The sequence below is a fragment of the Ananas comosus genome, linkage group 1 (genome assembly GCF_001540865.1).
Source record: "Ananas comosus cultivar F153 linkage group 1, ASM154086v1, whole genome shotgun sequence".
Taxonomy (NCBI): domain Eukaryota; kingdom Viridiplantae; phylum Streptophyta; class Magnoliopsida; order Poales; family Bromeliaceae; genus Ananas; species Ananas comosus.
The window spans coordinates 1521384-1658005 of NC_033621.1; the positions used below are offsets into that span (position 1 = coordinate 1521384).

A 136622-nucleotide genomic window follows, 5' to 3' on the forward strand; every position below is an offset into this window, starting at 1 on the left:
GGAAGCTCTATCATCGAAAACAAATCGGTAGTAAACCGAGTCGTTTACTACCGATAGTATTCTAACAAAACTCTCTCTCTCTCTCTCTCTCTCTCTCTCTCTCTCTCTCTCTATATATATATATATATATATATATATATATATATAGAGTCCGACTACTATACTATTGATAGTACCAAGCCCTTGATACTATTGAGTTTTCTACCGTTAGATCTATCCTTTGATCATTTCCACCCGTTAGATTATACAATTAAACCAACCACCCACTTAACCCTAGAGGACCACTATCATCCTAACCGCACATCCTTTCATCCAACGGCCAAAAACTCAATAGTACCAAAGGCTTGGTACTATTGATAGTATAGTAGCACTATTCTATATATATATATATATATATAGAAATAAGATTTTGAACTTAGTGACACAAGTTTCAGTTTTTCATAACACTCCTCAAATAATAATATATCATTAAATAGCACTATACTATACAGCAACAGAAAAAAAAAAAGAAGACATTAATTAAAAAAATCCGGCTACTATACTTTTACGAGTACGATCGCTTTCATACTCATAATTCGTTTTCGATAATATAACTTTCAAATCGACGATCCATACCGTTAAAATTATCTAGAGCATTTAAAATTTCTAGAAATTATATGTTATGATTTTTCGACATTATTTACCTTACGATCAAAAGATTACTAAATTGACAATTTTTTACTGTCCGTATAGAATACTTACTAGTTTAACGGTGTAAAAGAATTGGAATAGATTAAATTTTTGATAAAAAATTCTATTCACTACCTAGATAAAGATCAATAACTCTGATCTTAAATTGAAGAATCCGATTTTTAGGATCTTATTCAATTTTGACCGTTCATTTTATGCCCACTTGATAGACTTTATTATGATTTCAAAAAATATGAAATTTATTTTGTAGAAGTTTCAAATACTTTAGATCATATTTAACGAAGTGGATCATCGATTCGAAAGCTCCATTATCGAAAATAACTTATGAGTACGAATGACTCAAATCAATTTACCTTAAATCTTTAAATTTGGATGTAAAATACTTTGGGGTACACTTTGCGGTAACATAGGAGCAGGAGGTGGGCCCGGGCCATCATAAGCCCAACAAATCCATTAGGACTCGGGGATCAGGATCAATGAGGACCATACACGTGGTGGGGCCATAAACATTGCTAAATCGCTGTAAGATTCGAGCTGGTGCACTTTGTCATCAAGCAACCGAATTATAGCTAGTGTTTGCTTAAACATCGCAATTTCAAGTTAATGTTTATGGATAAAGCGACAAAAACAGGTGGGAGATGGTTTAAGAAACATTATTATAAGAATGGAATTTGTATTAAGAATCCAACGAATTTGCTTCTTGTAGTACAGGTCATTCTCATTCGATCTTTCCTCTTTCCATATAGCTGTTAAATTAGGGGGTTTTTTTGTTCTTTAGGAAAAATGCAGAGCCAATGAGTGAAGCACTGCACTAGGGTTTGTTAGCATAATTAAAGGACTCAGGTCCACGGACCCAGTACGATCACACAAAGCCCGAGTACTAATCCGCACTAGAACAAAGACATAACTCAATCCACATACTAGGCACTACTAATATGCGACATAAACAACTTTACGTACTAAATTTGGTAAAGTAATGTGTAGATCCACTAGGTATAAACAAAAAAATAAGAGTAATACTTCTATATTTTTTTTTTTCATTACCGTTCAATCACTCCCACTCAACGGTACAGATTTAATTTTCTTAAAATTGTGACCTGGAATAGCAGGTCATTTTAGGAGTGGTAACGACCACCAGGTATCTCAAAAAAAGATATTTTTGTCTTTTATACATAAGCAATTTAGCCATTTTATCTCTATTATATTATTAAAATTTTATTCTCTCTTTATTTCTTTTTTCTCTCTCTATCTTTCCTCTCATATTTGGTATTTCATATAAAAAAATTTTCAAATTATTTGACAACAAGAACATGAGATTATTTTGTGAACCAACTATGAATTTTTTTCTATATCCATCTTGAATCCAACCTGAATCATATATAAAGTTTAATATTATATTCGAATTTATATTTTAAAAATTTAAATTTAATATAAAAAATTTTAAAATATGGTAAAAAGAAATAATTGTTTCGGGTTCCAATCTTCCTGTTTGGATTTGGTTTTGGATTTCAAAAAATTGGTTAGTTTCGGGTTTAGATATAGATTTTTGAAATCCATCGAGTTTAGAAATAGATTTTGTGATTGTTAATCAGATTCGAATTCAAATTTCTAACCTTTTTTTTTCTGAATAGTAATCCTAATCTTTTTAATTTTTATGTTTAAACTAAATTCGTAAATTTCTAAACTAAATTTGTAAATTAATGCCTAATTAATGCCTAAATTAGGGTAATCAATCAATTTCCTAAATTAGTGCAAATTAATGTATAAATTTAGGATATCAATTAAAAGTTTCTTTAAATGATGTATAGTTTAATTACCGAAATAACCTCGAATGGTGTAACCCATTTACCTGCTAAATATTAAAATTACACTTTTACCCTCTATTAATTAACGGTTAAGTTTTATTTTATTTTTTTAATAATAAAGTACCGAATCATTTCTCAAAAAATAAAAAATTAAAGCCATAAAATAAATCCAATCAAACAAGTCAAAAAGTTAGTGAAATTAAAATTTTTAACAATTAGGCAGTTACTTCAAATCGCCCAAAAGTTCATTTTAGTTTCGCACATTTTTACCTATCATTATTTTTATTTTGTTTTATGCATATGAATATAAGATATGAGTGCTCACCACCTAATATTATTAATCCTTTTGCTTAATTCAACTGTTTCCTCTTTAATATCTGCGAAAAAAAAAAGAAGCCAAAATACATTGATGTCCTGAGAGAATCACATCACCAACTCCATTCACATTCAACAACTGAGACACCTACCTACAAATTAGGATTAATCCAATTTCCAAACTTAGTTGACCCATCATCTAATCTCTCAACAATAGCTTTAATTTCCAATTGCTTTCACTCTCTAAGTAAAGCGAAAAATTGATGGTTGGATATTTCCTCCCCATCAAACAGCATAACAAATTATATACCTCAGTCAAAAGTACACAGAAGCAAAATTAAAATCCGAGAAATTTCTAAACATTGCAAACTTTCTTTCAAAATAGGTACCTGAACTTAGCTTGAATATCCCACACATATTTAATCGAAATTGATGTATTCTGGCTGAATTTGACAACTTTTCGAGAAATTTTTGTATCTCAAGTTCTCAGAATACAAAATCAGGATGTGACATTAAATTACAGGGAAATTATACAGGATGCAATCAGTGGAAGAACTTTAAATTAACTAATAAAGGGTCATAACAAAATTAAACTATAACACAACTATGGTGTCAAAGAGATACATATGAACTTTTTTTCGCATGATTTTCTCACTAGCCTGATAGAAGACCAATGAGATTCTCCCACAGCTCGAAGTAGATTATATCTGCAAGAGGGTTGCAAGATTTTCCTATAAGATGATCAAACGAATAAGCCGTCCAGAATATCGGAATGATTTCGCCGCTTCTCTCAGGCACCTGTTCTTTTCTTCTCGAGACCAGTGCTGAATAGATAAATTTGCACCAAAATGAAAAGGATATTAGCTATTTCACAAACTAAATTTAAAATCACCCCATTCAAGTGAAAGCGTAAAATAGTATGTGCTATTTCTACCTCTCCAAGCTTGTTCAGCTTCTCCCTAACATCTTTCAGTAGCAATTGTACATCACTATCCCATTTGTAGAACTCGAGCTCCCTCCCTTCGAATAGTTTCTCACAGACCTAACAACCAGGTAGAGCAGAATTCCTGTCAAGAATATCTAGACAGGTAGCAAAAACATCCGACAAAAAATTATCTTTTCCAATTTTGTCTTTTGGGGATTGTGTGGAGATAGTGAAGATAGAAACAGAAGAAGGACATGTAGTTAGAAACAGAAGAAGGGACCAGCTGGTATTTTTGTTTAGCACTCCACATTTTGTTTTCTAATATAGTTACACATATAATCAGATATATATATATATATATATATATATATATATATTGTTAAAGAGTTACCTTCCTACCAATCGGGATGCCACCATTTATATGTGCAAAATAAATATTGTAGAAGTGGCAGAGGAAAGATGGGGCACTGCTCTCAGCTAGTTCATTAAGATAATCGGCATATGTGATTCCAGGGGAACTTGGTTCAGGAATCGCAATGTTTTGCTCTTTGAACCACTCCAAATCTTTTGAAATGCTAGCAGCCCGCTCCAACCCACTTTTTCTGAAGTAAACATCTGAAAGGAAAAAAAGAAATTACAGGAAATTAAGGTTTAAGTCCTTCACGATTGCAAGTTCGATTGCTTAAGGACACCACATCTTCAAATTTGGATTACAATTGTTATCCTTTTCTAACAGTCCCTTTGTCCTTACCAGTTAAACCCTAAACCCTAAAAACATATCATTCATACATGCAAGCCAGAGTAACTGGAGGTTGGAACATATATGTATTCCTGTGATTACATTATCTCTTCATCGAAACCAATCCGACCATCCGTAGATTTCTAAAGCTCATAGATTCTGAGACTTCAAAGTACTGGGCAATCTAGTCACAGTCGACTCAAATGCTTATCAAGATATACAAGGCATTATAGGGCTCATAGTAACTTATTACATTCCACCAATAATCACTAAAAAAGCTCAGTTTAAAGACTTGAAAAATGAATTTTGATGATATATACTTAAATCTCATTAATAAATCAGTAGGAGAAACCCCCTAAAATCCCTACCATCAGTACCGGCACGCCTTTGAAAGAAAATAATGCAGCATAAAATTTGCCGCATGACAGAATCAGTAGTAGCCCTAAATCCTAAACCGATTTTGTGACAGCATTTTTAGAAATGGTTGCTTTCTAATCATGCAAATAGCATTATTTAGCATGTTTTCTCCTCGATCAAAAATTGTCAATAAAATATGAAATCATTCACTACTATTTTGAGTTTCTAATGCTTGTTCTATTCAATCGAAATATTTAATTTAAACCCAAATTTTTTAAAAAAAAAAAAGACAAAAATCATGAGAAGGAAATCTCACAGGCGACATCACTCGACTCATCGACGATGCGCTCGACGGTGTCGAACACGAGCTTGCTATCGACCAAATACTTCACGAACCCTTCCACGCTCGGACGCCACGACTCCTCGCCGGAGTCGACCTCCCCCTTCTCCTCCTCCTCCTCCTCGCCGCTCGGGGCGGGGGTGCGGAGCCTCATGGCGACGAAGCGCATCTCTTCGACGATGCCCTCGCTCTCGCCCGGGTAGGGTTTGCGGTACCTCTTCCGCTTCCTCACCACTGGACCAGTGGGCGTAGTAGTAGTAGTAGTAGTGGGTGTAAGAGGAGGGGGGGAGGAGGAGGAGGAGGAAGAGGTGGAGACGACGAAGTGGTGAGCAATGGGAGAGAGATAGGGTTGGGGAAAGAGATGGAGTTTCGAGGGGAATGAGAGAGATTGCAACGGTCGCAGAGGAGCCGACGCTACTACACAAGTGAGCATTTTTTTTTCTTTTTCTGGGTTTTTTTTCTCTTTTTTTTTTCCTGAGTAGCCGTTGCTTTTATCGGGAGATATTTGGCGCTCCGGAGCACTCACTAGGACAGGAACGGTGGTTTGTTAGTGGTTTATTTTAATTTTAATTATCACAATTACTCTTTACACCTTTATATTATATTAATTCAAACAAAAATTACCTTGCTTACCATCGTGTTTAAGGAAATTATTAAGCCGAATCACGTAAACATGTGTATAAATATACAAAGATTTCATGCGAGGCTTCCATTGAAAAGAAGAAAAACTAACAGAGAAATTAAAGATGCATCCATTGATTGATTCTCTCTTATTAGCGGAGGCGAAGCGTAGAACAGATTAAACATCAAATGTTATGTACAGACGCCTAATTAATTCTTTTTTTTTCTTTTCTTTTCTTTCAGTATACAACTTGACCACATCTGTGACCAAAGGTATAATAGTATCACAAGAACTCGAACTCAAACTCAAGCTCCAGCAGTTAAGAATCTCAGGGAACTTCATTTTCGATGATGTATTATTCCCGCAAGGACGAAAAATTTGAGAAACTACGAGTGCTCACTGATACGAGCTTTTAGTTTCTTCAAGAAATCCAGGGTCTCCGCGTATGATGGATCGGTTCGGCTAACTGGTTTGCAGGAGTTGACATGATCTGTAGCATTCAATACCTGTGAAAGCAGAGCATATTGTCCTAGATGAATGATATTGGAACCTATTTTTAGATAAAAAAACAACAAAACTGTGCACCTGTGACATCATCTGTAGCATTACTTACAACAAGTTCACCGTAACCAGGGTATGCAGACTCAATTGGTACGATCTCCAAGCGAAATGCCCAGCCACCATAGCCTTCGACAATCGGTGTCACCTGGGTCTATTAGAAAACTCTATTAATGTGAATTCAAATAAAACATGTTAGAGAAATACCACGAGATGCTTCTCTACCTCACTGAAACTGAGAACATCTAGGAGTCCTTTGTTATGGAGATGGCGAATAAAGTCGTTCAGTTCAACCAGTCTCGGCGACCCGCTTCGTAACTCCCCGATCTACAAGAAAATGTAAATTGAACAGCTCATGAGATCTATAAAAAAAAGGAACAAGAGTAAATTAGGCCGTATTAACTTGTCGTTTGACAAAGTTTAGTTTGAAAATACTTACTGAAGGGGCGGGACGAAAAACGAGGCCCATATGCCATGGCATATCTGCGAGTTTGCTGCCGAAATGTGGACAACTATAGAATACCTGTATTATCAAATGCAAGGTTAGTATTAAGTACGCAGAACGTGACTGTCAATTTGATGAGAAAGAAGCATACAATTCCGACTGTATTCTGATAAAACTTGTCGAAATTGTTCAGCTTTGCTTGATACAACATTTGCTTGACCACTAGACCGCCCATGCTGCAAAAAGGAACAACTAAATAGTCAGTGTGCGTGAATGATAGATAACAAAAGTTTGTAAACAACTGGTTTATAGAAAACCAACTTTACTTGCGAGTGACTTCAGAAATCTGCAGAAAAATTTATATAAACATATTTTCTTCATTCTCTTCGGTTTTTGGATTTCTTTGTTAGAAACTTTATTTTTTAAAATTTCCACTACTAATATATGTAATTCCAGAAATTTCCAGTAACAAATATATGTAAATTCCAGAATGATAAATTAGACATCCAGCAATAAGGAAACTTGATAAGAAATGAATATAAGACTACAAAACAGAAATTATGGTAGACATTAAAATAATGAGAAATCAACAAGCACCTGTGTGTAACAAATACAACAGGTCGGCTTCCAACACCAGCTGCAACTAACTTCCTCAGCAACATTGAGCTAACCTCCTAAGCAAACCAGAAAAGGATTCACAGTTCGATACCAATCAAACAAGACAATTAATAAATATTTGCTCTATTGGTCTAAAAGTGGGAACACCTATGTACTGGGAAAGCACCAACCTGAAGAGGCAAACTAGCTCCAGTCCACTGGGTCAGATTTGTCTGCAGGAATCATTCAATTAGATAATAGATGCTCACAAAAGAGTCCAACCTAGAGAGGACCTTGGAAAATCAAAAATGCTAAGGATACAAGAAGGTACTCCAACTCTGTTTTGCAATGATATAATTTATAAAGACCAGGACATGCAATCTAGACAACAGATTAATACTTGGGGAATATATTTAGTACAAACCTTGTATTTAACAGTAAACAGGCGAGCACAAGGAAAATCAGAAGAAAGCCACTCCCTTGGCCAGCATGTGCCCTGTAACCCGGCTTCCTGGTCTATGTTTTCCACGAAACCAGCTTTACTGGTTGTTGAAGACTTATTATCTGCTATTCGCCATGAATTAAAAGGGCCACCGCGTAGGCCATGGACAAAAACAACATCAAATAATGGAGCTGCAGGTTCATGGACTACTGTATCGTGTGAAGAACTGGAGGTATCACTAGTGTCGATTTCAATACTTTTAGCACCACTAGAAGATGAGGAAACATCCAAATCATTTTTGTCAAAACAAGCCCAATGTGGTGATTGCGGATTAAGCAAGAATAACCTATCCTCATATTGAGGAATCCTTTTACCATTCTCAGTAGCCATATTAAAACATGTATGATTTACTCCATTTTCTGAGCAGCGCACATTTAGCAAAGTTGACCTGCAGTAGCTCTGAATTTTTAGGTCATTGCAGCAAGGGAGCCGTCCACTAGTACAATCCTCAAGCCATTTACACCACTTTTCATCAGCTATAATAGCTTTCTTAACATTAGGTAAAAGAGAGAGAATGTTCAGCAGTCGAGCAGCATGTCTCCGAATATGTGATGTTGGAGGAACTCGAACACTAGAAGGGTCATTAGGGTCTAGTGAAGATGCGTCATACGTTTCATTTGCAGCAAGCTTTTCGTAGTCATCACACAAGAGGAATCGTCTAAGCAAGCAAAGCACTCCAAAATCAACAATCTTGTTTTGGCACATAGACTCTTCAGAACAAAGCTCGGACAGTGCTTTTATGCCTTTAAGTGTCGATATTGCTGAATCAGCTGCATCAAACTTAGGAGAGTTGTTTTTGTTAAGGTTCTTTAATGGTGCAACAAATGGGTTAAAAGCGAGAAAATCAGCAAGTGGATGTTTATCGACAGAATCAGATTCAGCTTCTAACTTAGGCATTGCTAGCCTGACGACAGCAGTAGCTAACTGATTGGCCACCTGGGTCGCCGAGTAAGCATTTGATTTATCAATTTCACTCTGCAGAGAAGAGTGTAACTTACTATTAAACCAGTAATAAAAAACCTAATAAGACCCTATATAGGATCCGTTATAGAAAGAAAAAGCACAAAATATGCAAAGTCTGCACATACTAATGATGCATGCATGTGTTATTATATGAATGTAAACTCTTTACTTCCAAAGTATTTATGTACTGCATCAACATAAAGGATTGATTCTCTTTGCTTCAAAGATACGGGAATAACCTAATGCAATTCCATAAAATGTTCATCACAATCCTACCTAGAGTAAAATATTACCCCTACTTCCTAGCCAAAAACATAAGAACTTTTCTGTTCTTTTCTTTCTTTTGTGACTCTTTATCAATAAATATGTATGGTGAATCACATTAATCTCGGTCTACCATAAGGCAAGGTAGTAGGTGTAAATTCAGAGAAATTAGAATGAAGTCCTGCACTCATACCAACTATTATGGTATATAAACTGTCAATGTAAACTTATAATATACGAGGAGGTGAAACTGAACCTTCACACTGTCAGTCTTTGGTGGAGCACCCCCTTTCAAATTTGACGCCTTGTTAGATCCAAGAATTTCACTCAACATAACAGTCAACCATCCTTGAGAAATTGGTATAGAAGCTGGGCCATGGTCATCAAGTATGCAAGAAAGGATTTCTACAGCCGTAGGTCGAATAGTATCTGCGGAAGATTGACCAAAAACCCAACGAAGAAGAATACCGGACCACTTTTGACTTTCCTCAAGAGATAAATGAAAACCCCCTGTATACAGCAGACTCAAGACCCTAGCTACTATTTCTTGCACATAATTATGCTTTTCTGCCTGTTTAGCTATTTCTCGCATGAAATGGAGGCCATTCTCCATAACCACCATCTTTGAATCCTTACATCTTTCAACAGAGACGAGAAAAGCTGACAATGCCACCCGAGCCAATGCAAAGTCGTCATTTTTACTAGCCTGGAAGGCTGTAGAAAGGAGACACGATGTCCATTTAGGAACAGAATCTATCAATGGCAAATTCTGGTCATCTAAGAGAGATCGAGCAACCAGACTTCCATGCCACTTAACAGTTCTTTCTGGTGCTGCTAATGCAGTCATGACAGCATTCCCATCGCTATCAAGCTCTTGAATATGAGAACGATTAGTATCTGATGCCAAAGCCCAGTTTGCTAGAGCCCATGCAGCAAAAGGTACAGCAACATATTCCCTCTGTAAATCATCCCAGAGGCCTGGCACAGTCGCAGAATTTAATTTCTCAACTTTCGCGGGGCTCGTAGCTTTTTCTTCGAATGTCAGAGGTGTGGTGATTGATGTATGTACTTCTAAGTCGTCCTTTGGTTGTGAAAATCCCAAAACAGTAGTGCCTCCAAGTATTTTTATCCCAATTCCCTTCACACCTCTGTCGCCATTCTCACCGTCATCGCTTCCATTGTGGTCGTCAAAGTGCATTCCGCCTTGCTCAACAACTTCAATAGCTGTCGCAATGTCTCTCATGTCCGCATTACCAGGTAACAGAGGACGAAAGGATGAGTAGTCTACATTATCGCAATTTGAAGTGACTATGTCCATAAGGGCAGCAACAAGCATGCTCCTTCCTTTAGAATGATCTGAACCATCCAATGAAGAGAGTTTAAAGTGCTGCTCTGACAACAAGAAAAGTAAGACATCTGAAAACATCTGAAAGATACTCAACAGAAAGAATAAATAAGTAGTCCAATTCTTGTAAATTCTCTTCATAAAATTTGTTTAAAATACAAAACACACAAGAATGTAACATAAGCAGCCTACGAAACCGCATTTCTATGGAAATCATCAACACAAATAACCATCAATGCTTACTCAAGTCCTAATGCCTTTTATGATGCGACGAATATCCGTATTTTTTGATGAATTAACACTTGACGACAATGACAGAGTAAAGCAACATAAACAAATAAATCAGAAGTAAAAAGATGAAATAAAACTTGTTTCTTCAATGATTCCTAAAAGAGGAGTCGTTACCTTCTTCGGCTTCTTAGGCTGGAAGGAGAAGATGAACCTAAGGAGGTTCGGGACCGCATGGGGCCGCCCCAACACCGCGGGGCACACCTCCGGATCGGCGATAAGGTGCGCGAGCGCCCTCGCCGCCTCCGCCTGCGTCCCGCGCAGCTCTGCTCCATTCCCCCGCGCCGCCGCCACGCTGTCCAGCAACCAATCCACCACGGCCCCGCCCCCGGCGCCGACGATCGCCGCTCGGCGCGCCGAGTTCGCCGCCGCGATGTCGGCGAGGAGCGCCGCCACGCGGAGCTCGAACCCCGACCTCACCTCCTGGTTCGCCGACGACATCACGGAGGCGAGCGACTTCCACAGCACGGCGGCCGCCGCCCCCGTCTGCCGCATCTGGTCCACGACCCTCCGCACCGAGCCCTTGGAAGCCTCCAGGGTTTTCTCGAGGTCAGCGTAGATTTGGTCGGAACTAGGGATCCGATGGTCGGCGGCGGAGGAGGAGGAGGACAGGTAAGCGGCCGCAGCGACGGAGGAGGCTAGGGTTCCGGCGAGGGCGTAGAAGGCGAATGAACGGTCGGAGTGGGATGCGGGGGAAGGAGAGGCAATAGGGGTTCGGAGGAGAGGAGGGGGAGCGGGGGGAGAGGGCAAGTGCTCTTTGAGGGGGTCGTAGGAGGGATCTTGGGGCGCTTGCGAGGAGAAGCGCCGCCGCAAGGGGCGGCGCCGCCGCAGGAGGAGGCGGAGCATCGCCGGAGCCTTCGTTTTCCCGTTTACACTTATTAACGTTCGTTGGCTCTTTATATTGGCTTTGGTTTGCGGAAGACGAGGAAGGAGGAGAGGAAGAAGAAGAAGCGCGGTAATGTTACTCGCGAGTAGGATTTAAGTAGAGTGACGTGGCATGGAACGGATATATGTGGCCAATAGAGTAGTGCCACGTAGACGGTGAAGTATTTACTTAGCTTGTTCTTGAGAGTGTGATGGTTTGGGGAGTTTGGTGGTGGGAGAGATAATGGCGGCAGACGTGGCCTATTAACGTGGGTCGTATTGCGCCGGCACGATCCACATTTATTTGGGCCGAAATAGGTCCGAGGCCGGTTTGATGTGATCCTGTACCAAATTTGGACCATTTGAGTCATGTCGAATCGAACTTTTTTGGATATATCGTCCTAACTCCTAAGTCCTAACCTGCGCATACATAATTTCTCTCTCATTCACTATGAAATTATTGAATCGTCACAAATTATTCGCATGCGACAAAATGCATCCAAAGTTAATTTGATATTTCGTACAGTACAGTTGGATATGTGAAAGTTGGGGTAGAAGCATGAATTTGTATTCTTCTTTGTTCTTTTGCAAAATTTCTTAAAATTTTCTTATGTTGTGCGAAAACAATTGAGTTCATATTTTGTTTCACTGTTCTCACACTTCAAATACAATTTTGACAAGGCCCAAACCAAAACAAATTTTGTGTCGAATGCACGTGAGGTTGAACAAATGTGCGCATGCCTAATAGACTTAGATGTGCGAGCAGGGCGAGAACAAGATGATAGTTTTACGCGATCGATGCACACATGAGTGGCGTATAGTCATCGTGCTAGCGTGCCAAACCTGAGTTTGTTCGGTTAGTTTTTTGCCGAGTTTGAGCTTGGCCTTTGGAAGCTTGACCGGACTTGAGTGAAGTCTAAACCGGTTCTTTGACTATTCTGAGTTGAAAAGTGATGACCTTCGCATGTACATATCTCTATTTGCAAGTTTTATAGTTGTTACTAAATTTGTACTCACATCCTTCCCTTGTGATTTGAAGAAGTTAAAATTATGTCCTGAGTTGAATAGCATGCGCTAACAAATTAAAACTAATCAATTTTGATCGCCACTTTGACCACCGTATCTATGGTTCATACAATTTGGAGGCTAATACAGTTTGAATGTGCTTTGTGCAGCTAAAAAGCAAAAATTAAATTCTTCGCCTATCTAGCCCGAGCCCAAGAGATCCAATTAGATATCACATGACAAGAAAATATAAGAAAATACAGAAATAACATAGACATTTCAGTTCCTTGGAAAAAAATTTTCTTTTAAGAACACCTTTTAATTTGTTCCTACAACTTATGATATTTTTTTTATGTACATTTTAATATGAAAAAAGAATCCCCATAAAAAAGAAACAGTGGTTGCTATGCATTCTCTCACCAAAATCCCTTGCAAAATTAAGTACAAATAAAGTCCATAAAACCAATAAATGAGTGAACTAACATCTGGTCTTCGAATCAACAAGCATAAGACGGAATTATTCTACCTTGGTGCCGACCTAACCAAGCGGGACAGACTAGCTAACATCTTAGGTTGCCAAGTAGGCAATCTGCCCTTCCGTTACCTGGGGCTGCCTCTCCACAATAAGCCCCTCCGCAAGGACGATTGGACTGTTATCATCAATCGCATAGGCTCGCGAATCGACGGTTGGAAATCCAAATTGCTATCGCAAGGGGGTAGACTTATTCTTATCAACTCGGTATTATCGAACTTACCGCTCTTCTATCTGTCAATCTTCAAGGCGCCTCATTGGGTGTTATCCAGAATCGAAGCCCTACGTAGAGCCTTCTTCTGGAAAGGATGCTCCAAAATCTCTGGCGGAGCATGCCTTGTTAACTGGAAAGCGATTTGTAAAAGCAAGCACGAAGGTGGGCTGGGGGTTAAAGATATGGAAGCAATGAACATCGCTCTCTTAACCAAATGGTGGTGGCGTTTCTTCACTGAGCCACACTTGCCCTGGTGTAATCTACTTAGATTCCTGTATTACAAGAGGCGGAGACCACTGCACGAAGGCACTGCATTCGCTCCATACTCGCAGTGGTGGAAAGGTGTGGTTCGGTGTCGCGAAGTGTTTAAATGCGGCATTTCCTATGACATTGGTAATGGTAGCAACGTCAGTCTCTGGACGGACATCTGGGTGGAGGAAACTCCGCTGAGCACAGTGTTTCCAGGAATTTTTGCTTCGATCAGGAACAAGGGGGCGCGCATTTCCCAATGCTGGAACTCACATGGATGGAGATGGCGCTTCATCTGTAGAGGTTACGTGGCTTCCGCCTCGTCCGAAAATAGAAGACAAATGGGGCTGCTGAAGGACCTACTACTCCACCACATCCCAAGAAGTGGACTTGACTCGCTTAAATAGAGATGGACCTCACATCAAAAGTTCACTGTTAACTCCCTATATAAATTCATCACTTATGCAGGCCAATCGGACCCAATCAATCAGCAGCTATGGAAACTAAAAATCCCCGTCAAAATCAAAATATTCGTCTGGTTGCTACTTCGCAAGAGGTTGCTCACGGCTGATAGACTCATCAATCGTGGGATTCAAGCTGAACCCTATTGCGTCTTCTGTGCTTTTTCCCACGAGTGTTGCGATCACCTTTTTAGCGATTGCGTCTTCGCACGCTTTCTCCTACTCCGTCTGACTGGGATATCCAGCGGTGTCCCGACTGTGGACGTTCGAGATCGCTGGAACTCTCTATCTCTTACCCCGGATGCCATCGCAAGAGCTAAAGGATTAACCAAGCTAGCGGCCACCTGGTGGGTTATCTGGACCGAGCGAAACAGCTTTGTCTTCTCTTCGACACTTCCGAACGTTGTTAGAGCTTTAGATAGAGGCTCATCCCTGTCCAACTCCTGGATCTCGCTTCTGTAATCGCGCAACGTCGCCTTTTACTGTATTCCCCCTCTCTCCCCCTGCTCCTCTTCTCGCCCTGTTTTGTCTCTTTTTTTCCTTTAATGTACCTCCCCTATGTTCTTTCTAAAGGAAGCCTAAGCTGCTTCCACCTTGTACGCTTAGTTCATTGCTCTTAGTGAATGAAGCAGGTAGCGTGCTACCTTTCTCTCAAAAAAAAAGTTTTATCAAATAAGGTAGTTTGTTTATTGTCATATTCTCTCTCTCTCTCTCTCTCTCTCTCTCTCTCTCTCTCTCTCTCTCTCTCTCTCTCTCTCTCTCTCTCTCCCCAACTTTTTTTTTTTCCCACCCGGGGTGGCCTCGTTCCTCACCAGCCGGCATGGGAAAACCCGGGTGGGAAAACCCTAGGGTAGAAAGAATATGAATTGACCGGGCAAAAGAATTTGCAAAGAATTGAGCCATTCAAGTAAGTTGGGACAGTGCTGAGTGCTAATCTAGACACAAATGTTATCCGATATATAACCTGTGACATACCACATAATGCTAATGATGCTCACATGACTCGACAAAAGTACACGTTGATGTTTTTTTCACCCTTAAACTCTGTGCACCACGCCGGCTTGTTGCGAATGAGTTTAATTTTAATAAATATAAAAATAATTTAAAATGGGAATTAAAAATACTCTAAAATGATTAATGAATACATATTAATCAATCATCCTAACTTTTCTCTAGTTATTCGTATTTATAATGTTTATATACGTATATACGTACATCTTATTTCTTCTAATCATTATTGTTCTTCCACTCTGCCTCTTTTACTTTACCAAAAAACTGCATGTGATTTAGATACTGATAAATCACCTTTTAAATTTTTTTAGGGGAACAATAAATCGTATATATATTAAAAGATAGAATAATATTAAGTTTAATTCACATTATAAAACAAAAAGACTTTTCAGATGTAATCAAAAGATATTTATTAATCCTGGACAATAGATTTTTTCGTCGTTTTAAGAATGTGAATTAGTGCTTAATTAATTAAGAATAAGAATATCTTTTGATTAATTTGGTTGTTTGGTACGTACGTAGGTTCTCGTTTCATGCACTATTTTTTTTTTACGTGCATCGATCGATCCGTACGTCCACGCACGCATGCATGGAACAGCCGCAAGGTTAGCCTCTTCTAGGAGGCCCGGTAGGGGGCGTGGAGGAGCCACGCCTTGCGCCGCGTGCGGCACTCCGCCACGCAGCTCTCGTGGAGCCGACCGCTTGCGGTCGCATCACATCAGCACCCACTCCATGAAGTAGCTGCCCTCGTCACCGGCCAAGCGCTTCCGGTGCAGCCAGCGGCGCGACTTCGTGACGAGGCGGAGCGGCGCGACAGTGCCCAGATTACTGAAAAACAGCTTTTCGGGCGCGCCGCGAGCAGACAGTGGACGTGTCTTGCTCGGTCGGTTCGGTTTGGCAGGGCTCCGTGTTGAAGCGTTTAACCGTTGCTGGCTCTTTATTCTCTTTCGTGCATTTCCCTAGGACGTTTAACCATGTTTGTTGCTCATAAAATAACTATTGCTTTTCAACCTGATGTTCGCTTTCCGTGTTCTGAGCTGAACCAGCCCGTACCGGCCACTCCCGTTTTACTAGTGGTTCTGTGATGCGAAAATCGCTTCGCCCGAGTGAATTATGCAGAGTGGGTTGGAAGGGCATGATGGGATATAATCGTAGGTGGGTAAACCGTGGGGCCCCATGTTTCCACGAGTGGCTCCCCATGCAAAAGGGTGAGGCGTGTAGGTACCTTTTTATCCGGCGGCTGGGTACAGGCTGTGCGCAGGCCGAGTTAGGCAGCGTATTCGCCGGTAGCAATCGCTTTGGATATAGGGGAACCTACACATCGTGTTCACTTGGGCGCCCATCGGTTGGCCTACGGTTAAATGTACATTACGGGTAGGTTTTATTCTTTTTAGGATACAGCTTCAGAACGGGCTGTGTTGTAAATGTCTGAGTAATGTTTGAGTTACAATAACTGTTCCAGTCCTGGCAACTGTTGATTTTTCCCGGGACTGTCGCGCTGCGCTGGTGCTCGTGGCCCGCCCTCGGCTCCGCCTCCTCCTCCTGGTCGCACCACATATGGTTTACTACGCCGAAAGTTTAGTTGCTAGCCGAGGCAATCTGTACTAGATGTGATAATTTTAATAAACTTTTGATTTAAAATATTAAAAAGTTGTAGTAAACCGATCATTAGTTTTTAAAGTTTTAACTGTTAATTATCTACACTATGCAAACATTTAAATTGCTGCATTTTGTTAGGTTTAGACTATTTTAAAAATATCTTATAACAAAAGTGATAAATCTCATTCTAGTCATGGAGACTAGAATTTAAGTTCATAAAATAGTAGTAAAAGTATTCTAAAAATAAAAGTTGTCAAATAAAAATTTGATGAACAAACTAACCATTTATTACGGCTTTTTAATATTTTAAATCAAAAGTTTATGAAAATTATCACATCTAGTTCAGATTGTCTCGGCTAGCGGTTAAACCTTTGGTGTTATAACTTTTGTTGAATTTTTTGTTGAATCATCATACCTCTGGAGGCACGATGGCTATCATATGGTCGGATCGATATATATATATATATATATATATATATATATATATATATTTATATATGATTGAGTTGATGATATATATGTGGTCCACGTCTGTTGGGATAAGACTCTGCCGAAACGCGGCCAGCATGCTCAGGAGAAGCTAAGAAAAAAATATAAAATAAAATTAAAGTTCTCAGTTATGCTGTTCTTTGTTTGCTGGAATACACTGATTTTGATAGNTTCTTTTAAGAACACCTTTTAATTTGTTCCTACAACTTATGATATTTTTTTTATGTACATTTTAATATTAAAAAAGAATCCCCATAAAAAAGAAACAGTGGTTGCTATGCATTCTCTCACCAAAATCCCTTGCAAAATTAAGTACAAATAAAGTCCATAAAACCAATAAATGAGTGAACAAAAAAAAATAGGAGGTGAGGAAAAGGAGCTACGTACGTACCACCAGATGTACGTGTGGTGAGAAACCACATCAAAATAAACATTTTGTTGGTGTTTGTAGATACCAATTGGCTGAACCAAGTCCACTGTGTTGATCTGTGGACCATTCAACTATTCGCTCTTTGTGAAAAAATTTCACCCCATTATATATGCCATGTACCATATTTGACCAGTTCTATTAAATCATGCGAAATAATAAAAATTTAATAATAAATAATGTTGATTAATCTCATGTGTTCAGTAGTTTTATTCTCATTCGACCCAAATAAAAATATTATGCTACTATATTGTCCATGAGTATTATTTTATTATCCTCTTTTTGTTATTTTTTTTACTATTCTTTAAAAACATTAATACTTACTATAAAAATAAAAAAAAATTTAGAGATCCGAGTTATGTTGGTTGGGCTAAAGATCCTGTGACATTTAGAAAGAGATATGAAAATAATTCGTTGCTGTGATTAATATATTAGCAAGTTTTAATGCTAAGTGATATATATTTATTAGGAAATGTTAAAACCATATTTGAATATCTTATAATTTTATTGTGAAACAATTGTATTTTATAGTATATTTTCAGTAAATTTCAATATTATAATAATAGCAAACAAATTTAAAAATTCAGATATTTGAGCTTTTTTTTTTTTTGCCTATTTTTGTTGTTTTTGGATACTCCAAAACAGCATCCAAATTGTACATATAATATAAATACTATTTTCCATAAAACAACAAAATACAATAAAATACTACGATTTTAGTAATTGCATCCAAACAGATCCTAGACGCAGAGTGGTCCACGGCTGATGCTGTGAACCGAGCACACGCAAAATTTAGTTAAGAGGGTACGGTATAGCCTATAGGACTATAATACAGTTTTAATACTTTTGATCTCCACCGTCCATCAGAGGATCGCACGATTACCTAACCATTAATTGGATAACTAACACCGTCCATCAGAGAACGGCACGATTAACTAACCATTAATTGAATAACTTATCGTGTAATATTGCTTAAGAACCTTTCAATTATGAGCTATCTATTTAACATTTCGAAACTTTTATTTTTAAATTTAAATAATATTAATTAATATAGTGTATAATTTATGAGTGATTAGATGTTAATTGTTTTATTTTTACATATTGTAAAGTTATTAAAACCATTGGAATTTATAAAATTACCTAAAAGATTAATGAAATTTCTAAATTATTGATAATTTAAAAGCAAATATAACTTTGGGAACCAATTTCAAAATATCTTATAGTTGAGGGGTCTCCGTACATTTCGACCCACGTGCGTGAACTCCACGTTCCCTCGGCTAAGGCTCCGTTTGGTTTGGAAATTAGTAGTAACTAGTTATACCGGGGATAGATATAAGTATAAATTTTTATAAGAATAAGAGTATTTTTTTGTTTGGATGAAAATGTGAGTATAACTATAAGCTGAAACTAAAAAAATTATGTTTGGATGGTTATTAGGAATAAGAGGAATAGTTGTTAGTTATAAATAAAAAATAATGATATTATCTCTATAATTAAATTTAAAATTTTAAAATTTAAACTTATAATTAAAAATTAAAAATTAAAAATTTTAACTTTTAAATTTTAAAATTTAAAATTAAAATTTAAAATTAAAATTTTAAATAACAAATTTTAAATTTAAGACCAAATTTAAATTTCAAAAATATAAAATAGCAAATTTAAAATTTAAAAACTAAAAATATTAAATTTAAAATTTAAATTTTAAAAATATCAAATTTAAAATTTATAATTTATAATTTATAATTTTAAATTTTAAATTTAAATTTTAAAATTATAAATTTTAAAAATTTAAATTTAAATTTAAANAAAGATATGAAAATAATTCGTTGCTATGATTAATATATTAGCAAGTTTTAATGCTAAGTGATATATATTTATTAGGAAATGTTAAAACCATATTTGAATATTTTATAATTTTATTTTGAAACAATTGTATTTTATGGTATATTTTCAGTAAATTTCAATATTATAATAGCAAACAAATTTAAAAATTCAGATATTTGAGCTTTTTTTTTTTTTTTTTTGCCTATTTTTGTTGTTTTTGGATACTCCAAAACAGCATCCAAACATTTCTTTGTACATATAATATAAATACTATTTTCCATAAAACAACAAAATACAACAAAATACTACGATTTTATTAATTGCATCCAAACAGATCCTAGACGCAGAGTGGTCCACAGCTGATGCTGTGAACCGAGCACACGCAAAATTTAGTTAAGAGGGTACGGTATAGCCTATAGGACTATAATACAGTTTTAATACTTTTGATCTCCACCGTCCATCAGAGGATCGCACGATTACCTAACCATTAATTGGATAACTAACACCGTCCATCAGAGAACGGCACGATTAACTAACCATTAATTGAATAACTTATCATGTAATATTGCTTAAGACCCTTTCAATTATGAGCTATCTATTTAACATTTCGAAACTTTTATTTTTAAATTTAAATAATATTAATTAATATAGTGTATAATTTATGAGTGATTAGATGTTAATTGTTTTATTTTTACATATTGTAAAGTTATTAAAACCATTGGAATTTATAAAATTACCTAAAAGATTAATGAAATTTCTAAATTATTGATAATTTAAAAGCAAATATAACTTTGGGAACCAATTTCAAAATATCTTATAGTTGAGAGGTCTCCGTACATTTTGACCCACGTGCGTGAACTCCACGTTTCCTCGGCTAAGGCTTCGTTCGGTTCAGAAATGAGTAGTAACTAATTATACCGGCGATAAATACAAGTATGAATTTTTGTAAGAATAAAAATATTTTTTTGTTTGGATGAAAATGTGAGTATAACTATAAGCTGGAACTAGAAAAATTGCGTTTGGATGGTTATTAGAAATAAGAGAAATAGTTGTTAGTTATAAATAGAAAATAATGATATTATCTCTATAATTGATTTTAGATTTTTAAATTTTAAATTTATAATTTAAAATTAAAAAATTAAAAATTTTAAATTTTAAATTTTAAAATTTAAAATTAAAATTTAAAATTATAATTTTAAATATTAAATTTTAAATTTAAGACCAAATTTAAATTTTAAAAATATAAAATAACAAATTTAGAATTTAAAGACTAAAAATATTAAATTTAAAATTTAAAAATATCAAATTTAAAATTTAAATTTTAAAACACTCTTATCGGGTTATACCCTGCATAACCCGGTAAAAGTGGGAACAATAGTTCCCACCATACTCTTTTTTTTGTTTGGATATAACGGGGATATCGTCCTTATCCCCCCTTTAATACTTGAGCCAAACCGGGTGTCCGCGTATGGTAGCATATTTCCTTATACCCAGTTATTAGTAAGAAAATATATAAATAAATAAATAAAGGGTTACTTGCACCGTTAGTCCCCAAACTTTTTTTTTAATTCGATAGGTTTGAATTAATTGCATCATTAGTCTCTAAACTTTATAGATTTTTTCACTGGTCCCTCGTTGTTTCGCGTCCTTTGATCTCACACACTGCGCTTACTGTCTCTTCTAAAATATATGATCTTTAGTTTCGAATCAGAGTTACCATTTAATTTTTTTGAATTTTTTTTAAAAAAAGATCAAAATTGATCTAGAGATAATCGATCATGAAATCTACAATATTCCATTAGAGTTGATGTGGTCTATTTCCACAAAATTTATGAAAATTTGTTATTATTGAAATCCAAATAAAGCTAAATAGGTAAAAACGTACCATACTTATCTTTCAAAATTTTTATTTTACTATTTAACCTTCAATTTATTTAATTTAAATTAGGCAACAGTATTTTAGACTTTAAAATTTAAATTAATTATTTATTTTAATAAATTTATTATTGCGAGAATTGTATTAAATATAATAACTAAATAAATATGTAAAGAAAAATGAGTAATTCAAATTTAAAGTTAAAATATTATTAATTGATTAAAATTAAATAAATTAAAAAATTGGATAGTAAATTAAAATTTTAAAAAATTAGGTATAAAGTAATTTATATTTTAGATAGGAACCAAAGTCAAAAATGGAAAAAGGGTAGGGACCAATGGTGCAATTAACCCATCGATAAATTCAGAGAGAGAACGACCAATGGCGCTATGCTCCTTCTTCTTCACAATCTGATTCTAGAGAGAGAGAGAGAGAGAGAGAGAGGGGGGGAGAGGGAGAGGGAGAGGGAGAGGGAGAGAGTGAGAGAGAGAGAAAGAGAGAGAGGGGAGCGCTCAAGCTGNAGAGGGAGAATTAGGGTTTCGGGGATCGATGTGAGGAGAGGATGTGGGGGCGATTCTACTGGGGAACGAAGGGGGGAGAGGTGGGGATCGTCGTGGTGTTCGCATGGCTATCGAGCGAGGAGAGGCACCTCAAACCCTACCTCGATCTCTACTACTCCCTCGGGTGGAGCTCTCTCGTTTGCCACGCTGACTTTCTTACCCTGTAAGTGCTAGATCCTGATCATTTCATTGTTTTAGTGAGTAAATTGGTAATGGACTCAGCTTGTGATCGATAAAATGGGGGAGGTAGGAGATTTTGTGATTTTTTGTGGTTAAAACAATCTCTTAAGCATGAATTTGTACTGTTGTTAATGAAATTGTGAGGATAAGACAATGAATTTGTTACCTATTTGAGTTACTGCAGATTTTTTGGAGTTTGGTGTTAAAGGAGTAGCAATTAGACCTACAAATGGACAAAAAATTGTATAGGATTGATCTGTGAATGTGTTAGATCTTTTTGTATTTGTGCTAGGACATGAGACATGAATTGTGTTGTAGAATGGGTCTCGAAGTGATTTAGCTCCAGGTGATTTGTTCTGAGAACATTTAAGCAGGTACAATTTGTACTCTCTGCGAGTAAGTGTGGGGACTTCTGATAATAAATCCAACTATCATCCATTGCCGCACCAATTCCGGACTATTTTGTTTCAATTTCTTACTATTTCTCTTTTACTACATGGTGGCAGCTGCATAGCAACAGAAGAATGGAATTATCGTCATTTTTTTTCATAATTTTACAATTGATCACTCTGCAGTTTGACCTGATATATGATTCCGGACGAGATTTTTTACAATTTCAAAAGATACCTTTGTCTGCTATTTCTGCTTCATAGATGCCCTTTCATCATGTCTTCATTCTTTTAATTTACTAGCTTGTTCTTTAATCTTTTCCCAACATTCATTATCATGTAAACCGCTTTTCAGCGAATAAGCAGAAAAATTTAATGCAGATTTTTCCCGGAGAAGGCGACATCACTAGCTGATAGCATTCTTAAAGAGCTTGTCAAGGTCAGCTTATACTTAAACAGCTATTACAATGGTGATTTTTCTTAAACTTTATTATGGTACTAGTGCCTATAGAATTGAGCCACATAACCAGTGCAATTGATGTTGTTACTACTATATCCACCTTTTGCTGCTTTTACTTCTTATAACGCCCTTTTAGAGGAAGATTTATTCATTATTTCTCCAAAGATTGGTTCATTAATGTCAAATAGCTACCTCTTGAGTCCAAGGATTGTTTGGTCTTGTTTCTAAATGTTTGCATCTTTTGTATTCTAAATGATAAATTGCAATCATCACAATTTGGTTTTCTTTTTGGAATAGCAGGAAATAAAAACTAGGACATTACCCATTGTATTTGCGGCTTTTTCTGGGGGACCAAAAGGTTGCATGTACAAGGTTATTCAGGTATATTTTTTTCGTTCAGTTATTAGTAAATATGCTGTATACAACTTTACATTTCCTTTTCTGGCTTAACAAATTTCGGATTCATAATTGACATAAATATGCCTATTTCTTCTTGGCAGTTGATTGAAGGAAAATGTGCAGGACAGTTAAGTAAGGTGTGCTCATGTTCCTGTACATTTAGTTCCATGTCATCTTCCTTTCACTTTTTATCCAGCTATTTTGTCCGATAGACCTAGCTTATCTTTCTAGCCAATTCTAATTGTTATTTGAGGAATAGTTGACACTTACAATCTATGTTTAACTTAATTTGAAGTCATTAACATGAATAAATGAGCCCTGATTTCTTTTTTTCCCCTTTTCTATCCCTTGAAGGATGAATACCGATCAGTAGGAGACTGCCTATGTGGACAAATATACGACTCTACTCCAGTGGATTTCACAAGTGATTTGGGCACTCGATTTGTTCTTCATCCATCTGTCCTGAAAATGTCGAGCCCTCCTAGAGTTGTATCCTGGATGGCCAAAGCCTTTGCTTCTGGCCTCGATGCACTCTTCATAAATAGATTCGAAGCGCAGCGGGCCGATTATTGGCAGACTCTGTATTCTTCAGCTGTAAGGCTCTCAATTGGTTAAAGTGATTCTTTTAATCTTGCTTTCTTTTTATACATCCCATTTATTTGCATGGCCAATATGCAGAATTTTGGGCCAATAACAATATTTTGCTCAGAAGATGACAAACTTGCCCCATATTCGGTGGTTTCTAATTTTGCTCAGCGCCTGCAAGAGCAGGGAGCAGATGTTAACCTAGTGAAATGGAATAGCTCCCCTCATGTAGGTGAGTTTTGAGAACCCAACTATAAATAGGTTTAGTTATGTATCGACAATGAAGCTAATGATATGAAAGTTTTAGTTATGTACCCTGAAAATTTGAAAGTTGGTCTTGTTTAACATTGTTGCAAGGACCAACATAGGATAGCGGACAATTTCAATCTTTTAGATCCGCATGGTCAATTTAGATTATCTTTTAGATGTTAAGTTCTCCTCCCAAAGTTCATCTATTACTGAACAAGTATTTTATGTGCCCTTTTATGCTACTCAGGCCATTATAAGTATCATCCAGATGAATATGAGGCTGCTGTAACCCAGCTTCTTCGAAAGGCTGCTGTGGTTTTTGCCAACAGAAGACAACACAATGGCGTTTCGGACATGAACAATACATCCAATCCAACACCTGAATCAGTGTACGATCATCACAGGACTGCCGAGAGTTCAAATGCGAGCTTAAGAAGACTTGCTATTGATTCAACACCAACTACCGATCCGGGCAATAATTACTCCCTACCAAGCTCAATGGAGTACCACGAAAACCAAGTAATCGAGAAGGCCGAGTTATTCCACACAAACAATGTACCAAGTATCGGCGCCCGCGGGGTGCTGGGCCAAATCCTTTATGATGTGTGTGTTGCTGAAAATATAGAGGGATGGGATTTAAACCCTGTCGCACCCTTCAACGGACAGCATGTTCTTCGCAATAAGCACGGCGCTTTTAATCCAGTGAAATGCATACTGCGATCGCGATTGTAGTATCTGTTTTGTCCCTCAGGCTCAAATAAATGGTGAAGAGAGAACCACGCGAGGTATGTAGATTAATTGGATGGGTTCCCATGATATCTACCTATCGTGGGAACAACCATTTATATTTTACAATAAAAAATGAATAATAGAAAAATATATGTTGCATAACAACCAGATGCTCTCGCTTTGTTGCATTTTTCATGAGGAAATGAATACTAAGTTTGCATAAATCGTGGATTCTTCCCCTACTTCTGAACCTTCTATTAAGATAAAAACCGTTACATAATTGTGACCTATATATATATATATGTATAAAAAGATGCACGCTAGCCCATTTGGTTGTTGATTAAACCAACTTCTAAATAATTTCCATAAAATAAATACTTTTTTGGACCAAAAAGTATATTATTGATATAGGGTATGGATTGAAAGTAAGCATCAATGAGTAAACAGATAAAAGGGATAGACTTGTCTGAACAAAGGAAATTTCAATAATAAAATTAACAACAACAGCGCAGCTGGGATTTGATTAAATTCCGAAATATCACATCTGCAATATCATAGACCTCCACTAGCTTAATGTCATGCAACTCCATAACCATAAGACATTGTTATGTAACTTAAAACCATGAAATGCAATTTACATGGTGCGTAAGTAAAGTCTGACTGCGGCAAAGCTTAACCAGTTTGAATATGATACAAGTTTCTCCCTGGGCTTCTCCCTCGGTGAATGGCTAATAGTGCGTGCTCTTTGGAGCTAGCCAAAAAGTAACTAGAATAAGCCAGTTTTAGTATGTTATCAGTCCTGAGCTTTTAAGCCATGAGAGAATCTCCACTAGCCCTTCATTCAAGCCTCTAGGGCTATAACCCAACTCTTCTTTTGCTTTCGCGCAGGAATAAGCCCATTGATGTCCCAAAACCCTAACTGTCTGTGCTCAGCAAAATGCAGAGATCAAACTATGTCCTTAATTGCACATAAAGATATAAAAGAATTAGTAAAGGAAAGATGAATACATACTGGATAGCTAATCAGAGGAAGCTTTCCGGTGATTCGAGAGAAGAATACTGATATCCACCCGTAGATATTTATCAACGACAAAGGAATGTGGAAGAGTGGTCTATTTGTCTTAGTAATGGTAGCGGCCATGTCGAAAACTTGAATAAAAGATGCATTTTCTCCGGTTAGAAGGTATCTCTCGCCGACTCTTCCCTTGTGCAAAGCCGCAATATGTCCATTAACCACATCGTCCACATGACAAAAGGACATGTTGTTCCCATCGCCTACGTAACCAGGTAACCGCCAATTAAAGCGTTCGATTATCTACAACAGAAAAAGCAAGATAAGGGATGATTATAACATCGCTGCAAGAGAATGACACATTAACATAATCTATTGTAACATCATGAAATAATTAATCCTCAAAGCAATCTGCAAAGTAATGAAATAAAAAATTATACAGAGGGAAAGAGAGAGAAAGAATCAACCTGAAGCACCGAATTGAAACTTGATAGGAGGTTGTAAAGCAACACCAAAACAGAAGTCCAAATTAGACCCCCAAGATACAGGAGAAAGAAAAGCTATTTCTTTTGACCAAATAATCGTTATATATCAATATGAGAAACCTAATAATAACGAAGCAAATGAATGCTATACGGGGATGCAGAAAGGCAAGCTAGTAATAATCTGGCACATGTAATTTATCAGCAAAAAAGTATTCGAATTGCAAGAAATTAATTACTCAAAATAACAGATTTGAAACTTTAAGAGGTGTTTACCATTTCCTAGTTCTTCTTAAAGAAACAAACACTTACAATGTGTGCAACAATATTGCCGGTTGTGAGTTTCCCTGGGCCATAAATGACTCCTGGATACACAAGAACAATCGGTACTCCATCTGCTGCAGCCTGTAGAGCAATCCTATCTGCAAGGACCTTGGACTTCTCATATTCTGTGCAGAATACCTTTCCTTGATGCATCTGTAGTTGAGTTCAAATAACATTATTCAAATTTGAATTGCACAAACACTCAAATATTAGCGAAAGCTTTAATGATGGTGTGCTGTAGTTGGAGGCATCGTCGTCACCGCTCAAAGTAATGCAACAAATACGTGATCACTATCTATTAATAAAAACAAAATATCGCCAAATTATGACTGTGAAGTAGTTAAATCAAATGTATTGGAAGGTTAGGCGGTGAAATCAAAATTTTGCAGGTTCAGGTGCCCAGTGATAAACCGGAATTACCCGGTGATAACTTGATTCACCGAATGCAGAATTTGCGAACCAGGCGGAATTCAGGCCACTAGAAATAACAAAGTATCGATTCAGAATCTCAATTTACCTGTTTCTCATCAGCAACAGATCCATCTGTAGGGCCGAGAGCAAAGAATGATGAAGTGTATATTAGCTTCTGTATAGTCTTTGTTTCTTTGACAGCTCGCAGCACATTTTCTAGTCCTCCTACATTAACCTATTGCAATAAAACAGCAAGCAAACTCTTCACTCTGTTTAAGAAGAATGAACCAACATTTTGACGTTAATACAACGATTACAAAATCACACAGATTAGAGCAACAACAAAGGGTGAAAATGTACAGGAACCCCTCAACTGGAGGCCTATTGAATGAAATAAACCTCTCAACTAATATTCTGTTAATTCGGGACCCTCTCAACTATAGATCTTTTGATTTACGTTATTTTACATTGATCAGAGATTCAAATTGTGGGGTTTGTCAAATTTAATAGCGATTCTGTTAACTTCAAATGTTTTGAACACATCTTCAGCTGATGGATCTGCTAAGCAGCACGAAACAATTCAAGAAATTATTCTCCGAAACGTAACAGAAACATCAAACATATAACTCCAGGAAACTAAATTCAACTCAAGGAACCGGAGTTGAATCGGGGGCCTTGTTCGATCTCACGGAATTAGGTCTCGACATCAAAATTCGACTAAAAGTGCACATGAGAACACAATGCAGGTCGAGAAATCATAATTCGAACTGCGTCGAAATTATTAGATGCCGCTCCAAATAAAGCAACATCTGGATTCAAAAGTAGCTCCAATTAGAGAGAGAGAGAGAGAGAGAGAGAGAGAGAGAGAGATCACGGGAGCTCCAAAAGCTACTCGAACAGGCAACATCCGGATTGAAAAGGAGCTACAATTAGAGATCAAGAGAGAGAGGGGGAGGGGGGAAGAGGAGAGCTCACGGAGAAGAAGCGGGAGGGGTCGGGGAGCCATGGCTCGACGAGGGCGGCGGCGTGGAAGAGGGCGTCGCAGCCGTCGCAGGCGCGGAGGAGGGAGGGGAGGTCGGTGACGTCGCCATAGGCGAGCTCGAGCGACGACGACGACGACGACGACGACGTAGCAGTAGCAGTAGAAGAAGAAGAAGAGATAGGGAGGGCGCCGAGGTCGCTGGTGCGGCGCACGAAGGCGCGGACGCAGTGGCCGTCGCGGAGGAGCGCGGCGCAGAGTCGCCCCCCCAAATATCCCGACGCCCCCGTCACCAACACCTTCATTACTCCTCTCTCTCTCTCTCTCTCTCTCTCTCTCTCTGCGAGCTCCGTTCACTCCTTTCTTCTTATGCTTTCTCTCTCTTCTTAGGCTTAGGTTTTTATCGCCAAAAAATTACTTTACGTGGGATGATTGTGAGACGATGAAAAAGTACGATAAAAGAAATATCTTTTTCTTTTTTCTTTTTTTAACGTTATGCATATCGCGCATTTTCCCTGAGTTGATTACGTATATTTTTTATGATTCTATAAAAAAAATATATATATATAAAATTATATTTTTATATATTTTAATTTTAATTTTTTTATTTAATAGTGTTAGAGAAGTCTTAAAAAAAAAAATTTTCCCTGAAGGATTTTTTAATTTATCTTCGTTCCCTTTTTTTTAGTATAGTATTAGCAAAAATGACATGGTCGGTGGCTTCCGCAATAGTTCCTTTCAAGTCAACCATCTTGATGGTAGAGTAATCAATAACTAACCACTATAATGCTTTTTAAAAATACTAATTATTTGGTATTTCTAAATTTTTAGCTGTCAGATTTTTTTTAACCGATTCCATCCTTTAAATTATGCTATCCCACCACCTCTTAGAATTGATTTTGTATGCTTTAAAAGCACAAGTTATTGATGTTTATAAATTTTCAATTTTTGAAAAAATATTTGTCTGGTTTGGATAATAATAGTTTTCTAGAATTAAGTGAATAGTTGGTGGGATAGCATAATCTAAAAGGTCGAGCTGCTTAAAAAAATAAATTTAACAGTAAAAGAACTTACAAGGACTAAATATATACTTGATGCTTTTAAAAATGCTAGTGAACTTATCCGCACGTTGCGGCGGACTAATACTATAAAAGACAGAAGATTGATAAAGTAAAAATTTTAAAATTTTTTGACTTGCCATAAAACATCAATAAAATATAAATAATATGAAAAAAGAGTATGAAGAGATATTATTTTACTTTTTTTTGTGAAAATAATTTTTTAGATGACAATAGACCATATGAATACATTAATTAGAAAGTGAGCGGGTGAGAAGACGAAACATCGGACGGAGATGGGGAGTGGGAAGGCGAAGCATCAGGAAATGAGAAAGAGAGAGAAGGTAAGAGTAAAGAAAAAACTGCCATGTGGCAAATTTTATAGAAAATAATATATAGGTATAGAGGTATAGATAGATAAGTATAGATCATAGCCGGACTCTCTCTCTCTCTCTATATGTATATATATATAGAGTTGGGCTAGAATACTACCGATAGCAAACGTGCTCCATTGTCATCCATTTGTTTTCAATGATAGAGCTTCCAAATCGACGATCGGCACCGTTGAACATGATCTATACCACTTGAAGTGTTTAGAAATCAAATTTAAAATATTTTCGACATCATTTGCTTAATGATCAAAGGGTTTCAAAATTTGTAATCTTAATGGTCGATAGAAGGCGTTTTCTCGTTTAGCGGCTAAAGATATTCAAATCAATTGAATTTTTGTTAGAAAATTCTTTAAACTATTTAAAATAAGATGTATACTTTTGATCTTAATTACAAAACTCTTTATCATCATTTTTTAAAGAATATTCATTTTAAGCCGTTCATTTTTTTGTCCACTCGATGGATAAGAGAACAATATCGAAAATATATGAAATTTGATTTCTAAACTCAAGTGGTATAGATCATGTTCAACGGTGCCGATTGTCGATTTGGAGGCTCTATCATCGAAAACAAATAGGTGACAACGGAGCCCGTTTGCTGTCGATAGTATTCTAACTCAACTCTATATATATATTGACTTTCTTTATGATGGTTAGATTCATATGAAGATCATAATCATCTCCTTTTCCTCCTCACCCTTGTTATCTGGAGCTCCAATATTGAATTTCGTCAAAATTAACAAAATTTTGGTCTGGTTAAAATCTAATTAAAATAAGTTATAAAGCTTGAAGAGTCAGAAAAAAATTTGCAAACGAATGGTGCAATTAACCTGAATATAATCAACCTGAAATAAAAAGTTACTTTCTTTACTTATTGTTTTTTTTTGTTTTTTTGAGAGATAGGTAGTACGTTATCCGCTTCGTTTATTTCATTTAGAAATAAACTTAGCTAGAAATGTGAATCAACTAGGATTCGAACTTGGGTCTCGGATACCAACTATCAAACCCTTTGTCACTTGCTCTAGAAACGGTCGGTTTTTTTTACTTATTGTTGTCCTTGACTATTACTGATATATTGATACTTATGATATAAAATTTTTTTATTGACTTGTACACATACTTCAAATCTTTATAATTTTACCGAGACATCAATAATATATAACGATAATTGAATAAATACTCTTGACAAATATCGGAGTGAACAATTTTTTTATATTGTTAAGCATAAAATTATAGTAGTGCTTTAAATTAGTTTCATGTGATAGGAATATGTTGAATATAAATGTTAAAAACATCACTCTCTAACGACGTAAGTTTCTGAAGAACAATAATTATTTCATATTATTTAATATAATATTAGAATGAAAAATTTTGAGGTCAAGTTAAGTTATAGTAGGCCCTGACATAATTGATTTCTTTCATTATTTAAGTTTATATTTTTGGTCTATCAAAATGTCTAGAATCCGAACATAAAAAAAAGTATTGAATATAAAGAGTTGAGTTTCTTTGCTTTTAAAAATACAATAGTATTTGTGCTCGTGATTTTTTAATCATCAAATCTTTTTAATCTATGCAGCACTATTAAAGATATGTCCCCTTAAGTTAAATCTATTTTATTGAGACTGTACGGATCTTGAGAATCCAATGGTTCAAAAATTACAACCACATTCAACTCTGAATATGAATATATCAAAATATCTGGAGCCCATAGTAATAAAACGTTCTACGAGGAAGATAAAATTTTTGTTTATGATGGTAACAATAATAAACAAAAAGGGCACAACTTTCAAATTTGAACATTTGAATCCCCTGCCTTTTGAGCTTCCGCAGCTAACGGTCACCAAAAGCCCCTTCCTCTCTCCCTCTTCCCCACTCCTCCTCTCCCCCTTCCCTGTTCACTGTTGAACAATGTCCCCCTCTCTATCCTACGAAGATCTCCGCAACAAGAAGCTCCAGGAGAACAAGAGGAAGCTCGAGGAGCTCAAACTGAGCCACCTCTCCGTCGCCCTCCGCGACGCCTCCTCCCCCAAACCCTCCCCGGTTCCGACCCATCTCCTCTTTTCCCCCACATTTTCGACTGTTCATTCTCTGCTTCATTATATATCTCTCATACTCTTATTACTATTTGTTTGGTGCGTTTATGATGGCGCAGTCGAAGTCGGTGAAGCGGAAGGCCCTGCAGGAGCAGCGGTTGGTCGCGGTGAGGCGGTCGGTGCGCGTCGCCAACTTGCCGGAGCCGCCAACGTATCGGGAGGTACGCCGATTGCTAGTTACTTTCTATTCAAGTCAATTGTTTTTTGGTTGGATGTATGTTTAAGTGATAGATTAAGAACTCAAAAATTGATCCTTTGTTTTCGCCTTGGTTTGCAAATTTTATCGTGTTTGCGAAAAAGGGAAAACCTTTATGGTGAATCCCTTCAAATTTGAGTTATTTGAGCTTTGTATTCTATCTCAAAACACCATTTTTGCTTTTTTAGGGGGGGGTGTTCCTTCTTAACTAGGAAAAAAAAAGAGCATTTTTGCATTTTTGTGCATGTTTTTGTTCTCACAAATATATCTTAATCTTAGGCAACACATGAATTACTTGTTCTTGTACCTAGATTTTTATTACCCTTTCTATAGAAGTTTACATATATAGGATTTATTTTGTGTTAATATGTAGAATTATGCATGCAAACATACGAGTATTTGATTGTGTTTGTAGCTGTTTATTTAGACCAGCAGTTGCAGTTGCATTTGCATTTGATTTCGGTTCCTGAGATAGCTATCATTTGGTTAATTGGCTCTTCATGTTAGCATTGACCCTCGACATTCTTTTGAAACTTTATGTGCTTATATAGCTTGGATGGGACGCAGCGGAAAGGTCTAGAAGGAGGTGTGCCACTTTTTATAAACTGTAATTTACTTCGTTAAACGGCATCATAACATCAGGATGTAAAACTTTATCTTGTGACATTATTCAGTTATAGGCCTTGTAAGAGGAGAGATTTGTCGAATCGGGTGTATGCTTCGGATGAAGAAAGGATGTATGCTGAAACAAGAGCCGAAGAAGTTGAAGCAGAACTTGGTTCTGAGTTTCCTACTTTTGTTAAGCCCATGCTGCAATCCCATGTCACCGGAGGATTTTGGCTGGTAATTTCAATTATAATAAGATGGTTTTTTGTTGATCTAGTGTTCTATTTTTAGTTAGATGTATGAACTATTAATCATTAAGGCTATTTGTGAGTACACTATTTATTATGATTTTGCAACTTTTGGCCCGAAGTTGTAGAAATGAACACAAGAATCCAATATTGCAAGATTATAAAGTGGATTTTTGGTGTAAAATAGCATGTATCGAACTCTTGAAGGCTTTTTCAACAGGGCCTTTCCAAACAATTTTGCAACAAATACCTACCAAAGCGAGATTCCACCATCACTTTAGTTGATGAAGAGGACGAGGAATTCGACACTGTGTACCTTGCCAATAAGAGAGGCTTGAGTGGTGGATGGAGAGGCTTCTCTCTACATCATGAGTTGGTCGATGGAGATGCTTTGGTTTTCCAGTTGATTGAACCCGCAAGGTTTAAGGTAATGGTTCAATCATAAGAGAAAAAATGATCGATTGTGTTATACGTTGCGTTTGGTCCATTCTGGTGCTGCTACTCATCTACCTTTTATACACTCACTCAACAATTTGACATTAATGTATTAAGATTGTGGCGTATTGTACAGTATCCTGCAGTTTCCCAACCTAAGCTACACATGTTGCTTGTATTTTTTATTTTTATTTTTTAAATCTGATTCTTCTTTTGTATATTACTCTCAGGTACATATAATTAGAGCGAGTGGTTATCATGATCAGTAATGCTGCTGTAGCCATACAATTACTAATGCAGCAGGTAAATTATGCTACTATTTGTAATTTTGAATTTTCTTATTATTCGATACTTTGGAGAAACATTGCCAAAGTCTTAAGCTTACTCGGAAGTTAATGTTTCCTTTGTTTGAAAAGAAAAACAGTGCTCTATCTTGTTCTTAGTATGCATTCCTTCTCTGTTGGACTCTCTCCATGACAAATATTGTTTTTCATTCGACATTTTCTGCATTTGTTAGTGTATATTCGGCATGTCATAAGCAGTTAGAATAGAGCTTCAATTGCAGATCTGAAACAAGCATCTGACTTAACTTATTCTAATCACAGCGGAGAAGTTATTATTTTGGATATGACACTCTGAATAGATTCTTTCAGGCTTTCACTGTCAAAATTAGGAGGTGTTTTGCTCAAGTTTAGTTACCCTTTTGTGCGAGCCGAAAAGGTGCAGAAAGTGTAGCAGTGTTTCACTATAATGTTTGCTGAAATTGTCTCCTTTTGGTCCATCTTTTGTTGTCTATCTTTCATGTAACACTACAATGTCTCGAAGTTCAAGAGTTGAAAATATCAGGTTGAAGTACAGTTTTATTTTGGTGCTACAAATGCGAGTTAGTGCACAGTTAGTAATATGTTATTTTGTATGTACTATAAACCTCATGTACTGATTAGCATAATTTGATTTTGCAGGTAATCTAACTTTTGATTAACTTCATGGACCGTATTCTGAAGTCTGAAGTCGATTAGTTCCATTTTCTGTAAATAGAGTGAGAAAAGCGATTTACAGAACTGTTCGAGTTTAAATGTTCTATTCTATTTATCTGGTTTTTGGTTGAAACAAATTCAATTAGTCGCGTCCTATGAACAGCAGTTAAAATATACTTGAAGATGACAGTTTGAATGACTAAATTTCTCTGTTAATCAGTCAATTTAAACTTCTTCTCCCTTCATCACAATAATACAGCAGCAAAAAATTAAAACTTCTATTTGGAGTTTGTCCTTCTGATTCAATGAGAAAAAGGACATCACGGATATGCGTCGAATTTTCCTTGTTAGCAGTATCTTATGCAGATGAAAAAGTTATATGAATCGTGAAAAAAGTCTAATCAATTATTCATCACATGCAATGTATAAATTTTAAAACAATGATGATGGTTAATCGAGTAAACCAGTTAACCTTTCGAGTTTATAACTTTGATTTCAACATAAAAACATTTTTTTTTTCGAATATTCATGAGATCGGATCAGATCATGTTATCCTTTGCGTGCTAAACACCAAATTGTTTCGATACGTGAGAGGAAGTAAAGAAAGATCTTTATTGGGTGCAAACCTAATTAAAAAATCACATAGCTGTAAAAAAAAATCATAGCATTTATTTTAAAAAATCCGTTTGATTAATTTATAATTTATAATTCCAGAGTCTTCTATTTAAACTAATATTTTAAATTTATTTGCGATTAATTGGACAGCTCAAGCTTTTGTTTCTGCCGCGCACGTTCAAAGCTCCCTCCTTTTTCTCCAGTCACTATAAACGTTAAAAAACGAAAAAAGCCCAATTCGCCGAAGCTCTCTCTCTCTCTCTCTCCGCCCTTTTCCGCAAACCCTAAATCCATTTAAAAGTGGTTGTTGTCGATCTGATTCGCCCAAACTGGTGTGCTCGGAGGTAGAGTATGCGCGATTGCGGAGGAGATTTTGCGAATTCTCGCACAGTTTTGAGGCTTTGGAGAAGTGTTTAGGGTTAGGGTTTCGATGGGGGAGGGGATGATCCCGTTGGCGGTGCTGCTGAAGCGGGAGCTCTCGAACGAGCGGGTGGAGAAGCCGGATTTGCTGTACGGACAAGCGAACCAGAGCAAGAAGGGAGAGGATTTCACCTTCTTGAAGGCCGAGTGCCAGCGTGTAGCTGGGAACAGCTCCACCACCTTCTCCGTGTTTGTGGTAAGAGTGCTTTGTTCGTTGTTGTTGTTGTTGTTGTTGTTGTGATTTGGCTCTCTAGGTTTTGGGGTAGTTTGGTTTCTAGGGTTTTGAGTTGTTTGAGGATGGTAAGGATTAGGGTATGTTGACTTGAGTGTTGCGATGAGTGCGAATTGTTTGCTGGAAACTCCTAGGAGTGGTGGTGTCGGAGAAAATATGAGGTTTATGCTTGTGTGTTGTGATATGTGCGGAGTTTAGGAGCTATTGCTGTGATTGTTTGTAGATAATTAGAGAAAATTTGAAAGTGGTCGATGTTTTGAATATTAGTACAAGGGTCAAAAGAAAGATTCTGTCTTTTGGATGTTATTGTGACTAGGAAAGAAGCGATGATTGATTCAATTTTTGCCCTTAATAACCTTTCAAACTTGTACTACATGCTGCATTTTAATTCAATGGTTTTAACCCAGATAAGTAACCCCCTTTTCTGATTATTTTGTGAATAAATCGTCGCATATACTGTGCAGCTCTTTGATGGACATAATGGCTCTGCAGCTGCAATATACTCCAAGGAGAATCTCTTAAGCAATGTTTTGTGTGCTATTCCTCCAAATCTCAGCAGGGAGGAATGGATAGCAGCATTGCCAAGAGCGCTAGTAGCAGGCTTTGTCAAAACGGATAAAGATTTTCAGGAGAAAGGTGCGAGCCAGTTAGAATTCTTTTGGTTATTGAACTTTGAAGACTGATTTGTTGTGCAAGATGCTTGTTCTAGTTTCTCAGATTCCAAGTAGTTTACTTTTCCTATTATATCTATTAACAAAATTGGCCATTAGTTATCCCTCAGAATACATTTGACTACTTTGGCATCTTTCTAGCTAATACATGTGGTGGGTTGTTCAATGCAAATATGGTTGGTAACTTGCAATTTTAGAAGCAAGCATCCAGCCATGTAAAGATGAACTTCCTGCAAAGACAGGAATACAGATATTGCTGTATTTTCTCCTTTCATATTTGAATGACATAAAAGATACTAATTAAATTGCAATATCGGGATAGTACAAGGTCTATCCGTACATTTCACAAAGAAAAGACAAATTAAATCCTTTAAGAATGCTAATATCGTTGTTTCATTGTTTTGCTGCAACCTAACTTGGTTACACCGATGCCTTTTCAGCATGTAAATCAGGAACAACTGCGACGATTGTCATTATTGATGGATGGGTTGTTACTGTAGCATCTGTTGGTGATTCACGCTGTATACTTGAATCTGCAGAAGGTTCAGTTTATTTTTTGTCGACAGATCACCGGTTGGAAGTTAATGAGGAGGAGTACGTATTGGTTTCTTGATTTGAGCCTGGTGCTATAGACCTTTTTGATTCAAACATTTAGGGTCTAAATTTATTATTTGGATCTATGATCAATTTTGCCGCAGGGTAGAACGTATAACAGCCAGTGGCGGAGAAGTTGGGAGGATAAATATTGCTGGTGGTGCTGAGGTACTTGCTTGCTTATCCTTCTTAGATATTTCGTGATATCTCCTTTTGGAACTTTTACTTGTGTGCAAGTTACTTTTCACACTACGATGTTTACTCTTGCTTTAGAAGCATGCACCATTCTATCACAAAGTTTCTTCTCTTATATGTTGTTCTAGAACTGCTGGTTTTGCTAATATTGTTCTATAATTCACTTTTATTCAGTAAAATTATTAGGCCAATGAACAATACTATCTCTGGCACGTGAACTTGTCACTAGAATCACTACATCAACTAAATGAAAGCTCTTCCTCCTGATGCTAATGATTCAGTTCCTAGGATGGTTTTATATATATTACTTGCCAAATGATTGTTGATGTGGTTGATTTATCATCCTCGGATTAATTTTTTGTTAGTATACGCTGGTTCTGTTCAAAACACGTAAATCATAAGCTAGCATGCTGCTGCTCTACCTTTTCCATCGTATGTTCTATGTACTTATCACGATGAAAGTGGCAAAGTGCTAGGTGCCGACTGTGTATCCGAGCAATACTAGAATTGGTTCCGTATGCTAGAAGAAAAGTGAAGCTTTTGATTTTTTTGTAACATTTTTATTTCGCTAAATGACCATTTGCCTTTCAGGTTGGTCCTCTTAGGTGCTGGCCAGGTGGCCTGTGTCTATCAAGATCAATTGGAGATGTGGATGTTGGGGAATTTATTGTTCCAATTCCTCACGTGAAACAAGTCAAGGTTTGTGAGATGTTTATTATTACAAGAAAAAAATTCGATTTTTATTTTTTTTAAACTGTCGTAGATGGATTCGCAGTAATAAAGAAGTTCGGGGACTAAATCGTTCAAGTAAAAAGTGGAAGGACCAAACAGTACAAAGAGTAGAGGGATTTTCCTACATATGTATATATGGCTAATAGAGTATTGTTTACCTAGTGCCTAATATTATTAGATGCTATAACTATGCTGTTGCATGTCATACAACTCAATAGATTTGCCATTCCTAGAATTTACAATCTATACTCTTCTATATGAATTCACAGTTGTCAAATGCTGGAGGACGCCTCGTCATCTCAAGTGATGGTGTGTGGGATGCTTTGACCTGTGAGAAGGCTCTCAGTTGTTGTTGGGGTTTACCAGCCGAAGCCGCAGCTTCTCGAATTGTCAGGGTACTTACAATTTAAACTCTAATAGAGTTCTTTCTAATAGTTGCCTCACAATTCCAATAATTTTCTAACTAATAGTTATCTGCAGGAAGCTTTAAAAGCAAAAGGACTTCACGACGATATTACCTGTATTGTGGTTGATATTTTACCACCAGAAAAGCTGAGCCCTCCACTGAAAAAGCCAGGAAAAGGGAGTCTCAAATCTTTGTTCCGCAGAAAATCATGTGAGTCATTTTCTGAGCCATTGGATAGAGGATGTTCAGAACCAGATGTGGTTGAGGAAATATTTGAGGATGGGTCTGCAGTGCTTGCTGAACGGTTTGTCATGTTCATTCCAAAATAATATTGACATATTTGCGTATTATTCCACTGCGTATTTATCTATCTATGCATATGCCCCTGTAAAATTGGAGTTTCATATTTGCGTTCGAAAAGTCGGTTTCTTGCATATAGAAAAATACCCCTCTTTAAAAACTTTTTCTAATAAAAAACCAACTCCACCTCATGAATTGGATGACTACTCCCTAATACTAGCATGTTTTTATAAGAAATCTGCACTTCATGGGGTATGTATGAAGCTCAAGCCTTTAGAAGGGTATTGTTTCTTAAGTGATTTCGCAGGCATATATATGAAGAAGCTAGTAATAGTATTCTACATTCCATTAGTCTAATTTTTCACTTAATGCATTGGATTATGGACTTCAGAACATACTTTGGATAGCACTAGATGCATTCTATTGTAAAGTAGTGACACAAAATATTTTTCTTGAGCTGTATAATTAAAATGATGCTGTGTACTTGCAGGTTGAACACTGAATATCCGATTAGCAATATGTTCAAGCTCTTCATGTGCGCGGTTTGCCAGCTGGAGATGAGACCGGGAGAGGGCATCTCTTTGCGTGCTAGCTCACCGAAACCCTCGGGAGTCAGTCCCTGGGATGGCCCTTTCCTTTGTTTAACTTGCCAAGCAAAAAAGGAAGCCATGGAAGGAAAACCACCTTCCGGAAGTAATAACTCTTACCTTTTTTATACTACACGGAAAAATATAGGTTCATTAAATTCTTTAAGACCATCCCTGATTTCAACTACTTCTGTGGATTTCCAATTTAACAATTTAGTCCCCGAGGTTGTCCTACAGAACAATTTACTCCTATTAATCTACTTTAGAGTTAGCCGATGGTTGCCACGTAGAACAGGCCTCAGGGACTAAATTTATCACAACTAAAGCCATCAGGACGTAATCCAAAGCAGGGTCAAAATTCAGGACTAAAATTTTAATTAATTCTCGCAACTTTTGTGCTACAAAGTTTAACTTATCTCCAAACATATCCAGGTTGCGCATCTAGAGTCTCAGCTACGATCAAGTAGTATCAGCGGTGTTGAAATTAATTAGACTCTGCTTCTTCGACATCATCACCCTGATCTTACCCGACCAACCTACCGACAAAAGATATTCAACCTATTATTTTATTCTTCAATGACTTGGTGTGGTCGATCTTGCACAGAAGCTGATACAATCGACTAATTTTGTAAATGCTGCATTCAGTCTGAGAAGCAATATTCGGCCTTTTACCAGGGAATTCTTTTCCGAATAAGTTCCCTCTTTGTAAAGCAGGGTGCGAGATAACCTGATTCTTTGTAGGTGCCTTATCATGTTTGTATATATCATCAGTCGACCGTTCCCTATGCGCTTTGTCCGTATTGTGAGTGTATTTGTTTGTTTGTTTGTTTTTTCTATTCATTTAATTTTTTTCACAACCAACACAAAGTGAGAGTAAAGTGGTGGTTATAAGAGACTCAAATTATTCAATTGTTGAAGGCACTATACATGTGTATTTCAGTTCTGTTGCTGCTGCCAGTTGAAGCTGATTTGTGCCATTCCTAGCAAGATTTCGTTGTTGTAAAAGTGGAAAAATATCAACTGCTTAATTTAAGAATATAAATACAACCGCAGCAATATCCAAAGCATTTCCGTGAAGTTGCTTCACTTCAGAGGTTGTTTCTTCTTGGACTGATTTATTAGACTACCTTGCAAATTTGTGTTAAAGACTCAAATAAATGCACCTTATTCATCAGAAATCAAGTGTACAGCAGTGTCCGTGTGTAATGTGCACGCACCATAATACGGTGTTTAATCCTTCCATCGATCTTTATGAGAACTTAATAATAACCTGCGTCAAGAGTGACTACCAAGTCAGGAAAAAATATGCGAAAGTAGCTACTGTTTCAGGGGGAAAAAAAAAGTCCCAAGGGTTTTTTATATCTAAAAACTTCACAAAATTAGGGCATAATTCAAGAGAAAGATACAGTGAAGTTGTAATAGAAGATGAACCCACCTGAATCCACCTCTTCTCTGTTTTCAGTAACAGTCACCATGGTGTATGTTACATCTTACAAAACTCTGCAAATGAGAACCATATACATACTGGCATGGAGAGATGGACCTTAGAAGGGACATTAGCTCATTGTCAAATAGTGATTCTAATAACCACAAGAAGCTACATTAACGGTTGCGTGCGATAATGAGTATCGGGAGAGGGCGATAAAAGCACCAACAGTAGTTCACTTGAGAACCTTTCATAACTTCTGCGCTCCGACTATTCTGAAGATCTATCAAAATTAACTACAAAAAATCATCAATTATGTATGGCTCCCACAGTTTGATCATGACAGATATACGAATCTTTATTGCAGCGAGCTACATTATGCAGTCAGAATGTACACAAAAAACTACACCGAAAATCTCGATACTTGAAATGATACGAAACATACGGTTCTCAAACGATACAGAAATTAGGATCTCAATAGTTCCGAATAGCTACAAGCATACTCTTCAACATGTTCTCACGAAAAGCCTATAACAAATGTATTGCAAAACTCACAGCAAATCAACTTAATAAATAAATAAATTTAACTTTATTATAGATGTGAAGTATACAATTGGCTGAAAACTTGTACATGCATACTCAAAGAAGAAAAGATATCCCATTACTTGTCCGTCTGAGCTTTTCTCCTTGTCATGACAGACATGACGACCCGAGGAAAAAACGATCTCTTCCTTCTCAACTTCGCATCCGAAACATTCTGCTCTGGGCTACTTTGTGGCGTATACGACTTTGGATCCACCGTTGCTTCGGCACTAATTTCATGTTCTCTCTCATCAAAGCTCTTAATTTTAGCGCTATAACTTCGTTTAGGAAAAGTTGCACTTCTTGCAGTATCTCCGATTTTACGACGCTGTTCGCTTTCCTCTCTCCAGTTCCGCAATTCCTGCTCGGCAGCCAATTTTTCCTTCTGGGCCTTCTCTGCCTTCTCTGATGCAACTCTCAAAGCTTCTCTCTTTTGCTCTATTTCTTTGTATACTTGATTTAGTATCTCTAAGCTCTTGAATTCGGACTCCTTAGCTGACTCAACCTGCGCCGTCGCAGCCATTGCTTTCTCACGGGCCGCCACTTCGGCTTCATGAGCTCTCTTGCTAAGAGTGAAGTACTCGTCAATTGAAAGGGTCTCTCCTTTGGGAGAGTCCTCTCCTAAACTTGTAGCCTCCTCACTATCTTGCAATGCTTTGATCGCAGCGAGCGCCAACTTCTCTGAAGTCCTCGCAGCCTCTATTTCCTTTAAAGCCGCATGCATTCTTATCTCGGTGGTGATCACGCTGGCTTTGGCTTGTTCGGCTTCTTCGTCGGCTTTTCTAAGCTCTTCTTGCGCTAGCTTTGCGGCCGACTTGGCTCGATTGGCTTCTTGAGCAGCTTCTGGCAACAGCTTAGGTAGCTCCATCATGTTTTCTCTGGTTTCCTTTTCTTTCGCCTCAACGGTTTCTATCTCTTCTCTTGTTTTATTGAGCTCGGCTTCGAGAGACGAAACTGCTATAGAAGCCATTCCTTCCCTCTGCTTCACGGTTGCGAGGACTGCTTTCTCTTTATCCAGCTCCGATCTAAGAGTTGAAACTGCAAGTTTTAAACCGCTGACCTCTTCTTTCGCTTTCTCGATACTCCCTTCAACTTCCTCAATCTCTTTTCTTTTCGAATCCAGTGCTTCTTGAATGGACTTTCGCATTTTATTTGTCTCGCCGGTTATATTATCATCTTCGCCGTTCAACTTTGCCTCTGTGCAGGCTGCCAGCTCAGCTTTCAGATTCAGTAACAAATCAGATGCTGAATTTAACTTCGACTTCAGGTCCTCTGCCGACGACCGCTGCTCGTTTAGTCGTTTGATCTCCTCTTCTGCTTGCTTCAGCTCTTTCTCCCAAGCAATACAATCTTGTTCTCTCGCCAAAGATGCGCCGATCCTACGGTCCTCTGCGTCGAGATGCGCGGCATGCGCTGACTCCAACTTTTCCTTAGCAGAAATAAGCTCTACGGTGAGTTCCTCCACTTTCTTTTCAATCCCCTTCGATTCGCTAATAGACTCATCTGCTTTTCTTATCATAGCATCTTTTTCACAAAGTAATGCACCATACTGTTCCTGTAGTGCTTGCAGCTCTTCTTTCACAGACTTTAGTTCCGCAAAAGCGCTATCGCGGCGTGCTCGTCCAACGTCCAGCTGCGCCTTGGCCACCACGCTGGCTTCGCCGGCGATTCCTTGCTCAATTTCTTTCATTCGAAGTTGCGCAAGCTCCGAGTCCTGTTTTGCCTGGGCCTCTTCAGTTTGCACCTTCTCGAGATCGAGTTTGACTTCTTCTACGAGCCTTCTGGTGCTCTCTAGCTCCTTAAGGACCTGCGCTTTTGCCTCCTCGGTAGCTTGCAGTTGCATTTTGTGCGCTGGAATTTCTTTTTGTACCTTCTCAAGTTCAAGTTGGACATCGCCACTTCGCTGTAAATAAGAAGTGAGATGCCATGGTGCTCTCGTCAGATGCGTGTCTAAATGTACATACCAGCATACAATGGTATGATTTGATTACGAAACAAAACCGCACAAGAAATGGATTTTAGCCTCCATATATTTGCAAGAAATGTTCTCATATATTAAACTATGTAGTAGAATTTTCAGAATAATTTCTTACTCGTGTTCGACAACTGTTATCTTCATCTCTAAGAAAGAGTAACTAAGTTCTCAAAGACAAATTTTAAGACATAGCAGTGCTAAAAGCGAAAGTGGCTCTTCATGGAATCCTAAGGATTACTTGTATCGCAGAATTCTAACGACAATCATTCATGGAATCGTAGAAATTTTTCGTTACCTCAAGAGTCAGCGATTTGTGCGCTTTCCAATCAACGATCCCCCCAAACTTCGAGACAGCTGCCTTAACCGATTCAAAAGGCGCTGCAGTGTCGATGACACCCCTGTGTGGATTCACACTTCTTCCACGGTCTCGAGAATTACTCGACTCCCATGCTTCCTTTCTCAAATTCTCACTCTTCACCTGTGAACCAGGCCTGTATTCTTTAACTCTCATTGCAAACGATGGACGAGCTTCACTGCCACTCTGAACATCATTAAGCACCAAAACAGCTTTTCCCTTGTTCGTCGAATCAATAGGACCGTCATTAGTCCGAACATCTACAGGCGTCTTCAGATCATTTGAGCTATCCGGCTTCGTAAGTTTATCCAATGCACGAGGTGTCGAATCTACAAGCACTTGCGATGATAAAGCCACAGAGTCGTCATCGTCATCTATAGGATCCTTCGATTCATTCGAGCTCTCTGACAAAGTAGATTTCTCATTTGCTTGTGTTAAGCTATCACGAATATCTGGCTCGATGTTCGTATCTTCGTTATTCGTCGGAGGAATCGGAGTCTCTGCAGAAGTTGCCTGAGATTCTGGTAGCTGTTCTTCGTCGCATTTCGTTTCGTCCATTTTCTGACACTTTGTTTCCTTTCTGCATGTAAATGACAGCAGAAAGGTTAACAATGTATCTGCACAAATCAAAATTACAACTTCAGATTTGACATGAATGTTAAAAATCTCTAATTTCTCGTAAATTACAGCAACTAAGTGGCCCAAATAATTCTCACATAGGTTGAGAAAATTCAAAAGAATACAAATGCAAAAAGCATTCATTTTACAGCAAATTCAAAAGAGAATCAACAAGAATGATTCTAAAAGCATTCAAATTACGCACCTCATTAATTACACTACTGAGTAATATCTATCCATGACAGAGCTCTAAATTCGTTACAGAATCTATTTAATTCTTAATTAGTCAAACGCAAAAACCCTTCATAAATACCCATATAATCCATAATTATCATCACAACAACACAAAATTCACCAATTAAAACACCATGTTTAAGCCAAAAACAGGAAGCAAATAATTAATTAAAGAGGCTTACTACAAAATCAGAATAAATTTATCCAACCACTCGCATAATCGATCCGCGTCTCCACGCTTCTCCCTCTCGTTCTCTCTCCTTCTCCTCCTCTTCATCAGTTTTTTTTTTTTTTTTGGTTGCCCCCCTATTTTTTTGCATTAATTTTCGCGATTATTACGGAATTTTATGCCATCATTAGAAAATAAAGATGTATAGATAAATACGTAATCGAAATATTTTTTTTATAATAAAATTAATGGAAATTAGTGGACGAGGTGGAGGCCCACTCCGGGCGAGATTGCGACTCGCCGCCACTTCAACGCACAACGTCCGCATGCAATTTGTACGCGTTGTGTCGGATCCACCGTTCGTAGGGATCGCGGTGTGTGAATGGACGGTGTATGTGATGTGCGTATAGTTGGAATTATGCGGAAGGGGGTAAGGAGAGGGGGAGTGTTTAAGGGTCGTTAGCTTGGGAAATTCCCTTAGCTGTGTACAGGAGAAAAAATAATAATAATAATAAAAATAAGTGGATTTTAACGATATTAACTAATGGGAGTTTTTAGTTATTTTAGATAATTACAAATTTGGGGATTTGTTAATAAGATTATGGGTAAAATGTGTTGATAGTCCCTATACAATCCCAATATTTGAGTCACGTAACTTTTTTTGTACGTTATAATTTGATCTGTAGCTACTGTTTTTATAAATAATAATTAACTTATCCAAAATTAAAATGACTATTTTGTACGAAAATATATTAAGATCTGGGATATGCTTCTCGAGTATTATAAGTATGAGTTTTCGAAGTGGGGGTTAGAACATGAAAAATCGAAAAGAAACATGACAGGTTAGAAATTATCAGAAGTTTGGGAGAAATTTTTTTTAAGGAGTAAATCGCAATTCTGGAATAACACGGGGAGTATTTTAATAATTTTTCAGCGCGTGCGAAGAGCGCATGAACTCATCAATCATGGATAAGCATGAAAACATCTAGCATGGTGTCATCACAATTATCATAAATACGAAAAAAAAAAGAAACAGATTATTCCATAATAACTTAAACTGCCATTTCCATGTATAAATCACCATTTTTAACAACACAAACACCATTTATCTAAAAAAAAAAGCATCACAAACATTAGACAGAAACTCCGTAAATACGTTATAGAAGAAGGAACTACAAGTTATATATTTACAAGAGGCTGACTAGGGAAATAAACATGGTTATCTCAGAAGAGCTCCATAGTTTAGAGGACTCGCAAAACAAATTTATTGCATCGCAGTTGCCGATCATCTCAAGGGTGTAAAGATCGGGCGACCATCGAGTTTTCTGATATTCGAGGAAGGTTTGCAGAAACCTAGTTACAGAACTTCGTGTTTTTCATGATCGTGATGAATTCATTGGCATCTACTTCTCCATCACCTGCATTTCAGGAACTGAAATCTTAAGATTTGTTTCCCATACAGTGTGGCAAGAGAAAAGAAGATGAAGAGCAACAAAAGTTTCAGCGCATAGAGGCGACTTCACATATGGCTAGGAGGAGAGCTCTTATTAATGGTCAACAGAAATGCTCAGAATATAGTTTCTGAGAAAACATTATGATGACAAGAAGTTCAAAATAATGGCAAGAAAAATTGCATTCAAATGGCCAACCGCAGAGAATAAGAGGAGTACCCACCGTTGCGATCTGCTGCTTCTATCATCTCTCTAATCTCCTGAAGAGTAAAGCTTTCACCCAAATCTCTAGCAATACGCTGGATATCAACATCGGATATCTTCCCCTGCAATATTTTTTAGTAAACATGAAAAGTAAGATTTACAATGCATTTTTTTGTTTTCTTCGAGAGATAGGCAGCATGCTACCCACTTTGTTTTATTTCTTTTTAGAAATAAACTTAGCTAGAAATGTGAATCAACTAGAATTCGAACTTGCGACCTCGGGTACCAACCACCAAACCCTTTGCCACTTGCGCTAGGGACGGTCGGTCGATTTACAATGCATTTACTTAAAAAAAAACATATGTTTATGGCTCAGAGCTACTTGCCCCACATAAGAACGCATTTGAAATAGTTGAATACGGACGTCTCTAAAACAAATGAGCGGTGAGAGATAGAGAGAGGAAGAAGTTAATAAGAACTTACATTATTATCTTGGTCAATAATACGAAAAGCCTTCATAAGTTCCTCTCTAGTGTCTTTCTCTCCGATCTTGGTAGTCATCATGTACACAAATTCATCAAAATCAATTGCACCACTGCCATCTTTGTCAACATCAGCAATCATCTGATTAATTTGCTGTAGTAACAAAAGGATCTTGTAATTAGCTATAGTCATTTCCAAAGTGAACAAGAACAAAGCAGAAATAAGTAGATCAATCTAACTTTCTTTACTATGCCAGTATTACTACGCCAGTATGACAAAAAAAAAAAATGAAAACTACAAAGGGATGTCCAGCGGATAATAGTATTTGCCAACACAAAATATAACATATCAGATTAAATTTTAAAGGGAATGTAAGGTAACACTAGCTTGTAATAAGCTTAAAGTATCCAACTTTTCATGATATAACAGGGGCATCATCCCATCTCCCAAAATAAGTCCAGAGAAAACTAAAGGACAAGCTGGATCCAGCAAAAAGAAAAAACTCATGTCAACCCCCTTGAAATTGGTGCAGAATTATTGTTTATAGCAAATTTAGGCAGATGTCGAACTTGCAATAACTGGTATGAAGCAAGTACATACTTTATTTCAACAATTCCTGACATGAGAAGATTATGGATATTCCTATTTTCCATTTTTCGTTTTTTTTAATATGAATCAAATGAGAGAATTATTGTTGAACACAGTCAACATGACTACACGGTATCACAGTTTAATAGTATGCAAACACAGAGGAGGAAGATATCGAAACACTTGGCGAAATTAAAGAGGACATATCTCACCTCTTCTGTCATTTCAAACCCCAAGGCCCTGTAAACAAAGATAAATTAAAAATAGTTAGTAAATTGAATAGCAATTTACTTCAAAATTTTTGAATGACAAGCGGCATCAAACCCACTGATTAACATCAGAAAAGATACCTCATTGCGACATTCAACTCTTTGCCATCAATAGTGCCTGCAGGAGAATTATGGTGTCATAAGGGAAATAATTGGCTAATAACAACAGAGATAAAAAGGAAAAGAATCAAAATTCAATCCGTACCAGAACCATCTATGTCAAAAAGATCAAATGCTTCCTTTATTTCCTGCCTCTTTTGTTGTGATATACGACTTCGAGGCTTTTCTCTCTTATGTCCCTTTACATTAACACTAGCCTACATGACAAAAATTGACGCATTAGAGATAGAGAACAACAAAAACAAAAATCCATGCATGTTGTAGGACTAAAGCACGAGAAAACAGAGTTAGAATATTCAAACTTTTAAAAGTTAATTTTATTGATCACATCCAAATTTACAAAATTTTTTGAGAAAAAGAAATTTGTAAATTTGGATATGATAAAATAAAAAGTAAAATTTGCAAATTTACATATTATAAAAGCCTAAATAAGTGGGAAGAAACTAGCAGATAATACTCATATTTTGCCCCAAAGGAAAAACAAGAAGCAAAAAATGAGTCCATATTTTTTGGACTCATTTTTTAAGAAAAGTAGCATATGAATATCATTTGAGAATCATTTTTTAAGATTGCTGAAGCTTCGAAGCAGTAAGGCAACTTTGGCTTTGGAAAGAGAAAAGTTTAAAGAGCCAGAAAAGGCAAAGAAACATTTGATGCAATTAACAAATGAGCAATTTTAAGGTCATCCATTGAACTGATGATTTCTTTCTATTGCATGATGTGCACAGAATCATAAATTATTTTACACCAAGTTTAAATTGCTCATAAACAATCCAACTGTTAGATTTAGTAAAACAGTATACCAAGTAAAAAAGGAAAACATTACTTAACACTCCAGCAAAAAGTACAACCATACTACTGCTAAAATATTTCTCGGACCTTAGTTAATTACAATTTTAATCTATCAAATCGCAAAACTATGAGACGGATACTAAGGATTCTAAGGTTTAATCCCATCAAAGTGATCATAATCTTCATCATCTTCTTCCACTCTCTATTTAATTCTACTTTCCCGTTAAATAAGTATCAAATTAAGAATTTAGGGTATTATCAACAAAGGTTCCGTAGCAAATCCACTATATGCAGTAAATATATAATCTAAATAAACAGTATTTAATTAATTTGAGAATTTGTGGAGTTTAATCTCTCTACAGAGCAAACCCTAAGAATTTTACCAGAAACTGAAGCTTTTGAACACTAAATCATGGTCTACGTCAAAAGAACAAATGAATTAAAACGGGAAAAATCCGAAAAAAAATTGGAAAGCGGATTGAGGAGGAAGGAGATTTGTGATCGAACGTACCATGGATTGGATTACTGTTGATGCTCTCCCTCGATGAAAACAAAGTCGCGTCTCCTCTCGAGATAAAAATGGAACGAAATAAGAGTGTTTTTTTTTTTTTTCTTTTCCTCCTTTTATTTGTTTTTCTTTCGTGTTTGTGGCCAACTTGGAAAAGCGACATTTTTTTATTTTTTATTTATTATTCATTTCAACTTTTAGCCCGCTATCGTGCGTAATTTCGAAAAGAGACGCTACTTATCTAAATTCCCGCAAAAGTCCCTTTCTGCTAAATCTTACACCGTATTTATTTGAAAGGTCAATAATTTTACTCTAAGTTTATTATTTTTTGCTATTAAAATTCAAAAATATTTGAATTTTTAGACAAATAGGCGTAAAATTTACGTCTTAACTTTCGGTGTATAAGCCGCATTTCTCTAAACTAAAACGCACCAATAAAAAAAAGAGGATTAAAATTAAACTAAATCGAAAGCTTTACTGCTGATATTTGTATGGGTATAACTCAATAGCCTCTTTTAAATAAAAGTGAAAAAAATATTAGTTTGGTTTTGCTTCTGTTTGTTTCTTCGAGCAGGAAAAAAAAAAAAAAAATTGGAAACCAGTTTCTAGAATTTGCCAAGCTTATACAGTGGAAAGTTTCAAATTGGTTCAGTATATGAGTCTCGAATTTGAACGTAAGAAAGGCCGAAAAGTTTTGGGACTAATGTGCAATTTTCTCAGGAGCCCAACCGATAATGTTAATGAAGCCCAGTCCAATAAAGCTCATCCAGCCCATTAAAGCCCATTATTGTTTGGCGCGCCCAGAAGAACCTTGCTCCAGCGTTTTCCGCGACTTCGCTTTCTCTCTCTCTCTCTCTCTCTCTCTCTCTCTCTCTCTACAGCGTTCGTTCGTTTTGTTCGGAGGCAGCGAAGCTTCTAGCGGCTAGGGTTAGGGTTTCGGAGTTGCGGGATCTCCCGATCCTCCGATCGAGGACGAAGCGAGGCGAAGGGGAGAGCGCAGAGCGATGTGGCACGAGGCGCGGCGATCGGAGAGGAAGGTGCACGACCTGATGGACGCGGCGCGGAAGCGGGCGCAGCGCCGCGCGATCTACCTCGCGAAGCGCCGCGGCGATCCGCAGCAGTCGCTCCAGGTCGTCGGATCGCGGTGCCGCGTCCACCGCGATGATGGGCTCTACCAGGCCACGCAGGATCAGCAGGGCCTGTGCGTATAAACCTAATCCATCTCTCGTGACGATCCCTCGATTTGTCTCGGCTTTGATCCCTTGTCTTGCGGTTTTCATGGTTTTTTGTGTTGTTGTTTGTTGGATGAGTTGAATCTAATGCTTTGTTATTTAGTTTAATACGATTAATATTTAGGTAGGTTTGTTGGATAAGGTGGCTGTTATACTTCAATCACTAATTCCTTGTGTTTTCTGCTGCTGTTCTGTTTTTTTTTTTTTTTTCATGTTAAAGGTAGTTAGATGATTTGAGATTCTGCGTTTGGTTGCGTAGTCTAATAAGATCAAATTTTAGATGGAAAAATTAAGTTTATGTTGAGTAAAATAGCACTTCTAATTAAATAACGAATACCTTATATTGAATTTGTGATTTAATTTCTCCTTTGATTTTTCCCCCCTTTCATGTCATTAGTTAGCTTGTTGATTTTTATAATTATACAGTTGGTTGTGTGATCTAATAGTTTTAATTTTCGAGTGGACAATCGGTTTATGTTGGTTAAACTAGCAGTTCAACTTAATTCATGGATTCTGTATGTTGAATTATTGCATCTTTGGAGTTGTTTGCAGGATACCGTGGAATGGAAAGGAAGATATTTTGATTGACAGGTAACACTTTTGAATTTTGGAGTTTTATCATTAATCTAAAATATCCAACAAATGTACCTTTTTCTGTTTTTCTCGGCAGATTTGACGGCCGTGCTCTGCTTGATTTCATTCGCGATTCTGGTAGTCGAACTTTCCGTGCTCAACAGAAGACTGGTGAAGAGGAAGAAGTTGAGGAGTTTGTTAATTTTGAGCGTTATCGGGATTTGATTAAGCATCGGCGAAGAGGATGTCGGTACTTTTTGGTTTTGGATTCTATGACTGTGTCTAGAGATTTTCATTTTCTCTTCCTCTTCCACCCTATGTGATGGGGTTCATTGCAAAAACAAAAAACAAAAAAAAAACTTTCTGCTAAACTATGGGAAATACGTTCACAGTAAAAACTATTGGGAAATACATTCACAGTAGAAACTTTGTCTGCTTACAGTTACTGATGAGGAGGGTTTGCAGCATGTTCATCAAGAGTTGGAGGCGAAGTCCGTAATTTCCTTGAATTTTGAGAGGTATTGGTTTATATATGTATATATATATGTATATATATGTGTATACGTATATACATGTACGTATTTATATATTATGTATATAATAAATGAGAAGTTGCACAAAAAGAATGTTGTATTCTAGATTATAAACAACTACAGCTGCCCTGCATGGAACATCTTTTAGCTCTTTCAGTTGCACAACTACCATCTGGAATGTTCTTTACTTTGCTTTGAAATACTCCCTATATTTACTAACTTTGAACTAACTGATAGATATGTGCTTTCATTTTGAAATTAGTTGCTTTTTTAGGTATTCAGGAAGTGATTGGTTTTCTATCTCGACTTAAAAAGATTTACTTCAGCTAAAAGAATTATGGTGCTCTTAGAGCATTTTCATTTATTGCAGTTTTGTTTCTTTTCTTTCTCAATACAGACCACATTCATCACAACCTCCGGTGAATAAAGGTTCATACTCACAAGTTGGATTCTCATACAACGGAGACAGTAATGAAGACTCTCAGAATGTAGATGGTGATGATGAGGACGAAGACGATGAAGATGAAGATGATGACGATGATGAGAAAGATTTCAGTAGTGATGATAGTAACGATGAACGAATGGAAACAATTGCAAAAGAGTTTGGTGTCAAGAGATATAACTGGCTTGTTTATATGGACAAGAAGGCCAAAGAGGAAGAGAAACGGCAGAAGGAAATCATCAAAGGGGATCCTGCTATTGTAAGTTCTTTTTGTTGTTGGTGTTTCGGTTCTATATATTTTCTACTATTACATGCAGTGATTTACATTCCAAAATTCACAGAGAAAATTGAGTCGCAAGGAAAGGAGGAAAGCTTCTCAGATGGAAAGGGAAAGAGAGCGGGAAGCAGCACGTTCGGTTGGAAGGGCGCCGCATCATGATCCCTACCGGTAACCTCCAATTTCATCGATTGTAAATTATAGCTGTAGCGATCAAATCAATGATGGTATTGTATATGCTCATCGTAGCTTATGATGCTGATAAGCGTCCTGTTGTGAACATCATCATGTAGGGAACAAAGGCGAAGTCCTACTTATGAAGCTTATCCTAGGAGTAGAAGGTATGCTGAGTAATTTTAGAGTTAGTTTTATTAGTTTATGATAGAAAAGAATGTACTGACGCTCCTCGAGCTTCCACTCTTGGGGCATAAAGACCCCTAAGCATCTAGTTTTTGAAAGTTGACCTTTAACTTCATATAATAGTCTGATTGACCCTTTGGGATACACTCTGAATGCTTTCCATCTGGAAATCATCTTTAACAGATCAAGATCCAGGTCAAGATCACGTACGCCTGCACGTTCAAGAAGACACGATTATGGCTCGCATGCCGATAATGGTTATCGAAGCAAGTCAAAGCCTCCCAAGATTGAATATATCACAGAATTTGCAGTTTCAATTGGCAATGATGATCCAAAAATGGAAGCAATCTCTCCACCATCATCTCCAGTGCAAGCTGATCCTCTCAACCGGTCGGGGCACTCGACCTTTTATACTTGCAAAGATATATTGGCCAATCTTTTCTCTCTGCCGCGGGCTAGGGTTTTTCCTGAAGAGTTTAAAATAAAGTCGGGTTATGTGGGACAATGAGATGATTAAACATTTGAAGTTATTTACACTAACTCGCTCACATGTGCAGAAGATTTTGTAGAATATACCTCTACTATGATCACATCCGGTGTTCCTGTGTTACAAAAACTTTGATTCACCGCTGCTGCTCTCTATAATGATTTTACATGTCTGCAGGCCATCAGGTGGTCGAATCCTTGAAGCACTTCACACTGATCCTGCATCTTCTTTGTCCCTTGAGCAGGAAAAGAGTATTAAATTATCAAAACCATCAGTCAGGTAGATTGTTAATTATCTTTGCTAGAATCAAGCTATGTTTTTTTTGGAGGGCAGAAGTAGCTGTTACTTGAAAGCTTTCGCTGGTACTTCATTTTTTTTTTCCTCCTTTTTCTACAAGATATTTCGCTAATGTAAGTGAGTCGCTAATTCTTGTCGAGTATTTTCTTTTATTCTCAGTTCATCATCAGCACTAGCAAAACTGAGACAGACTGCTACTGGAGGGTCTGCTAAAACTCCACAGAGTGAGAAGAAAGAAACGCCTCAGGAGCGCCTTAAACGGATAATGAGTAAACAACTGAACAAGCAGAGTATGTTCCCCTTATTGGAAGCTAGATAGGAACATGAATTGGTGAATTTAAGCAAAGTTATCGGAACCAAACCGAACAAACTATTCAATAATTGAACCAACTGGTGAACCTTAAATGTGTGCCTCCGCAGTTCTATTTTCAGTTTGGTTCTGATAAGTTTGGTCCTAAGAGATGAGTATAATATTATGAGCGTTCTGTGCAAGACATTTTTTCTTAGTAATGATTTGTTGATCTTTGCAGTTAAAAAGGATACTGCTGCTGAGTTGGCGAAAAAGCGGGAGCAGGAACGGCAAAGGCAGGAGAAGCTTGCTGAAACGAGTAGATTAAGTCGCTACAGCCGTCGTAGCTATAGCAGAAGCCCAAGCAGGTCTCCACCAAGGTGCTTTTCCTAGTAGAATGCTTTTGTTTTTTTCTTTTTCTATCTTTTTTTGTCATCATCCTACCAATCTTTGCTAGCTTTTGGGGTTCTTTCTTTCACACTTGTTCCAAATTCTGATCCGACAGTATTAAGGGGAAAACAACCAAGTGGTATAAGATAGACATGTTTTACGTATATTTTGCAGAAGGCATCATCGGCGTAGTAGAAGCCGTAGTAGGAGCAGGACCCCCCCGAGATATCGATCACGATCCCGTTCACACTCGCATTCTCGCTCTCGTTCTCCAAGGTAACTCAACTTTTCTGTTCTTGCATTGTATTAAGGCAAGTTTCCCCCCGCTGACCGGTAAAAGAGACCATGCCATTGCAGGTATAGAAGCCGATCTAGATACTGAGATATTGCAAGCATATGGACTTTTGTTTTCTTTCTTTTGTTTTGTTTTCTTTTCTTTCTTGTGTTAAGCCCTACAATTTGATGCATTCAGTGCTGTATCTGATTTTACTAACTATTTGTGTAATGGAATTATGGCGTTGTATTACTTGGTCCATAAATTGTTGCACTTGTTGCTCGGCCTCGCGATTCTATAAATGGATATTGCTTCTTGGGCGTGGGGATGGAAAAATTCTAGAATGCAACGGGTATATTAGTGACGTGGCGTAACAAACCAATCAAATTAATCCTTTTAAGAATATATGTCCCATCATAATTGTAAAAAAGTATTTTTATTGTACTTTTATTTGAAAAGAAGGAATGTGATTGGCTTGTTATTGATGACGTGGTGCAAGTGTGACAGTGTAGAATATCTCGTGGGGATGCGCTTTTTCGGTTTCCATGTCCACGGAGCTGGATGAAGTCTCAACACTTCAAAATGGGGTTTTTCTTTTTTTTCTTTTTTTTTTTCTATAGAGGTTATCTCAACCCTCGACGATGGAGATTTTGCTGTTCGTACGAGGAAAGCGATTGACGCTAATAATATATGATAACACGAGACGGTGGAGGTTTAATTTTGGCAGGTACCCATAGACAAGGCTCCCATACCTTACTTAAGAAGTTGACTCTCATCGATTGCATCCAAAATCCACAGCCTTTTCCGTCCCATGTTTATGCGGTCCCCACCTTACGTGCAGTTACAGCGGTAATATCACCCACGAGAAAACATGAGCCACCGCTCGTGCGGCGTAAATTTGCCCATTTCGATCAAGTGTCTCTTTTTTAAGATATATATCCCATCATAATTAAAATATATTTTTATTATATTTTTATTTAAAAAAAAATTATTTTATTATTAATGACGTGGTGCAATTGCGACAGTATAGAATTCCTCCGCCAGCTGGGGCTCACACACTCTCTCCCTCCACTCTCCTTATAAAAACGCTTTCAAATCCCCACACACGCTCTCAAAACAACGTTGTGGCCCAGGAGACCCCCTCCTTCGCCGCTGCCGGAAACCTAGCTCCCCCGCCATGGTCGACGTCGACCGCCGCACTCCGGGGCTCCCCCCGGCGCACGCCGCGGGGCTCCGCCGCCTCTCCTCCCGCGCCGCCGCCGGCGTCTCCTCCTCCTCCTCCGGCGCCCGGGCGGGGCTCCTCTCCTTCTCCGCCCTGGCCGAGTCCCTCCTCTCCCACCTCCGCTCGTGCGGCGTCCCCGTCCTCCCGGGCCTCTCCGACGCGGAGCTCCTCCGCCTCGAGGCCGAGCTCGGCCTCTCCTTCCCCCCCGACCTCCGCGCCCTCCTCTCCCTCGGCCTCCCCTCCGCCCCCGGCTTCCCCGACTGGCGCTCCCCGCTCCCCCTCCTCCTCCCCTCCCTCCGCCTCCCCTCCGCTGCCCTCGCCCTCCACGTTGCCCGCCGCGGCAACGCCGCCCCTGCCCTGCTCCCTCGGCCCGCCCCCCCGACCCCGCCGCCGCTCTCCGCCTCGCCGCTCCGGCTCCGCCGCGCCCGCCCTCATCCGCTCTTCCGCGCTGCTACCTCCCGCCCTCCCAGCCCTTGCCGGCAACCCCGTCTTCCGCGTCGACGACGACGCGGCGACGACGCGCCCGCGTCTCCTGCTGCGCCGCCGACTCGCCGACTTCTTCCGCCGCGAGGCCGCCTTCCGATCCGACTCCGACTCCGCCCCCGCCCTCCCCCTCCGTCGCCAGCTCTCCGCCCCCATCCCTCCCCCTCCGCCTCCCTCTGCCTCCTCCGCCCGCCGCAGCCTCGACTCCTCCATCGCCGGGAAGAAGCCCCGCTGGATCGAGTTCTGGAGCGACGCCGCCCTCGATCGCCGCGCCCGCGCCTCCTCCGCCTCCTCCCATCCCCCCGATCCAGAGCAGTTCCTCGAGATCCAGGTCCAAAACTCCATCCCTATCCCTAACCCTAGCCTCCTCCCCGACTGGGTCCGAACCTACCTGGACCGGATCGGATCCGTGCTCCGCGAGGGCGGGTGGGGGGAGCCCGAGGTGGCGGAGATGGTCCACGTGGCGTCGTCGGGGCTACTCGACAACGTCGTCGTCGTCGACGGCGAGGCGATCCTCGACGCACTCCTCCTGAGGGCCGACCGGTGCTCGGACTCGCTCCGCCGCGCCGGGTGGAGCTCCGACGAGGTCGTCGAGGCGCTTGGCCTCGGCTCCGCCCCGGAGCGGCGGCGTAGGTCGAAGGTAAGCTTACCGCCCCGGATCGCACTCAGAATGGAGAAGCTCGCAGGGGCGGTTTCTAACTCGTAGCCATACATTCACACATACCGGCTTTTACCGGATCCCAAGCCGAAGCCGCTTTTGAACTTAAAAACCTTTTTAAAGTGTTTTCTTCTCTCTTTTTTTTCATCTTTTGATTTGATCTTCGTCCGGTTCGCTTTTCCAGTATAGTTTCGACCTTCTAAACTTTACAAATTTAAAGTCTCTACTATTTATTAATTAATGTAACCATGTCCTTCCAAATCACAAATATTTTAACAAAAAGATTTTCTTTTAAACCTTAGAAACTGTATTTGAAAAGGTGGGATTACTGTTAAATATCAGTATATATAAATAAATTAGAAAATTAGTTTTAAGTAGATGTTTTGGATTTGAAATGAGAGGGAATCAATGAAAAAGTGGCGCTTCTTCTGTATAGTGGGAGGTGACTCAGGTGAGCTTCTTTCATGGAAACGCGCGCACGGACACGGGGATTGCCTGATTCTGGTAAAAAGGTTGAAGTGAGAAGTCGTGGCGTATGGACAAGGCCACAACGGTGTCCTTTACTCTGATGTGATGTGATGTGATGCTACAACTTTTGTCTTATACTTCGCTTCTCCGCGGTACATATGTTTGGTATAAACGTGAATTTTTTTTTTTAAAAGTTTAACTCTATTATATAATTATTTAATTAACTTAATTTGAATTAGTCCAATAATATTTTAACTTTAAAATTTAAATTTATTATTTTATATTTACAGATTTAGTTTGTGCATGTAATTTTTACAACTAAAAATTTAATAAAATAAATAATTGGCACAAAATTTGATCTTATAGTGTTATTGATTTATTCAAATCAAAATTTTCAATTTAAAATTATTTATAATTTATATAAATTTTGTACTTTTTACCTAAACTTTTTAAGTAACTTTTGGCTTTTACCGCAAAACAAACGGGCGAGGGAAGTACGAGGCCCGTGTCCATCGGTGCTGTACTTGTCGGTCGACCTTTTGCCCAACGGTCACCGCTCCACTAGAATCGAACACGAAAAGCAAGTGGGAAACGGGGCGGGTGACCGTTCGCACCTCACGTGCGTATCCGGCCCACAACCAATTGGACCTACCTGTCGCCTCTTTCCAAAACCGACCCGTTATAACGAGTCACTACAATGTTCTTTTGTCCTTTCCTGTGAACAAGGCCGTGTTCACTTTATAAATCTAGTTGTTTCGTATTTATAGCTAACTTAATAATAATATATTTAAAGTGAATAAAATGTGTAACTCACTATCCTTTTGTTAAAAGAAAATTTTTGTTCTTACTCGCAGCACCTCGATCGATCTGCTGTGCTTTTCAATCCGGATCCAAAAGGGTGTCTGGTACTTTGTGTTGAACTTAGGGTGAAGAAGCATAGAAAAAGTTATAACAACAGGTTTTTCAAAGAGCTCTTCAGCTTGTGTTCGATGCGAACTCATGACTTTGCGCTTGGAGCAGGCGATATCTGGTTCCAACTAGCGAGTTAATTTGTGTGGTTGCGTGTTCTCAATTACTAAATATGAAAGCGCGAACTAACAACCGATGAGAGAAAACTGAGAAGGCTACGAAATGGCGGCAATTTTTTTTTTATTAGCTTTACCCCTTGCCCTGTGCTTGTTTGGTTCTTATCTTACTTTCGATTTTAAAAACAAGAAGCATTACACAGTGTTTGGCAAATTGGACAGCTTGAAACTTTTCAAGTGGAATTAAAATTCTGACTCTGAAACTTACAAGTTTTAATTCAATGTTTTGATTTTACTGTGGAAAAAATCTAGGTTAATATAATATTTGGTCTTACAATATAATTCCGATAGCACTATATCAAATAATATTACATATATATATTCTAGTGCCAAACATTCCATTGACAATAGTCGACAACAACCTGACCCACAAACAAGCAGCGCAAATTCGAAGGCAGGTAGGGTCTCCCCGCTCCTGCTTATTTTGGCGGATCATGGACGATTTTTATAACAAGTTGATTTTTATTCTATTTTGTTCTACTTATCCTTTTATTTGGAGGGTAGGGTCCGAAGTGGAGGATGAATCAAAGGAAAGTCAGGATATTCGGCTTTCTATTCCATTTCTTTAGTAGATCTAAGACGGGTTCAAAATAAATTATTATTATTATTATTATTTATTTTAGCCTCTAATTATGTCTCATTCGGAGCGGACCAGGCGTAAAAGTCCATCAATCTGGATCCATCTGCGTCCCTACCTACAAATGGCCCATCTCCAAACAGCTACGCATGGGATAACCCTCCCTCTTCCGACTCCCCGGCACCTACAACATGCCTCCCATAACGCATTGAATCACAAATGGAGACAAAAAATAAAAAAATAAAAAAAAAAGCCACCCTTTTCCACAACAGCTCAGATGCATTGTTTGGATATTGCGACAAAAACAGAATTCTGGTCAATCCCTATAAACCCTCTAGAAAGAATTAACCCATGCTGAATTATTAACAAGAAGTTGGCCCACCCCATTTTTTTTTTTTTTTTAATAATACACGTGTTGGAAGTTTGAATCTTTTTCATTTCATTTGATAGAAATCCTTCAACCGCAGAGGACAAAAAAAATTTGTGAGTTTGACGAACTCGACTTCAACCCCCAACCAACTGAAGTCGAGAAGTCGATCTCCATACAATTGTGAGCGGGAGTTTGGATGATTTCGCGTCTTCGGTATTGACACAAATACTGACGCGCACGACTTTCTCGAAAATTACGAATTCAACCTCTGGAATTCAAAATCAAACAAACAGACGCTTAGGGGAGAGTTTGGGCTATGTCTGTTTCAGGCCCAGTCGGCGAAGCCCTGGGCCGAGACAGCCCGGCCCGGTTCATAAACAGCTTTTTAACACTTTCCCCACTCCACTCCGATCAAAAACCCAAGAAAAAAAACAAAAAAAAAAAAAAACCCCTCACAATTCATCTTCTTCACCTGTTTACGGCGGCACCTTCCCGCGATGGTCTCCGCCACCGCCGCCGACGACTCGGCGGCAGAATCGCTGGCGATAAGGAAGCTCGGCCGTCTCTTTAAGCTCACCGAAGTCCACCTATGGCGAGCTACCTCTTTTTTTTATTTATTTATTTTACTGATTTTTTTTTTTTTTTTGTGTCGCCAATTTTTAGTTCTAAAGTGTTTTGGGAATTATGGAGCAGGGATAGTTCTTATTCCAACAGTTATTCCGAGACTTATTCTCGGGATTACTCTCCGGAAGACGAGCCTACTGTAAGTTCAGTGTAGCTGTAGTAGTTTTCTCTTTTTTTATTTTTTTTATTTTTGGGGTTTTAGGGTTTTGATGCTGTACTTTTTGGACGAATTTTGCAAACGAACTTTTTTTTTTTTTTAATTTTTGTGTGTGTATGTGTGTATTTTTCACATTAAGCTTTGAAAATTTTGTTTTTTAGTTGTTAATTTGATCAACCCTAAAACAGAGCTCTTGCACCGCTACTGATGTCAACTCAGGAATCACACAGGAAGTGGATGGTAAGCTTCCTTTTTCCCTTCGAAATCATGTTCTTTTCAAAATTTCAAATAAGATTATTGAATCACTCTACCACATTCTCCTATGATGCTTCAGCATTGAACATTGGTGTCATCTCTATCATTTTTACAGGTTATGCTCATGCCGAAGATTTGGAATTAGCTTGTCAGATGGATGCTTTGGGTCTGCCCGTTTCATTCAGCACGAGTAAGGAGGTTAGTGCTTTTCGAATTTGCCTTCTTATGCCTTTTTTTTTTTTTCTCTCTCCTTATTTGTAAGCTAATATTTACTCGTAGAATTCATACTTATAAGTGGTAGTTTTGTCCATTGCAGAAGAAGAATGTAGCTTTCGGCGGAAAGAAAAAGGGAAAGGGAGTGAAATCCAGGTCTTCTAGTGATCTAAAAGATAATACCGTCCCTGCAGTTTGGAAAGACGGTGAATCGGAAAGTGTTTCTCCATCGAGAGTTTGGCATGATTTCACAAGTTCGCCTACTCGTTGCGATGCTTCAGGAGAGTCTGCTCGAGCTTCTCCTTGCAAAACTGAAGAGATTGATGGAGGTTATGCTGCTTTTGCCAACAGCCAATTTTGTGACAAAGTGAGCGATGAAATAGGCCTTGATCATGTTGATCGAGAGACCAAGTTTTGTGGTATTGCTTCACAGTCGGACGCTCGATCCTCTGGGCAGCGTTCTCATGGAAATGGATTTAGTAATGGCAGCGGTGAACTTTGTGAGGAGGGAAGGTCATACGAGAAGAACGAGGAGGAAAAGCACTTGGACTCTTCATTGATATCACATGATACTAGTGAAAATTGTGGGTCAAATGACACTGAAACACTGAAGCCCTGTTCAATATCAGTGGAGTCGCCTTTGAGTGAGAACCACGCTCAAAATGCTGAAAATAGTGCACATTTTGAATTTGGTGACTGGAGAGTGATTTGGGATGCTTTTTATGAGAGAAATTATTTCTACAACGTCGAAACACGGGAGTCTACGTGGTATCCTCCTTCAGGCTTGGAAGACTTTGCTCTTTCCACCAGCACTTGTGCAGCTACTGAAGAGGATGCACAGGGATTACAAGATTTGAGTTGCTCATTCCATGAAAAGAATGTGCATGATTTGGATAAAGAGGAGAATAATGTTTACTGTGAAGAAGCTTGCAATATACCTGATTCTTCACTTGAAGATCCGAAAAACACTATACATGAAGTACAATATGAAGAAAATGTGCAAAGTGACTCCTCTACGATTAATGGGCTAGACTATCATTATTCAATTGCTACAACAAAAAAGAAAAAGAGAGTAAGAAGACTCCAATCACGTAAGCCGATATGTATAGCAGTAGATAATCTATTGAAGATTTCTCATCCCTTCATTTTACTTTTTCTTCACATCTGCTCGTTGTTTCACCCCGAGTTGAAGAGGGCTGGATATATAGAAGGAACTCATTTGTAACCTTTCAAACAGGATGAAGCCCAATTATTACCCTAGTTCCTATTATACACCGAGTTTTAAATACAACAATACTTTATATACCTAGGTGAAGAAATTCTGTGAGCCAAATGTCTCTCACAATTCCGTGCGGACTACATTAACCGTTTTAACTAAGTTTTGCCGTTTTAGCATTTTTAGCCTGCATCCTTCCAAACTTCTTTGCAGATTATACACCGGTAGCATCTAAGCTAGTTCTATCATGATTTTTTACTATAGCTTGAAATAAGTTTTTTTAAGTTATTTTTCCTTTCCGCAGAACATACATTTCAAGGAGTCATCGAAGGCCTCTCTACCACTGATATCAGCAAGTACTGGATTCAGAGGTACTCACTTTTTTCTCGTTTTGATTATGGTATAAAGATGGATGAAGAAGGCTGGTTTTCCGTCACACCAGAGCCCATTGCAAGACATCACGCGTCTCGATGCGGTAGTGGCACTATTATTGATTGTTTCACGGGAGCCGGAGGAAACGCCATCCAGTTTGCTATGAAGTCCGTAACATTGCTCTTTTTCATAAGTAATCCCTTGGCTATATATCTCATTTGCAAAGGAATGCTTAAATCCTTTTTTCCTTTTTTTTTAAAGAATGTTAGTTGTATTTCAGGAGCAATCATGTTATCGCTATTGATGTCGATCCAACGAAAATAGAGTGTGCACAGCATAATGCGGCTATCTATGGAGTTAATGACCAAATAGATTTTATAATAGGTGACTTCTTTCAAATTGCTCGACGCTTGAAGGTACCATTACTGTTTCTTTGCCAAGTATATTTTGTGGAATATGTTCTCCTGATATGTGACATTAAGGTCTTTGCTGCTGATGGTTTATCATCGTATACGCTTGCAGGGAGACACTGTTTTCATGTCACCTCCTTGGGGAGGTCCTGACTATGTTAAAGTGGAAACTTATGATATCAGAACCATGCTTAAGCCTTGTGATGGGTTAGGCCTTTGTTTTTATAGTTCTTTTTATGAGATGGTAATGTTTTAAGATGAGAATTAACATCCGTCTTTTCTTTGATTTAGATATTTTCTTTTCAAAATTGCAATGACGATTGCCTCGAGAATAGTGATGTTTCTTCCTCGGAATGTCGATCTAAACCAATTGGCGGAGCTGTCTTTATCTGTTGATCCTCCCTGCGAGCTTGAGGTATAAGTCCAGCTCGAGTTGTCTCCTTGCTTATATTTATTCCTCTGTGTTTCCTCTTTTATCTGGGTATCACTTTAAATAATCAAATTTTTGCAGCTTGTATGCCTTTCCCGTTCTCCGTTATAATAAATTTCTGTCCCCTCTGGTTTGATAATGGGGATCTGTTTTCTGATTATTCTTTAAATTACAACCTAATTATAGACGGTGAAATGATTGCGGGTGATTTGATGTACTAATTACTGGAACACCTTAAAATTTTGCTTCTCTGTCAATCTGTTAGTATGGAAATGTTCGGTAAAGATTAATAACTTAGTAGTTTCATGATATGCAAGCTCTGTAACGTTTTGATGTGATCTAAAAAAGATAGTTGACTGAGTTGCATAGAAGCATCTCTATTTCTCATTTCTTCTGCCATATTACTGTCATTAAGCTTCTCAGTCGCCGAACATGGTTTAGAAATGCATTCCTAGAATATAGCTGCATATATATATTTTTTTCATAATCAGAATATAAATATTAAAAGCTTTTGCTTAAGTAGAAATGTTTATTCTGCTGTGTAATTTGAAAATAATCTGCCGTTTCACTTTCAAAATTTCTCGTCTATGGTTTAACCGTCACAAATTTTGCGTTGACCGTGTTGAACATTTTGCTTGCAGGTTGAGAAGAGCTTTCTGAATGGAAAGTTTAAAGCAATTACGGCCTATTTCAAAGTACGATGATGCAGGGATCATGCGGAGATCACTACCTGACTCTTGCATCGGAGGGGACGATGAATCCTGTTTCTTTATGGCAAAGGAGCTTGTTCATATTAGTGATGAACCTGGTTGGGAGTGTGTACATCTAGCATATGTATCAATGGCATTGACCTATTTATTTGGTTCTATTTGTTACAAATATGTTGATTTTTTGTATTAAAGTATGTGCAAAAATGTGTAAGAAACTCTAGCCTCTTTCTATGTATGGAGTGTGACAATTAGCTTTGAGAGTCATGAGTTTTCTATGCAGATGCTGTTTAAATAGAATTGTTCTAAGAAGCATCTAGTCTAGTTAAGTGGGCCTTAATGGTTTAGCTGCGGAACTGGATGTTTCAAATGAATTTGAAACTTTATTACTTTTTGAGGTTCAGAAGCTTGTTTTCTTCGTTTTGCCCCTGTAAGAACTCTAAAATTTTTGTAACCATACTCTACTGAGCTTTTTCGCAATTTACCATCTAATACATGATTGAGATTTGAAAAAAAAAAAACTTCTAAATTAATATAAATGATTACGATTACGGCTCATCAAGCTACAACATCTTGTTGAGAAACTTTTCAACGAAATCACGTTGGTGTGGATAATTTGATGTGTAGTAATGCTTTTAAATAATGTATTTATTTTCAAATTCTGTGAACATCAAATTGGAGGAATTTTTTTATTTTGAGGGATCTTAAAATTTCATTTTTTTTAAAAAAAATTTCTATAACACAAATAATAAATTATTTTTTTATTACACGTTTTTACTGCGAATGGCTATTTGTTCCTAGACGACTGAGCCTTGCAAAAGAGTCAAATCCATCACCACAGTTTCGAAAACTACGATCCGATCCCCTCTTCTTCTTCTTCTTCTTCTTCTCCGGGCAATCTCCCTCAAAATCGAAGGGGAAAAAAACCCTAAAACACGGATTTGAGAGAGGTGGGAGAATCGGAGCGATGCAGAGCTTGTGGCGCCTCACGCTGTTCCTCTGTTGCTTGTGGGCCGCCACTCTCCTCTACGGCGAGATGGTCGCCTACTGGGTCCCGCTCTCCACCTGCAAATGGCCCCGCCTCACCCCCTCCTCCTCCTCCTCCCCCTCTTCCTCGGTAATGATTCGTAGCATTTGAGTCGATTGATTTTGTGTTCGTTTCGTTTTTGGATTTCGAATTGGATCGGCATCAAGCGATTCTAGAATGGGAAGAACAGGGTTAGCATTTGAATCCATTACTTTTTTGTTTCGTTTTATGATAAGATCTCGAGATTGAGCTCCTACAGTCCCTAATTTTAATTAGATTGCAAATGTTCGCACACTAATCTGAGGAATTAGTATAAAGTGATCCTAGATTTGGAAAAATTAGCGATTGGTGAAGTAGGAATGATCTTTAGGGCACAGCAAGGTTTCCAATTTCGGCTGAAAATTTAAGGATTTTCTTTTCATTTTTACATAAATTGTCGCATTTGCTGAGCATGTAATGATTTATGATATAACGTTTTAGATTGTACCACCCATGGTGAAGTTGATTTGAGCTGAAATTTTAGCGCTGTTTAATATTTGCTAGCGTGTCGTTGTATTATACACTTGATCTTTATAGCTGATGGTGTAGGATTCAGTGAGTCAAATTTTGCGATAAGAACACTACCGAATTATTTATTTATTTATTTATTTTTTCTGAATGCTACTCCACTTATTATATGTATAAAATGCTAATACATGTCATTCTTGTTTGTTAGTTATTGTTATTGTTCCAGTGTGTAATAGTTTTACAATGCCCTCTTGGCAATGTTTGAAATTTGTTTACGAACTTGGTTTAATTTCCTTGTATTTACTTTCTTTGACAGGTGAAGGTTGCTGTTGTGGCTGATCCACAGGTTAACTTAATTCCACTGCAACATTAAATAGATATCTCATCTAATTTTTTATGCTTAATGTCATTTAGTTCTCCAAAGCACTGCTTTATTCTACTCTTTCCTTGCTACTCTGAAAGAAGTTTTCATTGCAGCTTATGGACAGCACCTCACTTGGACTTGCTCCTGATTCGTTTGCCCTAGAAGTTGCCCAGTTTTATACAGATTTGTACATGCGAAGAGCTTTTCATACATCTATACTGCCTTTTAAACCTGACGTGGTTTTATTTCTGGGTGATTACTTCGATGGGGGTCCGTATATGTCGGATGACGAGTAAGGCACGGTTCTTAGATTCTTTTTCTTATGTTCTCTAAAATTGCTTTTACCATAGAATACCTAGTATTATTTTATCTTTATGCTCAATTTTTTTTTTGGATTTTGGCTTTCAAGCAAACTTTGGACTGGCTTAACAAGAATCAATTAATCAACATACTTACTACTTGGGCAATCTATATAGCTATATCTTTAGATTTTCTCTTTGACGATCCTCACAGGTGGCAGGAATCGTTAAGTCGTTTTAAGCATATATTTGGTGTGAATGAGAAAAGAAGAGATTCTGACACTCCATACTACTACCTGTGTGGAAATCATGACATTGGCTATGCGGCTTTTCACTCCCAACATCCCGAGGTAGTTTCTTATTGTAAAATTTATCATTTTTGTCATAGTTTTTGCTGGTTTTGTTCCTACACTAGTTTGTGCAAGAGAAGTAAATATACGACCAAGTATACTAATTTGCCATTGAATTACTTTCTGCCGAAGAATCAATTTAAGAAACACTGCTGGCACAAAACTAAGGGCCTGAAAAAGGTAGAAAAGGTTAAAATTAAAAAGTTAAAATTTTGCCCCAGAAGAAAACAATCAATGTGAATGTGCATGATGAACAATAACCAAGCTAGAGCCAGATAATCTTAAAGCTCTTTTCCTTCTTAAAAAAATCCTAGATGTCGGTAATAGAGCCTCGTAGTTGGTCATATTATAGTAAGCTTGGTTATTTCTTGGGAAACCTTAGTTGTGAGAACTGCGTAGGATTGTTGATTAATGCTGAAAAGCAAAAAAAAAAAAATGTATACGTGGATAAAATGGCATTGCACGGGTGGTCAGAACTGTACCATTTCTGTGCACTGCATGACATTGGTTTGCATCGTTTCTGTCTATTCCTACATCATTTCCTACACTAAATCATGTCGTGCAATTCTTGTTATCTTTTACTCTTCTCTATGGACTTTAAAGGCTGATTTTGGCTAATTTGGATTTGTGTCTCATGGTTTTGTTTGTGCCACTGAGTTGCTCCTGTGCTATTGTTTGCATGTCTCTACAGGCCTTGCTGTCAACTCCTGTTAGAATTTGTTTTTCAATTGGGTTTTGATTCAAACAAAAGGGTTTCGGTCGAGTTTTGATCGAACCCTGACCTTAATCCCAAATTCATCCCATTTCTCTTCCAGTCTTCCTTTCCTTTTCTTCCTGCTCCATCTATAACCAAGCCCTTGCTACGGCATCATTGCTGCCTTTAGACCCTTCTCCTGCCTTATGTGGTCACCACTTACCAGACCAGCCGCCCATCTCCCAGCAGCACCACTCACTAGACCATCCACCCATCACCCGCTGCTGCTGGGAGGAGGGGAGGTTTTAATGCTTGCATATGCAAAATAGAGTTGAAGGAATGTCCTAGCAGAAAATAGAAGCAGTGATCTCAGGGAACCTGGATGAAACAAATGAAACCATGGGACACCCCATGTGAAAATGCCTTTGAATTTATCCTTTATATTTTGTCAATTGATTTAAGAATTTTATTGTGATAGGTGATCAGTCGGTATGAGAATGAGTTTGGATCAAGAAATTATCACTTTTCTATTGGAAAGGTGAATTTCATTGTTGTTGACGGTCAAACTCTTGATGGTATGTAGCAACTACTTGAAATTTGAGTTTGATGTTTCTTTACTAATTGAGAAATATAGAGTTGACCCATCAGCCAGATGAAATGCATTAATCTTCACATGTTATTGGATACTGGTTGATGATCTTGACTTATATTCTAATAGATATAGAATGTCTTTGTCAAGTACTATACTGACAAAATTCTGAGAATTTTGTATAAAGTATGTTCTCAGCTAGGTTATTTTATTTTATTTTTGTTGCACAGTACCTATTGAATTGAGTGCTATTTATCATGTTAGTATATTTGTATGAAGACCCTTTGATTGATGATGGTCATCAAGCAATATACAGCTGTAGGGGGACGATAGAGTTTTTGTAGATGAATCTAATTAATTGGAAATCCATATATTAGTGTCATTAGGCTGTTATCTGTATCTCTAGCATTTTTTTTTTGTGGGTGGACCTACTAACCTGGCTTTCTTGTGTGCATGTATACAATTTCCATTGTATATTTGCTTGCTAACTGATTCAATTGTATACATGATGGGTGATGGACATCTATTAAGCAGGGCCCAAACAAGGAAATCAAACATCATTATCCTGGAACTTCATAAAAAATATATCAAATGGTATGTGATCTGGTTTATCTGAATACCGCTGCTTACTGTGATTTTTTATTTAAGATCAAATTGGTTGACTAACACTTCTCTATCTTTTAGATATTAAATCAAATCCAACAGTCCTACTGACACACATTCCTCTTTATCGTCCTGATAACACACATTGTGGCCCGTATCGTTCATCCCCTGTTATAAATCAGGTACTTTTTCTTCATAATTTGGGAACAATGAGTTACCAAGAAGTAGAGGTGTAATACAAAATTGCTGCTTTCAATCAGAAAGATTGTTGTGTTGTGTCATTATTTCTACCTGTCAGCCTTACATTATGTAATATGTGGTTGGATCGTAACTTTTAAGTCAAACAAATGCCGTTTACATGGAGAAACTGATTCAATTCTTTTCTTTTTCAGAGAATTTCTTATGCTGCATTTGATCAAGGAATTACGTAAGTCCCTATTTCTTAACTGATTTTATTGCTTTAATGAATAAGTTCAATAGAGCGGTAAGGGTTACTTTCTTGGAATGATAAAGCACAAGAGAGACTGCAATTATGAATATCTTCCCCTAAGCCTTTTGTTCGAGCTTGTTTGTTGCACTCAACTGATTCAGACATTTATAGGTCAACGCTTACAGAGAATTCATACTTAAGTGACTGATGAAACTTTACTATGTTGATGTAGGTATCAAAACTATCTTGACAAGGAAACTTCAAACCTTTTACTAAGCTCTATCAAGCCAGTAAACTTCTCACTTTGTAGCAATTTTCCAAGATACTTAGAATCATAGGAGTACCACCTTTTTACTTCAATTAGGTTATTGCAGATACTGGTGCTCTCTGGCCATGATCATGATCAATGTACAGTTTTCCACTCAACTCCTTTCGGATCAGTACTAGAGGTGAGAAAATTCTAGAATAGTCTTAGTATTGGTTTATAATATTAATCTGCATCTAAAATTTTCCTTCATGCAGCATACCCTTGGGACTATAAGCTGGCAGCAAGGAAATCTCTATCCATCATTCATGCTGATGTCTGTAGCATCGCGACTATTGCCGAATGCGACTGAGCCAGAAAACAGTGTCTCTACCCTTCTTTGTTTTCTTCCGAAGCAAACCCACATCTATATCTGGTACTACAACTAGTTCGAGACTCTTAAATATTTATTTTGAAAATCATCTATTCACGTATATACCCTGTAAAAGTTGAATATTCATATATATATGCACATTGAAAGTGTAGTTTTTCACGGTACAGAAATAACCTTATCTTAAGCTGAGGCACCATCTTATTCATATTAAGTTGGTTTTCTATTAATGAAAAAAAATTAAAGAGGGGAATCTTTTCTACATTGAGGGGTATGTATGAAAGAAATTAAGTTTGGTAGGGCATATATTGCTGAATTATGACTTGTTTGTTGTTGTGAAAATTGACAACACACTACCCTTTTGTATTTTTCAGGTATATTTGTCAGTTTGTATTAACTCTTCTTCTGCTTATAATTTGGCCAACGACTGGTTTTGGTTCTTGGAGTTATCTCGATAGATTTTTGGATGTCATCAAAGCAATCGGCAACAACTTTGGCAACACTGCCAAAGAGAAGGATGACGAGGAAAACTGTGACTACGAAATGATATGGGACGCGGAAGGATCAATGCACCTTGTTAAGAAAGCCACATCGAAGGCCCCAAACATTAATTCGGAGGCGATAAAAACAGGGAGGTAATGAGAACATACTTGCCAAACTTTGCAGACATAGGTTTTGAATTGCCGCAATCAGTGGCCAGAAATTAATCACCTGCGGTCAAACCCCCCCTCCTTGTCCATTGCTTTTTGTGTTGGATTTGGGGTTTTTTGCAAAAATAATCCACTATTCCACTATCCTATGGCTTTGCGACTTCGTCGACATTTCGTGAATACGCAATTTTGGTCCAAAAGTTTGCAAATAAGGAAAAGAGGAATCAGGATCACAAAATCAAAATCAAGTTCCTTTTCTTTTCCATTCGTGCAAAATAGCCTCATTTGAGTGGTGTGATGGTTGTGATCCCATTTAGCACCGAACTGATTAAATATTTATTGTGACAGGGGAAACGTTGTTGCGAGACCAACAGCAAGGAAGCACATGATGGAGCCAGGGCCATCAGATTACATCGAAATTAATACGGAAGCAAGGTCAGATGATGCAGGAAAAGTGCCGCGGTTCACCAAGTCAAAGGCAACGAGGCTGGTTCAGCGGCTGATTCGGGTGATTCGGTTGCTTGTAGTTATCGCTGCCGTGAATGTTCCTCTCTATATGATGCTTCTCTTCAAGGATTGGATCGAACGGTGACTAACAAATATGACGCCACCGATGTTTTCTCCGGAGGATACAGTAGGAACGCATATGGAATATTACCCTAGAAATTCTTGTATTTGTGTAGATTCATGGAGCTAACGGTTTGAACTTCAAAAATTGTGGATGAAGCAAAAGAAGCAACAAGATTGTGCGTTGGGGTTTCTGTGCAGCTTGATGCCGTTATAGACGAATAGGCGAATCATGCACGTAGAAGGCATTGGTTTTTTTGTGGTGCTGGATAAAATAATCTTTGTAGGATTGGTAAATTGATTTGTCTGTTGAGGCGCAAAATAAGATTTTGGATTGGTCTAAGCATGTGAATCTTTAATAAGCGGTCATTTTTGTACTTGAAAGGGAAAAAAGAAGAAGCAAGTGAAAAGGCCTATGCACTGGTGAAAAGCGGGACTCGAAGGTAGAAATGAAGATTTAAAGCTCGGTACTTTCAACAAATATGTAAAACTGATTCATAAATAATAGTGTTTGCCTAGGGTTGGTGGAGTGGTAGTTAATTGAATTGTATGATTTAATCGATGAAAATGGTTAAAAAGATAAATCTAATGACGAGAAATTTGATAGCACCCAGCGTTTGTTGCTATTGATAGCATAGTAGTCGAACTCTCTCTCTCTCTCTCTCTCTCTCTATGTATATAGAGTTTCTTTACTATACTATCAATACTATTTGAGTTATTTTAGCTGTGAGATTTATTCCTTCGTTTATTTTTATTACTGGATTAATATTATTTAACCAATTATCATTAAATCTTACCTGAATAGTAAAAAAAAATTCAAATATTATTAATAATATAGAAGCTCAATTGTATATATATAGAGAGAGAGAGAGAGAGAGAGAGAGAATTACGTTGGAATGTTTCTAATTGGTGCTATTAGATTTTCGGCACTTGGATGAAGGGATATATAGTTAGAGTGATAGTGGTTTCTCTAGAATTGAGTGGGTGATTGATTGTATAGTATAACCTAACAGATGAAAATAATCAAAGAGATAAATCTAACGATAAAAAATTTGATAACATAAGTACTTAATGCTATTAGAAACACTCCAGCCAGATTATATACAGATATATATTGTATGTATAAATAAATAGTTGAGAAAAAGAGAATGGATTGTTTAATTAACCCTTAAAATTATTATTACCATTAAGATTCGACATTCTTAAAATAATAAAAAGAAATTGTACAGCTTTGTAAACTGTTCTGCCAAATGAAATAAAGACAAAGTTATTCTCCAACAGCAGTATACTGCTTCCGGGGACATCTTGTCATATCCTCTAGTCTTGAAGTCAAATCAGCAAACTCCAAAGAAAGCAGCCTCCATTTGTCGAGAAACAAAATCACACGAAAGCTCAATATACAAAATCAGTGGCTTGATTGTCCAGCTGCGAGTTCCGCCATCCGGTTGCGCATTTTGTATTGCAGCATGGCCGGAGCGCAGTCGAGAGGCGTTTCACCTGAATAAAGAAAGGTGTATAAGATTTGTAACCCCTGACCCTTGTAGAAATGTTGCGATTCATCTATATCCGTTGACAAATTTAAGAGATTGGAAACAGCTTTGGACGAGTGATGTATGATAACCTTCTTATTCTTATTTTGGGAGGTGCATGCACTGGAATTGTTATTTTCTCTTTTCAGAATGACAGAAATATAACATTAGAAGAGAGTGCACAAGAGCAAAGGCAATCAGTCCAAAAAACATAGAATCAATGCTGATCATGCAGTCCATTTCATGAAATTGCTCTTTGAGTAATGGCGCAGGTATATTTAAATAATGGAAAAGCAGTAACCTTGCCCATTCTTGCATTCCACGTTCGCTCCATTATCCATGAGAATAAGAGCAATCTCGGTCTGATTAAATAGTGCAGCCTGCAATCATTGATAGAGGAATCTCTGTTATAACAGAAAAACCATGATAGATACATTGTAACAAGCTTATGGAATATCAATCGACGTCTGTAAGCTGTTCAATGTATCCTCGTTCCAACAATTGTGGCACACCTGCCTTCTAGAAATTCAAACAAGACGACAAATCAAGTTATGACATACCAAATGCAGCAAAGTGAAACCTTGCTTGTCACAGTAGTTTGCGTCCACTCCCTGTCCAATGACGATAGAAAGATTTTGATTAATGATATAGTTAGTGCAACGGGAAGAAGGAAACAAAGATACCTGACTCAGTAGTTTTCTGACAGCTGGAACATCACTGTTCTTAATTGCTTCCCTTAAACCCTGAAAATATAATGACGAGTGCTGAATGAAATCCAGTGCTAGAATATGGTTAAACCATGAAACAGAAACATGTGCCTATTAGCTAGTTTCTGACCTCTCCAGTGACTTCATAATCCGCATGACCCTTATCTGAGCTAGTATTGTTTGTTTGACCAAGATTAAAAAATGAACTGCATGGACATTACAAACAAGTCAAGAAGAAAGATTCAAATGTAGAGAAGAGCACATTAAGCTGATGCATTTGGTACTCTAATAAGAAAGCCAATAAAAAATTGACAAGTGGCAATTTTAAATAGATGAAAAAAAAGTTGAAAAACATGATAGAAAGTTGCAATTATAGTGCTGAGATGGATGAAAAGAATGTGATAACATGTTGCACATGTAATAATGCTAAGTGCCTACTCAGCCAAGCTTCTGGACAGCTTCTATACCCTGAAAAGTAGCAATTAAGAGTTTGGCAAATGGAAAGTAGACGTTGTTAAGGAGGTTTTTAATGAAAGAGCTATTATTGCTTCTTCAAACAACACTAGTCAAACACATTTCTGCAGGATCTCCGGCCAGGCCAAGTGCATGAAAAAACCCATCCGACTTCACTCTTCAAGCTTACAGGTACAGGTTGGCATTATGCTAAGCTAAAATCATGGTGCCTTAGACATCAAAAGTTTTGGATATTGAAAAACAGTAGTGTCTACTTCTATATAACCTAGAATTGCTGGCTGATGAAGCTCCGGATTTCTTTGTACTGGATTCAGCAGATTGTTGAGTGCTGATAGCTTTCTTTGGTCTTGGGTTGGACTGCACACTTGATGAAGAACTATGAACCTGCAATTCATCGAGCACAGGAGGATGCAAACATCGAAACCATGTTCTAGTCAACTTAACAATTACAAATAATTATTTACCGGTGCAGGAGGAGGATCTGGTTTTGGGGCTTCACATATACACAAAGGCATTCCACATTTGCACTCTAAAGCTCCTACATTGTGATCTCCCGAAGTTGGTGCAGATGAAGGAACATTATCCTCACCTATTTTTAGCCTTGAAATGGTGTCGGTTGCAGCAGCAATGGCCTCCGAAGAAGTTTCTTTATCAACATTTCCAGAACTAAAGCAACATAGAAGGGAAATATATCATCAAAATCCAGCATTAAGAAGCTATTCCTTATCAACAAAAGTTCCCATAGTTACCACGATAGAGAAAGCGATAAAGGCTGTATTTATTTGTTGCCAAATTAGCTTCATGCTTTACCACAAGGAACATGAAACAAGCAATCATAATGGTACACTATAGCAGAAATTTTAGCACACCTCGTATCACCAAAAAACTTATAAACACCCGTCAATAAGTTGACCTATGGACTACTTGTGCACATCAAAACCTATGAATATCATATATGGGAAGCAGCTGGACCGTTGTCCTGGTGCAATTTTCTTGGAAGTACAATCATGAATTGAAGTTTGCAAACCAATTAAGAGAAAAGATAGCAATCATCTCAAGTTATATACGACTATGCATCTATATCATCAAAGAACATAACTTTTATATAATCAAGACGAAAGCAACATTGAGAACACTACCGCGAAGATTTGTTGAAACATTCATAGCAGACTCTGACATCTGTATATATGCCATATTGAGGCAAAGCCTGAAAATATAACATGAATTTCAGTAGGAAGTATATAACCTCAAGTTTATATTTCGTCACTTCAATATGAATAAACAAGTTTTATGCACAGAACTGTGGCAAAATGTACCATGTGATATGATGAATGTTCATGGCATAGTGTCTTCCCACAACTTCGGCAGTGATGCTGGGCAAGAAAAGTACCAAAAGTAAGAAGCATGTCAAACACAAGAAAGCTTGACAATGTTCACACTTGGTTACTTAGTGGAAAGCTAGATTTATATTAGCTAAATAGTATTTTCTGCGGAACATCATCAAAAATCTATAAACCAACTTATAAATCACTAACCTAATTATCGTGGGCGGTTATAATAAATATTTACTCAAAAAAATATGGTCCCTCTTAAAAGAATGTCTACTTTAGTGGAGCCATCTCTCAACAATATGGAAAAAGTCTAATCAAACCTCGTTCATTAGTAAAGCATGCCTCTTATATTAATTTGAAGCTTTAAGATAGATTCATCTCTCCGAAATTTCTCAAAATCATCCTATCCTGTGTCTATAATTGCGCCTTAGCCCTGAATACGCCGTTCAACTGTGTAGAGTATGTAATATAAACATTGAAGAAGAATGGTTGTGACAAAAGTTGTTTCCTTGGGTTCTTAGTCATGAGTATATCAAAAATCAAAGCCTCCCAAAAGCATTATCCTCATGAATGTCAATAACTGCTCCAACCGAACAATACCAATTCTCAAATCAAACACACACTAAACCTAATATAGCATACAAATGAGAGAGCACTAGAAATTGAAGACCCATCACAAAAACTAAAACCAATAAATATGCCCTAAATGCAATAAGAGTTTCTGCAAATCCGATTAGATTAATAAGCAATTCGGCAAATCGCTCTCGCCCAACCCAATCAAAATGTCTCATAAATCTCTGCTTCGCAGCAATCGGAATAGCTCCCGAAGGGATTCGATCGCTCTCTACGAAACAAAATGAAGAGAAGGGTCTAAATTCATTAGGTCGAATCTGATCCTCGAGCGGAATAGAAAGAATCGGAGATCTAGAGAGAGAGAAACGAGTTGACGAGTTGCGATTAGGGCGAAGCGCGTACCCTTCGGCGAAAGGTGGTGAAGCTACAGTGGCAAACGTCGCAGCGGGAAGCCTCTTGGAAGAGGGGTGGAGTCTCCGCCATGATCGGACCTTCGGAAGCTCGATCTCGATGAGAGAGAGAGAGAGAGAGAGATAGAGAGAGAGAGGAAGGAGAAAGGTGGGACAGGGACGAGAGACGAAGAGGGTCGGGACGAGAGGATTGTAATCGGTGTAAATTTGCACTTATAGTCCCCTGAATTTTACCAAATTTCATTTTGGTACCTCTAAACCCGCACGTGCGCTGCACGTGCAATGAACCATCCATCTATTTCTCCCTCTCCCGACGCGAACCCGATCCATCCCACCCCACTTCGTTCGACATCCTCTCTCTCCCTCTCTCTCTCTCTGTCCATAAACCCTAGAGGGAACCGCACCATGGATCTCCTCAAGGGCTACGCCGACGAGGACGAGGACATGAAACCCTCGGAAGAGGAATCATCAGATCCATCAAACCCTAGCGGCCACGGGGGCGCGGCGGCGGCGGCGGCGGAGGCGCCCTCGTCGCCGGAGTCGGGCTCCTCCTCGTCCCCTCCTCGCCTCTCCCTCGGGTCCAAATCCTCCGCCCCGTCCGTGGACGAGACGGCGCTCGCCCTCACGGCGGCGGGCTCGGCGCGCTCCGCCCACCGCCCCCTCGACCCGACGCAGCACGCCGTGGGCTTCAACCCCACCTACGACCAGCTCTGGGCCCCCGTGCTCGGCCCCGCCCACCCCTTCGCCAAGGACGGCCTCGCCCAGGGCCTCCGCAACCACAAGCTCGGCTTCGTCGAGGACGCCGCGATCCAGCCCTTCCTCTTCGACGAGCAGTACAACACCTTCCACAAGTTCGGCTACGCCACCGACCCCTCCGGCCTCTCCGTCGTCGGCGACCTCGACACCCTCGCCGCCAACGCCGCCCTCTCCGTCTACAACCTCCCCCCGCAGGAGCAGAAGCGCCGCCGCCTCCACCTCAAATCCAGAGATCACGACGCCGACGCCGACGCCGGCGCCGGCGCCGGCGCCTCCTCGGCGGACGCCGAGAACCCGGCCACCGACGACTGGCTCCTGAAGAACCGCAAGAGCCCGTGGTCCGGGAAGAAGGAGGCGGTCCAGGGCGAGCTCACGGAGGATCAGAGGAAGTACGCCGAGGCCCACGCCCAGAAGAAGGCGGAGAAGGAGGGCCGGGGCGAAGGCGGGAGAGGGGACAAGCCCGAGCTCGTCGTCAAGAGCACCTTTCACGGCAAGGAGGAGCGCGACTACCAAGGCCGCTCGTGGATTGCGCCGCCCAAGGACGCCAAAGCCACCAACGACCACTGCTACATCCCCAAGAGATTGGTTCACACATGGAGCGGCCACACGAAAGGGGTCTCCGCCATCCGCTTCTTCCCCAAGCACGGCCACCTCCTCCTATCTGCTAGCATGGACTCCAAGGTTAAGATTTGGGACGTGTTCAATTCCGGCAAGTGCATGCGCACTTACATGGGCCATTCGAAAGCAGTTCGCGACATCTCCTTCTCCAACGACGGCTCCAAATTCTTGAGCGCGGGCTACGACAAGAACATCCAGTATTGGGACACCGAAACTGGCCAGGTGATCTCCACTTTCTCTACGGGAAAGATCCCCTACGTTGTTAAGCTGAACCCGGACGAAGATAAGCAGAACATTCTTCTCGCGGGGATGAGCGATAAGAAGATCGTCCAATGGGACATGAACTCTGGTCAGATCACGCAGGAGTACGATCAACATCTAGGGGCGGTGAATACCATCACTTTCGTGGATAACAACCGAAGGTTTGTTACTTCGAGCGACGATAAGTCCCTTAGGGTTTGGGAATTTGGGATTCCGGTGGTTATAAAGTACATCAGCGAGCCCCACATGCACTCCATGCCGTCGATATCTCTACACCCGAATTCGAATTGGCTTGCGGCCCAGAGCTTGGACAATCAAATACTTATTTATAGCACAAAGGAGAGGTTTCAGCTGAACAAGAAGAAGAGGTTTGCTGGGCATATTGCGGCAGGGTACGCGTGCCAGGTGAATTTCTCTCCGGACGGGCGGTTTGTGATTTCGGGCGACGGAGAGGGGAAGTGCTGGTTTTGGGATTGGAAGAGTTGTAAAGTGTTCAGGACTTTAAAGTGTCACGACGGTGTTTGCATAGGTTGCGAATGGCATCCGTTGGAGCAGAGCAAGGTGGCGACTTGTGGATGGGATGGCATGATCAAATACTGGTAAGCTTACGTATCATTTTCTATTTTCTTTTGAAGAGGCATACTAGAGCAGTTAATTGCATAATCTTTTAGTGATGATAATATTTGTGCTTGCTTGTGTGATGTTTCTTCTCACTGTGCTGCTTAGGATCTTCTCGTTAGTTTGCTGTTGATTTGCTTTCTTTAAGTAACTCATAAAATTAACTTTGCCTTACAAAATTAAGATCAATGGACAAGAGCACCAACAACAAGAAGAGTAATTAGTGTTTAGTTGCAACTGTACGGGGCTGGCTTTGTTTTAGGTAAAACTCTTCTTAAACCAATGTCATCATGTTATTCCTCACTACTTCCCCTAGAGTAAATTCTTTTATCTCCACTTTTCTCTTCTCGAATTACTTATTTGTCTTAGTCTCTTTACTAGCATACCAGATGCTCTCATTTCCTTGCTCTTTTCCGTCAATTGTTGTAGTCAGGTTTTGTCATTGAATAGTAGTACGTCTTGAGGCATAGGTGTTTTGGTGCCAAAGTTCATGTCTTAGTGTTAGATTCTCTATAGTATATGAAAATTCATGATCTCGTGTTAGGTTTTCATTTCAGAATTTATAGGTAAGGTTCATTCATCATTTCAAAGCCTTTTTCACTGAGGTTTTAGCTCAGTGGCAGTTTAATAGTGTTTTAAGAGCAAGAGTGGTGGCTTACTAATATAAAGAGCTGATAGGGGAAAAAGGTACATATCTCAGCAGTTGCAGTTGATACAGCAAACTGTTTATATCAAATCACCTCGTAACGCTTTGCTAGATCCACAATGGTTTGACGAATGGTAATTTGTCGAACCAGTTATTCTGTTCAAGGTATAACTGGAAAAGTGTTCCCTTGATGATGAATGTTGCTGCCTTGTTCTAACCTGCACTGGAAAAGTCAATCCACTTCATAATATACCTTAAGCAAGAATCTTAATCGCTATAATTGAATATTCTTTTGACATCATATTTGCACTTTACATTTTGGGTATCCTTGGAATCTCACTCTTTATTGCTTTACTTCTCCTATCTCATGGTTATGCCATTCTTGCAGGGACTAATTCGACGGTGATTCCAAAATTCACTCAGAAAGTTCTTTCATTACTCAAGGTTGAGAAGCCTGCGAAATATAGAGGATCTTGCCGTTGATCAAATTTTCATGGTCGAACATCCGTACGCGTTGAGCTAATCCCGTTGTATCTGCTCCTAAAAGTCATCAATCTATCGGCCTGCTGAGCTATCATTGTTGTAACTGCTTATTCTATCTGGTCCTTTATTAAGCAAGGATATGTAACAATAGTTATGTTACTGTGAAAAGCTATGGCATCTTTATAAGTGCTTCACTCTGAGTAACTTTTTTTTCCCCCCTTCTGACTCCACTCCACTTTGTTGGTCTCATTTTTGAGGTTGTTTCAGTACAGAGGTTTAGTTAACCATGGAGAAACCTGGCTACTTGTTCACCATTTTTGTATCCCCACTTTTTTTTTTTTTCTAAACTTAAACAGATTATCCGTGATCCAACTAATTTGATGTTTGATATATTGGTTGGAAAATTTACAAGGATTTGAAATTCTTATGAGCAAGCTCTTGTGTGCTTGCATAGTTTTGTTACTAGTCACTAGCAAATGCTATTACCTCTAGAAAAGTTAAAGTGTTCAAATTTGACACATTCTATTTAGCGCATTGGGAACTTAGGACGGACAAAAGTTCCATGATGTCAAGCTCATTACCGAAATTCTCTGGAACACATGTATGGTTTGCTTCAACAGGGCAAGAAGAAAAAGAAAGCCAAAAAAAGAAAAAAACTTTTTACTACTAAACCAAAGTAACAATTGAATGCCTTAAATCTGAAATATACAAGCCGCAAATGATATGGTTAAACTTAACAATGTCTTAAATGCAACCTGCAGACACCGATGACGATTACATCCCTGACCAGTATAACATTTCTGCAGAACTTTTGAGATTATCGCATTCGTTTCTGTCGGTTCAATGCTTCTCTTTCTTCTTCTTCTTATTTCCATTCGCAAATTGCTGCCCAAGTGTCAGAAAAGGTCTTCTTGCATGGATGTAACAGTTGAGAGGTGACCGCTGAGCTTTACTGCACCTCCCCATATCTTCCGCATATCTGTTATCTGAGTGCCTGCTTAAGAAAACACCCAAGTATTTATCGAAATTCTACAATAGTTTCTCACTAGAAGCACAAGTAAAGAAGTTCACTTTCCTGAATCTCATTTAAACTTTCTAGTACAGCAAAAGCCCAAAACTTGATTTAAACTCAACAAATTGATCGAACCAAGACAATTGATCCTCAATCATAAGTGAATTAGAGGGAACTAACAGTTTGCATCTAATGAGACTGCTAGTATTTCACAAGCATTCATCGGATGAATAATCGCTAACTCATCATGATGACCAAAGTTGAAAAATACGCCGCGAACTAAGCAAATGCTATTAGATATATGCCATTCGACAGAATTATATAAATTCAAACTGTAGCAATTCATCAGGATATCCTGCAAAATGGTTGATCTAAGGTCAGTCGAAAGGAAACACAAAATGCTGTAAACATTCAGCCTATTTACTCGAGATGCAAACATAAATTTGCAGCAGATACCATAGAAATATTAATCAACATAAATTACTCAAGCAAAAATAATTCAAAAGCATAAAGAGTCCTCAGATAGCAAATTAATATCATGCACAACAGCTACTTCTGGTTATTCATTCGGCACTTGCGATCCTGAATCCTCCTCATTGGACATTAAAATTGCTTATTTAGTAGCATATCAACAGTACAAATAAGAATTTACCACCTGATACAGAGATGGACTAGCACTAGATCATATGCCTCAATCCAACAAAGAATCCTACAAATGTAAACAAATTAATTTCATCTTGGCACATCGTAATCTCTATGCAAGAAATGAACCAATTACAACTGCAGTGTGAGAACAGTTGATGATTCGGAGAGAAATTTCTTCGTAATGAGAGTAACTAACAAATTAATCTTAATTAATACCATTTGCTGTATATGATTTACATGGATATATTCTAGAATACAGTAAAAATACTCAAATTTGGTAAAATAAATCATGCAAAATAGCTAAAAATTATCAATAAAAAAATAAATTATGCAAAACTCTTGAGCCCTCAGAAACGACATTTGAAATCATAGAAACAGCTACTTTTAAAAGCTGAATTAATCATACGGCACTTGCAATCTACAAGATCTCATCACTGGGCACTCAAATATACATGATCAAAAACATGTAAATAGGATACGGATTAAGGGGGCGAAGTATGATCAAAACCCTAATTCACAAAATTTAGAACGCGAAAAGCGATTTAGTAGTAGAGAGACCCGGCGCCGCCTCTCATTGCGCAGGGGCGAGAGAACTTCCAAACCCTAGGTTTTGAGTGGGTAGTAAAATGTACTGTGAACCCCTCACCAAAGGACTAATTTGAAATGAACCCTTAACGTTTTATAAACAACCACCCAACGAGTATCAAACCAAGTTATTTTTTGTTCATCTATGAATTGTATTTTGCTTAAATATTAAATATCAAAGTTATAAATTTTTAAATGTAACTTTAGATTGATTCGACTCATTTGATTATTGAATACGAACGTGATCAGTTTCAGGCTGGTCAAACCATATAAAAAAAAAAGTATATATAATTTGTCATTTTTTAAAAAACAAATTTTATCCGCAAAATAAAATAAAATTTTTTAAACAAAGATTTTATTTTTGACAATTGAAATTTTGGCTGAATACGGTGCACATAACTGCAGTAACAAATTACTTTGTTGCTTTTTGTGTGTGATAGTACGTCATGTGAATCGGACTGTTCTGAACCATTCTATTCTATATTAAGTCAATTTTTTAGATAGTATAGTTTAGCCAGTTCCAAACTTTCTTTCTTTCAAAAAATTTTATTATTTTATGGTATGCCTATTAACTAATTCACTGTCTCTTTCATTATATAAGCACGTAACACAATTTATCTAGCATTTATTGTGTACGTGAGTGAGTGTGTTAAAACTAATCATAGATCATATTTTACTAGATCAAATTTTCAGTAATACCCAACAGTATTAAACATATATAATAGTATCAGACATACCTCAATAGCAGGCAAATAAGCTGTGTTTTAACAAATTTTTTTACCAGTAAAATAACTTTGTATATATGTTTAAATTATCTTTTGCTTTGCAGTAGAGAAGCTGTTCGAGAAACCCAAACATGCTTAAAAGCAAACTGCATGCCGTGGGGAAGTGGAAATAGCATCCCCATGGGATCGTCCAATTCCCATATCCTTTCCTTTCCCTGACCAAATTTACATGCCCAGGTTTTTTTCTCCAAAAACTGGAGAATCTGATTCCTTCTTGTTTTCTCCCTTCTCATATTCCTTTCCCCCACCTCTCAAATTTCAATCCCTTTACATATATATATACACCTAAGAGGCACGGAAAAATTAAAAAGGAAAGCAAAAGAGAAGCATCTTTTTATTTGCTATCATTCAAACATTCGCGGCGAAAGCGCGATGGGATGTCGAGCTTATTGTAGTCTAGTTCTGCTTGGTCTCGCGGTGGGGGTTCTGCTGTCGACGGCGCAGGCGCAGGCGCAGGCGCAGGCGCAGGCGCAGGCGATGGGGATAAACTGGGGGACGCGGGCGACGCACCCATTGCCGCCAGATATCACGGTGCGGCTGCTGCAAGACAACGGGTTCGCGAAGGTGAAGCTGTTCGAGGCCGACGACCTGGCGCTGCGCGCGCTCGGCAGGTCTGGAATTCAAGTCATGCTCGGCATCCCCAACGAGTACCTCGTGCCGCTTGCCAGTAGCGTCCGCGTCGCCGAGCAGTGGGTCATGCAGAACGTCTCCTACTACATCTCTAAGTTCGGCGTCGACATCAGGTCAGTAGTAAAGTGCTACACTTCATTCAACCAAATAAGATATACATAATTATATATTAGTTATGTAAACTTATCTATTTTTGACAAAATGCAAGTTATGTCCAATCAAGTCATTCAAATTTTCTTTTAAAGCGCGGGGCCTACGTATAGATGAATATATAATAATGAATATATAATAATAAAATTCAAACTTTTGATGTTACATGATTTTTCCATCAAATAATAAGATTTTAAAATAATGCATACATAAGGGCCCATCTTAAGTCCCTTCAATTTGTGGCCTTAACCTATTTTATTATTTTGGATAGTCGAATTGTTTATTATTTTTTTATACTTAAAAAAGTCCCTCTTTTTTTTTTCAAAAGTTAAAACAAAAAGTTTCCATTTCCCAGAAAGTTGTTCCAGATCACAAAGGGGAAAGCATGCTAACCCACTGAAAATATGCATGCATGTGCGGTGCATTACAAACAAACTTTTTTTTTTTTTCTTTTTTTTTAATACCGACTGTTTCTAGAGCAAGTGATAAAAGATTTTATGGTTGATATTCGAGGTCCTAAATTCAAATCCTTATTGATTCACATTTCTAACTAAGTTTATCTCTTTTGACATTACAATACATGACTAATTTTGTATGGAAATGTCATTTACTTAGACATTACGGCATGTAACATCTTTTGTGGTAGCTCGCAACCTAAAGATTAATAGAAAAATTGAGATGTTATAATTTAAGAAAACAGAGGCTCAGTTTTGTCTGTGTATGTTATGTAAGGTACGTAGCCGTGGGCAACGAGCCGTTTCTGAAGACGTACAAGAGTCTCTACCAGCAAACAACTTTTCCGGCCCTGCAGAACATCCAGGCCGCGCTGATTAAAGCAGGTCTAGGGCGGCAGGTGCACGCGACCGTCCCGCTGAACGCCGACGTCTATGAGACGTCGACCGGGGTGCCCTCGGGGGGCGACTTCCGGGCCGACATCCGCGACCTGATGATCAGCATCGTCGGATTCCTGCAGAACAACGGCGCCCCGGTCGCCATCAACATCTACCCGTTCCTGAGCCTCTACGCCGACCCGCACTTCCCCATCGACTACGCCTTCTTCGGCGGGGGCGCGGCGCCGGTGGTCGACGGGAGTGTGACCTACACCAACGTGTTTGAGGCAAACTATGACACGTTGATATGGGCTCTGGAGAAGAACGGGTTCGGGTCCATGAACGTTATTGTGGGGGAGATTGGGTGGCCTACGGATGGGGACCCGAATGCCAATTTGGAGTATGCTGGCAGGTTCAACCAGGGCCTCATCGACCGGATCACACGAGGTGAGCATTGGTGTTTTCGGCTCTCAAAAAATTCAAAATCAAACGCACAAGGCGCTCTTATCGTCCATCTTAGGCCGCTCAATTGAGCTTTAACGGTCAAATATTTTGATTCAACTTTCGATCATTGCGCAAGTTTCGATTTTTTTTTTTCTATTTATCAAATACTCTGCTGGAGATAACGAATTTAGTGGGGCGCTGAACATTTACTGAGTGGTTTTTTGTCACTCCAGGCATGGGCACGCCGAAGCGGCCGACGCCGCCGGAGATCTACATCTTCGCGCTGATCGACGAGGACGCAAAGAGCATCCAGCCGGGCAACTTTGAGCGGCACTGGGGCCTCTTGTACTACGACGGCACGGTCAAGTACCCGCTTACGTTGGAAAATGGCCAGAACTTAACCGGCGCAGTGGGCGTAAAGTACTTGGACCGGCAGTGGTGCGTCCTGGCGCCGGAGGCCAGCATTGCAGACCCTAACATCCCAGGAGCCGTCGACTACGCATGCCAGTACAGCGACTGCACCAGCCTCAGCTACGGCTCGTCGTGCAGCGGGCTCGACGCGCGGAGCAACGTATCGTACGCGTTCAACCAGTTCTACCAGACAGCGAACCAGCAGAAGGGGGCCTGCATGTTTTCGAACCTGTCAGTGATCACGCAGACCGATCCGTCGCAAGGGACCTGCAGGTTTGAGATCATGATCGACACGGGGAGGCACGAGCTGACTTCGAACACCGACAGGGCCGTCGCGAGGGCGTCGGCCGTGGTTGGGATTTGGAGTGTGCTAGCAGCAGTCGGTTTGGCGGCGATAAACCTATAAAACAGTGCATCTGAACATCTCATGCATCTCATCTTCGGAAAAGATAGAAGTTTAAGATGGAATGGATGTTTATACACCAGATGCGCACAACAGTTTCCCAAAGAAAGTAGGGTGCATTCTAAAAAACAAACTTTTACGCACGAAAAAGATTGAACTTAGGATTAAAAATTAAGATGAGATGAAAAGAACGCGGCAGACAAAATCTCAGTCCATAGCATCTCCTTGTAGGGCAAGAGGCCCCTTGTGGAAGGGAGCAGAGATTGTTGAGATATGCTCTTATCTCAGGAAACTATTGCCCAGGAGATGCCTGAAATTAATCCACTCTGAAATTACTTGCAATTTAGATTTAAGATAAGAGTGATTCTTTTAAACTCTTACATTCTGATTCATTAAGTAATTATGTATTTGATTAGAATAAGCCAACTAACAGTTGGCATTTTCTTCGGTTAGAGTTTCACAACACTCTTCCAGTACATAGTATTACACTGTAAAACAAATTGATTCATGATATATTTTGTGCATATTGCTTACTTTATCCAGTTCTCTGTTTAATTTATCTTTATCCACCACAACTTCTCTATGCAATGAATTAGTTTTAGCAACTGGTCAAATTACTCTCAAAAAAAAAAAAAAAAAAAAAAAAAAAAACACAGCAACAACTATAATAGAAACTCTAGATGAGTCACCTTGTTATTTTGAGTGTTACTGTTACCTCTCACTGGATCAACAAAATTTGCTCAAATAACATTTATACAAAATAGGCTATAGGTTATCACCACGCCAAAGTATGCAAAGTTGCAAGGAAAAGGAAAAAAATAATGGAATTATGATACTTATGATACAGCCGTAATCGCAAGCATAACACCCGCAAAATATGTACTAAGGAAACAATATATATATATATATATATATAATCACCCGATTAAACGAGGAGAAGCTAACCGACAAATACACAGCTTAGAACGTATAGTCTGGCGTATCGGTCTCATCCGATCGCCAGGGAGAGCCTTGCCCATCTCCTCCGACCATCCGCTTACTCATGTTGGCCCTTTGCACCAGGCGAACTAATGCTTGCACGACTTCCGACATGGGCGGCCTAAATTCTGGCTCGGGCTGCCGTAATAAATGTCGGGGTTATGAAGTTGAATTTACGTTTTTTTTCATCTCTTTTGTACGATGGTGAATCTAGACTGAACTCTTATTGTGTTTCCAAACTATGAAACTGAAAGTATTATAAGTTCAGATGTGCAACATACCTGAACACACAGAGCAATAACATCTGCGAACCTAGAGAGAGATTTCGCCGGGTATAACCCCTGAAGGGCCGGATCAACCATCCGGTCTAAAGCATCGATGTCGTGCAGCTGGGGAGTAGCCCACCGAACCAACGACTGCTCAGATCGCGGTCTAGAGCTGCCGCAGTTTGTCAGAACAGACAGCATTTCAGTAGATCGAATTTTAGGTCGAGGAAATTACAGATCAAATTTGAATTAACTTTTATAATCTTAATTTTCATGATCTAGAAGAGTGCTGAAATGAAGAATCACCCGTCGAAAGGCTTCCGCCCAGTCAAGAGCTCCAGCATGACCACTCCGAAGCTGTAAATGTCGCTCTTGAGACTATACTGGCCGGACATGGAAACCTCCGGAGCAGTGTATCCGGAGTTCTCATCTGATGCCTATAGAAGTCATTTTTCAAGTATGTTAGATCTACCTTTTTCAATTTTGGTATGGAGTAAAAATACATTAGGTTGCATCTTCATACCTGGAATTCTGGGTTTGGAACAAGGCTCGCAAGCCCAGAATCTGAAACGTGAGGGTTGAGCTCCATGTCCAATAAAATGTTTGATGACTTGAAATGTTTATGGATGATAGACGGCGAGCATACTTCATGCAGATACCTGGAAATAAAATTTGTACAGACAAAATGATCAAGGTATTATTCAACGTCAATAGGCCCACAAATTTGACTACAAAGAGAATAGGCATCATCTTGTATAGATTAAACGAAAACTATAGCGAAGGGGGAAAAAGAAAGAAGAAGAGATAACAAGTTGCCCTCGATTATTGGAAACACCACTATCCTTTAGCAGTTCATATAAAAGAAATATTGCATTGCACTATTTCTCAGTTATCTACTACAAAACAAAATTACCGAGTGGCTGCTCGGCACGGATGAAGCAAAGCTGCGGCAAAAGACAGAAGCTTCAAATGATATTTGGAGCTAAGAAGCTCATTCAACTCTCTACCACAGTAAAATATATAGATTTCTTGTTTGCCAAGAGTCTAATTACTGCTTTGAAAAGTAGAATAACTACTCCAAAAGCTAGGCCAAACATGCACAGATCTCCAAAGAATAATTAAAAATAAAATAAAAATGATATTCTGTCTATTTGACTTACTCTAGCGCCCGTGCAGAGCCCAGTGCGATCTTGACGCGCTGATTCCATGACAGTGGCTTGTTGTAGTCATCGGGGAGGCGAAGGAAATCATGCAGTGAGCCGTTTCCGTGGAACTCATAGACCAGCAAGTGCTGCCCGTGTTCATTACAGTAGCCAACCAGCTCGGATAGATTCAGATGATGCAAGCATGAGATGTTTGAGACCAACTCAATGAAGTCGCCAGATGACAAATTGGGAAGAGCATTAAAGTTTATTTTCTTCACAGCCAGAACCTATAACAAATAGACAAATTTAGAGTTTGCTCTGTTCAATGTTTGTCAATGAATGAAGATTGGATAGTGAAAAGAGCCACGCTTAATTAAAAATATCATGCATTTAAACTATCTAACTGAAAGATAAAAAATTTACTTCAACTGCGAAATATGAATGATAATTTGCTTTTTTCAGACGTAGAAATATTGAAACATTATCCCTTTTCTTACATTCAACAAAGTCGTGCTCTTTACGCACGGAGAATGAACCTCCTGTAATATGCTATTTACGACAAAGCGACCAAGATCAAAGTATCGTTGGTTCGACAAAGAAAAGAATACTAATTTTTAAGCACTAGATACTAACTAAACTTCTTTAGATACTGGAACAGCAGGGAGGAGATTAATTCCAAGACCAATAGAGAAGCAAACCTTTTCATCGTCAAATTCAGCTCTATAAACACGCCCAAAGGACCCTTCTCCAACAAGATTGTCCACGCTGAAGCTGTTGGTTGCCATTTGCAAATCAGCTATGGAATACACCGTTGCTTTTATGGGAGCCAAATCAGTTTTCTTTGCAACAGGCTTGTTTGAGGTGTCATTTTCATCAAATGACTTGTGGATTTTAGGAGGAGGTTTAAGGCTGATCGGAGCAGCTGGAGGCAATGCTGAATTGTCGAGTATGGAAACGGTCTGCGTCAATTTCATCTCTGCAGCATAACAGTAACACGAAAGTGATAAATAACGTATATTGAATCTATACAACTAAGAATAGCAAGCAAAATGTTAGAAAGGTGGGAAAATGGTGCATTATTAGTGCAAATGTGAAGAAAGAAAATCACACGACTCTTCAGAAGTGGGAGTACGAGTTTCTGCATCGGCGTAAAATTACCTTTTTCTCCATTTGAAGCAAAAGGCGCAAAAGGGGCAAAAGGCTGTTTCTGCTCGGGATTCTGTTCCCCTTTCCAACTTTTCTTCTTAACCAAGAAGAACGCAACTATTCCACCTACGGCCAATACGGATATGATAATTCCAGCTATGCCCCCACCACCTATACCAGAACTTCCACCACCACCACTTCCCCCGCCGCTTGATGGGTTGTTACCACTATTGGAGTTCTGACCCGGGTTTACTTTTCGACCCGGCGGAGGAGGCGTATATGGTGGAGGTGGAGGCGCAGGGCCAGAGCTCCAGGAATTACCACCGGTCCTATGAAAGAGAATTATACATATGAGATGTAAATAACTAATAGTATGCATGATCTTATCAAAATGGGTAAATTGCACCATGGTCCACTGGTCACTAGTTAAACTTATCAAAGTTCCATTTAGGTCGCTAAACTCCAATTTGTTGCTGTTGAGTCACTGAACTTTCAATTTCTTGAAGATGATGATGAATCAGTTGCCACGTGATTGTTAGGGAAATTAAATGAAACGTCATAATATGTGGCCAATTGTGTAGTGTGTTCTAAAATCAAAGGACTACTCACTGAAGGTTATTAATCTTTTGAAGCCGATCAGGAATCCAGCCGGTAAAGCGGTTACTTTCAACATTCCTGCAGGCACGAGGAGACAAATCATTTTTACAACACAAATAGAGTTTCTTTTCCCTTTTGTTAAAAAATAAATAGAAACTTACAAATCTTCAAGGGGAAGAGCAGCAAGGACATCTATGGTGCCAGTAAATTGGTTGTTCTGCACATAACTGATGTAGAGATATCGAAGGAGTCAATATATTTATACATAAACATAAATCACTCTTGTGCATAATATCAATTATAGACAGCTTAGGGTCGTCCTTACAGAGTATTCAAACTCGTCAAGGAGCTGAAGCTTTGAGGGAGGTCACCGGTGAGAGAATTAAAGGAGAGGTCCCTGCAGCATGAATTCGTAATTTTAAAAACATTAAACAGAAAGGCCCGATATGATGCAAGAGACTGAAAATTAGCATTTCGGTATGTAGACATTAATTCTTCAGTGAAAGAATATCTCAAGTAATTCAATCACCTAGTTTACTAACAAGGAAATTATAACAAGGAAATCGCCCGAGTTTCCATTTAAGGTAACTAACCATCCGTATAGATCACGAAAAAGCACATGCTTTTGTAGTCGAACTAATAAATGAGATCGATCAGAAGAACACTCACATAGTGGTCAAATTGGTAAGTTTGTAGAATATATCGGTGAGATTTCCCTGGAGTTGATTATGACCAAGAATTCTACATTCAAAACACTCAAGTTATGTAATAAACTATCGAAAGAAAGGGCAAGAGATAGCAAAATTGACTTCATTAAGAAGTCCACTTACAGATATTTGAGAGTAACCATATAAGAAATTGAGTAAGGTAGATTTCCGTTAAATTGGTTCCCAGCAAGATTACTGCAGATAAAATTCATCATATAATATTCACTATCAAAAATTTAAAAAAAGAAAAAGAAAAAAGAGTTGAAACCAGAAAAATCGGCATAACTTACAATCTCTCGAGATTAGGAGGAAGATTATAAGGTATCTGTTGACCACCGCCAAGATTGTTGTTGCTTAAATCACTGCGTCAAAATCAAGAGATTAAAACCAATTCTCCATTAAGTCCCGAAAGTTTGACCCAGATTCCAATCAAGTTGTCACGTTTTCACAGTTCAATCCCGAAAAAGGCACAGGGTCAACATCCCGAAAGTTTTACGCAGAACAAACTGCAGGGACTGAGTTATCGAAATTGAAACTCTGAGAACGTAACTAAAGAAAGACGAGATCAAACATAACGGCATAAAATGAAACCGATCATAAAGCAAAATTACAAAACAAGAAAGATCAAACTCACAGCTCAGTGAGCGAAGCCATGTTATTCAAATTGTAGCCTAAATTCCCGGTAAGTCCCATTCCAGATAATTTACTGGTAGAGTTATAACAGCAAACAACAAGCAGAAAAAAAAAAAAAAAACAATCAGATGGAATTGATTCAACTGCAAATAAGTTACACCGCAAAGCTAGGCTCACATTGATTTAACCGAAGAACCGGCGCAGGTAACGCCGAGCCATGCCTGTCCGCAGGGATCGCCGCTGTTTGCGGAGGACCAACCCGTAAGCTGTGAGGGTGAATTGAAGCTTGTGTACAATACATTGAGAGCAGAAACTGCATGCAAAGAATAAAAATGGAGAAAAACTCATTACCATTGATTGGGTAGAGTAAATGATTGGGCATCACTTTTTTCCAACTAATAAAGAATATCTAATGTTTTCAACACAATTTTGGGTCCATGAAGATGGATTTGTGTCTCTTTTCTTCTTCATCTGTCATAGAAAACTAAAATCATGAAGAGAAGTTCATTCCAATATTAAGTCTCGAACAGTGTACTTCCTCTTTTTCCTTAAAAAGATATGAGCTTTTTCAAGTCCAACAAAATTCACTTCTACAATCCAAACAATTATTTGCCAAAAATAGAAAATGTTCATTGGAATACTTGTTATGAATTGAATTAAAACATCTAAATTACGAGCGCAACCAAGAAAAAAAATGATTTTTATGCCTAAAAACAAGACAACCCACTTGCTCACCTTCAAATAGTGAGCTTCAAAACCCCAAAAAGATAGAATCATAAAAAAAAAAAAGGAAAAAAAAAGGAGAAAAGCACAAAGATACCAATCAAACAACAACTTTTCTTCTTTGACAGGGGAAAAAAAAGAAAAAAAGAGAGTGAGGGATTCAACAACGTCAATACAGAACATTCCTCTGAATGCCCCATGCCCACTCCCTAACTTTCCTACTACAATCTAGTAAGAGGAAAATTTAAAAAAAAAAAAGAAAAAGGCCCAAAAATTAGAAAAAGCTCACGCACCATCATTTTGGTCAGTGTTTCCAAAAACAAAGCTTTGATTCAACACCAAAATGCATGCCAAAATTAGAGCTTTAATCCCACCCATCTCTCTCTCTCTCTTTCTCTTCTTTCTCTTTCTCTCTCCTCCTCTTCACCACCCTCTCATCTTCCCAACCAACGGCCTTCGCCTCTTTCTCTCTCCCTCTCCCTCTCTGTCTGTCTCTCCTCTAAACTGAATAAAAAAGAAGAAAAAGCTCTGTTTTTTCCTGCTCTCTAGCTTTTATATTTCCCCCTACTTTTTTTTTTTGCATTTTTTTAAGTTGGAATCTGCATAAAAAAGCAAGCTGGCACAAGAACCGAGATGAATAATCCAAAAGCGCGGTGGTAAATTTAAATTTTCGACGAATTATTCGGATTTTTTTTCTTGTTTTTTCTCTCTTTTTTCGTTTTCGAGGACGATTAAAAGAGAGCTTTTTTATTTCACTGAGAGTGAGAGGTGACGTTAATTGAAAAGGAAATGGGCGGTAATGTTACCGGAGGTGACGAGAACTCGTAGGACAGTTGTGGGGCCCACGTGGAACGTTGAACTAGATTGGGCCATGGGATTGTGGGCCCACGGTATCGGTGTTTTTTTTTTTTTTTTTTTTTTTTTTTCTTTTTTTTTTTTTATATAGTGCTCCTATAAAATAAATAAATAAATAACCACATTGTACCATAGTTACACAGTAAAATCCATCACTTTGTGTCTATTTTTTCTCTTAAATTTTTTGGGTTAGGAAGCGTTTGGTTAGGTATAAAATAAATCAAAAAAATATTTTCGATATAAAAATATTTTTTTATTTATTTTGTTCGACGTAAAAATATTTATCTATAAGATTTTTTTTTATGAATTTGAAAAAAAAATAAAATTTTCTTTTTTTGCTATTTTCCGGTAAAAAATTAAAACTCAAACTGTGTAAAAAAATTCTCATTCATATTTTTATCTAACCAAACAATGTGATTTTTTTTCCATTCAATCAAAGAAATGTTGACGTAAAATTATTTTTTTTTCTTACAAACAAAATACTAGAAAATATAACACTTTTTTCTACTGAAAAATTATTTTTCACGATTTTATTTTGAACATGTTAAATATAAAAATATTTAAACACTGCTCTCTACGAAATTAAGCTTTTAGAATATAATATGTGTTTTGTATAATTTAATATGATATCAGAGGAAAAAGTCCTAAATTCGAGTTACGCCAGACTTCTATCATTTTAATATTCTCTTATTTAATTCAAATTCACGTCATAAGCATTGTAAAAAGTCTCAAATCTAAATATAAGAGGGAATATTAAATATAAAATAGTTCAATACCGTTCTTTATGAACTTAATTTTTTAAAGTACAATAATTATTTCATATTATTTTTCAGAACCAAACGTACCCTTAATTGCTCTATTTTTTTCTAAACCTTATCTCTATATTTCGAATCTCCTTTTTTTCCTACTAGATCTTTAATTTTTATAGTTAAATTTTGTTTGATTTCGATTAAATAATTTTAATAAAATAAATCACATCAATTGTAATACAATATTTTTTATTCAGATAGACCGTAATGATTATTTCGGCATCGATCTTTTCAAGTGTTTAACAATATTTTCAATTACCGATTATTCCTAACGCAAGTGGCAAAAAACTTAATGATTGGTATCTGAGGTCCTAAGTTCGAATTCTAATTGATTCATATTTCTAACTAAGTTTATTTTTAAATAAAATAAATAAAGCAGATAATATACTGCCTATCTCTCTCGAAAAAAAAAAAAAAAAAAAAAAGAAAAAAAAAAGACAATGTATCCAGTTTAAACATAAAAAACACCAAATTTTTCAAAAAAAAAAACAAAAAACAAATATTGCAATTAACTTTTTTCTTTCACAAACAAAATAACACCTCAGTTTGGTTGGTAGGGTGGGTGGGTCCCCTACTTGATGGGAGGTAAAGAAATTTTGTTTTTTTATGGTTTATTTTCTTTTGCTGATTCCGAGAGCCCAATAAATTCGCTGAATCCATTACTATTGTCGGATGAGAAAGAATCCAAATAGTTAATTATTTTAAAAATATGTGCCGATTATATTTAAGGACCATAATTTTCATAAATTTCGATCTGACTCAATTGATCTGAATATTAGACATATAATTTGATCTACCACTCAACTTATTAGACATATTTTAATCTAATAATAAATAGCTAACACCAAGCAACAATATTTATAGCAAACTTCGGTTATATCTTTTAAAAACAAATATAGTTAAAAGAATCAAATACTTATTCTTTAAATTTAAAATTTAAAATTATTAATTATTAAATTTTTAGTTAATTACGTTTCCGTACAGTACACGATGTTATTATTATTATTATGGGTACTGGTCGGTAAGGGGAATAAAACTTTTTTAGAAAAAAAAAAATACGTGCACGGTGGGAGCGACCGCACGGACGTATCAAAACATTCCGTCGAGTGTGAGATCAACCGTTCATTTTTTATGCGGACACCTGTGTGGACAGATGGACGGAGGGATGTTTTTTGCTTTTTTATTGTTCCTGTGCCGGACTTTACGGCCTAATTTAGCTTTTTTTAAAAAGGGGTTAGCAGAGCCCCAATCAAGCTACAAAAATGATTAGAGTGGTGGGTCATCACAATAATTTGCTTTTCCTCTCTCTCTCTCTCTCTCTCTCTCTCTCTCTCTCTATAACAATTTACAATTTTAGTTCTAGGGTTCCAAATCTATGCAAATCGATCACTAGAGCTCCAATAGTATACGAATCGATCAAAATCATGAGTTTACCGACTGTCCCTACTGTTTCAATGATACACAAATCGACCGGACTCGTAAGTTTATCGGCGATTCCAAGAGTAAGAGGCACAACAATTAATGATTGGTATTGTAAGTTCGAATTCTAATTATTTCATATTTTTAACTAAATTTATTTCTAAAAAAATAAATGAAGCCAGTAAAATACTATCTTTCTTTTTTAAAAAAAAAAGTTTATGAGATTGGCTAAGAACTTGAGAGTCGGTACCGAATATTCTAAATTTAGCTGGAAATGTAAATCAATTAGGATTCGAACTTGAAATTTTGGATACTAATCACTAAACCCTTTGTCACTTATGTTAGTGACGATCGGTTCGAAATCTAGTTATTTGTTTTGTATTTTTAGGTCAATTTATTTTAAAAAATAAACAAAACAGATAATGGTGTGTAATATTTCTCGCATGAAAAAAAAGTCATGAACTAATGAGCTCAAGCCCTATTTTTTTTGCCTACTCAAGAGTGATCCAATTCTCTCAACCTTAGAGCTCTCCTTAATTTTGCAATGCACAAGCAAAGAATCTAGGCCTTGACATTAAGGATAGCTTCCTAAACAACATTTGTTTGTATAGCATACATGTTTTTTTTTTATTTTTGCTATTCTGCCAATAACAATATTACTCGTTATCGTTACAGTATTATAAAGATTAATTATCGTATTTTATGAATAAAAATTTATTATCACCCTATATTTAACTCTCTCTTTTTCTTTCCTATTGCTATCCCAATAATTGGCATAAAATTACGATTTAGTTATCATAAAATTTTTATCAAATAATTTATTAGTGCGTCTTTTGCTGAGGTGGATTCGCAATAGGGGACTTTGAGGGAAAAATTCTCTGTTGCAATTCTTTTCACATAAAATATATAGTAATACCCACACTCGGCCATATATATATTTTCATATTATTAAGCAAAAAGAAAAAAAACTAATTTTCTGAAGAAATTATTATCTTATCTTAAGACAAAATTAGTGCATTAATTAAAATGTGCTCGGCCCCACATGTCGGACTCAGTGGCGCGAGGTGCTTTCCTCTCCGTTCTACGAAAGAGTTAAGACGTGGCGGGCATTCTCGCCGTCGGGTGGGCCCCGCATTGCCGCGTGCCACGTCATGAGACAGCTGGCGACGGAGGCTGTGCCACTTGGCACGAGTTACCATCAGTCCGTACGGCCCGTCGGTAGGGATGCAATTGGATGCGGGTTGGTGGATTCCGTTTCGATCCGTTTGCAAATGTACCGGTAAGTAAGAATAAGAAATATAAAAATATATAATTTATTCTGAATTCATTTCCATCAACAAAGTAAAAAGAGTGAGAGATGGATGATTTTTTTTTTTTTTGAAATTCATTCTAATTCATTAAAAATTTGTCAAAATTTTGTTTTAGTTTCGATCCGCTTCGAATAGGACAGTAAGTAAAAGCTAAAAATAAAATAAAAAATAATCCGCTCTGAATCCGTGCTGTCCCAACAAAAAATAAAGGGAAAGAGGAGAAAATTCTGACTTCGAATCAGTTCTGTTTGTTTTCTTACTCGTCGGCAAGCCAAAAAAAAATATATATATGTATAAATTAGGCAAATCTCAACTAATCATATTTTTTTAAAAAAAAGTTTTATTTTATTTCTAAAAATTAGTTTAATTATATTTTTTTTACTAAAAAAAATTATTTAGTTGAGAAAATATAAGTGAAGTGATGCGTCTAGGTAATCGAAGACTTCTTCGCCTGCGACGTGACCCCCATCGTATAACCAAACAATTACCTACACCCTGTATATCCGTACTAGCTATGCACCACAATAAATTTTTTTATGATCCGTACAATAAAAAAATCCAACCGAAGCTATGTATACTATCTCAAGTACTTATTATTATATATATTATATATGTAAAGTTTTAAAATTTAAAAAATTATTACTAGAATATTAACTAAGTATAATAACGATATTATAAAAAAAGATCTATTATATATAAGCTTTTTGAATATCATAAGCAATATTAAGGTAAATATCATATATTTCAAAATGTATATACACCGAATGCAAACAAATTAATAAATTACTTCTGATCCGTATATCTAAGACTTTAAAAAGAACAGCCTACTACCTAATATATGGACTAGTCAATCACCTCCATCCGATATACACACTTTGGCATGTACAGAGCGAAAAATTCTACACTATCACACTTACATCACGTCATTAATAACAAGCCAATCATATTTCTTCTTTTCAAATAAAAATACAATAAAAATACCTTTTATAATTATGATAGAAAATATATTCCTTAAAGGAGATTTTTGATTGATTTATTACGCCACATCTCCAATACATCCATTACATTTTAAAATTTTTCGTACTGAGCGCATTGTTAAAATTTGAACGGAGATGAAGCAACCGGTCCGTAGACGATGTGGTGAACCGTGTCCAGGCAATCTCCTCTGAAACGGGGGTGGTGATCAATAATGACCTTACCCGAGCACTCAATCACTCGGGAGGAGTTAGGTAAATTTTAGCTTCTTTTTTTTTTTTCTACTTTTGTTTCCTTTTCTTTTTGGAAGGAGAGGTGTTGGTTCCATTACTAACTTATTTTTAAGAAGTTTCAAACAATTTTTCACAACTTACAGATTTTATTTCTAGACTATTTCTCTCCAACCATTTTTTTTTGTAAGTTCTGTAGTATTGCAACTGATCCTAACTTATAGCAAGTTCGATTTTCTTCATTTGATATAATAGTAATTTTTTGTATCCTACTTTTCTTAGTCAAACATATGAAATAACATATATGTTAGCTCTACCTAAATTAATCTTTTTAGGCAATAGAGAGAGAGAGCTAGAAGGAAAATTAATCTAAATATACTATTTATTTATTGAAAAAGGGGTTAAAAAAAACAGTGAGAGGTCCCAAAGCATTCAAAGGATTTCCCTTTTTAAATTTGCAATGCAACCCTACTATTTGTTGATTAGATATAATAATAAACATGTAACACCTACGCTCTCTTTTTTCACATTATTGGAGTGCATGATGTGTGCTTTTGCTTCATTAGTTTACGTCAAAACGACATTGCTCGCGCATTTATTAACAAAACCCGACCTTCCGTCGCCAGCACGTCACAAGATCCCAGATGTGTAACATGTGTTACACAAATATAAAGTAGAAAATTATAATAAGTAAAATAAAAGGCCTTGAGAATAACACTTACTATTATACAAACAATCAAAATGGTACAAATAGGTTACCGCACCTCCAAAAACTTATAACAGAGATTTAAAAATCAAAATCTGACTCTTGGATATACTTAATGATATTTAAAAAAGCCTACTTATGATAAAAACAAAAATATTGAATGACAATACCTTGTAAATTAAACATCAATCATTTCTTTACGATTAGTTTTTGGGATAACTTGATGCAGTGATGGATTTACAAAACTTAAATTTTTTTAATATACAGGCTCTGTAGACATGACATATTACATCAATTTGATTAGATTATAATTTTAAAATAATTATCGTCTGAAAATTAGAAGCAGTGTATGAGGCGTATGGATAAACTGCATACATGTAACAATTTCTGGAAACAAGATTCTGAACAGTAAATAATTTCTCGTGAAAAATAGTTGAAAACTACGTGACATAATGAATGAGATTAGGAGAAAAATTAATGGGTTTGAGGACACCCTCTCTATAGTTTCACATCTCAATCAACTGATCCATCTCTGTGGACTCAGCACTATGATTAGATTAATGAATGTGGGGTGCCAACAAGCAAGCGTGTACCTTCGTTAGAAGTTACAGCAACAATTTGAAACCACCAGAACGATTGGATACATGACGTATAACCAACTTGACTAACTAGTTTAAGTTAGGTATCTAACTAATTGTTCACGTATTCCTAACAATGGCTAATCAATGAGTTTAATCTACAAATAGTGCAAATAAAAAAAAAATGAAAACAACAATAACATATATAACAAACAGGTAGGAATGTTGTATTATTATGAACATAAACAAGAATAAAATGAAACGTAAGAGTGATACCAAATTTTGGTGGGTAAGAGATTTCCTAATAGAAATATAAGGTGGGTACTTCACATTATTTCAATTTGTTGACGAACCTCGCACAAAAAGTTTGTTCATTCAACGAATCAGATGTATAGCCCTAATCAGAGTGGACGTCGTTACCTAAAAGATAGATTTTATATGCAATAAACAGGGAATACTCTAAACTACCCAGGCCACTGACATGTTGGAGATCAACCCTAAGAAGGGAACTCTGAGAATTTACAACTAATTCTAATACCAACTTAGAAAATTGATCTTATAAAAAATGATCCAAAATATTTTTACCAGATATATAGAACGAGGCCAAAAGAGAAACATTCTACTCTTCAGCTGCATAGACTAAATGCCGTCGGCAAAATTAAAAAAAATAATAATAAAACCATAAGCTTAAGAGTACAAAACGATAATGATACAGGCAATAAGATCATTTATGGCAAATTTTCTTGTTCCCCAGCCTACTGGTGGCTGAGAAGGTTGGTTTCACAACTACTTTTAAGAGAATCTGCTCCCTTTTATTGTATAATAAAATAAAATGTGACAAGCCACTAAGAAAAGGACACTGTTTCTACTGTTTGCTGTTCGTCCACATAAAAGCATCCTTTTTCACCATTATTCTGCTGGTGCGCCAAATTACCTCTTAACAACTATCAAAGATAGAGTTAGGTAAACAATCAAGCAAGGGGCTCTAGAAACTACTCCTTGAATTTGAAGTAATTGACTCAAACATTCTGAACCCTTTTGATCTAACAAAACTCGTTCCGTTTCTTTGGAAAGTTGCTCAAATAATTGACAACTAAAAGCTGCTTGAGAATCAATACTGTCACGATTTGACTTGTTAGTATTAATTACTCATTGAACCTAAACCACGGACGCCCACTAGCACTAATAATTTGTTGAACCCTAAACCACCGACCCAAAATACTTAACTCAGTAATTATTATTAGAGTAAGCCCAACTATTATTACTAGAACTCTGATCCCTTATATTGTCAATCATAATCCACTTTCCATCACTATTCCATCTAACACTTCCGGATGGCAAATTTTGCTCTAATACCAACTATACTGATCCGACCCGCTAGCACTAATAACTTAGACCCTAAATGATCGGACACACAATGTTTAAGCCTAGTTATTGTTACTAGAATCTTTGATCCCTTATACTCTTATATTTTTCAATTATATTTTTTTTTCATACGATGCAAGATTATTGGGGCGTTACGAGTACAACCTTTGCAATAAAAAGTTTTACGACCTACTACAAAGAAACTTCATAATACCAGCCTATCAAATAGATTTGAAAATGTCACAAGTGAAGCTCCAATGTAGAACTATGGTCATGTAGATATGTCCATAACAACATAGCAGTATTATGAAGTCAAAAGATGGGCAGAAAGAATACTCACATGTGTTAGTCATTGGTATTTGGTAGTATATACAAGCCGACCTTAGTTGAACAGAAACCTCAGAAATGGTTCTCACACCTACTCAGGTAGGTTCAATCCACTTCCCCAGCCTGAAAATAGTAATAATGAAATCAAACTTTAGGGATAAGGAATAAACCATAAATAAATCCAAGCAACCTATTCATAAACAGAAGTCATGCTTTCTGTAGGGATCTGGCACCAACTGGATAGGGAGATCAAATTAAATTAACAAAACAATGAGTGAATTAGTGTATTTGTCACCTGCTTCGCCAGAGCTACTATGGCTAACAGCAGAAGCCTCGGAAGGTGGGCCATCTGTTTCTTGATTGTTTGTTGGATCAGCATGCAGGGTGGGCATGGCACTCAAGGTAATGGGTCTCATTGCCAGGTTCGGAGGGAGAACCGGCTGTTGGTGATGCTGCTGCTGCTGGAGCAGCAGCAGCTGCTGCAGCCGCAACTGCTGCTGTTCTTGTATTTGTCGTAGATTAAACTGGAAAGGATCCACAGGAGGAAAAATAGGTGCCTGTTGCATGTAGTGCTGTACCTGAGGCATTACCTCATGTGGCATCATCTGTTAATAAAAAGGATATGATTACATGAGCTGATATAGAAAATAAGTTTAATTATTCGCCGTGAGATCGTTCATATAGTAACCTGAGTAGTAACAGAAGGGGTTTGTGGTTGGGCATCGGCGATCTTAACCAAAAACATCAGATTCTTTTGAAGCTGGTCTTCGTACCTGACATTAGTAAAGCCATAATATTATCACATGCAGACATTTACTTGCGTGTGCACGCGCGTGTGCATCGCACTTGTGTGTTTTGGCCGGAATGTAAGAAATTATGCAATGAATTTCATGATTTCTCTGTACCCTGAATTTTGAGAACCTATGTTTCACCCCATCGACCGGCGAGCAAATTGATGAACTGTCTTAGTTTAAGGGGTAATACATGTTTTAATACTACACGGGACAAAGTAGAAAACCACAATATTTGTAGGATGTTTCCAGCAATGTAGAGCTTTTTACTTTGAAGTCATAATTATTAGTGCATACATTCATTTAGGTCATCAGATCAAGATGCACTCATCTAAACCTCTACAAGATGGTGATTGGAGATTCCAAACGAGTATCACATAAATTGGCGGAAGTTCACAAAGCATCAACATTCTTAGTTGACATAACAAATCACTCCAAACTTTTCTTTGAGTAGACAGACTAATGCAATATATATGAAATTAAGATCCACCAGACAACAACGAAAATAGAAGTCCCTCGTTTAATCAAAAGCAAGTGGTCTCATCAGAAATGAAAATACATCTGAATAGATGTGCGCACTGAAAAACACTTTCGCTAATCACATGTCCAATTCTAATCATACAGAAAAGCTGGTAGAAACTCAATGTTGAAATCAATTCTTCCTCATAATCCTTGCATCACGAATGACAAGTATCATTAAGCAGTCAATTCACACACTACATAATTCATAATTGATGATCCAATTGAGCACCATTCTCTACCATATGATAAATATAAGATGCAACAGAGCAAAAGAATAACCCCCAAATAAAAAAGAACCGAATTCTAGTATAATAGCTACTCACTGAGCAGATTCAGACAACTTTCCCTGGTTCCGACAGTCCAATATCGCCCAAATCAGCTGTTTGTTTTCCTCCAAATACTGCATGATAAGAGGAAAGCAATCACCACAATTTTCTTTTTCCTTTTTTTTCCCTTGGCTAGAGTAAAGAAGCAAAATATGGAAACAAATGCTACGAATAATCGACCCTGATTAACTACAAGAGAAAGTACATATTCAAAGACATTTTGTAGATAAAAGATCCTTGAATTTCGCCAGATACGAAATTGTAGCTTAGCATAATAGGAACTAGAATTCACACTAACTAATCAAATTTAATAGTCTACGAAGGGTAATTCAACCCCCAATCTACAAAGGGTAATTCAACCCCCAACCTAATTCACGTGAATTCATTGATTTGGAAATCCATTCCAATTCTATTTCAATTTGGTACGAAACAGAGTGTAGTAACCTTATAATGCGTCCTATACATTCTAATGCTTTCATATTAAAATTAACACGCGCTTCATAATCATATAATTTATACATTGTTTCTACTAATCGGTAGTCATAAACCCTAATTATTTCAAAAGAACACACAATTGAGGTCGTAAATCATTACTAAAAGATTACACACAGATGATGGTGATGCTCATGCTGGTCACATCAAAACTATATCCGTGCCGACAACAATTAAATCCATGTAAAACCGAGCTAAAACCTCTACAATCCACTTCAGTGTAAACTAAAGCTACAAAACAAACAAATTTGATTATAAAAAAAAAAAAAACACAAACCAATCGATCGATTGCGCGATTATATACCGATTAGGTTTCGGGAAAAGTGAGTGCGATTCACTGTGGAAAGATCGAATTCGAGAGGAACCCTAGGCGGGAATTAAGGAGATGAGGACGAGTTTGCATTTTGAATCACCTTTTGAATCTGATCGGTGGTGATGTTCATCGTCGGACGCTGCATCTCTCTCTCTCTCTCTCTCTCTCTATTTCTCTCTCTTTGTTGGAGTGAAAAAGTAGCAGGGCAAAAATTAAGAACAAAAGGGAGGGAAACGGCGCGTTCAGAGGGCACAGATTTTCGCCGTGGACCTGGTCTACCACGTCAACTATCTACTTCATCAGTGGCATTTTTTTTTTTTTTGTCAAAGGAAAAATAATGATATTTTCCACTTTATCTTTCTATGCGATCTAATAACTATATAGTATTTATATTTTTAAATTTTCGTTTGAGGTGAGAGTCGAATCCGGACCGCACTCGTAGTCCATTTTAAGTGAGTATCGAATTCATAGCATCTACGCAGGTGTGGAGTATACCTATCAACTATCCATCACATTTTCACTTTCTAGTGTTTTTTCTTTTTTGAGAGATAGGTAGCACGCTACTCTTTTCGTTTATTTCACTTAGAAATAAACTTAGCTGAAAATGTAAATCAACTAGGATTCGAACTTGGGTCTCGGGTACCAACCACCAAGCCCTTTGCCACTTGCTCTAGGGACGGTCTATCATTTTCTAGTGTTACACTATCTAACTTAATACATTTATAATATTTTTTACAAAATAATTTCAATAAAATTATAAGATTATTATATAATAAAATTAAAAGTATATTAAAATTCGGGTGGCTATACATATTTTTTCCCTACGAGGCCCAAGTCCAACAAGATATAGAAAAAATAAAAGCCCAAATCGATAACGAACACATGGGGAGAGCTATGGGAAATGGAAATGTTGGCTCGGCCTAATAATATTGGCCCATTTGTGTGGTAAGAACTGTGATCTCATTGGCTGGCTCGACCTGGTTCACTGGACCGAGCCAATCAGAATGTAACACGCAGTAGTAACGTACTCATGCGATGATTTTTATTAATATTTTCACTTTTTAAAATTTTATATTTGGAAAATTAATTGCAAGCACCATTGGATTATATCCGTTATTTTATTTGAAAATTTCAAAGTATTAATTGGAATGAATGATGTGCATTTTGGAAAAGGTATAAGAAGTAAACACCAAAGCATTTTGATTGTGAAAATAAAGAAAACCTTGCAACTAAATAGAATATTTAAACAATAAGGTGACGAATGCTGAAAATAGGTTGCAAAATTACTGGATAAAATTTACACTGCACGGCCGCGTAGCCTATTCGGGAAACTATTTTAACCTAAATTACCGAACCGAATTGGCTCATTTCATTTGGATTCATTACGGTTCTATAAACAATTTGGTTCAGATCGAATTGCCTTTGAAATTAAGAAGTTTTAAAAAATTGTACAAACTGAATTAACCAAAATTTTTTTAATAGTTTATTATATATCAGTCCTAATATTTTGAAAAAAAAAAAATATTAATCACTTCAACACAATCAAATACTTAGAGACTTTAACTCTTATTATGTTCAATTTAAAGATTTTGGTAGAAAATTAATCCTACCTATAAACCTATATCTTACTTTTAGTAATTTAATAAATTTTAATATAGATCGATTATATTTATAATAAAAAAAAATACTGTGAAAATTAAATCGACCGAACCGAACAGAACCCGGTGACCGCGTGCGCTGCGCGGCTACTGCCACGGCCTAACTAATTCTCGACCCTATTTAAACAAGAGATTCACACAAACGACCCACCACGACCACTTATAACTTATAACCACCTCAAAACCCTCCCCTCCCCTCCTTTCCTCAGAATAAGGAGAAGCAGTAAAAAAAATTAATTAATTAATTAATTATTTCCTATTCTTTTCATATCTCTCTACATTTTATTCGGTTACATTATCATTCCCACGCTCTCGAGGTAGAGGTAGAGAGGGAAGAGCACACACGCACGCGCCGCGCCCTCCCTCCGCCTCGACCGCCACGATGTCGTCCGCCATCGACGACGGCATCGAGGTCAACCGGAAGCCGGGGAGGAAGAACCTCGTGATCGCCGGCTCCTCGGCCGCAGTTCTCATGCTCCTCGTCGTCGGCACCGTCGCCACCGTTCTGAACCAGTCCGCCGAAGAGTCCGGCGGCGTCTCCGCCCGGTCGATGCACTCGACGTCCAAGTCCGTCCAGATGATCTGCGCCTCCACCGACTACCGCCAGACGTGCGAGTCCAGTCTGTCGAAGGCCGTCAACTCCAGCAGCGACAACGACCCGAAGGCGATCCTCCACGCGGCCGTCTCCGTCGTCGTCGACGAGGTCGGGAAGGCCTTCGCCCACTCCCGCCTTCTCGACAGCAACAACAGCCGCGTCAAGTCGGCCGTCCAGGACTGCCTGACGCTCTTCGACGACTGCAAGTACGACCTGAAGCGGTCGCTGGAGAGCATCATCGCGCACGCCGCCACCGACCACCTGTCGAAGCGGTCGCACGACCTCGAGACGTGGCTCAGCGCCGTGATCTCGTTCGAGGAGGCGTGCGTCGACGGGTTCCCGGAGGGGGAGCTGAAGGCGAAGATGAAGGCGGCGATGAAGAAGGCCAGGGAGCTGTCAAGCAACGCGGTCGCCATCATCGGGCAGGTGTCGAGCTTCCTGTCCATGCTCGACATCCCCGGGCTGAGCGGCCGCCGCCGCCGCCTTTTGACGGCGCAGAAGGAGCCCGCGCTTGCAGCGGCCGCAGCAGGTCTTAAGGAGGACGGGCTCCCGCAATGGATGTCGAGCACCGAACGGAGGGTTCTCAAATCGCACCATAAGCTCAAGGTCAAGCCGAATGCCACGGTCGCGAAAGACGGCACCGGCGACTTCGCCACCATTTCCGCGGCTTTGGACGCGATGCCGAGCGAATACAAAGGAAGGTCGGTACATGCATGCAATATTGTTAATTAAGCTAGCTGATTAATTTATATATGCACGATTACATGTTTGGGATTAATACATGTAACAGGTACGTGATCTACGTGAAAGAGGGGATATACGAGGAGACCGTCAATGTGACGAAGAAGATGGCTAATGTGACCATGTATGGGGATGGCTCGAAAAAGTCGATCATAACGGGAAGCAAGAACTTCGTGGACGGCACCAGAACCTGGCAAACCGCAACATTCTGTGAGCGCATATAATTGACTAAAACTGAATTTTGTTCACTTTTCGCTTGATTTAGTATCTGATCCTCGGTGCTTTATGCACGCCGCATGCAGCCGTCTCCGGCGACGGCTTCATCGCGATCCGGCTCGGGTTCCGCAACACGGCGGGCGCGGTCAAGCACCAGGCGGTGGCGCTACGCGTGAAGGCGGACCGCAGCATCTTCCTCAACTGCCGGATGGAGGGCTACCAGGACACGCTCTACGCGCAGGCCTACCGGCAGTTCTATCGGGGCTGCGTCATCTCGGGCACGGTCGACTTCATCTTCGGTGACGCCTCGGCTGTGTTCCAGAACTGCATCATCGTCGTCCGCCGCCCCCTCGACAACCAGCAGAACATCGTGACCGCCCACGGCCGCGTCGACCGGCAGCAGAAGACGGGCTTCGTCATCCAGCGCTGCCGCATACTCCCCGAGCAGGGCCTGACGGAGGCGGCGGCACACAAGGCCAACGTGCGCAGCTACCTCGGCCGGCCGTGGAAGGAGTTTGCGAGGACGGTCGTGATGGAGTCGCACATCGGCGGCTTCATCCACCCGGACGGCTACATGCCGTGGGAGGGCGAATTCGCGCTGTCGACGTTGTATTACGCCGAGTACAATAACTTCGGCGGCGGATCGAACGTGTCGACGCGCGTCCCGTGGCCGGGGTTCCACGTCATAAGCCGGAGAGAGGCCGAGCGCTTCACCGTCGGCAACTTCCTCTATGGCGCCGATTGGATTCCGGCCACCGGCGCGCCGTTTCGCCTCGGCATGTACACGCGCGAATGAGAGCACTTCAATTTTTTTGTCTAGAGAGTAAATTGACAAGGGAGGAATAAAAGGGCGGGAGTTCTCGTTTATAAAATGGATATATATATATATTTATATATGTGCGTGTGTGTGTGTGTGTTAAAGGAGGGCGTAATAGATTTTTGTTTTGATAGCAATTAAGAAAAAATGAAAAGAAAAAAAGATTGTTTTCCTTTTCTTTTGCCTTAAAATTCCTGATTTAATTTATCATACTCAATGTTAATTACACTCCTGAAAAGCTTTTAAATCTCTTAGACCATGATTATCAGTGACAATTCTTAAATCTCCTAGACCAAGCAAGCAGCTGAGTTTCAATAGGGTTATAAAACCTTGTCTCTTGTATTTACTAATAGAGGTCAAATCATTTATTATTTATTAATAAAGCTTCATAATTTGATTTTACACATTATAAGAGTAATTAATGCTGTTAGTATGGTAAAGTTATATTCAAACATGTCATCAGTTAGCTATCAAATTCGAATACCTGAACCACTAATTATTATCGGCTGGTAGGCTAGTATTCTGTATATGTGACGGAAATCGTATTAGATCAAATCACAATCAAGATTCGAGTGCTTTGTACATACCTATGTGCTTTAAATGAATTGGTTGGTTCCTTCCTAATAGCTCGGGCTTTTGAAACTAATTTTCAAGAATAACTCAACAAGTGGTATCAAAGCGGGCCATGGGTTTAATTGTCAGGTGACGCAACTTGTGCAGGGTACTGAAAGGATTGTTGGCAAGTAGACGAGCAGCCTATTGAGATCCGTCAGCACTGTATCTAAAGACTTTAAATGAATTGGTTTCATACTTTCTAATAGCTTGTGTTTTTGAAATTATGGTTAATTAGCCCCAATAATCGAACACTAATATTATGTCATATTGTGAAAAACTAAACTCATCTTAATCAATGATTTTTGGGCACGTGCTCACGTAACCATAGCTTTACTCCATATAATAAATTACTGATTAATAAGAGTTAAACTTTTTGTTTGTTTCATGCCTCATTAACACCCTACTTGTGCTCATCATGTTAACCAACCTCCTTGGTTCTTTTAATGCAAATAGTACTTGCACTAGCTTTTCTTGTTATTAGAAACATAGTACACACACTCCTCACACTCAATTTGTTAAAAGTATGAAAAATCTTCTCCAAGATATCTCGAAGCTTCGAATCTTCTTTTTTTTGCATGAAACCATTGATTGCTTCATCAACTTCCACACATAGTTAACCTATAAAACAAATTAACTATTAAGTTTAAGAAAAAAAATTATTCCAAATAAAGAGTTTAAAGCAAATGAAATTTAAAATGTTCTTTAATTCATCAAATCCGAGCTCATGAACAAAGGTTACTGGCTCACGAAAAACCAGTCAAAAGGAGGCTATGTTATTTGCGTGATCTAGGTAATTATATCAACACATGGAAAGTTATATGAGTTGTTAAAATGATAAGTAATTTTTGACTGTGAACAGTAGTTTCATGTGTGAATTAACATTTAATTATGAATCTATACAGGTTTTAGCATCACCAACAAGCTAAATCATGAGTTTTAAGCTTCAAAGGGTCATCTTGTCGACTTGTTTTGTCGCTTACCTTAATGAGACAAATGGCGCCATAAGACTAGCTAAGTGTGCGTTTGTCCTAAATGTTGAAATAGTTTTTCTATACGCCACTCTCGTGTTTGGCAAACAAAATTTCAGTATTACTGGTACGAAGATTCATTTCAACATTCCCACAAAACTGATTTGTTTGCTACAATTAGTAAATTTTTATTTAAAAGAGAGAAACTATATTTTTATTGAACAACTCGAATCATAGAGGAAGTTTTTTTTTTTAGAGAGAGATAGGTAGCATGCTACTCGCTTCGTTTATTTATTTTAAAATTAAACTTAGCTGGAAATGTGAATCAATTAGGATTCAAACTTGGAATCTCGAATACCAACAACCAAATCCTTTGCCACTTTCACCGGGAGCAGTTGTTATCATACAAGAAGTAATTAATTGAATATTCTTATATATCTATCACTAAACCAATGAAATGCTTAGTGGTCAAAGACTCAAAGCCACTATCCCCAAAGGAGAGGATAATGCTAATCTTTTTGAAGTCAACAAGTTCTAATTAACACAGTGGCTATGAGCTAAGATTAGGGGGAACATTGTAGATTACTTAAAGATGAAAAACCATAACAGAATCTCTATGGGGCACAGCAGTAGATATGAGCTTTAAGTAGCTTTAAAGGACTCTTATTTGCACTTCTTAAAAGCCCTTTTTTCCCACAGCAAAAGCAAGCAACATTAGTGGCCACTGCCTCTAATGGACAACAGTGCAGTTGTGCCACAGAACAAGCTGAGCTATTTGCTGCTGCTTTTCTCAGAAGCAGATCTACTCACTCCTGACTCACCAAAGTCCCCCAAAACTACCAGAAGCAACCATAGAAGAGATCCCCACATTGATTCTAATGGCTATGACTTTAAAGAAGCTCTGTCCTTGTTAGTGCTTCAGTGGAAGCCATGTACTCTCCTCCCAAAGCAAAGTGCCTGCTTTTTTATCCAGCTGAGCAAGCAAAAGATTCACTGGAACAGGAAACCCAAAAAAGAAAAAAAAAAAAAGAAAAGAAAAGAAGAGATTTTAAGCTCATTCTACTTCAGAAAATACACCCAATTCTCCAAATTTTTTTATCTGAACAATACACACAGTAGTTGTTGTTCGAATTGCTGTCTTAAAAAGGTTGAAAATTTGATCTTCGCTTAAATTAAAGATCACTAAATTGCAGCAGCAAAGAAGAAGAATTTTTTTTAAAGATGCTCAGCAACAAATGAAGGATTTACCATTCGAAATCAAACCAGAACAAATCAAAAGATACAACTTTTGAACAAAGATTTTTTAAATCAAACTCTACACAATCGAAACAACTCAAACAACAGCTTCCAATCTGGGCTCAAAAGGGAACGCACAAACGAACTCCTTCGCCTCCCCATCGACGCGACACTTGGGTATCTCCACCCACTGATCCCTCCCCAGATCATAGACCACACAGCTGCTAAAATCCCCCGAGTTTAAGCATGTAAAAATCCAATCTTTGAAGCCCACACAGTTTATATCCACTTTTTTACCGAAAAATTCGTGGGACATCGAGGGGGGCATCGCCGCCACCTGGTGCCACGTCATCGTCTCCCTCGCGAACCTCCACACGCGCAAGCTCGCGGTCTCGAGGAACTCGGAGAGCACAATTGCGCAGAGCTCCCCCCGGAACAGGGCGATGTCGATGGAGTACTCGTAGTACGCGGGGAGGAGGCGCGGGTGCTCGAAAAAGGACCTTTTTGTGAGATTGCACCCCACCACGGTCCCCGAGTGGCTGAGGAAGTACACGACGTCGTCCCCGTTCTCGGTGGCGAAAACGGAGGAGTACTGCTTGCAGGGGCTTCGCTGCATATTGGCCGCGACCACGTCCCCTGTTTTGGAGAGGAAGTAAACGGGCTCGTCCCCGGGGACCTGGGGCTCGGAGGAGCCCGTGGGTTTGTGGGGGGATAAGGGGATCTCCTCGCCCCAGGCGTCGGTTTGGGAGTCGAAAACCCTAGAGGCGAGGTGGGGGGAGGCGCCGTAGACGAGGACGAGGTGGTACGAGGAAGGGTCGTGGGGGGAGGAGGGCGAGGCCATGGCGATGGCGAGGAGGTCGGGGGGGTCGAAAGGTGGGATTTTGCGGGAGGATCCGGTGACGGGGTTGGAGACGGTGAGTTCTCCGGAGGAGGGGGAGCGGAGGCAAACGAAGCCGCGGGAGGAGGCGACGGGGATGGAAGGTGGTGGTGGGGAGGAGGGTTCATGGCGCGTGGGGGGGGGAGAGCGGGAGGAGGACGGAGGACCAATAGCCAGGCAGGAGGAGTCGAGGAAGAGGGAGCGTGGGAGCGGGTGGATTGAAGAGAGAAGAGGGCCGAGGGGACTGCGGAGCAGCGAGAGAAGAAGGAGGAGCAAGCGAAGAGCAAAGGAGCGCCAAACCGCTTGGAGACCGCGGGCCGGAGGGAAGAAGGCGGAGGGAGAGCGCGCCAAGCAACCACTCGACACGAAAGAAAAAATGGATCGCGCCAGAGCATCTGTGCCATCATCAGAAGCTAGCTAGACTAGAAGACATGGATATAAAGGTAGATAATCCTCTTCTAACCACGACGGGTGCGTTCCTGTTTTGAGTACCAATCTCCCACTTTCTCTTTTGTCTTTTGTTTCTGTTTCGTTTCTTTGGATGGAAAAGAGAGAGGAGAGAGGAGAGAGGAGAACCAGTTAAAAATTCAAGGAATTTGAGAAATTAGTGATTGGTGGTGGTGTGCAACTGTGCAAATTTGTGTGTATATATATATATATATATAATAATCAGGGGAGATGATCACTGGGGAGAGGGAATTGGATATGGTGCGCGAAAACTAAAGCAGTTTTTTTTGGTTTTTTTTTTTTAAAAAAAAGGAATTGTTTTGTGCAAAAGAACAGTTCTCAGAGAAGCACTTTGATGTGAGAAGAGATTGTGAAAGGAAGTGCTTTTTCAGAACAATTAGCAGCATCTATAGTTTCTTGGGAAATTTCTAAGAAACGAAGCCAAAAAAAAAAAGTCACCCATCTTCTAGGCCAAAACCCACTAATTCCGACCAAAACAGAAGAGTTTCATGCTACGAAAAAAAAAAAAAAAAAATCAACTTTTTTCTGCTAAAATCATACAGGGTGAGAAATCAGAATCAGAAACAAATTGACCAAAAAAAGGACTCCTTTTTAACCGAGAAAAAAACCACTTTTATTACATAAATTTCCCATTTTTCCCACCCCACATAACCCATCAAGCCAAAATCCACCCAAAAAGAAAGAAAAAGAACAAAACCCCAGAAACAAAACATACAACAAAAGGCCCTTAAAAGCTCCCACCGTATATACGAGCAGAGAGGGGAGGAGGGGAGAGGAGAGAAATGCACCTTATTATGTGTTGGATCCTCTGCAGCTCACAAGTGGTGGCAACGAAGAGGAACAAAGTAAAGTGCGCGCGCGTTGGGAACTCTCCCACTCCCTTCTTTTGTAATGGTGAGAAGAAGAAGAAGAAGAAGAAGAAGAAAAAGAAGAAGAGGTAGAGAGAGAGAAAGAGAGAGAGAGAGAGAGAGAGGAAACTTCGTGGGGGAGCTCTTTTTGTATGCGTTGACAGAGAGGAGAGGAGAGGAGAGGAGAGGAGAGCAGTGGGGGCTTGTGTTGTGTGAGTGTGTGGGGGTGTGAGGGAAAAGATAGTTTATATATAGAGGGGATAGAGAGAGAGAGGAGCCCAAAATTTAAAGAGAGAGAGAGATGTATATAGTAAGGTTAATTGCATGGATATTTTCATAAACGTATAGAATAGTAAAAATATTTTAACAAAATTTAACTTTTTATATTTATTTTTTAAAAAATTTTAATATTTTAAAAATATATTTGTGCTGATAGGATCCGTTAGAAAAATACATTAATCATAGATAAATTACTTTAACTCTCATCAATAAATGAGATAAATTGATCGTTTTACTCTTCTTATATTATTTGTAATGTTAAAAAAGAAAAAGAGATGTATATAGTAAGGTTAATTGCATGGATATTTTCATAAACGTTTCGAATAGTAAAAATATTTTAACAAAATTTAATTTTTTATATTTATTTTTCTAAAAATTTTAATATTTTAAAATATATTTTTACTAGTAGGATCCATTAGAAAAATACAATTAATCATAGGAGATAAATTGATCTTTTTACTTTTCTTATATTATTTGTGATGTTAAAAAAGAAAAAAATGACCGTTCAAAATTTGTTAAAGAATATTTTTGTATAATTCTAATAATTGGAAATTTTGAAGAAACATATTTGTAATGACAAAAATATTATTTTACTTATCTTTTGCTAACGGTAACAAATTATAGAGGCAAATATGAATATTATTAGATTTTTATAAGAATAAATATGAAAAATTAAACTTTGTAGGAATATATTTATTATTTAATATATTTACAATAAGAAGTATGTATAAAATTAATTCTCTATAGTAATAAGATAATAATAAAATAACATAAAAATTTATCTAAACTATAAACCATTTTGATTTAACTTTTTATTTCTTAATTTATTTAACTTGGTGAGTTAATTACACTCTCGCTTCAAAATTAAAATTATTTATTTATTTTTAAAAATTTATATTTGTGAGAATTATGTTAAATATATTAATTAAATTTATAAAAATAAATAATATATAATTTTTTAAAAAAATATAATTGACTAATTCAAATCAAATGAAGTACAATAATATATATAGTAAAATTAAAATTTTTTAAAAAAGGGCCAATTCAAAATGATTAATGCTTCTGATAAGTTTGCCACCTATTTTTCTACTAGAAATAACAGTAGAGAGATGTGCAGTGGCTTAGAGAGAGAGAGAGAGAGAGAGAGGGCTAGGGCTTAGAGAGAGAGAGGGCCATGTGACTAGCTGCTGACACTGATATTTTTTTAATAAAATTCAATAGTTAGATCATATTTTTCTTCAACTTTTTAAATTGTTATGGTTTTATATTTCAAACTTTTATGATTATAATAATTAAGTTTTTTAGTTTAAATTTAGTCAATTATATAATAATGTGTCGCTGATATAATAGTAATATACCTGATTGATGATAATATTACACTAATTAAGATATTACACTAGTTTTGTATTAATGACATATTAGTAATCGATTAGCAAAATTAGATTGTAAAACTTATTTAAAATAACTTAAAAAGTTTGAGGATTAAAATATCCGTCACTAACTCATAGTTTGAGAACCAGAAGTTAAATTTAGTCTAATTTAAATTTAATAGTAAGAGACAGAGGAGAGTGTTAAGTTTCATTGAATAAAGTTGATAAACAACTATTAATAGCTTTTTAAATTAAATCTTTCTATAAAATTGTAAGTTTAACTTTATATTTGAAGTGAGAATCTAGATCAAACAAAGTATGTAATTTATTCCAATAAATATTTTTTAAAAATCTGTTAGTATTTAAAATATCCGTATAACACTAACGGCTTTGGATTCAAACTTGTAAACATTTTTTTCAATTAAAAAAAAAATGTATATGTGAGCTTGGTACATTTTTAACTTAGTTTGGTACCTTATATTAAAAATAACAACATTTCACACCATCTATGAAAAACCTTTTTTTTATTTTTTTTAAAAAAAGTTCTCGTAAGTGTTCACTTTGTAGGCCACTCGCACGCGGGGGCATTACACGTGCGAGGTGCCCAAAGCTAAAGCATAAGCTTCCCCCCACTTTTTTTTCTTTTCTTTTTTTTTATTTTTGGGGAAATGAGAACCCAAATGTTTGTAGGGGATATGTTAATTGTAGTGTAGCTTTTAAAATGGAGGGAGAGGAACAAAGGAATAATCCCAAGCACACTAGCAAGTAAACAACTAAATACGAAGGTTTGACCTTGATGAAGGGAATCACAACACGAATTACGAGGACAATAATTTTTTTTTATTTTTTATTTTTTAAAGTTATGAGCATGCACATGAATGGGACCAAACCAAACCAAACCAAACCAAACCAAATATTTTTAAAATTAATAATTTAATGCATCCTCCCCTCTAACTTTTGCTTTTAGACCCGAACCTGAACATGGTTTTGTAGATCTAGGATAGAATGTTATGAAATGCTCCCCCAATTAATCCTGGTGTTGTGGTGGGCATTCACTTGGTAAGTATCCATATGTTTTGTTACTTAAAAAATATATATATAGAGAGAGAGTACGTCTCCCGTATTTTAAAAGTACGGAGGTCTTCGTGCTCGTAAGTTATTTTTTTTATCGAATATTTGATTCGACGATCGGTTCCGTTAAGCATAATCTCGATCGACTCCGTTAAACATAATCTATGTTATTGAAACTATCTAAAAACTAAATTTTATAATTTTTCGATATCATTTACCAAGCGATCATAGGATCTCAAAAATAATTATTTTAATGACCGATGTAGCATGTTTTTAAATTCAATTGGGTAGAAGTATCCAAATTACATGAAAATTTAATAGAAAATTTTACTAAACATCAAGAGTAAGAATAATAGTTTCAATTTGAAATTTGAGTCTTTTATCACTATTTTTTATGAGCTTTTTATTTTCAACCGTTCATTTTGAGGCTACTCGTTTACTAGGCAAATAATGTCAAAAAATTATGAAATTTGATTTCTAAATAGTTACAATAGCATACATCATATCTAACAGAACCAATCGCCGAATCGGATGTCCTATCAACAAAAACAACTTATAAATACGGAGGCCTCCGTACTTTCAAAAATATAGGAGCCTAGCCCTATATATATATATATATATATATATATATATATATATATATATATATATATATATATATATATATAGAGAGAGAGAGAGAGTGAGNTATGGAGGCCTCCGTGCTACCAAGTTGTTTCCAATGATGCAACTTCCAAATCGACGATTGGTTCTGTTAGACTTGATCTATACTATTGAAAATATTTGAAAACTAAATTTCATAAGTTTTCGGTATCATTTACCTATCAAATGAGTAGTATAAAAATGAATTGCCGAAAATAAAAATCTCATAAAAAATGATGATAAAAGGTTTGAATTTAAGATCAGAGGTGCTAATCTTACAATAAATATTATATAAAAATTTCATCAGATTTGGATTGTTTTAAACCGTTAAATTGACAAACACATCACATCTACCATTAAAATTGTCAATTTTAAGACCTTTTGATCACTAGCCAAATAATGCCGAAAAATTACGAAATTTAGTTTCCAAATACTTTTAATAGTGTAAATCAAGTCTAACAGAGCCGATCATAGATTTGGATGCCGCATCATTGGAAACGACTTAGTAGCACGGAAGCCTCTGTGCTACCGATAGTATACCAGCCTAGCTTTATTTATACACACGGAGACTATTTCTAAATCATTTCTTGCCGATTTGATGAATCGCACATGTATTTCTCTTAGTTTTAATGATTTTAGATTTACGCATCAACTAGAGATTTTACAAAATTAATTGTAGTTCGAATATTTTTTTATTTTTTTATTTATATAACAAGTATGGTGAGGTTCGAACTACAATTTATTGATCGTAAGCACTAACCAATTATTCTAAAAATACGTGATAATAGAAGGGTGCACTCATTGCATTTAAGAGCTCAACCACAGTACTTACGGGTTTCGATCTGACTTAACTCACCTAGACGGTAGGTCTATTGTTGGACCTCTAACCGTTAGGTCTCTTGTAGACTGCAGTGCCGCTCAACTTATTAGATTCTTTCAATTCAACTTATTAGTCTTCTGAACGAATTGTCACGTAGCAGAAAATTAGAACTATTTTAGTCTAATAATAAATAACCAATATTATTAAATTAGATGAAATAGCTAATTTTCTCTAAAAGCTTCTGTTCTACTATAGTGCAATTTATCTACCTGAGCGGAGCTAAATACGACCCTAATTAACATATTTACCTAACTTACTAATTATGCAAGAAACATGAAAAAAAAAAAAATAATTAGCAACATTTTTTTTCGTTGTTATTATTGTTTGCATGCATCATTGCATGCAAGCAAAATTCTTTTGAACCAAACTTGATGCCATCTGTAGAACAAAGTTAATAGGTTAGTCTTAGATTAGATACTCCATTCATTTAGAAATACAATAATTAATATACTAATATAGGCCCCAATAAGATATGATAAAGCGAAGACCAAATACAAAAGGAAACAAAAGGAAACAAACAAAGGAACGAAAAAAGAGAGAGAGAGAGATGGAGAGGTAGAGAGAGAAAAAGAAAAGGTGTAATGTTCACTGATGCGCACGCATAGGTACCATGTCAAAGCCTCAAAGAGAGAGTTTTGTAGAGAGAGAGAGAGATAAGGATAGAGAGAGAAAGAGCTGACCTTTTGTAAAGCAAAAGCCAACAACACTTAACATTACAGATACAATACACTACCACTACTGCTACTCTTCTTTGTCACTCTCTCTCTCTCTCTCCCCCTCTCTTTCTCTCTAAATGTGGTCTTAGATCTCTTCTCCTCGTTGAGAGAATCTTCTTCTCTCTCTCTCTCTCTATACGTATGTTTTTTTTTTATTTTTCTCTCTCCCTCTACATGGTGTCTCGTGGGGGATGTCGCATCATGTAGCTTTTGCTTTAGCACAAGTCAAATGGGTGGGGTTGGAGAGAGAAAAATATTAGAGAGAATATGAGGAAGAATATATTTATTATTATATTTTATTATATTTTATATTTAATATTTAATGGGAGGTAGTAAACATTAAAAACAAATGTGGAGAGGGGTGTGGTTTGGGTCATTGGGTGAGAAAAAGCCGTTAATTCCGATGTCTTTTTCTTGAGGAAGTGGGTTTTTCTCCTGCAGTGATTGTGAGATATATGTTCATTTTTTAAAAATATTGCATGCACCCGGTGTACAATACATATAATACTATAAAATATTATTTTAGAATTTTATTTTTCACTTTTTTCTATATAATATAAATGAGGAATTCTCTATTTTATTAAATAAATTTTAATTTATTGAATAACATGATATCAGAATCGTTACAGATCTTTATAATCTTCGGTACGATTGTTCATATACGACGACAAAGTACGTTGCATAATTAATCTCTATAAAACTACATAATCTTTTTAATAAAATAATTAATGTTCGAGCAACATATCTTTAAATTTACTCATTTTTTATATTAAAAATTTTAAAATATTATAGATTACAAAATATGGAACAAAATTTTTTTTTATTTTTTGAGAGATAGGTAGTACGCTATCCGTTTCGTTTATTTTATTTAGAAATAAACTTAACTGGAAATGTGAATTAATAAAAGTTCGAACTTAGATCTCGGATACCAACCACTAAATTTTTTGTCAGTTGCTGTAGGGACGGTCAGTAATATGGAACAAAATTTAATCTTTAGATACTCATGATTTGAATATTGAGAGAGGGGGGGGGGGGNGACTACAGAATGGTGCAGGCAATGATTTCTTTGTTTGACAGTCTTCCCTTGTTGGTGCAGAGAGAGAGAGAGAGAGAGGGGGGGGAGAGAAGGGAAGACAATGCAGGGAAGTGTGGCAGATCAGGTCTCTGTGCAGCTGATGCAGAGATCTCGAGGCATGCTGTTTTACATCTGTCGTGTACTGCTGTCAGTTTCTGCAGTAGGCCTGTGAAGTTTATTTTGAAGCTGGAAGGGGAGGTAAAGGTAAAGAAATTCAACTACTCCATCATCTTTTGTTTTGACTTGTTCTGAGCTGGGGACTTGGAGGAACTTTCACATCACACTCACCTTGGGAGCTTAAACTGACCTCTATTACTTTATAGATCCAATTTAGTCCTAGCTTGTGATCCTTTATTTACTTTTTTTAGAATTCAATGTCTGGGATTCAATTTAATCACATTGTTTTTTATCTTTATTGCAGTTGTTGATAATTAAAAAATGTATGTACTTTAATCATATTACTTAGCTATTTATTACCATAAAATTTTGTATTGTAAAAGATTAGAATTTATTGTAAACGGTAGTTATTAATTGCAACAGTATTTATTATTGAAAAAAAGTTGAATTTCTAGTAGTGTTATGTTACAATGAAACGTGAGAAAGTAAATGATTTGATTTGGAGTTTTCTGTTTTGCTATAAAAAAAAGGCATTACGAATAATTTTATACAGTGCTTTTATTAATAACACCCTTTAGAAATATAGTTTGTCATATGGTATTAAAATCGTACAGTAATATTAGACTAGCCATTCAAACTTGTCTAATCCTACAGTAGGATTTAGTACTTATTTAATCTTTAAGGGTGTGTTTGGTTCGCACTATGAAAGATTACTAGCAATAAAAAGATGTTCGAGAATTTTATTCCTATTAATCCTATTACTAAGAATGTGACATTCCTGTGTTTGGTTCGCACGGTTATATTATTTAGTCATGTTATTTAAATTTACAAAAAATATACAATTAATTTATTTATTTTCTTTAATTAATTTTAAATAATGCTACAAAAAATTTCAACATCTTTTTAAGAAAAAGGGAGAGAGAACATAGGTTAGAGAGAGAGAGCATAATTAAAGAAATAAGAAGAGAAATAGAATTGAGATTAGAGAGAGTGAGAGAGTTGAGATTTTAGAAAAAAAGGGGGGGAGAGAGCTTAGTTTAGAGAGAGAAAAAGAGTTGAAGTTTAGAGAGAAAAAATAAGTTTAGAGAGAGATATGAGGTTAGAGTGTAAAGAAAAATAAAACCAACTAGCCGGCGGATAGGGAGAAAGAAAGAGATTAGACATATTATGATTACCCCAATTCATTAATATGAGAATACAGACCCTCCCTCAAGGGGATGAGATTAGTACTTTGGGATGAATCTCATTCCCAAGTAAATCTAATATTAACAACTAGATTACTTAGTGCGTTTAGCCAAACACCGTCATATTTTTTTATTTCTATCGGATTAATAGGAATCTTAAAAAGATAGTGCAAACCAAACGCGCCCTAAAAGGTGATGAATAAACTAGTTAGCTAGACAGTTTATGTTCAGCATAAGCTAGCCCATATATTTTTTAGGATGTGATATATTTAATAAAATTCGTTCAATAGGTTAATTAATCTCGTTAGATATGAAGCTGTTAGTATATATATTTCGATTATTTATTAATACACTTATTAATTATTTTATGTCGAACTATTTATGTCTGAAATTGTAGCGTAACTAAGATTAAGCCTAGCTACAAATCGATTTTGTTAGTTTGCTGCGCTTCACCCCTCGTTGGGCACGAAAGAAGTTACGATATATATTTTTTGTAACATATAATGTATACTCTTCGTAATTCAAAATAAAGTCTAAAACTAAGAATGCATTTTGTGGATCTACAGAACTATAGATTAAAAAGAAAAAAAAAAAAGAAGAAAGGGTAAAACCCGTGCATGCATGGAGCATGGTGGTGTGCATGCATGCATAGTCCTTTTAGCCTACACGTGAGACAAAGTTGGAAACCACTTCTCCTTGGTTTCGCCGAAAGGGCACGTACCCTCCCCTCCCCTCCCTCTCTCTTCACACACATCTCCTTGGAGTAGCAAAAAAGAGAAGTTGATGAACCTACAACATGCATGTTAAAGTTAGTTTTGTGTTAAGTGTTAAACACACACACACACTCTCTCTCTCTCTCTCAAACCCTATTATTATAGGTATATATATAATAATGGATAATATAGCTTTTAGAGAGAGAGAGAAAACAAAGAGAGAAGTTGCCCAAAAGTGATATATATGTATACTTGGTGTGAGTTGTAGATGTGTGTAATACCCTCCATTAAACCACCTTTAATTAATTTGCCCTTCTTTTTTTTTTCTTTCTTTTGTGTCCTGCTTTTGTCACCCAAGGACCTGTTGGTCAGCCTTGCACATGCACATTGTGACCAGCCTCTCCCCCTGAATAATAAAGTAAAATATATTGTAGAAAAAGAAACAATTTAATCTCTCTCTCTCTCTCTCTCTCTCTCTCTCTCTCTCTCTCTCACACACACACATACACACACACACACACACACATGTAATTAACAGGCCTCTTGAAGGAAAGTCCAAGGACCTATCCTCTATAATTGCCCTTTGAGGGGCTCTTCCTTTGTGGGGTTTTTTTTTTGTTTTGTTTTTTTTTTTTTTTGTTTGTTTAAGTGTTTTTAGGGGTAAACCGTANTTTTTTTTTGTTTTTTTTTTTTTTTTTTTTGTTTGTTTAAGTGTTTTTAGGGGTAAACCGTAATTTTCTGCAGGGACTCAAAATATTGCATTTAATTATTCTGGAATTTTAATTTTATTTTATCAAAAAAAATATGCCGTTAAATAAGATAGTCAAGTTAAATTTTTTGAAAACTCTAAAGTGCATGATGTTCTATTTAACAATTAAGTCATTGCAGTAAATTTAAAATAAAATTATAGAATACTTAAGTATAACATTTTAAATCACGAGGACGAAATACCTTGTGCGATGAACTTGAACACTCTCGTGATAATCTGATAGATAATCTGGCTGGAAAGAAATAATATAATTTTCAAAAAACATAGCTCAGAACCTGTGGCAGTCATCACGAATATCAAATACCTTGTGTGAAACTAGAAAATGTTTTGCGATCACTGGACTTAACTTTTTCTTTCATATAATTCCTTCCTTCTTTCTTTCTTTCTTTTTTTTTTTTGGCTCTTTTGGAGGCCTAGCTGTCTCACATATGTAGCTAAATTCATTTTTATCATAAAATGAAGTGAGTAGTGTGCTACATTATTCTAAAAAGAAAAAAATTAAATCACATAATGGTAAAATAAAAATACACTAAATTATCTACTTAATTAGGGTGGCAAAGTAAAATTACCTAAACCCTACAGTGGCATAAATTAAAATTTACTTTTTTAAAAATTAATGAAAAGGAGAACTCTCCACACATTTTTACTTTGGTTGCGATTCTAAGTAATTGAATCCGGCCAAAAAGAAAATAACAAAATAACAAGTTATTTTCTAAATAATTTATTTTAATCGTACATCTCACTTTAAATTAAATATCTAACTAACGGGATTGAAATTATAGATCAGTTAATTTGTTATATGGGTAATGATTAAATGAAAATGTGAAATGTACGATCAAAGTTAATTTTAAAAAAAAAAACGAAAAAACTATACTAAAGTTTGTAGTAAGTGGGTCCATAATCAACATTGACTTTGTGGTCCAAATCTTTATGCTCTTCAAATCATAAACGGCCTAAAAAGCCCAACTAGCCCGTTATGATTAATATCATGGGCCAAATATGGCCCAAGTTGGCCAACATATTCAAATTTAAATTGAATTAATTAATGGTTTTAAAATTTCTAATCAAAAGTAAATTGTAATTAATAGTTTTAATGGAAAAATTCAAATAGCACCCCTGTGATTTCACACTTTCTCACTTTAGTACTTTATGATTTAAAGTGTATCAATTTAGTATTCTGTGGTTTCATTTTTATCTTTGTATTATCGATCCCACAAATTTTTTTCGTTAAATCAGTGATAAAGTTAAAAGTAAACGGTACTAAAATAAATATTCGATAAATCTAGCTGGGTATCTGAAGTTTTTGTATATAATTTAACGAAATATTAACAAAAAAACAGATGAAAAGATAAAAATAAAACTATAAGACACTAACTTGATACACTTTAAACCATATGATACTAAAGTGAGAAAGTGTGAAATTACGGGGATGATATTTGAAATTTACCCTTATTTTAATGATGAGAAACAAAAAGTAATTATGCTTGTTCAAATTGTATTCCTCTAACTTGCCATCCGAACCTCTCCTGCCCTATTAATAAAATTGCAGTGGTTTAATATCATAATTTTACACTTTTTTATTTCCCAAAATTTTAAAACAATAGAATTTTGTAGCAAGAATAGCGAAGTTTTTAATTTTATAAGTTCTAATACCAAAAGCTAAAATTGCATTAAGAAATTTTTCAGAGATAAAAACTTACAAAACTTACGTGAACTATGAAATATTTTGAATCTGCTATCCAATTATTTAAAATTTTGAACATTTCTGCTCGAATATTTCAATTTGTTTGTTTTGAGTTAGTTAACGATACTTTGGCTTTAAAATTTAAACTAATTACTTATTTTAATAAATTAATTATTGCAAGAATTGAATGAAGTATATTAATTAAATCTGTAATAATAAACAATGTATTTAAATTTTAAAATTAAAATATTGTTTGCTTACTTTAAATCAAATAAATTAAAAGTTTATATAGTAAATTTAAAAATTTGAAAGGTTGGATAGTTAAGTCAAAATGATATAGTAAAATCTCAATATTTTTTTTTAATAAAATGCTTATAAATTTTAACCTTTGAAAAAACACATTTATTTATTTATTTATTATTTGTTTGTTACATAAGATTAGTGATGCATTTGTATAAATTATATTATATTACTAAGGATTCCATTAATACTTTCCTTGGGGAAAAGTAACCCACAAAACAGGGTAAAAAAAAAAAAAACAAAGAACGATGTGGCGGAGATCCGCCTCTTTCGTCGTCGACAAAAGGTACTACCAACACGACGAGCTCCCCCTCGCCATGGACCCCCAAAACCCTAACCCTAACCCTAACCCTAATGCCAACCCCCTCTCCGCCTACTACCTGACCCGCGCCGAGCACCACGCCGTCGTCACCAGCGACTGGCTCGCGCAGGCCCAGGCGGCCGTCGGCCGCCACCCCTCGCCGCCGCCGCCGCCGGAGACGATCGCCGGCGGAGGCGGCGGGAAGGAGAGGGGGTTCGGCGTGATCGACGAGTTCAACTACTGGAGGAAGAAGCCCGACCTCGCCGAGGCCGTGGCCGCGATCATGGCCCTCGCCGCGGTGATCCGCTCCAGCGAGGCCACCACCATGATGGAGCTCGAGATCGAGCTCAAAACGGCCTCCGACACCCTAAAGGTATCGCCTTTAAACCTTATCTACTATCTCGAGCTTAATAAGTTCCTGCTGTGTTGTTAGTAATGCCTCAAAATTAGATCTAAATGATGGTTTCCTTTTGAGTATTACAATTAGAAACCCTAGAGTATCGCCGAAGTTGCTGAATTGGCGCATATAGCGAAAAATGTCGGTTTCACTGGAGAAGTCCTTAGCTTGGGAACAAAAATTTGTGTTTTGATCTCAATTTTTCGGCAATTATTTTCCTCCTTATTGTTTTTTCCTTCCAATTTTTCTCCGCCAATTTTTAATACTTGGAGATGCCTCTATATTCACATTCTGTTAGTTGATTTATGCTTAAAATAGAAAATCTTCACAAACTGTTCTTCATTCCAAAAAAACAGCTTTGAGTGATATAGTATTAGTTGATGATTTCCAGTATTAGATTAATGCAAGCTTTTCGAAAATGTTTGGCAAGTCAAAATGTTTTCTTTCTTAAAATTTCGATGGAATTCACTTTATTAGAGTCTATTGTAACATTAGGAGTTATGCTACTTTGTCTTTTATTTCTCATGACCTTATTTACTGTTTACATAACGGACATTTTACGTCCGCATTGCAGTCGTGGGATACGACCTCTATATCCTTGTCGGCCGGTTGCGATCTTTTTATGCGATATGTCACCAGAACGTCTGCTTTGGAATATGAGGACTTCGATGCTGCGAAACGTCGTTTAATTGAGCGAGGAGAAAAGTTTGGAGAGATTTCTCTAAAGGTTTAAAATATTTCATGGATTACCTCTTCCTTTACCGATTTGCACTCCGGAAACTAAATACATGTGAATTCCGTTTCACCAGGCGCGGAGAACTATTGCCATGCTTTGCCAGGATTTCATATTTGATGGCTGTACGATTCTAGTCCATGGTTTTTCGAGAGTAGTCTTAGAAGTTCTGAAGCTTGCGGCATCTAATAGGAAACTCTTTCGAGTTCTCTGCACAGGTCATTCCACACAATAGTTTGCTTCTTTTATTTTTTTTGTGGCTGTGAAAACGGATAACACTACCTGAACCGTAGTCCATTTTAAGATGGGTACCTGGACTCTAAACAGTTTTGATTTTAATACCTAAACTTTCATTCTTTCGATTTCAGCACGTCACCGTCAGATACTATCGGTTTCCGTAATATGAGTTTTCGACTATTACTTCCGGTGAAAAATATTTTGAAGACTACATACATAATATTCTGTAAAAAAAGGTCTAAAAAATTGTTGATTCCTGATGGCGAGGTAGTGAAATCTAAGGAGATTAGTACTGAAATTATAGCTTGTGGAGTTCAGGTACTCATTTAAAAAATATATACACGATACGTCAGGTAGTGCCAGTATGTTCTAACCTTTTCTTCCTTAAGTTTTCTAAGCTTTGATCTCTATGTGATATTAATACCTTAATATTCAAAAATGCAGAGGGAAGGCCAGATAGAACAGGGTTACGATTCTCAAATGAACTTTCGGCACTAGGAGTCCCTGTTAAGCTTCTGATTGATTCTGCTGTGGCTTATGCTATGGATGAGGTTGACATGGTCTTTGTTGGTGCCGATGGGATTGTTGAGAGCGGAGGCATCATAAATATGATGGGGACATATCAGATTGCTTTAGTGGCTCATAGCATGAATAAGCCTGTCTATGTAGCTGCCGAAAGTTATAAGGTACTGCTTTCAGATCATATCGACCTTTATCATTTTCTTCGGGGTAAAATGAATAGAATGTCCCTGTGATCTCCTGATATTGAACTTGGTTCTTGACTTCTAACTTAAACATTCTCATCCCTAAAATATCCTATATATTGAGATGCACCTGGTGCCCTTTTGCATCCAAAATACTTGATATTCATCAATTTTAGTGCTCAGCAAGCACATAACACTTTTCCATAATGTGACCATTTTATAAACTAGGGAAGTCATTACAGTATATAGGGTTAAGGGCCACTTTCAGAAAAAGAGTCACTTGCTGAGCACGTGACTCATTGGACATCGGGTGCTTCAGACGGTTAGGAATTTAATTGCAATATATAAGAGTAAACTACAGGGTACTTCTGACAGCTAAGTCGCAATATTTTTTCAGGCTTTTCTTTGCAGATCTGTATATAAACGTATAGGTACTTGCATTTGTTGCTCTAAGCTTTTCTTTTCTTTTGGCTAGTTTATCTTCACCCTCGAGAACTCAAACATAGTCCTTTATGTCGTTACCAATCTCTTCGAGATGACTTTTTCAAATGCCATCTTAACCATGTGTTCTTGTTCAAACAAAGTTGAAAACTTGAAATACAAGAAACAGGTTTTACTATTGTATCATTTAGAAATGCAAGCCATTTTTTTTTTTCTACATTGGTATTCAAACTAATTGAATTATTTCTATAGGAATATCGAATAGATAAGATGTATTCTCGCTAAATTTTATCATTTAGATTTACGCTTTTGAAGGATCGTCAGCTTGGATTTAATTGTGTCGACTTTTTTTGATCAATGTCTGATATCTTGCTGCTTATATGTATAAAAAAAAAATCCCAAATTTTATTCCTAATCGAGTTCTTCGATTTTCCTGCTTCCTTCATTCCTGCGCGCCATAGTTTGGCGGCTTTTGCACTTTTACCTGAATATCAGCTATTACTACATGAAAAGCATGTTCTTATTATAGTGATCATTCTTGCAGTTTGCACGCATGTATCCGTTGGACCAAAAAGACCTAGCACCGGCCCTTCGCCCAATAGAATTTGGTGTTCCTATACCACCCGGTGTCGAGGTCGAGAAATCTGCGAGGGACTATACTCCACCTCAATATCTTACGCTCCTTTTCACCGATCTCGGCGCCCTAACTCCATCTGTCGTAAGTGATGAACTTATTCAACTGTACCTATGAATCGTGTCTTCGGAATCCGACTGCTATGTTATGCTTTGTATTGTAAAAACTGGGTTTCGAAACTATATTCATTTCAAAGAAAGGGAGTGAAATGAATGGAGAGAGTATATTTTGTATTAGAAAACCAACAAAATAGGGATGAAGCCATGTATTTTATTTAATTTTTGTTCTGATATCATATGGCTCTGCATGTAAAACATTTTGCAGTGTTTTGGTCCGCACCTTGGCAATGTAAAATTGATTTGAAAACATTTCGGGATTTGTCGCGCTCTTTTTCGGTTGGTTATTATGACTTTTCTGATGTTTTTATCATTCTTTCTGAGTCCAAATGCCAGATATTTGTTCAGGTTATGTGTTGAGCATTAGCAGGTTTTCAATTACCATTTCTATATTGGTGGTGGGATGAGTTATTCAGGATGCTTTTTAAGAATCCTAAGAATATCCTCGACATACATACATACATACATACATACATATGTATCCGGCTACTATACTATTATGAGTACGATCGCCCTCGTACTCATAAGTTGTTTTCGATGATAGAGCTTCTGAATCTACGATCCACACCGTTAAACGTTATCTAGAGCATTTGAAACATCTATAAATTAAATTTTATAATTTTTCGACATCATTTATCTTACGATCAAAAGCTCACAAAATTGACAATTTTTAACGGCTGGTATGGAATATTTGCTAGTTTAACGGTGCAAAAGAATCGGAATAAGTTGAATTTTTGATAGAAAATTCTATTCACTATCTAGATAAAGATCAATAACTCTGATCTTAAATTGAAGAAGGATCCGATCATCTATTTTTAAAACATCGTTCGATTTTGACCGTTCATTTTATGCCCGCTTGATGGATTTTATTATGATTTCGAAAAATTACGAAATTTATTTTCTAGAAGTTTCAAATACTTTAGATCATATTTAACGGAGTGGATCGTCGATTCGAAAGCTCTATTATCGAAAACAACTTATGAGTACCGAAGGGTCCAATACTCATAATAGTATAGTAGCCCCACTCTCTCTCTTTCTCTCTCTCTCTCTCTCTCTCTCTCTCTATATATATATATATTGTAAATATAGATCTAAATCTTATACCCGTTGCATCATAGGATTTTCGAAAACTCATTTGGATTGCTCTTTTTATAAAATATATATGTTGTTTAGATTGCAAACCATGAGTAACAGAGAAGGTTAAGTTAAAGAGATATGAGTTTGTTGTTATATATACAAACTTTTTAGAATACTAGTTGAATGTACGTGCAAATGCACGTAACAATTATTATAATTTATTTTAAATCAGTATACATTTGCATATTATATATATTCAAAATTTTACAATAAAAACTATATTTATAAATTAATTTGTTATATTTTATTAGAAAATATTTACAATATCTTACCGTGTTCTTTTATTTATATATATATACATCAAACATTTTTATATACTTTTTGATTTTTGATAAATCAAATTTAAGTATGTGTTTTAAATTAAAGCATAGAAATTTATTTACTTTAAAATTTAAATTTTAATTTTGATCCACTGTAACAAAAAAATTAATTGTTGATTCAAATTTGATATAAAAAATTAATTAAATTTAATTTATAATTTAAACTCAAATTTTAATTTTAATGTAAAATAGATTAATAGAAATGCTATTTTTTTAACAAATTGATCATAGCCATTTATTTTTGTTTGAGATATTTTTTAACAAATTGATTATAAACGTAGGATTGAATTTATAAATGGATAGGAATGCTATTTTTATATAAATTGATCATAGCTGTTCTTTTTTGAAATATTTTTTTAACAAATTAATCATAACCATTTATAGGGAATAGATTTCAATATTTAGTAGAGATTTTATAGATTGATCATAACCGTTCGTTCTTATTTGAGATATTTTTAACAAAAAAAATCATAATCATTGATAGGGAATATTTTTTTATTCTTTTTTGGATTCTGTCTGTCATTGTCGGAATTCCTATACCCTTTTATATATAGTATAGATATAGATATAGATTAATAGGATAGCTTTCCCAAAGGAGGATTAAAACTATCCTAAACTATTATAATATATAAATATCGGATTATTCTCAACTAACATTATCCCAAATTATATCATTAGCTCAAAAGTTTTGACAATATAAACACATATATGTTTCTATGATCTCTTTATTTTATTTTTTTTTTTTACCAATGATTAATCAAGAATTAATCTACCTCTAATTAACATCTTATTCGATCCACTCGCGAAAAAACACAATAAACTTAGACTTCATTAATCAAACAAGACGAGAATTACACCCTTAGCCTGGTAATTGTGATGCAACTCCTTAAAAACACTAAACACAAATTAAACACAAAACGCACGTAAAAGAGTGGGGACAAAAAAAAAAAGAAAAAAGTAGAGCTAGTGCATGAATGCTCGCGTTTCTCATTCATGGTTTGATCTCTTGGGAAGCAACCGAGCTCGGAGCTCCGCGGCGTCGACCTGGTCGAACCGGTTCTCCGGTACCCAGTATCCCGTTTTCGGGTCCCTCATCCAGAACACCTCCTTTCCCTCCGCTGCCGCCTGCTTCGCGGTCGTCGCACCCTCCGTCCTCACCACCGTCGATGTCGCTGCATGCGCAGCATGCGAACTCTCCGTCGCGATGCTGTAGCAACGTCGACAACTGCGACAAAGAAACAAAACAAAATTAAAAAACAGCTTTATGATCATGATAACAACAATTGCAATAACACAGCAAGAACAAGAAGATCGGAAGAAGAAGAACAAGGAGAATAAAAGGAAGGTGCGTGTGTGTAAGTGCAACGTGTAAACTTACGTGAGAGAGAGCATCTTAGAGATGAAAACCCTAGACATTGTTACAGAGAGAGAGAGGGCTAGAGAGAGAAGAGAGTGTGTTAATTGTAAAGTGATTGGTACGTAATGAGTGTAGGGTTTAAGGGGTTTATATAGAGAGAGATAGGAGAATATATTCTAGCAAAGTAATTTAAAGTAGCGCGGCGCGTCTTAAAATATAACGAATTAGGATTCGCTGCACGTCTCCTATCAAAGTTGTTGCAAGGTCTTCTAATCTTATTCCTTATGGCAAAGTCGTTGCAAGGTCTTCTAATCTTATTCCTTATGGCAGCGTTTGGTTAGGGAATAGGAATAGGAATAGGAATAGGAATAGGAATAGACTCTTATCCCCCTTTATACCTACTAATTTTTTATTCGAAAATAGTAGTTCTCGGTTATCCCCACCAACACCTTCATTTTCTATATAAAACTACCTAAAATTATTTTTATATCCGGAAACAACCCAATTTTCATCAAAATACTATTTTTCTTATCTCCATACTTGTACCTATTCCTATAATAACTAGCTCTTACTTATACCCGAACCAAACGGTATAATAAAATTTATATTGGTATTTATTTTGAATGGAATATGAGACGGACGGCTTCGATGTTTTTTGGTGTTGATGAATGGTCGGAAAATTTATGCCTATGTGCATCCTTTAAAAATTTATTTATTAGATATGGTTGGTGATATTTTAAGTATAAAAAAATTGAATTTTTGAATGGTTAGTTCTATGGATCAAACAACTTCTCTTTTTTTCCTCACAGCTTTTTTTTTTTTTTTTTTAAAAGCTTGTTGATTGTTGGTTAATTTTTGAAACTAGTAATGTTGAGCTAATATATATATATATATATATATATATATATATATATATATATATATATATATATATATATATATTATATATATATATATATTAATATATATTAATATATATATATACTAGTAAAATGTACGTGCAAATGCACATAATAATTATTAGAAAAAGTTATAATTTTTTTAAATTATTTTTTAATTTTAGGCCTATTTTTATGATTGCCAAATGTGTATCTAAAAAATTAAAATAATAAATCACGCTATTAAGAAAGATATGCTTTAAATGATAATAATTAACAATAATCTTAATGCAAAATTGCTTTTAAATTAAATAGAAAATAAAATCTGTTAGGAATAAAATTTTTGAAATTAAATAGAAAAATAAAATCCGTTATCTTAAAAAGAAAATATATTTTGAAATTAAATAGATAATATCTAAAAAAGATATTTTAAAATAAATGGGAAAATATCTTTTATAAGATTTTCACACTCGTAATCTGTTATAGAAAACTTACTTTTGAAATTAAATAGAAAAATTTATATTTTAGGATTTTCACATCAATAATCTGTTATAGATAACTTACGTATTCATTGCTGTTCTATTTCTATTTTTATTCTTATATTTAAAATTTTTCGTACGGAAAGAGAAAAATGGGCGCTAATTTTTCCGCCGAAAAATGGGTCTGTCGACAGACCCAAATTTGAATATACGTGCTTTTATATATAGTATAGATATATATATATATTCTTTAGATATTACAAAGCATGTTTATTTTTTAATTTGAAGATATTTGTGTTGAATATAAAAATAAAAAAAAGCGTTAAAATGATTGTTTCATATATTTTTTGCTCGAATTCTGAAATTGCATTGACTTTTCGATTAATTAAATTCAAAAGTACCAATGATTCGAAGTCATCTTTGATAGATTAGATGCTAGCCGTTTCCATAACAAATTCAAATCGAATTGAGAGTGAGAAAAGCTTAAAAACAAAGTAAGAGATTTTCACATGCCAATTTTGCATGTTTATCTAGCTTTTCAGTATTTTCCTCACAAGTATTAATTGGGCACCAAAAATATAGAAATTAGGGTCTAATTTAGATTTTCTTGTTGATATTTAAACGTAATAATTAAACCTATATTTCAAATTGGGCACCAAAAATAAAACTACTACTAAGATGTGCGCGCGTGGTCAAAGTTGACTTGGGTCAACGGGTATCCAATCCATTCGTGGCATTCAATAACGCAACATTTGCATTTTGTCTCAAAAAAATAACCTCGGATTAATTTAATAATTTGGTGCTTATAAAAAGGTTATCATTATGCTTAATCTTAATTAAGCACAGTATTTGAAAGAAGCATATTTTTCCAAATCGAAAATAGAATATTTTTCATTATCTTTCAACTTAAGCTTTTAAAAGTAAAGAATTATTCTAAACAATATTCGGCACGACGTTGACTCGACTCCACGTTTTCCAGGCAAACAATAGTACCTGCATTTAATTTTATAATAAAAACAAAAAACAAAAAAACAAAACTAAAACAAATGTATAGTAATTAGTTTTATTTATTCGTGTATATATTAATTAAGATCCACTTAATTAATTATTACACAGCTCATCATTTATATGGTCATAGTAAAAGGGTTAATTTTATGCAGGTCTCTATAAACATAGTGAATTGTAAATATATTTTTATAAAATTTAATTTTCATATGTTGTTTCTATAAAAGTCCTGATTTTTTTAAATATGTTTCTGTCGTTAGGATCCGTTAAAAAAAATTAGTTAACAATGGATAAAATACTTAACCTTAATTAGTTAATGAGGTGAATTGATCTTTTTCCCTCTCTTTAATTAACCGTTGGGATTTTTGAAGAAACATATTTTGTTGGGAATCGGGTACTCGCCCCGTTACCGAATTTTGTGAATCCGCAACCCGCACCGATATCGACGGTTGTTAGATTCGGTACTAATTATTGGGATTCCGCAACGGAAGCATCGAATCATGTTTTTACCATAAATCTATCTCTTTAGCAAAAATTGATACAATCACAAAAGAGAGAAAAATCAAAACAAAAAATATACGGATAAAATAAAATTCATTAAATAAGAGAAGATAATACCTAACTCTTCTTCTGCATAGAGTAGCTACAATCCGAGCCATATTTTTTATTCTCTCGTACTCTTCTCTCGTATTCTATAAACCCATAAAGTAGAGAACTTTCCATGTTCACTCGTGCACTAGGTGCACTCAACCATAACTTTCTCTCTCCTAAAACGGTTTCATCCAAGAAGGCATTCTTTTTTACAGTACTCCCTACTCCAAAAACATTACAAAAAGTGCTTTTATAATGCATCCTTTAAAATGTACGCGAATTCTAATCCAATTAGGATTTCTATTCCAATTAACATTTAAATCTATATTTCATTTATCTCCAATAGATTTAAATATTTATCCTAGTCTAGTTAGATTAATATTCTAATTAATATTATATCTTAATTTATCTCCAACAAATTTAAATATTAATTCTTATCTAACTAGATTTAATCTACAAATCTAACCAAATCTTAACGTATTTGTGATGGCAAAGAGGTTATTTTACTTATAAAATAAATAGTATTTTAACGATAATAAATCAGAAGGACATATTTGAAAAATTAGAATTTTTACAGGAAATATGCGAAAGTTAAATTTTATAGAAATGCATTTATAATTTACTATATTTGCACGAAACTGTATGAAATTAACCGTAACATAAACATATATTATATAGGTATTTTCTTCTTCTTCATGTAGGAATGAATATTAAGTAATTAGGTTTAATTTATTCCTCGGCTTTCTTAGGAAGCAGTTGTGCTCTGAGTTCTGCCACGTCAGCCTGGTAGAACCGGTTCTCGGGGACCCAGAACCCGGTCTTCGGGTCCCTCATCCAGTGCACCATCTGTTGCTGGTCTACGCGTAGTAGTATCCTCTGCTGCAGTGCCACGTAAGCTGTGTCTGACACCATGCAGTACGTACGTGCGCGTGCTGCTGACGTGGAATATACGAGGGAGCGTACGTGCGTGCGTGCATGCATGCATGCATGCATAGGGGAGTGATTAATTTATAACAAGAGTCGCTTAATTATCTAAATTAATTAGATAAATTAGTTAATTAATTTTACCTGAGCAAGAGAGCGGAGAACGAGCTAGGCCTTCGACATTGTACGTACGTCCTCACGCAGGAGAAGCAATAGAAAAAATTAAGTGGAGTGTGAAGAGGTTTTGAGTGGGTTTGGTACGTAGAGGCCGTGGAAGGGGTTACATTAGTGAGGTGTTGGGCTAATTAATTAGTTTTCAATTAATTAATACGTCTTTTCACCAAAAGATTAAAAAAAAAAAAAGAAAGCAAAAGAAAAAGGAAAAGTACTTAATAATTAAGGATGCTGTTAAATATATATCTCGCAGTTATCCAAGAAAGTGTTAACCAACTCAGGCTTAACTGAAATCGAATCTAAAAAATCTAATTAATAGATTTGATTCGGGTTCGAAGATTTTAGAAAACTATGATACGTGGCATGGTTGGTTCTAGTTTCTAGTTTTAAATTATATCGTACATAGCATGATTAATTCTCATTTTGTTATCGATTACAATGAGAATTTATTAATAATAATAATTCAAATCTATAAATATCATAACCTTGAGTGGAATCGCGCCGCCCTCATATAAGATCATAAATATTCTCTGGTTTCTACCTGGTTTCCTTCCAACTAGGGTGGACCTTACTGGAGAAAATGAGACTTATAATGAACACGTATAGAGGAATGAGATACTCAACGTATAGATCGATAGAGACTATATGTAAAATTCCAAAGCTTTATTATATATTCTCACACCTTTGATTGGTCCTCTCACTCTATCCTCTTGCTACATCTCAATCATTAAGAAACAAGGCCATATGTGATCGATAAAAGTGTACAAGTTCCCTTTCAATTTGGTTTTATAACGCTTTCACCATCGAGTTTAATGGAACGGTGAGAAATTAAGGTCCACTAATTAAGAACTAACTATTTAGCTGAACACATGAATTTGCAAGTTGACCATTACTCTTAAACTCATAGGCGATCACGATGACTAACAGATATTTGACCATCGAATTAATATAAACAAGAGTTTAATTTGTTGTGGATTGCGATAATAATGTTTTGAAAGTTAGCGGTTTTGAAGAAACTGTTTCGTTCTAAAAAAAAAAAAAATTCTGTAATTATGTGACATCAACATAGGGTTAATACCTAAAGTTGCTATATATCTCCACTAATTTTTCAAATGGCTTTTGATATATTTTGCATTTTGTTTTTTTTAGATTGAGGTAACACATAAAACAATAACCTTAGATCACACAAATATGATTATTTATTGATACTCTTAATATGCTAATAATTCATGAACTTTCCAAAAGACATGGAGTATTATTATTCTTTTTTTCAGCTAGACATATCTTATCACCGAGCACTAAGTATATCTTACAGGTTGCAAATCTCTTTCCCAATTAGGGTGAAAAGTTGTCTCTTTTCTTATAGTTAGGCATGCCACTTTGCGAATTGTTTTTCAATCTTTACTCAATTTTTTTTTTTAATTTTTATTTTAGCTCCCAATCTTTTCGTTCTTATAATTATATTCTTTGCCTTTAGTATCTGTTACATTTAGTTTTTGTCATTAAAAATATCGTTAATTTTGGCAAAATTTATCATATGGCAAAGTTTGGTACTGATGCCGTATTGAAGTGACAATTATTATTAGTTGGTACTAACATGATATTCGTCATTAGAGTTAACAACGCTTTAAAAAGTGAGACTTACTAATTGAAATCAACAGTAAAAAGTTAGGGAGCTAATTACAAAAAATTAAAAAGGATCACTAGATTAATGGTTTAATATTATAATTAATAACATCTTAGATGCTACTTTTTGCTTAAAATTGGGCCAAAGCCTAAACAAGGCCCACAGACCGAGTCTAATTTGGGCTAGATTTTAAAATTTTCTGTTGTGGTGGGGCCTCAAAATATTTAGGCCCAAAATAGTTTCATGTTCACTATTTACGATGAAAAAGTATGATAAAAATTATTCTTTATATTTATATTTGTATAAATTGTAATGATTTGATTACGAGATAATTTTTACGGTCTCATTAAAAAACGCAAAAGTGAGCAAAGCTTTGCAAGAGCATTTATTTAGATTGTAATTTTTCTAATATACTGTAGCTGTAATGTATAAATTTTAACAAATTTAACATATTTGTTTTTACTAATTTTTTTTTTAAATATTGATTTAAGAGTTGACCACTGCATGTATCTATGTTAAAATGGGGACCGTCGATTTCACCCTCGGAGGACGATGGCCACTTCGCACCTGCTGCTGACGTGGCATCCCCAAATTGGCAATTAATTAATGGATCCCAATGAAGTGCGGGGGATACGGACCCAAATTATCGGATCCGAACGAACCGGACCATAATCGGTCGACCAGACCCAAATGCGTGTACCCAATCGGGTTCGGACCCGAGTCGAACCGCACCAATTTGTAGTTAAATTAACGGCTAATAACGACCCCCACCGCCCACTAATAAAATAGAGCCGACCATCTCCAACTTGATCGGGTTTGTTAATTGTGCACGAATTGCTGCAAATTAGTCAAAATTGTGAAAAAATTACGTTATATGTGATAAAAAAGTGTGATAAAAAAATAAAATTATTTATTTATTTTCGTATGCAATATCATATTGCAATATATTTTTATAATAAATATTTATAATAACTAACTGTCCCTAGAGCAAGTGACAAACAGCTTGGTGGTTGGTACCTGAGACCCAAGTTCAAATCTTAGTTGATTCACATTTCTAGTTAAGTTTATTTTTAAATGAAATAAACGAAGCGGATAGCGTGCTATATATCTCTCAAAATTTTTTTTTTTTTTTTATAATATATATTTTTTATAATTTTATTGTAAAATACGAAAATATAATTTTAATATATAGAAAATTAGTTTACGCGCTTTCGGTAGGAAAAGTTGCTGATGAAACATGAAAAACCTACACCGAAAGTAGCTGATCAGGTTGTAACTTGGATCGTCCTTTAAAGCACTTTTAGTTTTTTCTCGCATTTCCGAACTAAAAGTTATACTTTTTCAAAAAATTTTAAAAAAACCATTTGTTTTTTTTTTTAATGTTATTTGAATCTATGATTCCATCAAATAAATGCATCTAAGCTGACTCATTTTTTTGCGTCTTCAACGCTAATGCTATCTTTTTCAATCTCTCTGTGCACACACTCTTTCTCTCTCTCTCTCTTCTAAAGCTAAAGAGGAGCAAATATCAAATAGAAGAGGGTGTATATGTAAAGAGTCCAAAAGGGAAAGTTCTCACAAAGGAAGATCATAAAGGTACATCACTTGTATGAATCCTCTGTATTCTCCTTTTCTTTCTACTTGTTCATTCATTTCTCCTCTCTAATTCATGCATGAAAAAGTTGGAATATATCTTTGTTTTTGCTTTTTTGTTAGTTCTTGGTCACCCATAAGTGGATGATGATACCAAAAGTTGTTGGTGGCTTTTTGAGTCCTTTGATAAGGGGAAAGAAAAAGAGAAAAAAAAAAAAAAAAAAAAACTTGAACAATTGGGATTTGAGATCTCCTACTCTACAATTGTGATTACTAGTTTTGTGAGTGAAAAGGGGCTCTTTTTTTTTTTTTTTTCTAGCTGTGTTACTAAGGAAGGTTCTACACACAAATACACAATGATGAACAAGCATAAAAAGAGAGCCCATCCAATCCCCCCTCCAAGTAGTGCTACTGCTATATCAGAAATACTGTTTTTACTATTATTACTATTATTAGTAGTGTTACTAGTTTGTATAATTAATACTATTTTTTTTTTTTTGAGAAAAAAATAATACTATTATTAATTTATTACTCCTCCACCCTTATAAGACTTCTACTTGGCTATTTGTTGTTTGCTCTATGTGGTGCTTTTCTGAATCCGTGAACTTGTCGTTTTAGTCTCATCGACTTACTTTATATGTAGATTCATGCATGTTCATAAAGCTTATTCCCAGTTATATAGACTATTGTGTTTTGGTGATCTTGCTTTTACAGGTATTGAAGTGATCTTCTTTGTGTATATATATTATGTACTTAGGTGCATGTTCTAAGTTACAAGTTGTTGTGCTACAAGTGAATGGAACAAAATGTTCCCAGCTGAGCCATGGAGTGGTCGGAAAATCTCAAGCCGGCTTCGAACTACCCACCCGAAAGCCGAACTGAGGGCTTTAGCTCACCAGGCCAGGGCTTCTTGCAAGGTCCCACTAACATCAACCCTCGACCTCCCGTGTTTTTTGTACCAACTGGCGTTAGGCATGTCTTGAATTACTCTTTTCAGACCGGCGAGGAGTTTGCGCTTGGATTCATGCAAGAACGGGCCAGCAATTCCCGCGAGCCTTCTCTTCTTCCGACCACTTCTGAAGAACAGAGTTATGCCGATCAGAGGACGGTGCCAATAAGCCCTCACGTCGGTCTCAGAAGTGCTTCTGATGCACCAGCGACGAATGCAGTTTTAGAGACTGAGAAGAAAGGCCCTCCCTCGTTGCGGCGCTTTGCTTTAGGTGCTTCATCCGAAGATGTACGCAGCCCGGGATTCGGTAAAAGGTACGATGATTCCCCTGTGTCTTCCGAATTGCCGCCAACTAAGATGAAGTTCCTCTGTAGCTTCGGCGGGAAATTTTTACCCAGACCAGGTGATGGAAAGCTTAGATATGTTGGAGGTTACAATCATGTCCTTCAGCTGAACAAAGACATATCATGGCGCGAGCTCTTGCGGAGAACGCGGAAGTTGTGCAACAAATTTCACGCAATCAAATACCAATTGCCAGGGGAGAACATTAATTTGCTGATCTCCGTGTCCTCCGACGAAGATTTGCATCTTATGATGGACGAGTGCAGAGTCTTAGAAGACGGTGAACACAAGCCCCGGATATTTCTTTTCTCTTCGGAGGACGGCGATGTTGATGATGGCAGTGTGCATTCTAATGTAGGAAAAATTGATGCCGACGCTGAAAGGCAGTATGTGATTGCTGTAAATGGCTTGGATGGATCAGGCGATGCATTCAATAAGCGCGCGAGTGCTTCTGCGACTGAAATGGATCAGTTAATGTTCGAGCTCGGCGAGGCTAAGATGAGCAAAAGTGCTTCTAGTTCAGCTACTGTATCTGCAATGGATTTGATTACTCCGCTGAAGACACCATCTAAACCTATTCAAGTTAAACAGCATATTGGAGTAGCGGCTTATTTGAAAAAT

General features: G+C 37.2%; 22 protein-coding genes and 1 long non-coding RNA gene across 44 annotated transcripts in view; 12 read left to right on the plus strand and 11 right to left on the minus strand.

Annotated features, from left to right (window-relative positions):
• On the minus strand, positions 3206-5653 carry LOC109711759 (probable inactive heme oxygenase 2, chloroplastic). The gene is made up of 4 exons (XM_020234973.1): positions 5148-5653; positions 4127-4350; positions 3745-3852; positions 3206-3634 (listed from the first exon to the last, which is right to left on the minus strand). Exons 1-4 carry the CDS (start codon positions 5602-5604, stop codon positions 3542-3544), a joined length of 882 nt encoding a protein of 293 aa, XP_020090562.1. The 5' UTR covers positions 5605-5653; the 3' UTR covers positions 3206-3541.
• LOC109711739 lies at positions 5855-11655 on the minus strand. Of its 5 annotated transcripts, none has more exons than XM_020234937.1 (10): positions 10873-11655; positions 9379-10509; positions 7818-8870; positions 7585-7626; positions 7394-7470; positions 6948-7032; positions 6791-6874; positions 6577-6678; positions 6407-6505; positions 5855-6299 (listed from the first exon to the last, which is right to left on the minus strand). In XM_020234937.1, the coding sequence occupies exons 1-10, from the start codon at positions 11599-11601 to the stop codon at positions 6180-6182; spliced, it is 3522 nt and encodes a 1173-aa protein (XP_020090526.1). In that variant the 5' UTR covers positions 11602-11655; the 3' UTR covers positions 5855-6179. The 5 variants fall into 5 exon arrangements, with proteins under 5 accessions (XP_020090526.1, XP_020090532.1, XP_020090531.1 ...); XM_020234943.1 differs by having other exon boundaries at positions 5855-6322; XM_020234942.1 differs by having other exon boundaries at positions 6379-6505.
• Positions 21828-25081, plus strand: LOC109722264. 2 transcript variants are annotated; one of them, XM_020250240.1, is made up of 7 exons: positions 21828-22029; positions 22817-22874; positions 23193-23276; positions 23396-23431; positions 23649-23888; positions 23973-24111; positions 24376-25081. In XM_020250240.1, exons 1-7 carry the CDS (start codon positions 21869-21871, stop codon positions 24858-24860), a joined length of 1203 nt encoding a protein of 400 aa, XP_020105829.1. In that variant the 5' UTR covers positions 21828-21868; the 3' UTR covers positions 24861-25081. The 2 variants fall into 2 exon arrangements, with proteins under 2 accessions (XP_020105829.1, XP_020105837.1); XM_020250248.1 differs by having other exon boundaries at positions 23196-23276.
• LOC109720703 (3 beta-hydroxysteroid dehydrogenase/Delta 5-->4-isomerase) lies at positions 25320-28381 on the minus strand. Its single transcript, XM_020247983.1, has 5 exons — positions 28062-28381; positions 27193-27321; positions 26664-26828; positions 25870-26172; positions 25320-25780 (listed from the first exon to the last, which is right to left on the minus strand). Exons 1-5 carry the CDS (start codon positions 28368-28370, stop codon positions 25640-25642), a joined length of 1047 nt encoding a protein of 348 aa, XP_020103572.1. The 5' UTR covers positions 28371-28381; the 3' UTR covers positions 25320-25639.
• LOC109720713 (B3 domain-containing protein Os06g0194400-like) lies at positions 31279-34244 on the plus strand. The gene is made up of 7 exons (XM_020247994.1): positions 31279-31552; positions 31665-31766; positions 32353-32387; positions 32476-32644; positions 32876-33082; positions 33321-33393; positions 34053-34244. The coding sequence occupies exons 1-6, from the start codon at positions 31421-31423 to the stop codon at positions 33357-33359; spliced, it is 684 nt and encodes a 227-aa protein (XP_020103583.1). The 5' UTR covers positions 31279-31420; the 3' UTR covers positions 33360-33393; positions 34053-34244.
• Positions 34853-39762, plus strand: LOC109703782 (probable protein phosphatase 2C 12). The gene is made up of 9 exons (XM_020224529.1): positions 34853-35298; positions 35799-35970; positions 36446-36599; positions 36704-36767; positions 37386-37493; positions 37796-37921; positions 38007-38236; positions 38723-38925; positions 39252-39762. The coding sequence occupies exons 1-9, from the start codon at positions 35113-35115 to the stop codon at positions 39284-39286; spliced, it is 1278 nt and encodes a 425-aa protein (XP_020080118.1). The 5' UTR covers positions 34853-35112; the 3' UTR covers positions 39287-39762.
• On the minus strand, positions 40677-44324 carry LOC109719345 (protein WEAK CHLOROPLAST MOVEMENT UNDER BLUE LIGHT 1-like). 4 transcript variants are annotated; one of them, XM_020245970.1, is made up of 3 exons: positions 44219-44324; positions 43098-43774; positions 40677-42730 (listed from the first exon to the last, which is right to left on the minus strand). In XM_020245970.1, the coding sequence occupies exons 2-3, from the start codon at positions 43713-43715 to the stop codon at positions 40907-40909; spliced, it is 2442 nt and encodes an 813-aa protein (XP_020101559.1). In that variant the 5' UTR covers positions 43716-43774; positions 44219-44324; the 3' UTR covers positions 40677-40906. The 4 variants fall into 4 exon arrangements, with proteins under 4 accessions (XP_020101559.1, XP_020101549.1, XP_020101568.1 ...); XM_020245960.1 differs by having other exon boundaries at positions 43098-43737; positions 44192-44324; XM_020245979.1 differs by having other exon boundaries at positions 43098-43737; positions 44219-44323.
• Positions 45216-48754, minus strand: LOC109710104 (caltractin-like). Its single transcript, XM_020232549.1, has 7 exons — positions 48597-48754; positions 47379-47490; positions 47255-47291; positions 47117-47144; positions 46317-46469; positions 45853-45955; positions 45216-45596 (listed from the first exon to the last, which is right to left on the minus strand). The coding sequence occupies exons 1-7, from the start codon at positions 48597-48599 to the stop codon at positions 45532-45534; spliced, it is 501 nt and encodes a 166-aa protein (XP_020088138.1). The 5' UTR covers positions 48600-48754; the 3' UTR covers positions 45216-45531.
• LOC109710097 (CLK4-associating serine/arginine rich protein) lies at positions 49441-54049 on the plus strand. Its single transcript, XM_020232536.1, has 13 exons — positions 49441-49794; positions 50378-50416; positions 50496-50644; positions 50841-50916; positions 51329-51632; positions 51715-51821; positions 51944-51991; positions 52194-52400; positions 52675-52776; positions 52954-53084; positions 53325-53463; positions 53648-53749; positions 53831-54049. The coding sequence occupies exons 1-13, from the start codon at positions 49598-49600 to the stop codon at positions 53853-53855; spliced, it is 1626 nt and encodes a 541-aa protein (XP_020088125.1). The 5' UTR covers positions 49441-49597; the 3' UTR covers positions 53856-54049.
• LOC109715387 lies at positions 54888-56771 on the plus strand. Its single transcript, XM_020240367.1, has 3 exons — positions 54888-55296; positions 55379-56166; positions 56372-56771. The coding sequence occupies exons 1-2, from the start codon at positions 54925-54927 to the stop codon at positions 56156-56158; spliced, it is 1152 nt and encodes a 383-aa protein (XP_020095956.1). The 5' UTR covers positions 54888-54924; the 3' UTR covers positions 56159-56166; positions 56372-56771.
• LOC109720828 (trimethylguanosine synthase-like) lies at positions 59018-63261 on the plus strand. Of its 5 annotated transcripts, none has more exons than XM_020248175.1 (10): positions 59018-59202; positions 59304-59373; positions 59580-59631; positions 59762-59844; positions 59963-60950; positions 61380-61614; positions 61728-61863; positions 61970-62064; positions 62149-62272; positions 62929-63261. In XM_020248175.1, exons 1-10 carry the CDS (start codon positions 59108-59110, stop codon positions 62989-62991), a joined length of 1941 nt encoding a protein of 646 aa, XP_020103764.1. In that variant the 5' UTR covers positions 59018-59107; the 3' UTR covers positions 62992-63261. The 5 variants fall into 5 exon arrangements, 4 of the variants coding, with proteins under 4 accessions (XP_020103764.1, XP_020103773.1, XP_020103758.1 ...); XM_020248184.1 differs by having other exon boundaries at positions 59050-59373; positions 59963-60931; positions 61380-61446; positions 61518-61614; XM_020248169.1 differs by having other exon boundaries at positions 59050-59373.
• On the plus strand, positions 63801-70315 carry LOC109718786 (uncharacterized protein C630.12). The gene is made up of 13 exons (XM_020245187.1): positions 63801-64111; positions 64845-64874; positions 65006-65184; positions 65406-65541; positions 66714-66810; positions 67359-67418; positions 67509-67609; positions 67820-67854; positions 68090-68147; positions 68232-68306; positions 68380-68537; positions 68867-69127; positions 69491-70315. The coding sequence occupies exons 1-13, from the start codon at positions 63962-63964 to the stop codon at positions 69732-69734; spliced, it is 1584 nt and encodes a 527-aa protein (XP_020100776.1). The 5' UTR covers positions 63801-63961; the 3' UTR covers positions 69735-70315.
• LOC109722143 (vacuolar protein sorting-associated protein 27) lies at positions 70863-77913 on the minus strand. 2 transcript variants are annotated; one of them, XM_020250045.1, is made up of 10 exons: positions 77727-77913; positions 73736-73792; positions 73559-73626; positions 72884-73085; positions 72685-72803; positions 72076-72151; positions 71922-71981; positions 71799-71849; positions 71540-71618; positions 70863-71206 (listed from the first exon to the last, which is right to left on the minus strand). In XM_020250045.1, the coding sequence occupies exons 2-10, from the start codon at positions 73736-73738 to the stop codon at positions 71115-71117; spliced, it is 750 nt and encodes a 249-aa protein (XP_020105634.1). In that variant the 5' UTR covers positions 73739-73792; positions 77727-77913; the 3' UTR covers positions 70863-71114. The 2 variants fall into 2 exon arrangements, with proteins under 2 accessions (XP_020105634.1, XP_020105627.1); XM_020250038.1 differs by lacking the exon at positions 77727-77913 and adding an exon at positions 74726-74882.
• On the plus strand, positions 75041-76971 carry LOC109722135 (pre-mRNA-processing factor 17). Its single transcript, XM_020250024.1, has one exon. It carries the CDS (start codon positions 75139-75141, stop codon positions 76969-76971), a length of 1833 nt encoding a protein of 610 aa, XP_020105613.1. The 5' UTR covers positions 75041-75138.
• Positions 78749-80408, minus strand: LOC109722157. Its single transcript, XR_002219387.1, has 2 exons — positions 80252-80408; positions 78749-79101 (listed from the first exon to the last, which is right to left on the minus strand). It is a non-coding gene; the product is annotated as an uncharacterized LOC109722157 (long non-coding RNA).
• LOC109713975 (glucan endo-1,3-beta-glucosidase 6-like) lies at positions 81275-84561 on the plus strand. The gene is made up of 3 exons (XM_020238311.1): positions 81275-81885; positions 82655-83199; positions 83430-84561. The coding sequence occupies exons 1-3, from the start codon at positions 81515-81517 to the stop codon at positions 84011-84013; spliced, it is 1500 nt and encodes a 499-aa protein (XP_020093900.1). The 5' UTR covers positions 81275-81514; the 3' UTR covers positions 84014-84561.
• LOC109713967 (protein STRUBBELIG-RECEPTOR FAMILY 7-like) lies at positions 84704-90840 on the minus strand. Its single transcript, XM_020238301.1, has 16 exons — positions 90499-90840; positions 89660-89795; positions 89484-89555; positions 89140-89211; positions 88973-89044; positions 88812-88883; positions 88468-88539; positions 88304-88369; positions 88155-88220; positions 87558-87874; positions 87098-87375; positions 86415-86686; positions 85778-85913; positions 85561-85691; positions 85270-85426; positions 84704-85126 (listed from the first exon to the last, which is right to left on the minus strand). Exons 1-16 carry the CDS (start codon positions 90581-90583, stop codon positions 84971-84973), a joined length of 2160 nt encoding a protein of 719 aa, XP_020093890.1. The 5' UTR covers positions 90584-90840; the 3' UTR covers positions 84704-84970.
• Positions 98688-101381, minus strand: LOC109726292 (GRF1-interacting factor 3-like). The gene is made up of 5 exons (XM_020256156.1): positions 101324-101381; positions 100416-100492; positions 99468-99552; positions 99075-99384; positions 98688-98902 (listed from the first exon to the last, which is right to left on the minus strand). The coding sequence occupies exons 1-5, from the start codon at positions 101366-101368 to the stop codon at positions 98871-98873; spliced, it is 549 nt and encodes a 182-aa protein (XP_020111745.1). The 5' UTR covers positions 101369-101381; the 3' UTR covers positions 98688-98870.
• Positions 103159-105299, plus strand: LOC109710156 (pectinesterase-like). The gene is made up of 3 exons (XM_020232625.1): positions 103159-104177; positions 104267-104427; positions 104520-105299. The coding sequence occupies exons 1-3, from the start codon at positions 103264-103266 to the stop codon at positions 105227-105229; spliced, it is 1785 nt and encodes a 594-aa protein (XP_020088214.1). The 5' UTR covers positions 103159-103263; the 3' UTR covers positions 105230-105299.
• On the minus strand, positions 108021-109856 carry LOC109715404 (F-box only protein 13). Its single transcript, XM_020240385.1, has 2 exons — positions 109853-109856; positions 108021-109341 (listed from the first exon to the last, which is right to left on the minus strand). Exons 1-2 carry the CDS (start codon positions 109854-109856, stop codon positions 108167-108169), a joined length of 1179 nt encoding a protein of 392 aa, XP_020095974.1. The 3' UTR covers positions 108021-108166.
• LOC109719882 (translation initiation factor eIF-2B subunit alpha-like) lies at positions 121271-124897 on the plus strand. The gene is made up of 5 exons (XM_020246720.1): positions 121271-121736; positions 122335-122487; positions 122570-122711; positions 123175-123416; positions 124420-124897. The coding sequence occupies exons 1-5, from the start codon at positions 121311-121313 to the stop codon at positions 124624-124626; spliced, it is 1170 nt and encodes a 389-aa protein (XP_020102309.1). The 5' UTR covers positions 121271-121310; the 3' UTR covers positions 124627-124897.
• On the minus strand, positions 126883-127566 carry LOC109719890 (protein SENESCENCE-ASSOCIATED GENE 21, mitochondrial-like). Its single transcript, XM_020246731.1, has 2 exons — positions 127461-127566; positions 126883-127307 (listed from the first exon to the last, which is right to left on the minus strand). The coding sequence occupies exons 1-2, from the start codon at positions 127496-127498 to the stop codon at positions 127070-127072; spliced, it is 276 nt and encodes a 91-aa protein (XP_020102320.1). The 5' UTR covers positions 127499-127566; the 3' UTR covers positions 126883-127069.
• LOC109711018 (MAP kinase kinase kinase mkh1-like) overlaps positions 134547-136622 on the plus strand; it is a 5601-nt gene continuing 3525 nt past the window's right edge. The window contains exons 1-3 of one of the 9 annotated variants that reach the window (XM_020233922.1): positions 134551-134713; positions 135468-135973; positions 136034-136622. The exon at positions 136034-136622 is cut by the window's right edge and continues 1152 nt beyond it. In XM_020233922.1, the coding sequence (XP_020089511.1) occupies positions 135534-135973; positions 136034-136622 (1029 nt within the window). In that variant the 5' untranslated portion in view covers positions 134551-134713; positions 135468-135533. Of the gene's footprint in view, positions 134714-135004; positions 135113-135171 lie in introns of those variants that run through there. The other 8 variants (XM_020233937.1, XM_020233931.1, XM_020233944.1 and 5 more) reach the window with 8 other exon arrangements.

Excerpts from the sequence above, each read along its gene's own strand:
- LOC109726292 (XM_020256156.1), bottom strand. The coding sequence starts at position 101,368 with ATGCAGCGTCCGACGATGAACATCACCACCGATCAGATTCAAAAG. Across the intron at positions 100,493-101,323 it reads CCACCGATCAGATTCAAAAG|TATTTGGAGGAAAACAAACA; the intron begins GTGATTCAAAAT and ends CTTATCATGCAG. Across the intron at positions 98,903-99,074 it reads TAGTAGCTCTGGCGAAGCAG|GCTGGGGAAGTGGATTGAAC; the intron begins GTGACAAATACA and ends TACTATTTTCAG.
- LOC109713975 (XM_020238311.1), top strand. The coding sequence starts at position 81,515 with ATGGGATGTCGAGCTTATTGTAGTCTAGTTCTGCTTGGTCTCGCGGTG. Across the intron at positions 81,886-82,654 it reads AAGTTCGGCGTCGACATCAG|GTACGTAGCCGTGGGCAACG; the intron begins GTCAGTAGTAAA and ends ATGTTATGTAAG. Across the intron at positions 83,200-83,429 it reads CATCGACCGGATCACACGAG|GCATGGGCACGCCGAAGCGG; the intron begins GTGAGCATTGGT and ends TTGTCACTCCAG.
- LOC109719890 (XM_020246731.1), bottom strand. The coding sequence starts at position 127,498 with ATGTCTAGGGTTTTCATCTCTAAGATGCTCTCTCTCAC. Across the intron at positions 127,308-127,460 it reads TCTAAGATGCTCTCTCTCAC|TTGTCGACGTTGCTACAGCA; the intron begins GTAAGTTTACAC and ends TCTTTGTCGCAG.
- LOC109720703 (XM_020247983.1), bottom strand. The coding sequence starts at position 28,370 with ATGAAGGTGTTGGTGACGGGGGCGTCGGGATATTTGGGGGGGCGACTC. Across the intron at positions 26,829-27,192 it reads CTGTTGCTGATGAGAAACAG|ATGCATCAAGGAAAGGTATT; the intron begins GTAAATTGAGAT and ends ACTCAACTACAG. Across the intron at positions 26,173-26,663 it reads GCAATATTGTTGCACACATT|ATAATCGAACGCTTTAATTG; the intron begins GTAAGTGTTTGT and ends TTTCTGTTGTAG.
- LOC109722135 (XM_020250024.1), top strand. The coding sequence starts at position 75,139 with ATGGATCTCCTCAAGGGCTACGCCGACGAGGACGAGGACATGAAACCC.
- LOC109715387 (XM_020240367.1), top strand. The coding sequence starts at position 54,925 with ATGGTCGACGTCGACCGCCGCACTCCGGGGCTCCCCCCGGCGCACGCC. Across the intron at positions 55,297-55,378 it reads CCGCTGCCCTCGCCCTCCAC|TCCGGCTCCGCCGCGCCCGC; the intron begins GTTGCCCGCCGC and ends CCGCCTCGCCGC.
- LOC109711759 (XM_020234973.1), bottom strand. The coding sequence starts at position 5,604 with ATGCTCACTTGTGTAGTAGCGTCGGCTCCTCTGCGACCGTTGCAATCT. Across the intron at positions 4,351-5,147 it reads TGAGTCGAGTGATGTCGCCT|ATGTTTACTTCAGAAAAAGT; the intron begins GTGAGATTTCCT and ends TTTTCCTTTCAG. Across the intron at positions 3,635-3,744 it reads AGCTGAACAAGCTTGGAGAG|CACTGGTCTCGAGAAGAAAA; the intron begins GTAGAAATAGCA and ends TTATCTATTCAG.
- LOC109722264 (XM_020250240.1), top strand. The coding sequence starts at position 21,869 with ATGTGGGGGCGATTCTACTGGGGAACGAAGGGGGGAGAGGTGGGGATC. Across the intron at positions 22,875-23,192 it reads TTCTTAAAGAGCTTGTCAAG|CAGGAAATAAAAACTAGGAC; the intron begins GTCAGCTTATAC and ends TTTTTGGAATAG. Across the intron at positions 24,112-24,375 it reads GAATAGCTCCCCTCATGTAG|GCCATTATAAGTATCATCCA; the intron begins GTGAGTTTTGAG and ends TATGCTACTCAG.
- LOC109722143 (XM_020250038.1), bottom strand. The coding sequence starts at position 74,806 with ATGGCGGAGACTCCACCCCTCTTCCAAGAGGCTTCCCGCTGCGACGTT. Across the intron at positions 73,086-73,558 it reads TGTTTCAACAAATCTTCGCG|TTCTGGAAATGTTGATAAAG; the intron begins GTAGTGTTCTCA and ends ATGTTGCTTTAG. Across the intron at positions 72,804-72,883 it reads CAGATCCTCCTCCTGCACCG|GTTCATAGTTCTTCATCAAG; the intron begins GTAAATAATTAT and ends GATGAATTGCAG.
- LOC109719882 (XM_020246720.1), top strand. The coding sequence starts at position 121,311 with ATGTGGCGGAGATCCGCCTCTTTCGTCGTCGACAAAAGGTACTACCAA. Across the intron at positions 122,488-122,569 it reads TTGGAGAGATTTCTCTAAAG|GCGCGGAGAACTATTGCCAT; the intron begins GTTTAAAATATT and ends CCGTTTCACCAG. Across the intron at positions 123,417-124,419 it reads TAGCTGCCGAAAGTTATAAG|TTTGCACGCATGTATCCGTT; the intron begins GTACTGCTTTCA and ends TCATTCTTGCAG.
- LOC109703782 (XM_020224529.1), top strand. The coding sequence starts at position 35,113 with ATGGGGGAGGGGATGATCCCGTTGGCGGTGCTGCTGAAGCGGGAGCTC. Across the intron at positions 35,971-36,445 it reads TAAAGATTTTCAGGAGAAAG|CATGTAAATCAGGAACAACT; the intron begins GTGCGAGCCAGT and ends ATGCCTTTTCAG. Across the intron at positions 37,494-37,795 it reads CTCACGTGAAACAAGTCAAG|TTGTCAAATGCTGGAGGACG; the intron begins GTTTGTGAGATG and ends ATGAATTCACAG.
- LOC109719345 (XM_020245970.1), bottom strand. The coding sequence starts at position 43,715 with ATGGACGAAACGAAATGCGACGAAGAACAGCTACCAGAATCTCAGGCA. Across the intron at positions 42,731-43,097 it reads ACAAATCGCTGACTCTTGAG|CGAAGTGGCGATGTCCAACT; the intron begins GTAACGAAAAAT and ends TCTTATTTACAG.
- LOC109710104 (XM_020232549.1), bottom strand. Across the intron at positions 47,292-47,378 it reads TTTTGACATAGATGGTTCTG|GCACTATTGATGGCAAAGAG; the intron begins GTACGGATTGAA and ends ATTCTCCTGCAG. Across the intron at positions 45,956-46,316 it reads TTATTGACCAAGATAATAAT|GGGAAGATATCCGATGTTGA; the intron begins GTAAGTTCTTAT and ends AAAATATTGCAG.
- LOC109710097 (XM_020232536.1), top strand. The coding sequence starts at position 49,598 with ATGTGGCACGAGGCGCGGCGATCGGAGAGGAAGGTGCACGACCTGATG. Across the intron at positions 50,645-50,840 it reads TAAGCATCGGCGAAGAGGAT|TTACTGATGAGGAGGGTTTG; the intron begins GTCGGTACTTTT and ends GTCTGCTTACAG. Across the intron at positions 53,085-53,324 it reads TAAACAACTGAACAAGCAGA|TTAAAAAGGATACTGCTGCT; the intron begins GTATGTTCCCCT and ends TGATCTTTGCAG.
- LOC109718786 (XM_020245187.1), top strand. The coding sequence starts at position 63,962 with ATGCAGAGCTTGTGGCGCCTCACGCTGTTCCTCTGTTGCTTGTGGGCC. Across the intron at positions 68,307-68,379 it reads CTTTCGGATCAGTACTAGAG|CATACCCTTGGGACTATAAG; the intron begins GTGAGAAAATTC and ends TCCTTCATGCAG. Across the intron at positions 69,128-69,490 it reads GAGGCGATAAAAACAGGGAG|GGGAAACGTTGTTGCGAGAC; the intron begins GTAATGAGAACA and ends TTATTGTGACAG.
- LOC109713967 (XM_020238301.1), bottom strand. The coding sequence starts at position 90,583 with ATGGGTGGGATTAAAGCTCTAATTTTGGCATGCATTTTGGTGTTGAAT. Across the intron at positions 87,875-88,154 it reads CAAAAGATTAATAACCTTCA|GACCGGTGGTAATTCCTGGA; the intron begins GTGAGTAGTCCT and ends TCTCTTTCATAG. Across the intron at positions 85,914-86,414 it reads GGCTCTGCACGGGCGCTAGA|GTATCTGCATGAAGTATGCT; the intron begins GTAAGTCAAATA and ends TTTTATTTCCAG.
- LOC109710156 (XM_020232625.1), top strand. The coding sequence starts at position 103,264 with ATGTCGTCCGCCATCGACGACGGCATCGAGGTCAACCGGAAGCCGGGG. Across the intron at positions 104,178-104,266 it reads CCGAGCGAATACAAAGGAAG|GTACGTGATCTACGTGAAAG; the intron begins GTCGGTACATGC and ends TACATGTAACAG. Across the intron at positions 104,428-104,519 it reads CTGGCAAACCGCAACATTCT|CCGTCTCCGGCGACGGCTTC; the intron begins GTGAGCGCATAT and ends CGCCGCATGCAG.
- LOC109720713 (XM_020247994.1), top strand. The coding sequence starts at position 31,421 with ATGTCCCCCTCTCTATCCTACGAAGATCTCCGCAACAAGAAGCTCCAG. Across the intron at positions 31,767-32,352 it reads AGCCGCCAACGTATCGGGAG|CTTGGATGGGACGCAGCGGA; the intron begins GTACGCCGATTG and ends GTGCTTATATAG. Across the intron at positions 32,388-32,475 it reads GCGGAAAGGTCTAGAAGGAG|TTATAGGCCTTGTAAGAGGA; the intron begins GTGTGCCACTTT and ends GACATTATTCAG.
- LOC109711739 (XM_020234937.1), bottom strand. The coding sequence starts at position 11,601 with ATGCTCCGCCTCCTCCTGCGGCGGCGCCGCCCCTTGCGGCGGCGCTTC. Across the intron at positions 6,679-6,790 it reads TTTTTCGTCCCGCCCCTTCA|ATCGGGGAGTTACGAAGCGG; the intron begins GTAAGTATTTTC and ends ATTTTCTTGTAG. Across the intron at positions 6,300-6,406 it reads CTGGTTACGGTGAACTTGTT|GTATTGAATGCTACAGATCA; the intron begins GTAAGTAATGCT and ends CTGCTTTCACAG.
- LOC109720828 (XM_020248169.1), top strand. The coding sequence starts at position 59,200 with ATGGCGAGCTACCTCTTTTTTTTATTTATTTATTTTACTGATTTTTTT. Across the intron at positions 61,864-61,969 it reads AAATTGCTCGACGCTTGAAG|GGAGACACTGTTTTCATGTC; the intron begins GTACCATTACTG and ends ATACGCTTGCAG. Across the intron at positions 62,273-62,928 it reads ATCCTCCCTGCGAGCTTGAG|GTTGAGAAGAGCTTTCTGAA; the intron begins GTATAAGTCCAG and ends TTTTGCTTGCAG.